General features: G+C 42.2%; 2 protein-coding genes and 1 long non-coding RNA gene across 3 annotated transcripts; 1 reads left to right on the top strand and 2 right to left on the bottom strand.

The window, feature by feature from the left end:
* Positions 1–27,122: 27,122 nt before the first annotated feature.
* Positions 27,123–91,205, bottom strand: zbtb7a (zinc finger and BTB domain containing 7a). Its single transcript, XM_034180233.1, has 4 exons — positions 91,026–91,205; positions 51,702–52,265; positions 44,609–45,492; positions 27,123–28,666 (listed from the first exon to the last, which is right to left on the bottom strand). The coding sequence occupies exons 2-4, from the start codon at positions 52,185–52,187 to the stop codon at positions 28,231–28,233; spliced, it is 1,806 nt and encodes a 601-aa protein (XP_034036124.1). The 5' UTR covers positions 52,188–52,265; positions 91,026–91,205; the 3' UTR covers positions 27,123–28,230.
* A 22,736-nt stretch (positions 91,206–113,941) lies between these two features.
* LOC117518953 (dual specificity mitogen-activated protein kinase kinase 2) lies at positions 113,942–136,569 on the bottom strand. The gene is made up of 11 exons (XM_034180232.1): positions 136,172–136,569; positions 126,667–126,877; positions 126,173–126,319; positions 122,318–122,395; positions 120,397–120,448; positions 118,813–118,937; positions 118,077–118,290; positions 117,314–117,378; positions 117,121–117,182; positions 114,682–114,727; positions 113,942–114,595 (listed from the first exon to the last, which is right to left on the bottom strand). The coding sequence occupies exons 1-11, from the start codon at positions 136,258–136,260 to the stop codon at positions 114,485–114,487; spliced, it is 1,200 nt and encodes a 399-aa protein (XP_034036123.1). The 5' UTR covers positions 136,261–136,569; the 3' UTR covers positions 113,942–114,484.
* On the top strand, positions 136,171–142,033 carry LOC117518955. The gene is made up of 3 exons (XR_004563125.1): positions 136,171–136,300; positions 139,616–139,620; positions 141,703–142,033. It is a non-coding gene; the product is annotated as an uncharacterized LOC117518955 (long non-coding RNA).
* The last annotated feature ends 2,146 nt before the right edge of the window (positions 142,034–144,179 follow it).

Raw genomic sequence — 144,179 nt, 5'->3', positions numbered from 1 at the left:
CGCCATTCCAGCAGGGGGCGTTAAATCATCTTTATATTAAAAGCGTGAGTCCGTGAGTGTGATTTTATTTAGTAAGTTCAATGTAAGTAGAATATCATTGTAAATACGTTAAAAATAGTGGCTTGCAAAAGTATTCAGCCCCTTCGTATTTCACGCATTTTAATTTGTTTATGCCATTTCAAATATGAAAAATAAATCAGGCTTCTCAATATAAACATTTCTAAAATTATCTTCCTTAGACTCAAACTGAAAGCAAATCTCTACAACTTGATATAAATTAATTACAAATATAAAAACCAAGATGATAGGTTGCATAAGGATTTTATTAAAAAGAAGACCTGAAAGTTCAGCTACAAATTGCCAGAAGGTACATCTGAGGTGCAAGCCTAGATTTGATGTTTTGGTGAAAGAAAACCCTCCTCTATACTACCACATTAGTAACCTCTGTGCTACTCTGTTGGTTTACTGGTGGGAATTAGTAGTTTTTGTGCCGTTAGTTCCGGCCATTTCATTCATTTAATCTGATGTGGCTATGCGTGAGGCCCAAGTTTGACACTGTCTGCTTGATCCCTATCTGAAGGCCCAGATACATACTTACCCATGACTGTTGCACAAATGGATACTGACTGGGACTTTTCCTTTTTGTTTTGCATGTTTCATGACTCTTTGTATTTTATGTTATCTCTGTTACTGTTAGAATGGCCTAAGCAGTGGGTCACCCATCTTAGTCTGGTCTACTTGAGGTTTCTTCCTCAGAAAATGCCAGATGGAGTTTTTTTCGTACCACTGTCACCGATGCGCTTGCGCAGGGAAGTTGGTGAGGATAGACCTTACCCATGTGAAGCATCTTAGGGTGACTTATGTTGTGATTTGGCACAATATGAATAAACTACATTGACGTGAACGTAATTGAAATTAAACAGATGGTTATGAATGCTATATTCCATTTGAGCTAATAAACACACCTAAATCCTACACACTGCAGCTTTAAGAGTTAAAATCAGCTCTAGTGTGATTCTGAGATTTAGCACTCCAATTTTTATTCCAATTAATTGCTGCTTATTGTCAATTCCAAAACTAACAGCCTGTAACATTTATGCTCAGTCATTTCAGTTCATTTTGGTGCATTTGTATCATGGTGTAACTACACGTAGCAACAACTTCACATGTAATACGTGGTGAGACCAAACAAACAATCTCATTGTGTGATGACTGTGTCACTGTTGAAAACAGGACAAGCGTGCAAATAACCAAGTGAGCCATGACAGTTCTGTTTCTGCACAGAACAATATGGTGAGTGATGACAGCCTATTTTGTTGGAACTTCCTGTTATTGGCCTAAAAACCCAAAGAAAGAAAGAAAGAAAGATTTTAACACTGTAAACATACCAGTTCATTGTTCAGATCGATCTAGACCAAGATCATCTCTTTCAGCCAGACCAAAAATTGCCTGTTTGGTCCAGACAGTCAAATGAGGTACTGTTTAGATGCCTCAAATAAACCTGAAAAGTACAAAAATGCCAGCCCACTGAGGGTGGTATAAAAAATAAAAAGATACCCAGCAATAACCAATATTAGCTTGCTGAAAAAAGCTTTCAACAGACCCTTTTAAACCGTTATCTCTCCTTGCGTTATATTGCCATCACACCTATAATTCCTTTGCAGCCAAATTACACTGGCATCACATCCTCATTGGTGCCAAAGGCAACCAGAATGTGATTTTAATATATTATTCCTGATGCTGAGCAATGCAATTTTCCTATTCAAACCAATTAGCTGAGCCCAGGAAATATAAAACTGATATTGCTGATGTCTACTATATTGTTTAGACTTTCAAAATGAACATAGGCAGATAATCCCTAAAAGCAAATTCATGCTAAAATTATGTTCCATTATCCACAGTGGCAGTAAGGTACCATATGAAAGCTTTAAAGCTTTTGTGTCATTATCATATATGAGAAAACAAACAAAAACAAATACAAAATAAAAACCTCACCTGTCATCTCTCCTTTCTCAGCACTGTTGGACGCCAACTGGGAAGTAATGGCATCTTTCTTATTCTTTTGAGCCCTTTCCTCTGTCATAGACAGGGACAGATCTGGGGGGGGGGGGAGTTTAGTGTGTGCCCCCCCCCCATGGGGTAAAAAAAATTAAAATCCCTGCTGATTGCTGCGTCTGAAGCTTTTTTCAGCAAGATACATTTAGACCACGATTCAGCAAAGTGTAGCAAAGGCCTTCACTTTTTTAGCCACAGACATTTCAAATGTTCTCTGTTACTTATCATCATAACATCGCATTCAAGATTGTACAAGTTCAAATTAATAAAAAACAGGTTATGACGTTTCATTTCTCTGTGGTGTATTTTGTGGTAAAATATGCACCAAAATGCAGGAAGTGGAACCTAAAAATTCAAAAATTTATGGGGAGGGGGAAGAGCACCCCCCCCCCCCCGACAATTAGTCCCATTTTACTCATTTCCAAATTCACAACCCCCCCCCCTACAAAATCCTGGATCTGCCCCTGAAATGTGTAATCAACTACATAATGCCCATGTGTGGGCGTTTGTGTTAATAAGAGTGGTGGGTACGCCTCGCCTAGAGTCCCTTTATTATTATTTAGGTTCGCCTAGAGTAAAAGTTATCTTAGATAACATCTAATTCAGGAACTGAAAAGTTAAGTTAGTGATAATGCTAAATGGACAAAATGCTAAAACATGTAGCCGAAGCTACCATGAACTGCTAACTTTTATTATATGAATTTAGCTTTGCTTGCTTGCTTGGGGTTTTTTTTTTATTTTTTTATCCTAAATTCCTGAAAAATTGACCTAAAGAGCTCAAATTTGAATTTGCTGTAGTGTCAACATGGAGGTTCCTGAAAATGTTTTAGTGCCAAGATCAGATTATGATCAAGACATACATAAATTATTAACTCAGCAAAAGAAAATTAAGCAGTAGTTTTAATTCCACATATACCTTAGGCAGTGGATATTCTTCCGTGACTTGAAGAGGACTTACTTTGGCTACTTGTCCGGAACACGCTGTGATTGGTTGAGTGCAAAGATGTCATCATGTGACGGCCCTCTTTAGCAGGTCACTGGGTTTTTAATATTTTCATGATACTGTTTTTTTATTTTGCTATTTCTATCCCCCCGCGTCTCTCTCGTGCACCCGTCACAGCGTGTTCCGGACAAATAGTCAAAGTAAGTCCTCTTTGGGTCACGGAAGAATATCCTCTTTGTATACCTTATTTACAGTACAGGAAGTATTATATGAATAACAAGAAGGACAAATACACATGGAAAATCATTTTAATAATCTAATTAAAATCTTTTCTCAAGCTCGACCTCCTGCACTTCAGTCTCTTTGAGGTGATGCTTCTCGTCTTCGCACAGTTTATCGTTTTTGCTTCCTGGATTAGTGTATGAACTCCAACAGGAACAAACGTATGATTTTACAACCCCAATTCCAAGTTGGGATGTTGTGTAAAATGTAAATAAAACAGAATACAATGATTTGCAAATCCTCTTCAACCTATATTCAATTGAATACACCACAAAGACAAGATATTTAATGTTCAAACTGATAAACTTTATTGTTTTTGTGCAAATATTTGCTCATTTTGAAATGGATGCCTGCAACACATTTCAAAAAAGCTGGGACAGTGGTATGTTTACCACTGTGTTACATCACCTTTCCTTCTAACAACACTTAATAAGCATTTGGGAACTGAGGACACTAATTGTTGAAGCTTTGTAGGTGGAATTCTTTCCCATTCTTGCTTGATGTATGACTTCAGTTGTTCAACAGTCAGGGGTCTCCATTGTCATATTTTATGCTTCATAATGCACCACACGTTTTCATTGGGTGACAGGTCTGGACTGCAGGCAGGCCAGTGTAGTACCTGCACTCTTACTACGAAGCCACACTGTTGCTTGGCATTGTCTTACTGAAATAAGCAGGGATGTCCCTGAAAAAGACGTTGCTTGGATGGCAGCATGTGTTGCTCCAAAACCTGGATGTACCTTTCAGCATTGATGGTGCCGTCACAGATGTGTAAGTTGCCCATGCCATGGGCACTAACACACCCCCATACCATCACAGATGCTGACTTTTGAACTTTGCGCTGGTAACAATCTGGATGGTCTTTTTCCTCTTTTGTCCAGAGGACATGATGTCCATGATTTCCAAAAGCAATTCGAAACGTGGACACATCTGACCACAGCACACTTTTCCACTTTGCATCTGTCCATTTCAAATGAGCTCAGGCCCAGAGAAGGCGGCAGCGTTTCTGGATGTTGTGGATGTATGGCTTTCACTCTGCATGGCAGAGTTTTAACTTGCACTTGTGTGTGTTAACTGTGTTAACTGACAATGGTTTTCTGTAGTGATCCTTTACTCAGTGATGTCAGTTTTTAATGCAGTGCCACCTGAGGGATCGAAGGTCACGGGCATTCAATGTTGGTTTTCGGCCTTGCCGTTTACATGTAGAAACTTCTCCAGATTCTCTGAATCTTCTGATTATATTATGGACTGTAGATGATGAAATCCCTAAATTCCTTGCAATTGAACCTTGAGAAACATTGCCTCATTCATGCAGTTGTTCACAAAGTGGTGATCCTTGCCCCATCGTTGCTTGTGAACGGCTGAGCCTTTTGGGGATGCTCCTTTTATACCCAGTCATGGCACTCACCTGTTTCCAATTAACCTGTTTACCTGTGGAATGTTCCAAACAGGTGTTCTTTGAGCATTGCTGCCACTGTCCCAGCTTTTTTGAAACGTGTTGCAGGCATCCATTTCAAAATGAGCAGATATTTGCACAAAAACAAAAAAGTCTATCAGTTTGAACATTAAATATCTTGTCTTTGTGGTGTATTCAATTGAGTATTGGTTGAAGAGGATTTGCAAATCATTGTATTCTGCTTTTATTTACCTTTCACACAATGTCCCAACTTCATTGGAATTGGGGTTGTATGCTTTACAAACATTTTTGACTGTTAAATGCTTTTTTTAAAACATGTTAGCACACTTGAAGTTAGCAGTACTAAATTCAATGGAAGCTAATTTGTCTGCTAATGGTTATGAATGTTAGCTGAAAAGCTGATTGGCTAATGACAAAGTTAGCTTCACTAATTAGCTGTTAGCTGATTAGCTGTGGTTAACTGGTCAGATACATGTGCATATTGTCAAAGTATTTATGTACGTAGATATATTTAAAATTGTATATGTTTAATCGAGAAATAATATGTACAAATGTGCACTAATTACTCAAATGCCTGTTGTGTTTTTTTTAAACTGGCAATGATTTGTAAGGAGGCAGTTCTGTTGCATGTGCTACCATGTTGAGTCTCTGTATGTCACCGTTGTGTAATCGGGAACTTCCTACTAGTCCTAGAGTCCACTAGTCCTACTACTGAGGAAAGCATGTTGAAGTTGTTTTTACATTTATGGTAGGATTTATGTTGCACTAAAAGTAATGTTACAAAAGTGTGACAATTAAAGAAAAAAAAAACATTAAATTATGGTGAATTACCAGTGTTTGTTGATTTTCAATTCAATTTATAGCCAACAGTACAATTAAAGGTGATTAATGGTGTATGTCAACAGAATCACACGTTTTATTTTTGCAAAAAGAACAAAACTGGATGTGGTTTGTTAGCTATTTGAAAGGTAATGGTCTAGTGGTTAAGCGTTGGGCTTTGGACCAGAGGATCCTTGGTTCAAATCCCAACCTGACCGGAAAATCACTAAGGGCCCTTGCGCAAGGTTCTTAACCCCCTAGTTGCTCCCAGTGAGTAGTACGCGCCTTGTATGGCAGCACCCTCACATCGGTGTGAATGTGAGGCATTATTGTAAAGCACTTTGAGCGTCTGATGCAGATGGAAAAGCGCTATATAAATGCAGTCGATTTACCATTTATTTGTGAACTTTAAAATCAGTTTGGGGTTGTAATATACACCATCAAATAAAGAGGTTAGGACCAGTGGACCCTAGCACCAGTGGACCCTAGCATCAGTGGACCCTAGAACCTTCGGACCCTAGGACCAGTGGACCCTAGAACAAGTGAACCTTAGGACCAGTGGACTCTGGAACCAGTGGACCCTAGACCCAGTGGACCCTAGCACCAGTGGACCCTAGAACCTTCAGACCCTAGGACCAGTGGATCCTAGAACCAGTCAACCCTTGAACCCATTGACCCTAGGAACAGTGGACCCTCTCCGTGTCATCATAGATGTGCTACCTGCACCCTTCACGTGTTAACCCATGCTGTCATCCTGTTTTTGCTCTTAGTAAGTCAGACCACATTAAGGGGTGGTATCACACACACGTGGCGATGAGGCAGTACGGGTGACACATGTATGTGCACTGGTCTTGGCGGCGAGGCGGGCTGCAGCCGCTCGCTGCCTGTAATAGTAGAGGCTTAGGTTTGGTTTGTGTGGGGGAAGGGCAGAGGTGCACAGGTTTGTGATCAGACAAGAAAAGTAGGCCAAGACCGACAATCCCTCAGCTGCTCCTGAAATGCTACAACTTTGTTGCACGGTTGCGACAATCACAAACAAGATGGTGAAGAAAACAAAGCGATTTTGAGGCACAACACGTGTATTTGGAGGCAGAACAGCTTCTCATAGTCGAGCTATGATTCATGCTTCTGTGCCCCTTTGGAAGCGGCCCTCCAATAAGAGTTGGACTCCAGGCTGGGGGTAGGAGCGGATAGATTGATAGTGTTGGCTGAGTGCCCGCGCTCCAAGTCTATCTGTGCTGAAAGGGAGGAGACGGGGGGAATCTATCTGCTGTGCTCCCTGTGCTCGTGATAAACCGACTCCCGTCAAGCTTCTTTCCCCTATTACAGCCGGCTGGCAGAAAACAGCCAAACTCACGCCGACTTTCAGCATGTCAAACAACAATAAAATGTGTGGAGAGAGGGGCGAGCAGCTCAAACAGGGCTGTAATCCACAAGGTTACCCACCCCCACCATCACCGCCGCCGTCAGTGGTAGTCTGGTGAAACACGGCGGCATATCTTGTTGAATTCAAACAAAGCTTCATAACAGCTGAAGTTCGAGGGACACAAGGCTTCACATAATCACAAACGGGGCCATCGGCAGCAGAAAACACCATTTTTTTTTCTTTATCCGAACACTGTAATTCCGACAGAGCTCCGCAGCGGGAAAGAAAATGAGTTTGAAGGATTGTCTGTGACGTTAATCCTCTCCAAATGCTACAGTTCCAGACAGGATGTAATATTGAAAATCAACAATCGAAAAGGAAAAACAAGATCAACAATCCACTCTCCTGTCTCATTCTCACACTATTTGTTCTCTTTTGTGATTTTTAACCTGTGCTCTGGCAATACCGCCAGGTGTTGTACTCGCCCATGTGCGTCTGTGTAGAAAGTAACTAGGAAACGAGTAGGCAGATTTTCACCAAACGAGGTAGGTACTACACCTTGGGTGAGTGTATTTAGATGGTTAGCTTTGGAGCTTTACAGACGATGCAAAGTTTATATCAATCTGTAAATCATTTGAAATTAAGTGGTGTTAGCGATGTTATGATGTCACAAAGATGATGTCATAATTGTTTGTTCCACTATATATATATATATATATATATATATATATATATATATATATATATATATATATATATATATATATATATACACTCAACAAAAATATAAACGCAACACTTTTGGTTTTGCTCCCATATTTTGTATGAGATGAACTCAAAGATCTAAAACTTTTTCCACATACACAATATCACCATTTCCCTCAAATACTGTTCACAAACCAGTCTAAATCTGTGATAGTGAGCACTTCTCCTTTGCTGAGATAATCCATCCCACCTCACAGGTGTGCCATACCAAGATGCTGATTAGACACCATGATTAGTGCACAGGTGTGCCTTAGACTGTCCACAATAAAAGGCCACTCTGAAAGGTGCAGTTTTGTTTTATTGGGGGGGGATACCAGTCAGTATCTGGTGTGACCACCATTTGCCTCATGCAGTGCAACACATCTCCTTCGCATAGAGTTGATCAGGTTGTCAGTTGTGGCCTGTGGAATGTTGGTCCACTCCTCTTCAATGGCTGTGCGAAGTTGCTGGATATTGGCAGGAACTGGTACACGCTGTTGTATACGCCGGTCCAGAGCATCCCAAACATGCTCAATGGGTGACATGTCCGGTGGGTATGCCGGCCATGCAAGAACTGGGACATTTTCAGCTTCCAAGAATTGTGTACAGATCCTTGCAACATGGGGCCGTGCATTATCCTGCTGCAACATGAGGTGATGTTCTTGGATGTATGGCACAACAATGGGCCCACCGCCACCATGGGCCACTCGATCCACAACACTGACATCAGAAAACCGCTCACCCACACGACGCCACACATGCTGTCTGCCATCTGCCCTGAACAGTGTAAACCGGGATTCATCCGTGAAGAGAACACCTCTCCAACGTGCCAAACGCCAGCGAATGTGAGCATTTGCCCACTCAAGTCGGTTACGACGACGAACTGGAGTGAGGTTGAGACCCCGATGAGGACGACTAGCATGCAGATGAGCTTCCCTGAGACGGTTTCTGACAGTTTGTGCAGAAATTCTTTGGTTATGCAAACCGATTGTTTCAGCAGCTGTCCAAGTGGCTGGTCTCAGACGATCTTGGAGGTGAATATACTGGATGTGGAGGTCCTGGACTGGTGTGGTTACACGTGGTCTGCGGTTGTGACGCTGGTTGGATGTACTGCCAAATTCTCTGAAACGCCTTTGGAGACGGCTTATGGTAGAGAAATGAACATTTAATACACGAGCAACAGCTCTGGTTGACATTCCTGCTGTCAGCATGCCAACTGCACGCTCCCTCAAATCTTGCGACATCTGTGGCATTGTGCTGTGTGATAAAACTGCACCTTTCAGAGTGGCCTTTTATTGTGGGCAGTCTAAGGCACACCTGTGCACTAATCATGGTGTCTAATCAGCATCTTGATATGGCACACCTGTGAGGTGGGATGGATTATCTCAGCAAAGGAGAAGTGCTCACTATCACAGATTTAGACTGGTTTGTGAACAATATTTGAGGGACCTAGCCAACCGAATGTTTTCTGTAATGATCGGTGATTTAGCTTCCTCCGTTGCGCCTTTGTTTTGCGGTGTGCCTCAAGGCTCGATTCTTGGCCCTTTATTATTTTCATTGTACATGTTGCCACTGGGATCTATTGTAGCCAGGCACAATCTTGCTTTTCACTGTTATGCAGACGATCTACAGATTTATTTGCCTGTGATCCAGATCACAGCAGGTGCTCTTCAAGCCCTCATTAACTGTATTGCAGATATAAAGTTATGGCTAGGTCAAAATTTTCTCCATTTAAATGAGGAGAAGACAGAATGTATTTTATTTGGCGATTGCGCCACTGATTTTAACCACCTGCCTGCTAAACTGAAAGCCACTGTAAAAAACCTTGGAGTCACCTTTGACAGTGGCTTCAGATTTGATAAGCAGATTGATAGTGTGGTCAGGACCAGTTTTTATCAGTTGCGTCTCTTCCATTCACGCTTTTATCAGCTCGAGGATCGATTATTGCAATGCACTTTATGTTGGGATTTCCCTGTCGTCTCTCAAACGGCTTCAATTGGTTCAAAATGCAGCTGCACGTTTTTTAACAAACACTTCCCATGTCCAACATATCACTCCAGTTCTTTATTCTCTTCAATGGCTCCCCGTTTCTTTTAGAATTTATTTTAAAATTTTGCTCTTTGTTTTTAAAGCTCTTAATGGTCTTGCCCCTTCTTACCTTTCCGAACTGTTGTGTATTCGTAACACAACCAGGGCCTTAAGGTCTACAGACCAGCTTTTACTGGAAGTCTGAAGAACCAGGTATAAGCACTGGGGTGATCGAGCTTTTTCTGTTGCTGGGCCTAGACTCGGAACAAACTTCCCCCTGACATGAGAACCATGACAGACTTTGATCTTTTTAAAGCTCGACTCAAAACTCGTTTGTTCAGGCTGGCTTTTGATACTTATTAAGCAGTGATGGTGTATTTATTTATTTATTTTATTTTATTTTTTGCATTTTATTTTTTGAATGATAACTGTTTATGCACACTGTTTTCCTTGTTTGATTTTAATGTAAAGCACTTTGTGCACCTTGTGTGTTGTAAAAGGGCTCTATAAATAAAAATTTGATTGATTGATTGATAATCTTTTTAAACCAAAATTGGAGCAACTTTAACTTTTGACCCCTGTACAAACTGAAATTGACCTTTATCACCATTTTTTTTCCTGTTTTACCCCATAATTCCATAGACTTACATTATAGATAGTGTAAACTATACCTTTTTTGGAATTGTCATGATCAGACAAATAATGTGACACAGTTTTCAATATGACTGGAGAATTTTTAGTTATTATTCTGCTTAATTCTTCAGTTGACCCCCGACCTGGCCGCCTATTGAAAATTCAAGTGGCTGGTTGGGTTTTCAAAAGTGTAATGTCTAAGGAGTATTTGTGCTGAATATGGTGCTTGTATCAACAGAATTCCTCTGTATTCTGTTTTCTGCTGCATTAAAACAGTGGTGACCTTGCTGCAGTTTTGAGCAGCTTTTGTCACCATCTAGCTGGCGATATGTGCATTTCAGGGCTTCTGTTGTATTTCCTACTTGAAATCCAAAATTCAGTAAAAAACAAACAAACATTTATTTATAAATGTCAGAAATGCATTTTTTTTTTTTGTTGTTTGTTTGTTTTTTTGGAAGGCAGAGTCTTGACATCCCAGTATTAATGTACTTTTTTTTTTGAGAGAGAGAGAGTTTTACAGTTCTTGAGTTTTAGGACATGGAAGTTTTTGCCGTGCAAGAAGAAAAAAGCCATGGAGAAAAAAAGGACGGCAATTTCTCTTGACAAGCACAACTTAAGAGTTGTGTAAAACACTATTATTTGCGTGCAAAGTATGCAAATTGGCTTCCCGTTATTAGTCTCACAAGCTATTGTAATGGCCAAGTCTGTCTGTCTGTCTGTCTGTCTGTCTTTCTGTGGATGCATCTTCCAAATGTAAACAGCATTTTAAATCAAACCTGTGGCTAAACACAGTGGACCCTCTTGTTGCAACACAGGGTATGTAAAGGTCAGAAGTGGAAAACTCCGGCTTCAGTAAGAAAAAGCCCGACCAACCTGTGCACCTAAAACAGGTGATCTCAATACTGAGCTCATCCACCTGCCTGAAGAGTTGAACTAATTACAATCAGCCGGTTTATTATAGGAAGATGGAACAAATATGTGGTTGGACATTTACTTTCTGAAGCTGGAGTTTTTCCACCTCTGGTAAAGGTCATAGGTCAAAGGTCAAGGTAAAATCAGCGGTCATCATGTGAAACCCACTAGGGACCATATCTTGGAAACTAGATGACATATTGAAAAGTGGTTTTCTGCACTGATTTGTGCTCTGTTGGGGTTAAGAGATGCACCGGGTTTCTGATGTTTCAGAGTCCATCCATCCATCCATCTTCTACCGCTTAGTCCAATTAAGGGTCGCGGGGGGCTAGAGCCTATCCCAGCAGTCATAGGGCGTGAGGCGGGGTACACCCAGGACAGGACGCCAGTCTGTCGCAGGGCCACAAATAGACAAAGAAACACAGACACACCCACATGCACACCTAAGGACAATTGTAAAGATTCCAATCCACCTAACCCGCATGTCTTTGGATGTGGGAGGAAACTGGAGCACCCGGAGGAAACCCACGCAAACACGGGGAGAACATACAAACTCCACACAGAAAGGCCATGGGAATTGAACCCATGACCTTCTTGCTGTCAGGCAACAGTGCTAACCACTAAGCCACCATGCTGCCATGTTTCAGAGTCGACGTGATAAAATCAAGTGAAGTCAAATCAGTATCTGATGGCAACGAGGCACCGCGGTTCTCTTGGTGTGTTCCGATACTGCTGTTGGCTTCACATGAAGCAAACGGCACAGCAGCTTTCTATTTACACTGAGACTGAGCAGAAAAGAGCAGATAGAAGACTTCAGTGGTGGCTGAAGATGAAAGCATGATCTTTGAGTATACTACCCCCCCCCGAAATAAACGACAGGAAAGGTGAACAATGTCTCGAAACAGACAGACTGACAGAGAGAGAGAGAGAGAGAGAGAGAGAGAGAGAGAGAGAGAGAGAGAGAGAGAGAGAGAGAGAGAGAGAGAGAGAGAGAGAGAGAGAAAACGCGCAGAGACAAATCTCAACATAATACAGTAGTTTTATGTTGAGATCAGGGTTGGGGGGGGGGGTGGCTGCAAAAAGTCATATGATAACAATCAGATCAGAAGCCGAATTGGCTCTAAATCAATTGAAGGAGGCATGTCAGGCCTGCGGGGGGTGGGGTGGGATGAGGGGGGGTGTTAGTGAGTGAGATAGATGTGAGGTGGTGTGGGGGAGGGAGGCGGGGATTGTTGGTGTCGTGGGAGCACTGCAATAACAATAACAGCAGTGTGTGTGTGTGTGTGTGTGTGTGTGTGTGTGTGTGTGTGTGTGTGTGGCGGTGAATGAATTGGAGTGGAAGTGGGGACGTGTTATTGCTGGGAAAAAAGTGATGAAATGACATCTCCTTTACTTCAGTGCCCAGCTGCTGCTGCTGCGGTGGCGGTGGTGGCACAGAGAGAGAGAGACGCCGCTCAGATATCTGACCTTCTGTTCTGTGCATGTCCACTGGTCAGAAATGTCTGCTGCCTGTCATGTTGTCCTCTAATGAGCTCCATTCACACCGTGGATCCGTTACAGACACACTTCTTTGGATTTTTCTCATCGGGACTCAAGTTCAGGTGCAATTGATGAAAATCTAAATCCACTTGACATAAAGCGGATCTGTGTGACATTTGAAGCCCGAGGTCACATCACAAAATCTTTTTTTTTTTTTTTTTTTAATAGCCTCAACAAGTCAAAATGACACGTTGGAGGTCAAATGGAGTTGGATGTGAGGAACGCACGGGGCGACCGTGTTCAGGTTGAGAGCTTCTTCTCACTTCTCGTCTTTTTTGTTGTTGTTTTCTCTGTTTCTTTCATCTCTTTTTTCTCCTCCCCTCCCCCCTTTCTTTGCAGATTAGAATTCATTAGCAATCAAAGAGCCTCCAGAGAGCTCCAGCTCTTAATTACCTACTCATTTGCATTTTTGCATATTAATGACTGCAGGGTTTTTTGGTGGGATTTTGCCGCAGTGGTTTAAAGGCACCTCGGTCCTCTGCTCTCCAGGGAGGAGCAGAGATGTCCGGAGGCGAGGCTCCGAGCCTTCTCCCCCCTTCTTCTTCCCCAGCAGTGTTGGACATAGCAAGACAGCGAGGGATGGGAGTATTTGCTGGGGGCATTTGGGACGGCTGGGGAGTTGCAGGGGTGCACAGGTTAAAGGTCAATGTCCCTTATCAACATAAGAAAGAACACGTCTTCTGCACGGCTTAATTATTGTCATATTGAGTGGTTTAAACACCTGATCTGAACAAAATTACACCCCGAGAGAAAGTGGAAACATAGGCCGGATAGATGGCATTCGTAGATTTATTGAGGATGGCAGCTACTTTGGATGAAACTCGTGTCCCGCGGCGTGCAGAGGCACGGGCATCTTACGTCCCCGGAGAAAGGTGTGTGCCGCTGAAAACCAGGCTGCAGCTCTTTGTGAGCTGGAATGACAGTGCTGTTGGTGCACATTTTAAAAGCACACCTTCCCGCATAAGCCTGCGTGGACAAGCACACCGGCGTGCATGTGCACTCGCACAGATTGAGGGAATATCACCACCAGAGACGGTGAACAACAGCTCGCAGGCATCTCACAGCCCCTGAAGTGCTGCAGCATCTCTTATCCAATATGTTTTGACTGCAGCGGTTGATGTGTGAACATGGAGAATAACACCGTACCCCACTGTGTTTTTACATACCTTACAAACATCGCAATTAATGACTCGACTCCAGACATCTGGCCAATGCGTGTCTGGATCTGTACTCTCAAACGCCACAAAGCAGCTTCTATAAACCGAAAGATTTAACAAAACTCACATTTTCATATGATGGACATCACTGTGCTGCATTTATAGTGGAAAGAGAAAGTCTGCACTCCTTTGGTCTTTTACACATTTTAATCATCTCCACCAATGAAGCTGGAGGCGGTCATGTCCTCACCCCTGTTTGTTTGTTTGTTTGTAAACAGTCTGGAGCTCACAATTTTTCCTATGTCATTATGAATTTTTTTCCCTGAAGATTCATATCCTGGTAGGCAAGAACTGATTCAATTTTCAAGGTCATAGGTTAAAGGGCAAAGTCAGGAAAAATCTTGGAAAATTGGAAAAATCCCTATCTGTTACGCCCCTTTCACACCAGGCCAATGTAGAGTTGTGTAATGCCACATACCGACTACGCTGAGTTTACACAACCCTATGTGGCAACACGCTGAGGGACACAAAGGGGTCCGCCAAATGGATGCAAAAAATTAAAGATGTTTAAGCGTAGAGCACTGGACGCAGTGATCCATGCAAATCCACACAACACTCTGCTACTGTACACCTGATCCAGATTACATATTTTGTGGCCATTTAAATTTAACATTGAAAACCCCATTTAATGTATATTTTACATTATATCTTAATCAAATGTGCCCCAGTCACTCCCATATTTGAAACTGAGGTGCAGACTGACACTCATTATCACCTGACAAAGTTTGATCAGGATCTGATCCAGATTCTGGATTTTGTGGACATTTGAAAAGCCCATTTGGTGCACATTTTACATTATATCTCAATCAAAAGTGTCTCAATCACTCTCATTTTTCTGTTCTGGATTTATCTACACCAGCAAAATTGGATGGAGGTTCCAATTTTATGCCTGTTTGTCTTCCAGTTATTAGTCAGAAACCAAGTGCCAAAAAGCAGCGACACATTGTGCACAGCAGAGATAAGCAATGTTCTGTGAAAAATATCTGAAAAAGAATTCAGAAACAGAAAAAAGTAACAAAAAAACAAACAAACAAACAAAAAAATGACAACACCACAAAAACACTTTGATTCAAGTGCATGAACTAAATACATCCTCATGACATTTGGTCACATCTAATTTATCTTATGAAAAGTCACTTCTAAAAGGACTTGGACTTTGAAACATTTTTCCAATGTAAAAATTTGTGGAATTGGAAACTGGTGTTGTTGGGGGTTTGTGGTGCTCCAGTTTTATATGATATTGAACTGGTTTCAGTCTGAGTTTCATGGGGATAATTTTAGAAATTTTAATACAGAGAAGCCTGATTTTTTTTGTGTGTGTGTGTAAATGACAAACGAATGTGTGTGTGTTTGTGTGTGTGTTAATGAGGCGTTCACTGACCTCTGTCCCCCCGCAGGACGGCCTCAGGGGGACAGACTGAGACAAACAGGGAGACAGGCGGCTGACAAACAGCCTGTTGTTCCACCAGCCACCGACTTTTCTGACAAATCAGGTTTGTATGTTAAAAAGTATGTTAACCACAGAACAAAGTATTTATCTGTAGGAAGGAAAGAAATACGAGCTTGACAATAACTGATGTGTTTGCTAAAGAAAGGAGGAGCAAAAGATTAAATGTAAAGGAGAGAGAGAGAGAGAGAGAGAGAGAGAGAGAGAGAGAGAGAGAGAGAGAGAGACTAATCCAAAGCAGGGGTAACACTGCCACCTTGTGGCTGATTTAGAAAACATGCGCCAAATCCATGTGTTTCTCCCCAAATTGTTGGATTAAAAAAATACTCATCTTCAACATCTTGCTCCAGTTAAGGGTCACAGGGGGTCAGGAGTCTATCCCAGGAGTCAGAGGAGAGAGACGGGTTCACCCCGGACAGGATGCCAGTCTGTCACAGGGTCACATACAGACAGACAAACACACTCATTCACACCTGCGGATAATTTCAAGTTTCCAGTCCATCTAACCTGCATGTCTTTGGACGTGGGAGGAAGCCGGAGCACCCGGAGGGAACCCACACAAACACGGGGAGAACATGCAAACTCCACACAGAAAGGCCACAGGCGGGAATCGATCTCATGACCTTCTTGCTGTGAAGCAACAGTGCTAAGCACTAAGCCACCGTGGTGCCGAGAAAAAAAAAAAAAAAAAGCATTCAAAAACTGCAGCCCTGCAGGAAGAGCACAAACCTTTTCAAATGCTAGTTTCCAATTTCACAAATTTTTACCTGGGAAAAAATTTAAGGTCAAAGTCCTTTTAAAAGTGACTTCTCATAAGATAAAATATAATACAAAAATATATATATATCAAAAGGGCTTTTCAATGTTAATATCAAATATCTGTTAACTCTGTAATCTGGATCAGATCCGGATCAAACTTTGTCAGTCAATAAAAGATACATCCTACATAATGCTGTCGAATATGAAAGAAATCTGATCTTGTTTGGCAGAGTTATGAATTTTTGAATGCTGGTTCAATGTTCAAAATAGGGATTGTTCCAATTTTCCAAGATTTTCACTGAATTTAACCTTGAAAATTGAACCAGTTGTTGCCTATCAGCAGAGGTGGAACAAAGTCACTAATCTGCAAGTCCCAAGTCATAATGACCTGCAATTGTTTGCAAGATGACTTGAGACTTGACTTGGGACTTGCAGATTCGTGACTTGACAGTGATTTTGTCCCACCTCTGCCTATCAGGACATGAATCTTTATTAAAAAAAAATCATAATGATATATGAAAAATTGTGGGCTCCAGGCTGTTCACAAACAAACAGACAAAAATGTAACCTCCTCCATTTATTAATAATTAATAAATAACTAATAGCAATAACATCAGTCTCAGTAGGTTCTGCTGTGATACTCAGATGAAGTGTTATTTTAACTCTAAAGTTGCTGTTTGAGAGTTAAGAAGATCTGGTTGTTTGGTTGATTTTAAGAATCTTAATACTTTTGTACAATACAAACTTAGAATACCATTAAAATAAGATCATTTTACAGAAATGTCATTTTAAATTTGATCAGAATGGTTGCTGTGTTTGGACGGTAAAGAACTCAGTTCTTTTCCCGTGCCTTTTCTGTGGAATCGTTAATTCCGACTCAAAGCTACAGTTGTGTCAGTTTTAGCTGCGATTATTCGCAGAAATGCAGGACAGCGTTTATAAATATCTGTTCATGAGTGTATAAGTCATTTCCTGCTACAAGTCCATCAGGAGTTTGCAAGGAGCCCTTCATACCTACGTGGGATCAGCTCCCCACTCATGGAGGTTCCCACTCATCAAGACCGCCATGTTGCACCACCATGATGCATTTTGCAGTGCAGCTGGAAAGCTGAAGAAGAGGAATCTGGGGTTGTTCCCCTCGACGCTGTCTGCTTGTGCTGGTTAAGAAGTTTGAGAAGTTTTATTTTTGTGAAATGGAGGATCACACACAGGGGGTGAGTCCCCATCAACAACAAAGCAAAAACGTGCCTTCACCAACCCAGGACCAGACTCTCCACCATGGGAGACAGGGCCTTCCAGGCAGTGGCCCCTCGGCTCTGGAACTCCCTCCCAGAGACCCTGAGGGCCCCACAAAGTGTGGAGGCCTTTAAAAAAAGGCCTAAAGACATTATTTCAAAAGGCCTTTTAGATATCTTATCGTTTGAAATGGTTTCTACAAAATCTGTTTTAATTCTGTTTTTAAATCCTTGCTGTAGCACTTTGAGATTTCTTTGAAATGTAAGGTGCAATACAAATAAAATGTACTATTATTATTATTATTAAGGGAAGCAGTGTAGGCATGGATTCAGTCCAGTCATCGATTTGATGGATTGTAAAGCTTCACATTTTATTCAGAGTTGGATTCCATACGACCAAAACACACTACAATTAGAAAAGCTATTAAATGAGAATTAAAGGACCCTGGACTCTCTGGTGATGGTGGCAGAGAACACTGGACAAACTGCTGGCCATTATGGACGATGCCAGTCACCCTCTGTACACCGTCATCAGCAACCAGAGGAGCCTCTTCAGCCACAGACTGCTCCTTCCCAAGTGCAGGACCAACAGACTGAGAAGCTCCTTTGTCCCTCAGGTCATCAGACTGTACAACTCCTCACTCAGGGGGAGGAGGAGTAACAGGAAGACAGAGGACAGAAAAGAGAGCAACAATAGTAGCCAGTAAACCAGTATTGATCAGTATGTCTGGTATTTATATTTGCAAACCATTTTTATTACTTTCACTTTTGATGTTCTGTGTGCTTCTTACCGTGTGCTGCTCTACAATGCTGCTGGAACCTCAATTTCCCTGAAGGAGTTTTCTCAAGTCATCACCAGTGTTCTATCTAATCTAAAATAATCTCTAAAGATTTCATCATACGTTTGAGCAGAGACAGAGCTGTCCAGAGGTGCCAACATGACATCATCTGCATGATCATAATTTTGAATTTTCAAAATAGGATTCATTTCATCATAATATTGATTGATGACTTTTGAGAATGTTGAAGTTGGATTTCAAACTATCAACCCATTAATCAATGCATTTTTGCCACTATTAGTAAATGGTGAGTTTTTCCACAGGTGTGGAGCAGCAGCGCCACGGCACTGCTGTTTTTTGGATTTGTTTTTTTTTTTTTCCCTGTGCCCATTGGATACATTAAATCCAATTTGGACCAAAGTTGGTGGAGTGTTTGAGGGTCAGCCAAGGGCAATGTGATTATATTTTTTGGGGGGGAGGATAATAAAGATTATAGGCCATGGCAGGTCTTGGCCCAATATTCAGTACATACAGGTACATGTGTGTGTATAGGTGATACTTAGAAAGGCTATTCCGAGGAACTGGTTACATATGTCAATACTATTAAACACTAATATGACATCATATGCCACCTTTGTGTTAGTCACATGACTTTTGAACTTGGATGACCTTGAACAGTGAAATTAAAGGTCATAATTGCTTATTGCAAATGGTTTGGAGCCATGATTGAATAAACACTGTGGAGGGGTTGTGTTGGTCCAAGTTTCATTGTGGACGGAACTGGTCACATGTTAAAACCACATGAATCAGTGTCAAGCATATAAGACACGGGTTTGCATCCTCTGAGTGCCACTTCTTAATGTTTGAAATCTGTATGTTGGTTTTTTTTATGTTGTTTGTTTTTAAAACTTTTACCTTTTTGACTATACTTTTTTCATTTTATTGTCTTTTATTACGTCCACCAAGGATGTACTAAAATCATTGGTGTTTATTTGTCTGCTTGCTAGCACGATTCCGTCAAAACTACTGCACAGATTTTGACGGAATTTTCACCACAGACAGATATTAGACCATGGAAGACTCTACTGAATTTTGTAGGTGATCAGGATCCGGATGGCAGAAATCTCTGATTGCTCGTTGTGGATTATAATGTGAAGTACTTCAATACGTACAAGTATCTTCATCAATGATAATTTTATGTGTACAGCACATTCACATAAAATTATTATTCTCAAAATTGGTGATAATAATTATGTGTATAACACATTCAATGATAATTTATCATTTTTACAGGCTGGGCATATTTTGCCCATTGGGTATTGCAAAGACTTTGCATCTGTCTGCCTGTGTTCAATATAAGTCCAGTCCTCTTACTACCAGTCTTCAAATTCACAGGGAACATTCTTGGGACACAGACATTGGACAAGTTCAAAGATGGGCAACCTTGACCTATTCTAAGGGGTCAAAAGGTCACATTTCTCATTGATTTTATGCTCATACGGTCCAGGTTATTGCTCTGTATTTATATATTCCACAGTCCTTATATACCAGCCAGACGACTCCAGCAAAATGATGTTGTGTTTAGAAAGTTATGATTGGACTTTAAATTAACCACACAAAACTTTGCAACCATTGTTTTTAATAGAAAGACTTTATACTCTTTAAACCAGATGCCAGACATTTTTGGATATATTAGAAAAAACAAAAACAAATATTGAACCCACAAAAATAAAGACAAAAAATTAAAATAAAATAAAAGGACAAAATGGAATTATATGGTTTAGCCTGTATGGATTTAGTGGTCTTATACACAATACAATTTGTTTTTGTCACCAGAAAAGTGCAAATTCTCCAAAATCACCCACATTCTTCCCTGCAGCTTCCAATACGCACGTGACACACAACACACACACAAACTAATCTTTGAGAAGTCAAAGGACTTCTTTGAAAAGGTAAAAGCGCTGAGTCACATGAGGAAATAAACTGCTGCTGCACTCTGAGGGTTCGACCTTTGAGTGGTGACGTTTACAGCCCGCACGTGTTGGGGGCGTGGCCACGCATGCAGTTTGTTTTTGTCTGATCTGACTCAGATTAAGCTGTAGAAATGGAACATATTCTGCCACTTAATGTACAACAGAAAAGCTTTAAACCTCTGTTAAGTATTATCAAAATAATCAGCTACAATATCATAAATATTCGTTGTCTCCCAAATTAACAATTTACAGAACTATATAGAGTTATCTTCAAACTCCACTGCAATAACGCGATGACCAGCTTAAAGCCACAGTGTGTAGGATTTAGTTTATTAGCAGAAATGGAATATAGTATCAATAACCCTCTGTTCATTAGTGTATAATTACCTGCAACAACTATCTGATCTGTTTTCATGAGGTTAGACTGAACCCTTCATCTATATGTGGGTGCAGGACCCCTCGCGGGGGCGGCCATCTTAATACAGTAAGTCCAAAAAGGAAATACTTTCTCCGCCTTTTGCGTATTGCAGCATGGACGGAAGACTGAAGCAAAAACAAGAGGAAAAAGTGGTGTCTTCCCTATACACTGTCTGCTGGTTGCTAGTGCAGGCTAACAAGTTTATGAAACCTCATTTTTGTGGAGGATAATATCTGCTGTTTATCAAAAGAGAAGTAAGAGAGCGTGACTTCTCATAACCAAAGAAGCAAAAACGTGATGGGAAACAAAATTTGGATCTGCGATAGTGTAATGCAATATGCAACCTCACCACCAGATGACACTAAATTCTACACACTGTAGCTTTAAGGCGGAGAAATTTATGGACTGACCTGTAGTTTGTAGTGTAATCTAGCTAGTCCATCTGTCTTTTACAATCATATAAATAATATATGATCCATATGGATACCAGATCCAGACAGGGCATTACTGCAGACACAGATTCTACAGCGGATAATGCCGCTGCAGGTTGAACATTCAGCACAGCTAGCCTTCTCAGAAAGCTTCTACGGGTTACTTTTTATTCCCCCCCCCAAAAAAAATCAGATCAGATGACCTTTCTCCCAACAAAATCATAAATATTGAACAGATTGTTGGACGTCCGTGCCGTTCAGACCTCTCGCTGACCGACTCTGCAGTCCAGGAGAACAGGTACGGTGATGAGTTGAAGTCCCAATGGAGCGGCAGCTCGGGCCGCCTTCAATTCAGATACCCAATATTCAAGTTTCCTTTTTTTTTCTCTTTTCATCATATTTGTTTTTCCATTTAAATAATAATTAAACAAATATCAACAGGAACAACAATAACAACCATAAAATTCAGGATGGCCTTTCGCAAAGTGCTTTTGTTACAATCGCAGAAGCTGAAAAAAGGCAGTTGGACAGTGAGACACCGAGGGACTTCTGTCTGTTTGTGACACATTGAAGGACAGCGAGGTTGGACGAACTGACTCCAAATGATAAGCGGCATATTCCAAACACACATCCTTTGCACCCACTGAAATGGGAATCACAGTATGAAGTCATGGAATGTATCCGAAAACTGGTTAAGTGATGGCAAACTGAAACCCTCTTTTCCTCTCGGGCACCTCCCTCCTCGTCTGGCCCCCTGCTGAGGGTGTGTGATCTCTGATCAAAGCCCGGTCTGCAGCAAACGTGTGGACTCGAAAGTCCAGAGAGACTACACAGGGTAACGGGAGGAGAAAGGATGTAGAGCTCACGTCTCCTCTGAGCTTCAACAAGCTACTTTCAGAAATGTTACAGTTTGACTAATAAGACAGACTCTCCAGTGACTTCCTTCCCTCCGATAAACAATTCACCAGATCAATATTAGATGGAGAAATATGCCGGCTGCAGCCACGTGACAATGAAGGAAGGGTTCCTGCTTTCATCTTTCTGGGAATTATTCTGTTAAATATGGCTGTGGACACGAGAAACAGACAGGCAACTGGGGGGGATCAGACATACAAGAGCCGGTGAAACCTGATGCATAGCAGAGTATTTATCCACCTGAGTTCTTAGAGACAAAAGAGATCGGCAACACGGCTCGCGACATGAAATGTGACATCGCCTCCTTTACAATTCTTGTCACACCGCGGCCGTGCAAAGTAAATCCAGCTTTTAGGAGCAGCGCCTCGGCTCCGGCCCTCCCCGAGCACCCGTATTTAGCATTTGCTAACCTTTGCATCCTAAGCAACTGAGAAAGACGCCGAGTGCAAACTGTCCCCGCTTGGCTGAGGGCAGCCAACGGACAGCAGCCCGCCTCTCTGAAGGACCCGGGGCGGTCTGTGGAAGTGCCAAAACCACGCTGTGCCCAGAGCCGGCCTGCATATGCTGCACCCAGCCCGCTGTGCACCAAGAATCTGATGGAAAATATCAAGAAAAATCAGGTGCATTGCAAGCTCCCCCACCGCCCCTTCTGCCAGAGCAGTAACAGTCAGTCGGCCCTCCTTCATTTGATTACTTATCGCAGTGGTTGGTTGTCTTTGTTTTCTAACCTTCTCAGATAGGATTACCCCAAGTGTCTGATAAGAGCACAGCAGAAAAGGTCGAGTTGGGGGAAAAACTTGGACTGTCTCTGTGTTGGTGTGTCCCTGATTGGGGGCTGAAGCTGAGGACAGAGCCATCAGAGAGGCTCAGCCACCTCAGCGTGAACACAATCAACTAGAACAGCAGCTGAAGCGTCACTTTGGATCCCAAGACAGTATGGTCTCAAACTACAGTAGATGCTGTTGCGAAGGGGCGGGGTTAGTGTGAGTGTCCGTTTAAGGCACGCCGTGGCCCCTAATGTGGTTTTGCCCACCGAATCTGACCCCATGCTGCACCATACAGCTGTGTGCACCATTAAAAATAATAAAAAAATTAATTGTTGGTAAGGTTATTTACCCATGTGAAGTGTCTTGGGATGACTTTGTTGTGATTTGGTGCTATATATATATATATATATATATATAGCTGAATTAATAACGAGTTTTGTGTTCAAGCCTCCGGTGTCCTTTAGTTCTCAATTCAACTCAATTCAAATCTTTTTTTCTTCCAAAAATAGACTTCTTTTAAAGTTGAATTAAAAAGGAAACAACGCTTGGCATTAATTAAAAAAAAAAAAAAAATAAATTAAGCTGAACAAATAATGGTGACAGTTTTAGATTCATCTTCTGGCAACTGTTGGATCAGAACAAACAGGTCAAGAATGGCTTTGGAGCGGCCTCGCTATTTTCTATATTTATATATTCGGAATATTTTTGTAATATGAAGACTTGTCGTGATGCCTTTATAGCGCAACCCCCCTCCCCCAAAAAAGCTGCATCCAAAATATCTTTTCAAGAGCCTTCCGATTTGATAAATAGTTTCTCTGAATTGATGTTACTGTATATTCGTATCTTAAAATGTCCAATGACTTGAGTCACTTTTTCTCCTTTGGTATTTGGTGGACGTCCGTCTATCTGTCCAGGATGATTTCTAGAGGGATTGCATGGGTTCTTTGAAAAACCTCTGAGTGTAAACTGCGTCATTTTGTGCTCGTGAAAACGTGCCGGCCTTTTTGAGGTCTCCTGCCCTCCTCACGTAAGCAGGACAAGGACTTTGAACATTAGTGCAAACTTTTGCTCTCTTAGCTAAAGCACCATTTCCAGTGCTATCAGGCTTTTTATCAACAAACCCACCCAAGCACCCTTTACCCCACCGCTTAGGTACCCCACCCAAAACCACGATCCCAACTCACCCACACACACACACACACACACACACACACACACACACACACACAGACAGCCATTTAAAATCATTAAACTAACTGAAGCACAACACGTTACTTAAAGGAATGAACGTAGACAGAAAAAAGCTGAACATCCTTAAATCTCCAACAGGATACAAAGAGTGACAGAACGTGAACTCAAGTAAATATCAGTACGATTCCACACACGTCTCTGAATGATGTATTCAAGAAGTGGGCATTTGTGTAGCTTAGAAAGCAATGCCCTTTGTGGATAAAACATGAACATACGTACTTTCAAAATCTCTGGTCTACAGAGGACTGAGCGAGCAAAAATATCAGAAGAAAAGCTTTGGTTACTCAGCAAACAACGTAAGACTTTTTTTCTGTGGAAATATTAAGCATGTTATAGATGGCTCAAAGTTCTCGACTGGCAGCGTAAAAAGTCAGCCACATGGCAAAAAACGGGGCTTAAAGGGGTCAAAGGGTATTTTTAAAAAATAGTTATTAAAAGTTTGTATTCAAAACGAGCCTCTGACTGAGGTGATGCATAAAAAGAAGTTTTTAAAGCTGTGTTCACATTATCTCAGCCAAATGTATGTTGCATGTGTCTTACATCGGAAATGCAACACACGCAGCAGACGTGCGCCACATTACACAGTACAACATAGGAGAAGCTAACACTAACAACATAAAATAAGGAATTTACACAACTCTGCATTAACTTTTTCTCTTTTTTGTCAAAACTAAAGTAAACAAACAAACAAACTGCATGGGGACTGTTGTCTGATTTCTTGGAAAACAGTATGAAGTCCAAAATAAATACAACTACTGCAGCCAGGCTAATGACATGGTTAATGCTAGCAGTGGTTGGCAATGGAAACAAAACACTAGTATAGCACTGCTGATGGTTCTGGGGTGGCTAAGGCCTGCGTGGACCAATGTGGTGCACAGGGTGTAAGCCTGGACAATGTGAACACATCTTAAGAAAGTACCTGTTTCCTGTTGCCTGAAACAGAAACTAGCTAACGTTAGCTACACCCGTTTCTGCTCAGAGAAACTGTATTTCTGTCTTTCTCTCCCATAGACCATGTGGGTTTATTACATAGAGCGCAGACTGGCTCAGTGGGCATGTGTCATAGATTAAGCAGTAGTCCAGAAATGTTCTGTATGTTACAGAAGTCTGAAACTTTCTGTTTCAGGCCAAAAGTTTTGTTTGCAGCAGGAAAATTTCTGCATGCACAGTTATAGAATTGCATGAGTTTGGGGCTATTTAACATGAAACCTGAACTATATTTAACTGAAAAAGTCAGATATCATCTGATCCTGAGGAATATGACCCCTTTAAGTTGTCCAGACACTATAGTACCACTATAAAGATCATAAACCAGGCAGCCATTTACTTCTAGTTATCTACTTCCTGGAAGTCAAACTGTGCAACAGCGAACTTTATGTCGTATCGTAGCTACAGCCAAGCCCTGACAATGACCAACACAAGTGAAGAAAGTTATGCAAATATGCATCAAGAGACCCGTTAACGAAACAAACAACCGACCGAGTGGCGTTTTACAACACAGCGTGTTGCTTCTGTGGTATCGCGGACCCGGTTCCCTCTGTGGCTCCTCAGAGAGGAGCGGATGAACAGAACGGGTAGACGCAAAGATTTTTTTTCCAAGTTTGTCCTGAGACCCTGCGTTCTGCCAGCCAGCAACACGTGCACACAAAAATCAATGCGCACACATACGTGCACGCACACGCACCCTTTCTCCATGATCCTTCAAGTCAGTACTTTGCATTAAGACACATAGAGACAGACAACTCACTAGATCTCTCTTAACAGCTAAATTCAAGTGCAATCAGTAAATTGGATGAAATGTCTTTCTATGACACGTTTTAGGTCCTCGGATCTGAATCTGCCTGGTTTCTCTTAAGATTCTTGTCAATTTTTGATTTGATTATTTGGCAGCTAGTCATCAAAACCCTGAAGGAAACCAGTGGAAGGAGCTAAACCTGGACAGGGGACAGGAATGCCATCATTAGCAACTGGTTTGTTTCAAAGTACCCGTTTCGCTGACAAAAAGTGTCCTCCTCGGTAACAAAGTGCATTCATAACCAGCCTGCCACCAAGTGAGGTGCACATGACTTAAACTACAGCACTACTGCAAAAATGATGAGGGGGGTAGCAACTCTCTTTACTTTTTAGCTGAGAGACTAAAATGTGCTAGTTTGGAAAATATCCCTGTACTTGGACCATCATCACACAACTTCTATATTTCCAGACTAACAAATCCAGATGTATGGAGTCAGAGGCAATATTCAAACCGATATGTCAGCTCTGGTGTCTTCCCCCCCCCACCACCCGCCTCCTACACAGGATCCCTGGACCCTGTGAGTGCATTTATAAGACAGAGAAAGTGCAGAGGGCCTGGCAGCTCAGAGTGCATGTTTGAACAGGCCGTGGCTGACTCACACAGTGATGATGTGGCCAGAGGGACCCTGGCTACCATGCACACGTGTGCAGGCGCACACACATGCATACGCGCATGCTACACTGCCAGCACCACAGCAACACCAGGCTCTAATATAATAATATCCCCTCTGGTCTGGTTCGGGGGCATTAGAGGACTAGAGAGGCAGAGGGAAGGCCTGATTTGATCCCCTCCTGCCTGGAAACGTGGCTGAGCTGGGGGAGATTATTTTTTGGAATGCAACAGACATTTGTGAGATCCCCCTCCCCTTCCCTTGTTCCCCTCCCCCATCCGCCAGCTGCAGCTGCGCTCCTATTAGACCGTCCGACTTGGACAGGTATTTATTGCTCTCTTCATCGTACAGGTTGCCTCATGGTTGTGTGGTCCCTAGGGCAACCCCCCCCCCCCCCCCCCAAAAAAAGAGAATAAGCATGATACATAAACCTGCTCTCAGTCTCTCACCTACACTAGCCCACTTCCTTTAAATAAGTCTCTTTCTCTCGCTTGCTCGGTTATCTTTAGTAAAGCTGTGCAAACATACAAAAGAAAAAAAGGTGCTCGTCTATCTTTTCTTCGTACTCTTGTTGCTTCCTCGTCGGGGCTCCCTGCCATTCCTTTAACCTGCTGTTGGTTAAATGCTACTACCCGCGCCTTGTCACACAAGGACAGATTCTGAAAAACTGCACAAAGTTAACCAATTTCATTCATACAATCACCTCAACCTTTGGGTAGGAACTATACATATCGAACGTTAGGCTTCAGACAAACAGGTGACTTGGTTTGTTTCTTTTTTTTTGTTATCATCAAACATTCATACACAGCTTGTATCATTCATTCAGAAATATGACATCAAGCCTAAGAGGAAAAAACCCTGTTGGTATCCACATCTCAGCATTAAGAGGGAACCAACGGCTCTCACCACCTTCTGTATGTACATGTATACAAGTATAAAGTGTCAAGTACCCGAAGCAGTCAATTCAAAAAGAAACAATGACAAAAATATTAAGACAACTCAAAAGGGAAATCAAAAATGCAGAAATCATAAGGATGTAAGGGATAAGAACCGAAGTCTTCAAGCCAACACATAAGGTAGTGCTTAAAAAAAAAACCTCCACCTCTCATATTCCCGAGTCCTGCACGTGATGAGCCCCCTTTACGTGGATTCGACTCAACGTGATTTTTCTTTACAAAAAGACAAATAATAGATCCTTAAAATACATTGTTTTGTTGTTTTTTTTTTTAAAGAATGAGAGCAAACAACACTTCAATCAAACCCTTTCCGGCTTCTTTCTGGTGCGTTTTCCAGAGAAAAACTGTTGCATCAAAACCAAGTTTTTCTTTGCATATGCTGTATTGTGGCAATGTTGTTTCTATAGTAACTGTACATTTCAGACCTGCAAAAGAAGTTGTTTTCAGGGTTTGTCCTCATGTCACCTGTGCAGAAGCCCATCATTGCCGGACCGGCACCTTGCTTCGAGCTTAAGGGGCTGTGAGGATCAAACCCATGAAAATCTAAATAAACTGCATAGTTGCACGGTGTTTGTGTCTAGTTTACATTTGACGAACCACAAATGCAAATGTAGAAAAGAAAGAAACGGCCCCAGAAAGCGGACATCACGAGTACATGATTCAAAGCGTTCTTTTCTCTTTAACAGATAAACTGACTTAAGTGCTTGCAAGTCTACTCTATTTTCTAAAGTAAACGGAGAAAGAAATATAAAGATTAGATTTGTGTGACACCCTGATTTGGTTTATAGAGGAATAGTTAGTTTTGTGTTGTGTTTTGTTTGTTTGTTTTTTTTTTAGGTCTGCCTTTGCTTTGTCTTCTCCTCTCTGTTCACCAGCCTGTCTCACAGGCTGCGCAGAGTGACTGTGGTGTCCACCAATGTCCTTGATGTCCCTGCCGTCTCACGGCCCAGCCTCCCCCGCCAGCTCCTGCAGCTGGGGACTGTGTGCGGGGCCCCCGGCGACCTCTTCCACCTCCGTTGCTGAGGCTGCCTCCGAGTTCCGTTGTCCCCTGATGGTACAAAGCCCAGGACTGGTGTCAGGGCTGGGGCTCAGCAGACCCAGGGGGGCCTCGAGAAGCCCGGGCTCTCGCACCCGCGGTTTCCGCCCTCGACGGGACGGGATGCCGTTACAGCCATCCTTCTTGAGGTGGCGGTGTAGGTGGTCCGAGCGCACGAAAGTCTTAAAGCAGCTGGAGCACTGGTAGGGCCGCAGGCCCGTGTGAACGCGCATGTGGTTCTTCAGATCGTAGTTGTGAGCGAAAGCAGCTCCGCACTGCGTACACAGATAAGGCTTCTCTCCTGTGTGCTTCCGCATGTGAACCTTGAGCTTGTCCTGCCTGAGAGGGAGAAAGATAAAGAAGATCACAAGAGGAGAAAAACAAAACAAAACAAAAAACAATGAGAATATCAGCTTGTATTCATTTAAATGTACTCTGTGTCATCAAATACAAGTTCAGTTTACAGCCTGAGGTCGTAAACATAATCATTCAGACGTTGGGCCGGCAGGATCGACTGTGGTTACTTTGTTGGACCTGCCGGTAAACAGTCACCGTTTAGGTCTGGGTGCTGTGAAGAAGCAGCCATAAACATCTTTATCTCCGGACTCGCACACAAGTGAAGACTGACGAGAAAGCTCAATGTTCACTGTGTAAGGCAACATTTTTATGGTTTCTCAACCGACAACAAAAATAATTAGGTCCCACAGCTGCCTGTATGGTGGCTGACAGCGGCCACAACACTTCAAAATAAGACAATACTCGCAAATACAGGAAAAAAAAACTGTATCAATTCTACAATAGGTTAGTTCCATAAAAAATACCAGCAAAAACACAGAAGACATAAACAAATATAACCTGTAGTCCGTGCAACTATTTAATTTGAAGAAGCGTTTACTACAAATTCACACAGTGCACCCAAAGCACAAGGGCTGCAAACATAACAGAAGTATTAGCAAGACAAAAAGAGGTTTCTGCCTACAGGACGACCAGTCAGTCAGATCCGAGGATTATTTACTTTACTTCTGATTTTAAACTTAAACTGGCTATAATTTCAGATAATTTACTTTAACAGTCAAAGTCTGTTAACATCTTGCAGGCAGAAACCTCCATTTGTGTTGTTAGTACAGAGTACCCCAAAAAAAGTGTCACAAAATCATTTGATTCTAATTATTTATTTTTTGTTCCAGACATCAAGATATATGTGAGGAATTTCCTTTGATGTAGTATGAGACTGAACCAATGAGGATGTCGCTTACAATCGAGCCAAAAGGGAAACTGATGGAATTCTACTTTGAGACGAAATCGCTGGTGCAAACACGACAACATCAAAGTCACTTTGCAGTTAGAAAAACTCCAGACAGAAAGAAGTTTCAAACTGACAGAACTATTCACAGTGTTAACAAATACAGATCCGGCTCAACCACAGGAGCCGTGCACATAATGAGCACATCTGAGGTGAAATCCATAGATAAAATTCCCTGAGATATGATTCAAGATGACATATATGACAGATATTGGGATCCAAAAGTGTGGAGATTTCCTACGGCTTTATTTTTGTGGCACTTGTTTTTTGGACACCCTGTACTTCTGCTGTGTTGTGGAGTTTTATAAAGCATTTCTGTGTTTGTGTGTGTGGTCAATTTGCAGCAGATGTGTTATCAAATAAAATTGCTTCATGTGCTGTAGGTTACATTTGTATTCACTATGTCAGTCGTTCTCAATCCGGTGCCGCAGAACGAGCGGTTCCCCCTAAACATGGGTCTGCCCTGCCTCCACTGCGTATGCGTCATTTCAGATCACAGCAGGACGTCTGAGGCAGAAAGCCATCAAATGGATTAATGTGATTATTAACCATCAGATGACAAGGTAAAATCTCTTAAATAATTCCAAACGTCAGTTTTAAGCAGAAACGAGGTGATAATCAGAGAATCTCTACTGACGCTCTGAAATGACATATGTGCAGCAGCACGTCAGCGCTCTGATCACTCCGTCTTTTATGATGAAATAATGCTGAATTTATCAATCAATCAATCAATCAATTTTTTTTTTATATAGCGCCAAATCACAACAAACAGTTGCCCCAAGGCGCTTTATATTGTAAGGCAAGGCCATACAATAATTATGTAAAACCCCAACGGTCAAAACGACCCCCTGTGAGCAAGCACTTGGCTACAGTGGGAAGGAATAACTCCCTTTTAACAGGAAGAAACCATCAGCAGAACCAGGCTCAGGGAGGGGCAGTCTTCTGCTGGGACTGGTTGGGGCTGAGGGAGATTTATGTGGAAATGGTTGTTGTACAAAAGCTTCAGATATCTGTCGCTGAGACAGATGATGACCGGAGTGCAGTTTGAAGCAGAAACAAGGTGATAATCGGTGAACCGCGGCTGATGATGCATGCGCAGTGAAGGCAGGGTGGACTGATTTTGAGGGGGAACCGTTCGGTCTGTGACACTGGTCCTCAAGTACCACCTAATCTACACATTTTCCATCTCTCCCTGCACTGCCACAAGCTCGTTAGCTCATTCAGGTGTGTAAACAACACAGTACTAACATCCATCCATTTTCTATAGCCGCTTACTCCAATTAAGGACGCCAGTCTGTCACAACACCACATATAGACAAACAAACACAGTCACACCAGCACGCCCCTTACCAAAAAGTAGTATATGCAAGTATGTTTGAAGTATACTTCTAGTTTACTTTTTATATACTTATCAGTACTATTTTTTGGTAAGGGGCACACCCACAGACAATTTAAAGTGCTGACTACTAAAAGACACAAAAAATAATGAAGTGTGTGTGTACACGTGTTAACGCTCGCTTTCTGAACACTGCACAGCTTCTAATGCAAACAGATGCAGGCATACAGCTGACTGCAGGTCATTATAAGAACAATGATGATAATAATGATCGTGCACCCTTACACTGGTTCGCCAGTAACTATATGTGACATGGAGAATAGACGCGTGTGTTTTTGTATTTGTAACTGTTTTCTGCATTTGCTGGTGTTGTCTTAATATGGAATTGTTGGTCCCATTGGCCACTATATGCTTGTGTTTAAAAATTAAAGAAAGATAAGTTGTCTTAAACCATACTTTTTTTCTTTTTTTAAAACGACATTTACAATTTTGAATCCTCTTGATTCATCATCAGCCTGTTCAGTGGATTTTTATTTTATTTTTTAGCACTGTTGTCGTGTGTTACCTGTGCTGCTCCACAGCCTGTTCAGTGGATTTTTATTTTATTTTAGCGCTGTTGTCGTGCGTTGCCTGTGCTGCTCCACAGCCTGTCCAGTGGATTTTTATTTTATTTTTAGCACTGTTGTCGTGCGTTACCTGTGCTGCTCCACAGCCTGTTCAGTGGATTTTTATTTTATTTTTTAGCACTGTTGTCGTGCGTTACCTGTGCTGTTCCACAGCCTGTCCAGTGGATTTTTATTTTTTACCACTGTTGTCGTGTGTTACCTGTGCTGCTCCACAGCCTGTCCAGTGGATTTTTATTTTATTTTTTGGCACTGTTGTCGTGTGTTACCTGTGCTGCTCCACAGCCTGTTCAGTGGATTTTTGTTTTGTTTTTTGGCACTGTTGTCGTGCGTTACCTGTGCTGCTCCACAGCCTGTCCAGTGGATTTTTATTTTATTTTTTGGCACTGTTGTCGTGCGTTACCTGTGCTGCTCCACAGCCTGTCCAGTGGATTTTGATTTTTATTTTATTTTTTTTTAGCACTGTTGTCGTGTGTTACCTGTGCTGCTCCACAGCCTGTCCAGTGGATTTTTATTTTATTATTATTATTTTTTTTTATTTTTTTTTTTTAGCACTGTTGTCATGCGTTACCTGTGCTGCTCCACAGCCTGTCCAGTGGATTTTTATTTTATTTTTTACCACTGTTGTCGTGTGTTACCTGTGCTGCTCCACAGCCTGTCCAGTGGATTTTTATTTTATTATTATTATTTTTTTTTATTTTTTTTTTTTAGCACTGTTGTCGTGCGTTACCTGTGCTGCTCCACAGCCTGTCCAGTGGATTTTTATTTTATTTTTTAGCACTGTTGTCGTGCGTTACCTGTGCTGCTCCACAGCCTGTCCAGTGGATTTTTATTTTTATTTTATTTTTTTTTTAGCACTGTTGTCGTGCGTTACCTGTGCTGCTCCACAGCCTGTCTAGTGGATTTTTATTTTATTTTTTACCACTGTTGTCGTGTGTTACCTGTGCTGCTCCACAGCCTGTCCAGTGGATTTTTATTTTATTATTATTATTTTTTTTATTTTTTTTTTTTAGCACTGTTGTCGTGCGTTACCTGTGCTGCTCCACAGCCTGTCCAGTGGATTTTTATTTTATTTTTTAGCACTGTTGTCGTGCGTTACCTGTGCTGCTCCACAGCCTGTCCAGTGGATTTTTATTTTTATTTTATTTTTTTTTTGGCGCTGTTGTCGTGCGTTACCTGTGCTGCTCCACAGCCTGTCCAGTGGATTTTTATTTAGCGCTGTTGTCGTGCGTTACCTGTGCTGCTCCACAGCCTGTCTAGTGGATTTTTATTTTGTTTTAGCACTGTTGTCGTGCGTTGCCTGTGCTGCTCCACAGCCTGTCCAGTGGATTTTTATTTTTATTTTATTTTTTAGCACTGTTGTTGTGCGTTACCTGTGCTGCTCCACAGCCTGTCTAGTGGATTTTTATTTTGTTTTAGCACTGTTGTTGTGCGTTACCTGTGCTGCTCCACAGCCTGTCTAGTGGATTTTTATTTTGTTTTAGCACTGTTGTCGTGCGTTACCTGTGCTGCTCCACAGCCTGTCCAGTGGATTTTTATTTTGTTTTAGCACTGTTGTCGTGCGTTGCCTGTGCTGCTCCACAGCCTGTCCAGTGGATTTTTATTTTTATTTTATTTTTTAGCACTGTTGTCGTGCGTTACCTGTGCTGCTCCACAGCCTGTCTAGTGGATTTTTATTTTGTTTTAGCACTGTTGTCGTGCGTTGCCTGTGCTGCTCCACAGCCTGTCCTGTGGATTTTTATTTTTATTTTATTTTATTTTTTAGCACTGTTGTTGTGCGTTACCTGTGCTGCTCCACAGCCTGTCTAGTGGATTTTTATTTTATTTTAGCACTGTTGTCGTGCGTTACCTGTGCTGCTCCACAGCCTGTCTAGTGTCGGATTCCCTGTTTGGGAATCCGCTAGCTTAGCGTAGCTACTAGCTCTTAGCCGTTTTAGCATGGCGGCTTCTCCTGTCTCTCCCGTACTTTTCTGCTCTGGGTGTGAAATGTTTAGTTATTCCTCGGCCTCTTTTAGCAGTAACGGTACTTGTAATAAGTGCAGCTTATTCGTAGCTTTGGAGGCCAGGCTGGGCGAATTGGAGGCTCGGCTCCGCACCGTGGAAAATTCTACAGCTAGCCAGGCCCCTGTAGTCAGTGCGGACCAAGGTAGCTTAGCCGCCGTTAGTTCCCCCCTGGCAGACCCCGTGCAGTCGGGAAGGCAGGCTGACTGGGTGACTGTGAGGAGGAAGCGTAGCCCTAAACAGAAGCCCCGTGTACACCGTCAACCCGTTCACATCTCTAACCGTTTTTCCCCACTCGACGATACACTCGCCGAGGATCAAACTCTGGTTATTGGCGACTCTGTTTTGAGAAATGTGAAGTTAGCGACACCAGCAACCATTGTCAATTGTCTTCCGGGGGCCAGAGCAGGCGACATCGAAGGACATTTGAAATTGGTGGCTAAGGCTAAGCGTAAATTTGGTAAGATTGTAATTCACGTCAGCAGTAATGACACTCGGTTACGCCAATCGGAGGTCACTAAAATTAACATTGAATCGGTGTGTAACTTTGCAAAAACAATGTCGGACTCTGTTGTTTTCTCTGGGCCCCTCCCCAATCAGACCGGGAGTGACATGTTTAGCCGCATGTTCTCCTTGAATTGCTGGCTGTCTGAGTGGTGTCCAAAAAATGAGGTGGGCTTCACTGATAATTGGCAAAGCTTCTGGGGAAAACCTGGTCTTGTTAGGAGAGACGGCATCCATCCCACTTTAGAGGGAGCAGCTCTCATTTCTAGAAATCTGGCCAATTTTTTGGGATCCTCCAAACTGTGACTGTCTAGCGTTGGGACCAGGAGGCAGAGCTGTGGTCTTATACACCTCTCTGCAGCTTCTCTCCCCCTGCCATCCCCCTATTACCCCATCCCCGTAGAGACGGTGCCTGCTCCCAGACCACCAATAACTAGCAAAAATCTATTTAAGCATAAAAATTCAAAAAGAAAAAATAATATAGCACCTTCAATTGCACCACAGACTAAAACAGTTAAATGTGGTCTATTAAACATTATGTCTCTTTCTTCTAAGTCCCTGTTGGTAAATGATATAATAATTGATCAACGTATTGATTTATTCTGCCTAACAGAAACTTGGTTACAGCAGGATGAATATGTTAGTTTAAATGAGTCAACACCCCCGAGTCACACTAACTGTCAGAATGCTCGTAGCACGGGCCGGGGCGGAGGATTAGCAGCAATCTTCCATTCCAGCTTATTAATTAATCAAAAACCTAGACAGAGCTTTAATTCATTTGAAAGCTTGTCTCTTAGTCTTGTCCATCCAAATTGGAAGTCCCTAAAACCAGTTTTATTTGTTATTATCTATCGTCCACCTGGTCGTTACTGTGAGTTTCTCTGTGAATTTTCAGACCTTTTGTCTGACTTAGTGCTTAGCTCAGATAAGATAATTATAGTGGGCGATTTTAACATCCACACAGATGCTGAGAATGACAGCCTCAACACTGCATTTAATCTATTATTAGACTCTATCGGCTTTGCTCAAAAAGTAAATGAGTCCACCCACCACTTTAATCATATTTTAGATCTTGTTCTGACTTATGGTATGGAAATAGAAGACTTAACAGTATTCCCTGAAAACTCCCTTTTGTCTGATCATTTTTTAATAACATTTACATTTACCCTGATGGACTACCCTGCAGTGGGGAACAAGTTTCATTACACTAGAAGTCTTTCAGAAAGCGCTGTAACTAGGTTTAAGGATATGATTCCTTCTTTATGTTCTCTAATGTCATATACCAACACAGAGCAGAGTAGCTACCTAAACTTTGTAAGGGAGTTAGAGTATCTTGTCAATAGTTTTACATCCTCATTGAAGACAACTTTGGATGCTGTAGCTCCTCTGAAAAAGAGAGCTTTAAATCAGAAGTGTCTGACTCCGTGGTATAACTCACAAACTCGTAGCTTAAAGCTGATAACCCGTAAGTTGGAGAGGAAATGGCGTCTCACTAATTTAGAAGATCTTCACTTAGCCTGGAAAAAGAGTTTGTTGCTCTATAAGAAAGCCCTTCGTGAAGCTAGGACATCTTTCTACTCATCACTAATTGAAGAAAATAAGAACAACCCCAGGTTTCTTTTCAGCACTGTAGCCAGGCTGACAAAGAGTCAGAGCTCTATTGAGCTGAGTATTCCATTAACTTTAACTAGTAATGACTTCATGACTTTCTTTGCTAACAAAATTTTGACTATTAGAGAAAAAATTACTCATAACCATCCCAAAGATGTATCGTTATCTTTGGCTGCTTTCAGTGATGCCGGTATTTGGTTAGACTCTTTCTCTCCGATTGTTCTGTCTGAGTTATTTTCATTAGTTACTTCATCCAAACCATCAACATGCTTATTAGACCCCATTCCTGCCAGGCTGCTCAAGGAAGTCCTACCATTATTTAATGCTTCAATCTTAAATATGATCAATCTATCTTTGTTAGTTGGTTATGTACCACAGGCCTTTAAGGTGGCAGTAATTAAACCATTACTTAAAAAGCCATCACTTGACCCAGCTATCTTAGCTAATTATAGGCCAATCTCCAACCTTCCTTTTCTCTCAAAGATTCTTGAGAGGGTAGTTGTAAAACAGCTAACTGATCACCTGCAGAGGAATGGTCTATTTGAAGAGTTTCAGTCAGGTTTTAGAATTCATCATAGTACAGAAACAGCATTAGTGAAGGTTACAAATGATCTTCTTATGGCTTCGGACAGTGGACATATCTCTGTGCTTGTTCTGTTGGACCTCAGTGCTGCTTTTGATACTGTTGACCATAAAATTTTATTACAGAGATTAGAGCATGTCATAGGTATTAAAGGCATTGCGCTGCGGTGGTTTGAATCATATTTGTCTAATAGATTACAGTTTGTTCATGTAAATGGGGAATCTTCTTCACAGACTAAAGTTAATTATGGAGTTCCACAAGGTTCTGTGCTAGGACCAATTTTATTCACTTTATACATGCTTCCCTTGGGCAGTATTATTAGACGGTATTGCTTAAATTTTCATTGTTACGCAGATGATACCCAGCTTTATCTATCCATGAAGCCAGAGGATACGCACCAATTAGCTAAACTGCAGGATTGTCTTACAGACATAAAGACATGGATGACCTCTAATTTCCTGCTTTTAAACTCAGATAAAACTGAAGTTATTGTACTTGGCCCCACAAATCTTAGAAGCATGGTGTCTAACCAGATCGTTACTCTGGATGGCATTTCCCTGATCTCTAGTAATACTGTGAGAAATCTTGGAGTTATTTTTGATCAGGATATGTCATTCAAAGCGCATATTAAACAAATATGTAGGACTGCCTTTTTGCATTTACGCAATATCTCTAAAATCAGAAAGGTCTTGTCTCAGAGTGATGCTGAAAAACTAATTCATGCATTTATTTCCTCTAGGCTGGACTATTGTAATTCATTATTATCAGGTTGTCCTAAAAGTTCCCTAAAAAGCCTTCAGTTGGTTCAGAATGCTGCAGCTAGAGTACTGACGGGGACTAGCAGGAGAGAGCATATCTCACCCGTGTTGGCCTCCCTTCATTGGCTTCCTGTTAATGCTAGAATAGAATTTAAAATTCTTCTTCTTACTTATAAGGTTTTGAATAATCAGGTCCCATCTTATCTTAGGGACCTCGTAGTACCATATTACCCCATTAGAGCGCTTCGCTCTCAGACTGCGGGCTTACTTGTAGTTCCTAGGGTTTGTAAGAGTAGAATGGGAGGCAGAGCCTTCAGCTTTCAGGCTCCTCTCCTGTGGAACCAGCTCCCAATTCAGATCAGGGAGACAGATACCCTCTCTACTTTTAAGATTAGGCTTAAAACTTTCCTTTTCGCTAAGGCTTATAGTTAGGGCTGGATCGGGTGACCCTGGACCATCCCTTGGTTATGTTGCTTTAGACGTAGACTGTGTTTCATAATTATTGTATGGCCTTGCCTTGCAATGTGGAGCGCCTTGGGGCAACTGTTTGTTGTGATTTGGCGCTATACAAGAAAAAAGTTTATTGATTGATTGATCATCCAGGCAAACAATATCCTCATAAAGAACAGGTGGCAATTTTCATTCAAAGTGATTTAGATTCGGAGCAATAGGAAGACTTCACCAAATCACATCCATATCTCACATCATCACATCCTGGAACACTTTTAACTGTGATGACACACCACCCACCAAACTTTATCAGGCTGCCTTTGACCTTCAGATGACTGCATTCACTGCCTCCTTAAATAATCTAACCCGTCTGCACCCAGGACAGAGGGCTCCTCAACAAACACACACGGAGAGCACAACTCCATATCAGCACGTACACACACACACACACACACACACACACACACACACACACACACACACACACACACACACACACACACACACACACACACACACACACACACACACACACACACACACACACACACACAGCTTTAAGCTCAGTCTTTGTGTGGAATATGTAAAAATCTTTGTGATGTCATAATCAAGGATCTGAAGCGGTTTGTGGAATGAAAATGAAAACTAGAAACTTTATATTTTTTATGTTCCAGAACAGAACAGTTTATTTAAAATGATGGTAACTGGTTAATACCGTTATTTATTTCATTCTTGAAAAGGTTTCTGTTTACAATGAACCGCTGAGGACCTCAGACTCCATTAATGCACCACACCCAAACAGTTGGTGGTAGTAATGCACCGTGTTGGTTTGCAAACTGCCAATAAACACAACAGAAGAAGGAGACGATGACGACGACTTGGCAAGGTTCACTTACACCGTGTTTCACGCTGAGAAATGCAATGGGAGCAGACAAACATCCATGGACTTCTTTAAAAACACTGCATTTATTCAGGTCATTATTATGCTTTTTTGTTTTGGTGGATTAAATAGGATTTATTTTTGCTGTGAGCAGAACGCTGAACATACAGTACTTCAAATGGCAGAACCCTTACGGGAATATATTTCAACTTTAAAATAGCTTATTTTTCTTGTTGATGGGACAAAGCGCTGGAGTTCTCTGGTTCAGGCTGAGAAACACACCCGGAGCAGACAAACACTGAGGAACTGCATTTTTTCAGTAATTTCCACAACAGGAATTAAAGCATTTCCTATTTTCCTTTTAGACAGCTGAACTCTATGAATGGTCGTGTGAGGACTGGAGCTTTAGCTGCAATGGACAGCAGTGAGTTTGCTCAGGCTTCACTGCGACATGGAGCCGTCTTTTAAAAATACAAGAAACACACTGCTTCACTTAAAATACACACTAAGTCTATTTCAGGTGATCAGCGCCAACCCCGTTTCTCTTAAAAGGCTTTATTTTCCTCAGTGTCCCATTTTGAAAAGTTCTAGCTTCTGCTGCCTGCTACTGTATGCTCGCTCTATTGTCGTCTTCTCTGTTTTTCAGGGGATTGTTACAGCAGGTCTGGCATATACAGTGTTTTCAGTGTCCCACAGCTGACAAGGAACATTATTAACCAGTTCAGGAATGATATATTTTTTTTTGTTCTAACCAGTTTGGGAATGTCAATTTTGGGGTGGAACCCAAAACCGGAAATGTAAAAATACCGTTTCTGAAATACCGTCCAGAATTTTTTCCCAACTGGGTCGTTCTGTTCAGAACGACCCAGTTGGGAAAAAATTCTGGTTCAAAGCCCTGATCATAAGGTCACTTCTTCAAGCAGAAGAGATAAACTGATAGAAATTATTAAAACATTTCCAATCTGATCTCTTGAACTATTCCCACATGCAAGACTTAGCTCTCTATGGCAGCTCAAAGCCGTCATTATCTGCTCTTTCATTTGTGGTGTACACAGACAGGCAGCAGGAACCTCTGCCTCTGTCAAAATTGGCCAATAAATCAAATTTCGATTTTAATTACAATTCTGGCTTCCAATGAATATGAAAGTTAATTAAATTGAAATCAAACTATTGTTTTACTGCATTCTGTTTTTCCAATGAAGCTCTCTCATGTGTGATAAATCTAAGTGTGTGTGTGTGTGTGTGTGTGTGTGTGTGTTGGGTGTAAATACTGTTAGCAACAGTCTCTACTAGGTTAGTGAGTAAAGACCCAACTATTTCCTTTCTGAGCATTTTATTCAAAACATAATATGGCTTGCTGTGTGATTACTTGTACTAAGAAACCAGCTAAGAAGTCAGTACTCCAGTATTTCTGTTGAAATTGTATCCATCCATCCATCCATTTTCTTCCGCTTTATCCGGAGTCGGGTCGCGGGGGCAGCAGCTCAAGCAAAGCCGCCCAGACCTCCCGATCCACACACACCTCCTCCAGCTCCTCCGGGGGAACCCCAAGGCGTTCCCAAACCAGCCGAGAAATGTAATCCCTCCAGCGTGTCCTGGGTCTTCCCCGGGGCCTCCTCCCAGTGGGACGTGCCCGGAACACCTCTCCAGCGAGGCGTCCAGGGGACATCCGGAAAAGATGCCCGAGCCACCTCAACTAACTCCTTTCGACGTGGAGGAGCAGCGGCTCAACTCCGAGCTCCTCCCGAGTGACCGAGCTCCTCACCCTATCTCTAAGGGAGCGCCTAGCCACCCTGCGGAGGAAACTCATTTCGGCCGCTTGTACTCGCGATCTCGTTCTTTCGGTCATGAGCCAAATCTCATGACCATAGGTGAGGATCGGAACGTAGATCGATCGGTAAATCGAGAGCTTTGCCCCCCTACTCAGCTCTCTCTTCACCACGACGGTCCGATACAGCGACCGCATCACTGCAGATGCTGCACCGATCCGTCTATCGATCTCACGCGCCATCCGTCCCTCACTCGTGAACAAGACCCCGAGATACTTAAACTCTTCCACTTTTAGGCAAGGACACTCCACCGACAAACTCCTCCCCTTTTAGGCAAGGACACTCCACCGACCTGAAGAGGGCAAAGCACCTTTTTCCGGTCGAGAACCATGGCCTCGGATTTGGAGGTGCTGATTTTCATCCTGGACGCTTCACACTCGGCTGCAAACCGCCCCAGTGCACGCTGAAGGTCCTGATTTGACGAAGCCAACAAAACCACATCGTCCGCAAACAGCAGAGACAAGATTCTGTGGCTCCCAAACCAGACCCCCTCTACACCCTGGCTGCGCCTAGAAATTCTGTCCATAAAAATAATGAACAGAACCGGTGACAAAGGGCAGCCCTGGCGGAGGCCAACGTGCACTGGAAACAGGTTTGACTTACTACCGGCAATGCGAACCAAGCCCCTGCTGCGGTCGTACAGGGACCGGATAGCAAAGGACCCCCGACCCCGTACTCCCGGAGCACTCCCCACAGGGTGCGCCGAGGGACACGGTCGAATGCCTTCTCCAGATCCACAAAACACATGTGGACTGGTTGGGCAAACTCCCATGAACCCTCGAGCACCCGATGGAGCGTGTAGAGCTGGTCCAGTGTGCCGCGACCAGGACGAAAACCACACTGCTCCTCCTGAATCCGAGGTTCAACCATCGGTCAAATTCTCCTCTCCAGTACTCTGGAATAGACCTTACCGGGGAGGCTGAGGAGTGTGATCCCCCTATAGTTGGAACTCACCCTCCGGTAAACAGAGGGACCACCACCCCGGTCTGCCAATCCAGAGGCACTGTCCCCGATCGCCACGCGATGTTGCAGAGGCGTGTCAGCCAAGACAGCCCCACAACATCCAGAGACTTAAGGTACTCAGGACGGATTTCATCCACCCCAGGAGCCTTGCCACCGAGGAGCTTTCTAACCACCTCGGTGACTTCGGCCTGGGTAATGGATGAGTCCTCCTCCGAGTCCCCAGTCTCTGCTTCCTCTTCGGAAGACGTGACGATGGGATTGAGGAGATCCTCGAACTACTCCTTCCACCGCCCGACAACATCCCCAGTCAGGGACAACAGCTCCCCACCCGCACCGTAAACAGTGCTGGTGGAGAGCTGCTTCCCCCTCCTGAGGCGTCGGACGGTTTGCCAGAATCTCTTCGAAGCCGACCAATAGTCCTCCTCCATAACCTCCCCGAACTCCTCCCAGACCCGAGTTTTTGCCTCTGCGACCGCACGGGCTGCGGCACGCTTGGCCTGCCGGTACCTGTCAGCTGCCTCTGGGGTCCCACCTACCAACAAAGATATGTAGGACTCCTTCTTCAGCTTGATGGCATCCCTTACTTCCGGTGTCCACCACCGGGTTTGGGGATTGCCACCGCGACAGGCACCAGAGACCTTGCGACCACAGCTACGAGCAGCCGCATCGACAATGGAGGTGGAGAACATGGTCCACTCGGACTCCATGTCTCCAACCTCCCCCGGGATCTGGGAAAAGCTCTCCCGGAGGTGGGAGTTGAAGACCTCGCTGACAGAGGGTTCCGCCAGTCATTCCCAGCAGACCCTCACGATACATTTGGGCCTGCCAGGTCTTACCGGCTTCCTACCCTCCCAGCGGATCCAACTCACCACCAGGTGGTGATCAGTCGACAGCTCTGCCCCCTCTTCACTTGAGTGTCCGAGACACGTGGCCGAAGGTCAGATGATACGACTACAAAGTCGATCATCGACCTCCGGCTCAGGGTGTCCTGGTGCCACGTGCACTTATGGACACCCTTGTGCTCGAACATGGTGTTTGTGATGGACAAACTGTGACTAGCACAGAAGTCCAACAACTGAACACCACTCGGGTTCAGATCGGGGAAGCCGTGCTTCCCGATCACCCCCCTCCAGGTCTCACTGTCTCCGCCCACGTGGGCGTTGAAATCCCCCAGGAGAACAATGGAGTCCCCAGTCGGAGCGCTATCTAGTACCCCTCCCAGGGACTCCAGGACGGTCGGGTACTCTGCACTGCTGCTCGGCTCGTAGGCCGAGACAATGGTGAGAGACCTGTCCCCGACCCGAAGGCGTAGGGACGCGACCCTCTCGTTCACCGGAGTGAACTCCAACACTTGGCGACTGAGCTGGGGAGCAATAAGCAATGCGACCCCAGCTCGCCGCCTCTCCCCGTGGGCGACGCCAGAAAAATGAAGCGTCCAGCCCCTCTCCAGGAGTTGGGTACCAGAGCCCAAGCTGTGCGTGGAGGTGAGCCCGACTATCTCTAGTCGGTATCTCTCAACCTCCCACACAAGCTCAGGCTCCTTCCCCCCCAGCGAGGTGACATTCCACATCCCAACAGCCAGGGGCTGTGAGCATGGACCGGGCCGCCGGGCCACCCGCCCTCGACCGCCACCCAATCCTCTCTGCACCCGACCCCTATGGCCCCCTCTGCATGTGGTGAACCCACAGGAGGGCGGGCCCACGTCACTCTTTCGGGCTGAGCCTGGCCGGGCCCCATGGGCTAAGGCCCAACCACCAGGCGCACGCGTGCGAGCCCCAACCCCAGGCCTGGCTCCAGGGTGGGACCCCGGCTCCGCCATACCGGGTGACGTCACGGTCCTTGATCCTTGGTCCTGGTCATGGAGGTTCTGAACTGCCCTTAGTCTGACCCGTCACCTAGGACCTGTTTGCCTTGGGAGACCCTACAGGGAGCACAAAGCCCCCGACAACATAGCTCCTAGGATCATCCGGGTACGCAAACTCCCCCACCACGATAAGGTGGCAGCTAGAGGGGGAGATTGTACTATAATTTAATTTGTATGTTAGCAGCATTAGTGTTAAATAGCAGTTATCAATACCATGGTGATGTCAGCTTCACTGACGTTGCCACAGTTACTGAAGCAATGTGTCAGTCACAGTTTTTACTACCCGTACCCAAATCATCCATTATGAAACCAGCACCCAGTCTGCAAAGATATATGCTAATCAAACACGCATTAGCCTTAGCATGTTAGCCTTAGCTTGGCTGGCGGTGTGTTTGGGCTTCATTCATGATGCTAGTCTTGCCAATACTCCATGTCTTTACCCATTTATGGGTTGGCTTGGTTAAATAAATGCAGAATGTTTTAAAAATATTGAGATTTTTGCCCTAACTGAGCAGTTCTTGCCCCAGATCAGTTGGTAGAGGCTTAAAAAATAATGACAGCACTTACAGTTTGCATTAAATGTATCACAAAAGTATAAATTAGCATCAATCAAAATAAACACAAGCGGGTAGACACAGCGTGCACACGTACACAACACATAAGCCAAAACCTTGGAGCTAAGTGGTACACTGACAGAGGTGAATTATTTAAAGGACTGGACTGATTTATTACTGTGTGAGGCGCCCTCTTAACCCCGATCAAATCAGATTAAGATTACAATACCCCCCCACCTACTGCCGGACAAATTTAGCTGGCAGGTAAATTCACTTTGGTCTTCTCTACCTGCTACGCCAGCAAAGGCTCTGGTTATTTCAGGCCCACTGCATCTTCTTCCAGCTCAAGACTCCTGATTAATTCATTAAAGGAGTGATTTCAAGGAAAAGCCACCACTCTTCAATAAAGGAAAAACCGGCGTGCTGGCCAAGCCGCTTGCTGCATGGCCACATTTATCTGAACTGCACGTGGCAGAATTCATTAAAGAGGTACAGGAGTGACACAGCAAGGCATGGCGGGGGCGATGGGCGAGTAGCTAATCAACATAACCACAGATCAAAAGTTCAAATATCTGCACACATAGCGGCGTCCAGGGCCTGTAATCACCCTCTGTGTCAGAACACAGCACTTTATAGCAAGATAACGTGACCACAGCGCAGCCGTCTTTTATGGGACCCTCGTGTTAAAAATAATTCCAGGACTTTGCCACGAAGGCTAAAGGAGAGTAAAAATCCAGCCACACATTTTGAGCAGCATTTGGCGGCAGTTCACTCACACTGCTAAACCTTACAAAACTACAAAATGTCTGGTTGCTGTGGTCGAAGCTGCGCAGTGAAACTACGATGGAGATCAACAGTGAGTTGGACCGCGCTGCCGCCTTAATGCAAAGCTAAGTTGGTTAGTGCTAATACTACTTCTCTTGGCTTAGCGGGGTCTCCCACCACCGCACTGTGTGACTACAGTGCCAAGACTATTAGCTGAACATGTGACATGGGGAAGGCGGCCTATTAAATGAGCTTACCTGGTAAAGCGCACTTTGCAGATGGCGCATTCGTAGGGTTTCTCTCCCGTGTGTGTTCGGATGTGGCGCGGTAGCTTGCCTGCTCCTTGAATGACCTTGGAGCATATGGGACACTTCTGGAAGGCTTTAGATCGCATCTTCCTCTCTCCTCCTCCTCCTCCTCCAACGCTTCTGTCTCCAACCCCTTTCTCTCCCGCCGCTCCTCCCCTGTCTTGGCCTGTACTGCCCCGCGACAACCAGAGCGGTGACAATCCCTGTGTCACAGCGATGGAAACTGCATCCTCCTGCTGCGTGCTGTTAAAATAATTCAAGTAAAATTCCACGTCGGGATCGTCTCCATCCCTGTGCTCCTCCCCTGCCGTTGTGTGCTCCTTCTGTCTCTCTAAGGAGTTCATCATCTGCTGCAAGAGGGCACTGGCTGACCCCCTCTCCCTTGTCGAAACCGATCTTTTGCTCTCCTCCGTTTTATTCTCCAGCCCCTGCCTGGACTCAGCAGGGACATAAAAGTGCCCATTTTGGGATGCAGAGTAGTACGATAACCCATAACGTCCTCCGTTTCCATGTACTGGCTCCTCTTCCTCCTCATCGTCCTCATCTTCTTCTTCTGGCTCTCGCATGGGGGCCTGAGCCAAGGCGAGGGCCAGAGGGGAGTAGTACTCACTGGGAGCACCAGGGACCCCGTTGCTGGCGGGCCCGCTGTTGCCATTGTTAAAGTGCAGGTGTGTGGGGAGGTCCCTGAGCTCTGGCGTGCTGCAGCTGCTGCTCCAGTGCGCCCCCCTCTGGAAGTACTCCAGGTACTCCCGCGCCCGCATCCGATTTCCCTGCTCCCTGCCTCCTCTGCCTTTACCTTCTCCTTCATCGTCATCTCTTCGCTCACTGCCCGCCTGACAAAAGAGAAGGAGCAAAGACAATGAGTGTCAGAAGAAATAAGAGCTAGCACGCTTGTGAGCACAGAAAAGGAGTCACGTAAGGACAGACAGACGTAAGGAAGGAAAGCAGAAAAACAAAATGTGTTTTAATAAATATTAGGGGCGCACGTCTCTGCCTTACAAAACAGGAACGATTCGACTCGATGATCTAAGATGCAAACTGATACAATTTGTTCAATGTAGACATTTATTTTCCATCATTAATTAGAATAAGCCGGAATTGGAATTGCTTACCTCCAAATACATATTTCATGAAAAACCAGGGAGCTTCTTCAGGTTTTTGCAACTGTGCTGCAGCCATTTTTCACCACTGGGGGCAGCAGCACTCATCAGAAAGCACCAGTTGTCGTTAGTGTAGCATATTATCACATAGCATGACAATACTAACCAATTGTGAACTGAATGTACAGTTCAAACAGATGTATTTATTAGTTCTACCAACTATCTATATCTGATGATGCTGGTTTTTTTTTAGGCGTAGTTAAATGTTCCTGTGACCAATCTTATAAGAGTGCTGTGCTGACCTTTGAACTTTTCTGAGCGTTTGAAGACATGGAAGTGCTTAATTAAACCATGATGGTAAAATCGATACACAGACTGGTTCCTTTGATCTATTCAGGGGTCGGTGTATCGGTGTTGTTGTGTCTATGACTTTGAAATGGTATCTGTGAATTGTTCCACCCTTAATAAGTATAATGGAGTGGTTACAGTTACAGTATCTGTAACACTAAATCTTGTGGCTATTCTTACGGCAGCCGCCATAATTGATGTTCTGTGACTCAGTATGCTTTGCTAGCTCCTCGTTAGTAGTGTGTTAAGTTTCTCTGCAGGTCATGCGGGAGACAGGGGTTTGATTATTTGACAGAAGGTTTTTTTTAATTCCCTCCATATCAACCAACATTTTTGTTTCAGTTATTCTTTGAGTTTATGTATCTCTGTAAGACTTGGGTTATTTGAGCTAGTAAGGTTAAGGTTAGGATGTCACACCACACCTAACTGCTGCAGGTAGAAACATCAGCAGCAAATTAAAAGCCAGCTGCAGTGTTAAGTTTATTAACACAAATGGTCACAATATATTTTATGCACGAACAACAATTTTTTTGGGTCAACTTGGGTGACCTTGACTAGGGATGGGTATTGATAAGATTTTATCGATATCGATGCCATTATCGATTCTGCTTATCGATCCGATTCCTTATCGATTCCCTTTTCGATACCTCGTGAATTTTGTACTAAAAGTAGGCTTTACAGGTTTTCTATGTATTTCCTTGAGTCTTAAAGTAAATAAATATGAAATTAGTCACTGTATCCTTGATCTCTGGACATAAATAAAAATAAACAAAATGGTGTTTTGCTTTGAAGTTATTAATTCAGAATGAATTCTATCGTTCTATCTTGACTTGTCAGAGAGCCGCGCAACGTTTGGAGCTGTGTGAACAGAACGGAGGACGATTCTCGTTTCTTTCTCGCAACGAGACAGGAGTCCCAGTTAGTAACTTTAATCCGCACAAAAGTGAATCACAACTCATATTCAGGGATGAAAGTGGTGAAAAACAAAAAAAGCTGAAACCCAAAATTACCCCCAACACCACCTGCACGAAAATGTTTCAAATCTAGAAGCTCTGAAATGCTATCTGGGACTATTCCAGACGATAAACTGGAGTATCCATTTAGGTGAGAAAAAAAAAAAAAAAAAAATACAACTTTCCTTATTCAGATTCATTCCAGTAGTATTCTGCTCTTACTAGGATGCAGCAGTTTTCTAGTTTGGCAGATAGTTCTGGAGGAAATCACTGAAGAAATTAACAAACTGAAAATATGGTTTGACTGAAACAAACTGTCATTAAACTTAAATAAGACAGGGATGAAATGGAGGTGTGAGAGTCACTAGGTGTTCACAGGAAACATGTATTTCTGTATGTATTTATTTATGCACGTTCATTGTTAGTTGTTATTATATATTTTCTGTTGTGTTTCTATTCGGGTTTTTTTGTCTCTTTCTCTAAAACTGTACATAATAATCATTAGATTATTAATATATAAGCAAAAATAAATTTAAGGAATATTACCATTTGAAAACAAATGCACCCGAACGTGACGACGGTGCAATGGCTAAATGCTAACTTTTAACATTGAAAATGCCATAGACATGCTAACGCGTTAGCATCGCTCCCGTTTTTGTTATAAAATACATCTATCAACTGTTTCAGAAGACCATAACAGGTCGGTTTCACACAGAAAATGTAAATAATACTCAGACGTATGCTCTTTAGGGTTTTAGCGGGGGAAAATTAAGCGAAAGAAAGAAATAAACGAAGCAATTGATCGAAGCATTGCTTCAATCTGCGAACCACTGCTTCGATTGGTTCAAGGTTCAAAGCAAAGCCGCGCTGCAGAAAAGCTGATTAAGGACCCGCTGCAGGGTCTGTAATCAATGTAGAGAAATGATCATTTTCCTGACAAACACCCGCCAAAACAACGGCCACTCTGAAGGACCGATAACAGAATCGTTAAGCACAAAGCTTATTGATGTCGGTGGATCGAATCATTCCTTAACGATACCCGAAAGGAACCGGTTCTCGATACCCATCCCTAACCTTGACTGAACTTTTGAAGGCCAAAATCGAATGCCTAGGTCGATCAGAAAGCATCTCCCTAAGAGGAGCAATATGAGCTAAACTGGAGGTTTCTATGGTGAGTTGTTATGAAGTTGTGGCAGATTATACGATTTTCACTTTTTGCGTGACCTTGACCTTGAAACTTGAGCTATGACCTTGAAAAATGAACTCACTCTATTCTAAGATTATCTGAACCGTATGTCCAAATTGTATGACGATAGATGCAGAGCCGTGCCCGTGAGACTATTAACTAACCAACAAACAAACAAATGAACACAGGCGACCACATGACCTCCGTCCAGCTTCGTTGGTAGCGGTGCTAATATAACAGAGCCTTTGTTGTCATTGTACATATACATACATAGAATGAAATTTGTCCTCTGCATTTAACTCATCTTAATTATAGCTAGACACAATAACAGTGTGCCTGCTCGTATACTGTAACAAAAACTACTGCTTGAACTACAGCCTGAACATCTGGCACTTTTTTGCACTAAAGACAACATTTTTTGTCAAACTCAAGCTGAGGTTTCACGTTTTTCTTTTAACAATGTTTTGCTCGGTGCTGCTCTACCAAAAAACTGCGACTGATGAAACAGCATACATTATTGCGTGTTTCTCCAATCACAGCCACACTTTTTTCAGGCTAGTCCACTCTAGGATTATTATTAATTTAGTATTACCTTTGTTACGTTGTCTGATTGTATATTTTGACTTTTGCCGGACCTCAATGGAAACAAGTGTTTTCACTTTCTTGTGCTATCCGTGTATTTTAATGGGCAATTACACATGTATGTTGTGCATTATTATCACTTTACCGAGGCGTTGCTAGGCCGGTATCATAGATTTACGTCGATGCTACCTGGCTATACCCGCTCACTGTGCGTAAACAAATGATGTCATATCGCGCGCAGCCCAAGAACTGTCCGCAGAGGAAAACATAAAAAGGCGAGAAGTGTGTGTGTTGGTCCCAATATGGATATTCCAGATGATTTTCTCATGGATAGTACGAAAATGAACAGCAGCCAAAGCAGCCAGCTTGATGAGGATGCACTGTCGAATTCGGAGAGCGTGTGCCAGCCAACATGACAAAAGTTAAAGTGAGCCAACTTGTTATGTATGCGTTACGTGTTGTGTATCTCAGTTAAGTGATAATAATGCAAATAACATGCTGTTGTCATGTGGTATGTATTTTCAGAGGCCCGATGTTCATGCCGTCACCCGCAATGACAGATATTCGAATAATATCATTTTGGGCGACTGGCCATGGACGTCGGGCCTCTGGAAATGCATACCACACGACAAAAGCATATTATTATATTATTATTAAATAAATTCATTCAAATAATCAATAGGAGATTGACACAGTTCCATACTCTACTTTTAATGGTTTATTTGTGACAGTCAAGTCTCTCATTTGTCTGAAGCCAACTGGCTGTAAAAGTGATGATGTGGTTGTATGATGTTAGATGTAAGTGCTACATAGGCTCTGAGGCCCGTTGGAGGAGCCTCTACGACTCCTGGATGGGACACCAGTCCAACACAGGATGATTCCCCACCAAAAATCAGTATCCATTTACAGCTGGTTGGACTGAGATCATGTAGATTAAGTGTCTTGTCCAAGGATAAAGACAGGTAAAATGAGCAGAATTCAAACCCAGGTCTACATTTTGGCAGGCCAGTGCTTTATCCACCCAGTTACCTGCTTCATAGAATTATACTGCCTGGGGTAACTTAGTAATCATATACTTATATTTTGTTTTGATTGTGGTGTGGAGATTTATTTTCACCTAGAGATTAAAGATCATAATTTAAAATTATTGTCTGAAGAAGCCTAATTTATTTAGATTTTAATTTGTTGTCATAAATCAATAAAAAAAGATGTAAAAAAACAAGTTAGGTGTCTACAAACTCATGAGTGTTACAATTTGAAACCCTGTAAACTGAAACACCCGGAGCCTCATGATGCTTGTTTGGCATCACGGTGAGGACTGTCCAGGTGGAATGTAACGGTGCAGTCTGTGGTCCCAAGGACAACCTGCATCCTCTTGGATGTTCGTGGAATGCGCTTGGAGGTCAGTGATAGCTCAGCATTACATATTCAGAAGCGGCACACGTGTGCACGGCTCCAGCTGATTATGATGAAGAGCAGCTGTGATGTGTCGCTCCTGCAGCTGGTGAAGGAGCACGCTGTCCTTTCATGCACAGTATCGCCTCAGTGTGATTAAGTGTTCAACTAACCCCAAGGCTAACAGTGTGTATTTAGCATAGTTAGAGAGACTGAAAAAGCATATGATGTAATCTTGACTACGCTGACAATTTAATGAAAGGTGGATGAAAGGGCCAGACACCTCATTCCTTAAGTGGCTGGACACAGAGAACTGGATTTAGTGTGGATCAGAAGTATTCCAGTTCCACAACACACCAACTTAGCATGAAGTATATGTTTGATGGTATGTAGTAGATTGCCATAAATTCTAGAGGGGTAACAGTTCACCGTTATGAAGCTGGAATTGATTTTAAAATAAAAGATACACCGATTCCAGAGCAGATCTAAATGTACTGTGAAGTGGTTGGTGGCTTGATTTTAACATTATAAATCGAATGAGTTAAACTGTTTGAAAGTCTTATAAAAGTTCAAAGGTCAGTTCAGGCTAGTCTGCTCTAGAATTGCATTTACAAGTAGTATTGCAAAAATTACTACATTGTAAATGTAGTAATTACTACATTGTAAATGTAGTAATTTTTCTTGTAGCTCTTTGAGTGCCCACTTGAGGCTGGCCCCACATACAGAGCTCTAGACGGGTCACAGGAACGTTAACCTGGTGGGTCTGCAGCAGCGGCGGCTGCACCCTCTTCACTTTGCGAGGTAGAAACCAAATCAACACGTCCCATAGTGTTCGGCAGTACAACAGGTAAATGTACTTGTTTGAACTTCATGATTAGTTCACAGTTTGTCAATGCTGTCACACGGGTTTCAGAATGGGAACGCTATGCTATGCTATGCAAACAAACACTGGTTTTTTGTTCTGGGCTTTCTTGCTTCTGTATGTGATGCTGCCTTCAGTGGTGAACAAAAGGCAAACATTCTGCAGCACAGTAGTAAAACACTGAAAACGATCCTTGGACTTTTATGAAATATGCATATGAAGTTAAGCAATGCCACTTTTGGCTTATTCTGGCAAGGGTGGTGGCCAAGTGCTTAGTGCACTTGGTTTCAGTGTGGAAGGTTCCCGGTTCAAACCCCACCCCTACCACATTCCAGCATGTCATGTGGAGTTACGCCAGGAAGGGCACCCGGGCTTACTTACAAAAAAGGATTGTATCGGACTGCACTGTAACATAACAAATCAGATGGATTTGTAATAAAAAAAAATGTCTTTCCTGAATTGCAGTGTAACCCAGGTATTTAAATATGTATTGTTTGGTTTTATGCCTAATAATGTTTTTAATTTCTAAACGGCTGCTTTTGAAGTCAAACATAATGGCAGAGCAGATCACATCTCATCTTTGCACGTCACATTTAGCTCTATGATGGTGGAGTACCGGCGGGGAGAGCACTTTGGTGTCCAGCAGGTGTGTGCAGACGTCCTGGACCGGTGAGATTTCCAGGAGTTGTGCGGCGGCGAGGATGTCGGCCACACTGCTGTGGCTGACGGTCAGAGTGGCCGTGTAGGCAAAGTCCAGCAGCGCTCCCAGAGCCTCTGCTGCTACGAAGTCGATGGTGTAGACGTTCTGTTGGTCGGCGGCTGCCCCCGAGGTGAAGAGCTTATGGAAGTAGGAGCTGCAGGAGGCCAGAACGGACCGGTGAGCTGGAAACTCCCGGTCCTGAGTGACCAGCAGGACGTCACACAGCAGGCCGCTGAGCCGCTGCTTGTTCAGGCTGCCCAGGATGTCCGCACTGTGCTCGGGGAAGGGGATCCCCACGGGACCTTCCTCTGCCTCTCCGGGCCCTCCTCTCCCTCCGTCACTCGCACTGCTTGCTGTCCCTCTGAGCCGCCTTCCGCCTCTCCCACCGGCTCCTGACGACATCTTCCACCAACCCGCCGCCGAGCCGCCGAGCACAACCCCCACCCGTGTATCCGTCCTGCCGTCTGTCCGTCTGCCTGTCTGCAGAAGAGTTGGATAGAGATGGAGGGCACAGAAAGAGAAGGGCGCAATCGATTAAGACACAGTTCCTGACGTTTTTTTTGTTGGTTTGATTAAAGAGACAGAAATAGTTTAATTGGTTTACCACAATACAGAAGATCAGAATACATGGAGGGAAAAAAAATGACCAAAATATAAATCAAAATAAGTGTGTTAGTGTTGCGTTAAAGACAAAGACAGGGCAGAAAAAACAATTAAAACAGAGTCTGAAATGACCAAATTAATTACAACCACAAAGCACATGGTGGCATGTGAATTATTTTCTGGTTGTCAGCTATAAAATGAGGAACTGGCAGAATCCTGATATGCTTTCAATGCAAAATAAGGCAGCTGACATGGCAAAGAAGCCAAATGATCTGTGCTCTAATTCTAAAATACAAAGTATTTAAGATGCTAAGTCTGATAATCAGTCTCAGAAAGGATGAAAAGTTCTGACAAACACACAGACTGAGATGACACGTTTCATGCAGCGTCTGACCACAAGACATGAGAATTTTACAGGTCTCACTGGATTTACATTGATTTTTTTTGAAAAAAATTACTTCTGTGATCTCAGTTCAGATTTTCACTGTCGCAAACAATAAGCATTAACAATCACACATTCATGGGCCTTAAAAAATATTTAACTGCAATATGTCTGTTGAACTGTGCGTTAATGTCAAGTGGCAACACTCGAGCCTGAATTTTGGCCCTGAAGTGGAAGTAATTTTTCTTGTAGTTCTTCGAGTGACCATACATACTGGCCCCACATACAGAGCACTTTCCCATAGAACTTCATGTTAAAATGTCCAACTTTAGAGCAGAAATAAACGTGTTTACAGCCTGGTACAAAAACAGTTTTGGTCTCTATGGATAGTTTCTGTCTCCATGACTGTGAATTTTTTCTAACTCCTTAGTTTGAGATGTTTTAAGGCATAAAGGTCTGTATAGTTGTGGGTGTGGCTGCTTTGAGTGACAGCTGTTGAGTAAGCCGTTATGAGAACCACTGCACTGTCCCCCAACATACGATTTAATAAACACCCAACCCGAGCTTAGCGTGTTAGCTGGAGGTTCTGACTCTGAGAGAAGGGCGTGTCCAGGCTTCTTTGGTCAAACACACACACACACATATATATATATATATATATATATATATATATATATATATATATATATTCATTCTATGGTTAATGGACAGTCAGGTTCACAAGTATTTGGGCAGTGACCGTTTTTGTATTTTTGTCATTGTACACCACCACAGCGGAGTTGAAATGTAACATTTAAGATATAACTGCAATGTAGATGTTCAACTTTAATTCAAGGTCAGGTCTGGGAGGATGTGATGGTGTTGTGCTTCAGTTCCTGGAAGGCAACCACCAAGGAAGATCCATCACCACCCTTTCGAAAGTAACAATCTATCTGCCATAGCCAGGTGAAATGTGGGCATCCGTTTGGCCTTCTCCAGCCACTGATGTCCTCCACACTAAAGCACCTGCATGCTGAATCACACACACAAGAAATGCACCAAAATTTCATACTTGACAGCCTCTCAGAATGCAACTGATAATCCTCATCTGCTTGTTTGACTCAAAGTCAAAATCCAGATGATGATGCATGGGGTTAAACCCTGCAAAAGGGTGAACAAAAATATCACATTAAGCATTTGGGAATTGTCGTAATATGACCACTGACTTCCATTAAAAATAATCCTCATATTTAGTTGTACAGTTACTTATGGGCGGGACTATGTAAACAAATGGCTGTAATTCAAATGATTAATTAATATTTTTGATAAACCCCTTGAACTACGGCTAAAAGTCTATATTTCACGCCCATCTTAACTGTTTCACACCGTGGTGGTGTACAGAGGCAAAATGACAAAACGTCTGTCACTGTTTAAATACTTATGGACCAGACTGTTATCTAATGCCCACACTCTCATGAGCGCCACTAGCTTAGCTTATGGCAAGCTAAAAGTGGCCACTCTCATTTTGTGTTAGTACGCGCCCGCGGCCAACGTGCTTGATGAATTCCTGCGCAAAAAGTAGTTCCAAGATAACTGTGATATATTCCTGTGAGATAATGTGTATATCTCATCTAAATCAAATCTACAATTTACCAGTAATAAAATTATAAAGATAACTGAAGTTTTAAGAGTGGCCATAATAAATATTTAAGAAACTTAAAGTTTATGTGCAGCTTCACCTGTTATTGCTCAAGCACATTGTAAATAATGACATGATGGAGTTTGATGCGGAAGAGTTCAGAAAGATACGATTGTAATGGTTTGATTACCATTTACAGTTGGTGATGAAAGACTTGGGTGTTAACTTTGTGTTAAAGTCAGAACAAGAAGCTGCACTGAAAGAGATCTATCTGGGAAGAGACACATTCTATGTGTTGTCGCTCCAACAAGAGCGGCACGCTGAGCAGGCGAAAGTAGTCTGGCAAGCTCTAATCTGTGGGTGCGAGCTATCCCACAGTTCCATAACAGAAGAGATGTCGGTCCTATGAGAGCGGTACTCTGAGCAGGGTGTCTAATGCCATTAAAATCCCAAATACTCATTTAACTTTAATATAACGGTAGTAACACTGTAGGTAAATGGAGAGGAGATTAGGATATATTGTGCACAACTTCTCATATCCCGTACGGCTTCATAATTTAGTAAACGCACCACAGCAGACACACCTTTGATGGCTGTGGCCGAGCTCAAACAATTAAATATACTTTATACTGGCTGGCAGCAGAGTCCTAGCGTGCCACTTCCCACTGGCTTCATGTCAACACTAAGATATATTGTCCACAAAGTTACTGAAGCACTCCTCCTCATGTGAGGAATTTACAATCAGGTTTTTCTGCATTGCTCCATGTGACACCACAAGAGCATGATCCATTAATGATATACTGTAACATTAACTACCTCATCATTACTTGTACTTATATTCTTGAAATACGTATTTACATTGTATCTACACTTGAACTCTGGTGTTCGATCCTGCCTGTGTGAGCCAGGTGTTGAGGAGGGTTGTGGGGAACAGCAGCTTAGATGTTTTGGTCAGTGAGGAAAGGTGAACTGTTCTTGCCCTTGCAGATGATGCTGACTGAGTGGTCAGAGTGTCTGAGTTTGCGACTGCCTTGGATTAAGATTATCCAGGCTTTCGATGACTTCCTGGATTTGACCATTAGAACTGCATCCGCGTCGAACTTGGAGAGACATTCACTAATCTCAGCAGAGACCTTCACATCTCTGAGTCTTCTGCCTTTTGAGACTGAGAAACTCCCAGGAAAATCTTACTGAGTCACATGGTCGTTGTACAGAGGTGTTTGAAGATGCCAATACAAACGTTAGGCTCGTGCTGATTCCTGTCTTACTGTTTGGTTGCAAGACTTGGATGCCAACTACGGATCTAAGGCAACATCTAGATGTCTTTGGTACTGGATCACTTCAGAGGATCCAGAGACCATCAGATAAGGAGTACCAGCGCTGTAAGATAACAGACAGCCATGGCATTTTGGATTGTGGAAAACCATGTGACGGTGAACCAATTCCGATTGGACACTCACATTGCGCACGTCATCACACAGCTTCTATGAGGAGTACAAAGATGGCCGATGGCTGGCTCGAAAGTCCGCGGAGTTAACTTTTCAGCAAAAAAAAAAAAAAAAAGTTTCTATCTCATATCATTAAAAAGTTATTTAGAATTTAGTAAAGCTTGGTCTTAGCCATCGTATACGACGGCGTCGGCCCCAGATAGTTAAAGTTATGAGCCACTTATTTTTTTAATAATCATGCATTATGGGACCTACTGGAAGAAGCTACAGACAGCTGCTGAAAATGCTAATGCTGTTAGCATACAATATTAAATCCAATGAGAGTTTCACTCAGTTCAAATACTGCAGCAGACATGCCTTAGATGATCCGTTAAGACGTTTCACCACACAACAAACCAGATTATTCCAGGTGTTTGTAACAAAATACTCCAAAATGACAGAGTCTCCACTATGAGCAGTATCAAGCTAAAAACAAACACCAGCCTGAACCACTGTCACCCATCTCTTTAGAAATAAAGAAGCCTTTCAGATGAGAGATGAAACATCTTCAAGAAACTTAAAGAAGTCCAGTTGCCCTTTTTCAAGCTCCAGAGATGACTATGACCTGGGTGACTGAGCACCTACACACATTCAGGTGGTTGAGCATGTTGTCCACTAATGACAGTGGCTGGTTTGATTCGCAGGTACTCCTATGTACACTGTAGTTTCCTTTAAGCAAGACACTGAATCCCACTACAAACCAACACCTTGCACCTATGCTCCTGGCAGCAGTGAGCAAATGGGTGAATTTGATGCTTAACATTTACAAGATAGGAAGGTTTCTACAGAATAAATGCAGTCCATTTTCTAATTTCTCTTGGCTTCTCCCATTTTTGCTCAGGGTTGCCATAACCCATCTGGTATAGGTCTGCCTGTTGATTTGACAAGTTTTTATGCCGGATGCACTTTCTGATGTAACTCCAGAAGTACACAGAGAACGGGCTCCCAAGGGGATGTGATAGTCTAGTAGGGGAGGTGATGGTCTAGTGGTTAAGGCATTGGGCTTGAGACCAGATGATCATTGGTTCAAATCTCAGCCTGACTGGAAAATCACTAAGGGGCCTTTGGCAAGGTGTTTAATCCCCTATTGCTCCCGGTGTGTAGTGGGCGCCTTGTATGGCAGCACCCTGACATCAGGGTGAATGTGAAAGTAAAGCGCTTTGAGCGTCTGATGCAGATGGAAAAGTGCTATATAAATGCAGTCCATTTAGCATTTATTTACAATTTACTAACTGCCTGCGCCTTCATGCTGCCACAATCCAAGAGAGACAATGCTGAATACATCTGCAGTTAAATTTATGATATGTAGAATTTTAAAAAAAGTTAATCGTTGTCATATTCCATATTTTTACCCTTTTGCAAAATTTTCCACTAAATGCATTTTTTTCCCTTTGCAACAATCAAGTCAGTAGCAGCATGACACAGTCGGTTGACAAAGTTTACCCATTGCCATGTACCCATGTAAGGTATGAACACAATGAGCATGATCTACTGCTGAAACTACATGGGGGGGAACCATAACAACAATCTGAGTTAAAATTAAAATGTTTGGGTGGTATTTTGGTGACATATGTCAAATGACTCATCACATCAATGTAAAGAGGAAATAATGTTCATAACAAGAGAATGTCTGAGAAAACAGGCAGAATTGTGGGACATTCAGGATGTTGAACATTTAACCTCAAAAAGATAAAAAGCTAGATTAAAAACTGGTTTTGCACTATATGGCCTGTATCTGATCAAGACTTGGCACAGTACATAATTGCATGAAATAACAGAAAACCAAAAAAGACACAGAATACTAAATTTTTCAGTATTAACTAAACAGAAAACCTTCTTGCATAAGTCCAAAACTTATTCCATAATGAAGTCCCATCATCCAGTTCCCCTTTCAGTCTGTTGAGCTGGTGTTCCCACAATTGTGTCTAGCCATTCTTTCACAGCTTGGTTGTTTTCCAATGTCTCCAGATGATCCTTAAAGCTGTAATGATACAGTCATACTAACTGAAAGAGTAGACTTTGACAAATTTATCACTTGGGAATTATCCCCTAACAACAACAACAACAAAAAAGACATGGACTCAAAAGAATCCTAGATCCAAACCATCCACTCAGAATGTCCAACAATTCAGTCCAGAATAGTCCAATTCCAGAGCACTGCCAAATACAATGAAGAAAAGTTCTGGGTGCTGTCCAACATTTCCAGCATAAATTATCCGGCATCAGTGTCATTCTATGCAACCTTATTGGTGTATGATAATACCTACAAAGTATTTTGTATTGAGTGAATTTCCCTTTTTCTTCCTTTACATACCTGCCACATTCTACTAGAATAGTCAACCATCTCTCCTGTTCAATTTCCTCTCCAAAACTCTTATCCCAGAGTCTTTTCATATTGGTACCATCAGTGCTCATACAATGACTGGTAATTTTATAAAACTGTGAGGCAGTGTGACACTCCTGTGGCAGACCCAAATACCTAAAGACTACCATTATTAGCAGTTTTACAGCTGGAGATCCCACAATTTCTCATCTGTAGATATCGCCAAAACTTTGCCCTTAAGGCCATAATGTTCAGACAAATCTTCACATGACATAAAAACTCTTTTTAAAGATCCCCGGTAGTGTGTAAGCCACCTGAATGCCACCGCCTCCAGTATACCACTGACCTCCCTATACGAATGTCAGGGTTATTCCATAATGATGAATATTTTTGAATTTGGGGTGACAACTTGTAGATTTTATGAACCTTGACCCAGACATCTCTTGCATGACTAACAATGGATTTTTTATCCCATTTATCTAAATACATTTTTTTTAGCTTTTTGAACAGAGGGCTAAAATTTAATTGAGATATCTCTTCAAAATCCTGTCTTAATCTGATTCCAAGATACTTCATTCCTACTGGAGTTCATCTGAAAAACTATATTCGAAGAGCAAACTTTTGAAATTGGAATGGCCTCTGATTTATTCCAATTAACTATATAACTGGATAGCTTTGAGAAAGATTCGATAGTGTTCATTAAATACAGCAGAGAGGACACCGGATCAGTTACAACTGCCAACATACAGTCGTGTTCAGAATAATAGTAGTTCTATGTGACTAAAAAGATTAATCCAGGTTTTGAGTATATTCCTTATTGTTACTTGGGAAACAAGGTACCAGTAGATTCAGTAGTTTTGAGTTTGTAGCATCAACAGCAGATGCTACCATTATTGTGAACACCCCCTTTTCTACTTTTTTTACTAATAGCCCAATTTCATAGCCTTAAGAATGTGCATATCATGAATGCTTGGTCTTGTTGGATTTTTGAGAATCTACTGAATCTACTGGTACCTTGTTTCCCATGTAACAATAAGAAATATACTCAAAATCTGGATTAATCTTTTTAGTCACATAGCACTACTATTATTCTGAACACTACTGTATCAGCTGCATAAAGCAGTAATTTAGGCTCCTTACTACCACCTTGAATCCCTTGAACATGTGGGTTATTTCTGATGGCAACAGCTAGTACTTCCAAAAAATAATAAAAACTAAAGGACTAAGTGAACAGCCCTGACGTGTTCCTCTGGTAAGACCAAAAACGGTGAAATTATGCCAAAGACTTCATTATCACTGAAGCCTTTGGTTCCTGAATGTTTTCACCCATTTAATAAAGTCTGGCCTGAAACCAAATTGTGTCAAGGTAAAAACCCAGAAATTCCCATTTCACCTTATCAAAGGCCTTTTCAGCATCTAGAGAAATGATAACTACAGGAACCTTCTTTATTTGACTTAACTACATTAAATGTAGCAACGTTGTTACATGATCAGATGACGACCCATTCTTTATAAAACCCACCTGGTTAGGATAAATACCTGTTGCAATCTTAATGCTACGACTTTTATCAATATTTTGTAATCCAAATTGAGCAAGCTTATCGGCCTAAAATTTGAGGGATCAGCTGTGCCTGAATAAAGGTGGGGGGCATCTCCCCTTGCATGAATATTTCTTGGTGCACTTTCCACAGTATTGAAACTATAATATCTATGCATTCTTTATAATATTCGACTGGAAAACCATCATTACCAGGTGATTTACCATTCTTCATTAAGACTGCTTTCCTTCCCTCCATCTCAATTATTGGGGACTCCAGTGCTTCTATCATACTTGGCTGCAAGTTTGGTGTGTCTATATTAGACAGAAACTGTTCCAGCTCCTCTTGATTTGTGTGTATTGACACCACAGATGTGTATAATTTTTTTTATGCTACTCTTGGAAGGTTTTGTTTGTATCGTTCATTCCAGAGATCAGCCTGTCCCCCTGTTTAACTAATGGAATTATATTTGAAACACTTTTTTCCAATCCAATCTTAAATTTTCTTACTGTCTTTTCACCCCTTCAAAAAAAACCTAGTTTTCAATTGATACAATGTATATTCTGCTTTTTTGTTGTTGTTGTAGATACCATGTAACTGGAATTTAAGTTCTTGATACTGTAAATCAGAATACATTTCTGACAACTCACTTTCTTAAATTTTAATTTCATCTTCCAATTTTTTCATTCTATTCAAATGATCTCTTTTCCTTATAGTTGCCTGGGCAATCAGTTTACTTCTAATATATGCTTTTGAGGTTTACCATACTGTTGCAATGGGCGCTGTACTGCTAATATTTATCTCAAAGAAAAACTTAAGATCTTCTCCCAAAGCCTTTTTGAAATTTTTACCTTGTAATAGAGAAATATTCATCCTCCACCTCTCCATCCAAAGTCCCAATCCATGTTTATACCTAAATCTACTTCTGAGTGATCCGTTAGAGCAATTGTATTTATATTACAAATTACAGAATTGTTTATTAGGGATGCTGCACTTAAAAAGAAATCTTTCCTAGAATGTGATTTATGACAATGGGAGAACAACGTATGTTCTCTATTGTTAGGATTTGTCAGCCTCCATATGGCTGTTAGACCCATACTGTATCTTTAGTTAGTATGTGAAATGCTGCCCTGTCTGTACTCATTTGAAAGACCTTAAAATGACTTCTATCCAGAATTGGATCCATCACCTGATTAAAATCTCCTGCAAAAACAATTTTGCCTTTCATCTCTCCTCGTACCTTATTCACCTGGTGTGAAAAACACTAGTTCCGGAATATTAGGAGCGTAAATATTACACAAAACCACCTGCAGACCTTCTAGTGATGCCTTAATACAAATAATTCTTCCTTCTTCATCCTTAAACCCTTTTAGTGGAATGAAGTTTACATTTTTATTCACCAATATCATCACCCCATTACTGCTTAAAGAGCTATGGAAAAACATGACCTATCCATCCTTTTTTAAACTTCGCTTCCTAATTCTCTATGTGGGCTTCCTGAATAAAAATTGTATCTGCCTGTTTGATAAGATTACTAACCTCAAGACCCTTAATAATTTTCAAATTTATGCCTTCCTTAACCCCAAATGACCTGGATTTACACTGTAGCTTAAACATTGCTTAAAAATTAAAAAACACATCCCACGTTAGTTGTGCAGAAAAGTTGAAGTAAAGATATTTTTATGTGGCTCATCAACTGTACTTAGCACAGAACTGTAGTAAAAAACTAAGGCACACTGTAATACTGAGTAAACATTTTTCGTTGTTAAAAAATATTATTAATTATATTATTAGTAGTAGTAGTAGTGCAGTATATGAAAAAAGTGTCTTCGAGTGGACTATTTTATATGGAAAGCACGACCTGACTGGTAGGCAAGAAGATGTTATCCGTGCTTTTATGTTGTGCCATCCTCAGAACAAGATGTTGCATGTATTTAAAGAAAAAAAACAAAACAAAACGCTAAATATAGATATATTTTAAAACTCACCGTGGGTGTTTTTAGTTGCTTTCAGCACCACACTAACAGCCAGATGACATGCACAGACTTTGAAAGAAAAATACGTAATTTTTCTAAAACTTTCCACTGGTGTGCTACTCCTGTTCTTTGCATTGTCACCGCACTATGATACACAGCGAGATGACGCAAACTGTTCTAAAGAACTCAGAGCTGCTGAACAAAACAGCAGACTCACAGCTTACCACATCCAGTGATATGTCAGAAAATACAGGAGGATGGGAATACCGGTGTCGCAGACCCAACTTGTTACACTGGTGCTTGGTTTAGTATGATGACCCAGTACAGGCTCCTACAAGAGACTACTTAAAACACATGTTGTAGTTTAAAACATTAAAAGTGAACACATTTTATTTATTTGCAAATGTTAGATATTGAACAAGTATTTATTTCTGAAGGCGCAGTGAGTAAACCTAAAACATTTCAGCGGTGCCTCTTGTTCTCTGTCTGTGCAGGTAGGCAGGCGCACTCGCCTGCATCCACACCGTCAGTATGCACGCAAGAAAGTAAGCACGGGGTCATGAAGGGCAGATAGACAGAAGGCAGTGAGGATCAGAGTGCATGCTGGGAGCTGAACTCTGTCAGTCAAATGCTGGGAGGGGGGAGGAGCCAGTGAGAGCAGACCCTGTGTGAAAGGAGGAGGAAGAGGACACGCAACAAGCTGCAAGGGAACCGTATTAAATAGGGAGGTTGTCAATCCGGTCTGAGCTGGTTACCCCACCCTGTTCCGTGTGCCAAGTTTCAGGAAAGGCTGTCCCCTCGCTCACGTGTGGGGGAAGATTAAAATGATCAACTGGAGCCTGCACACCGGGAGGGGCGGGGGTTACGACATAACAAATCAACCTCGATTTTTCTTAATACATGTGCACAAGCATGTTCTGCAACAACACGGAGACATCGATAATGCATCAAAAGTGCACGCATGTAAATCCACATATAGGACATGCAGCACTGCCACCCGCCTCATCCATCTGCCATGGAAGCCCAGTAAGAGTGGGGGAGTCGGGGGGTGGGTGGGTGTAGGTACACTCTGGGAGTGCTGGATGGATTCAAAGTGCTGCTGCTCTTTTTGAGGCATTGGAATGACATTCCCTCAGATTAGCCTTCCTGGTGCAGCGTGTTTGTGCGTTACACCCCAGCACCAAACCTGCCCAACCTGGCTGCCTGTCCTTCACCTGTTGTGTTCTTTTCTGTTGGTCTACATTCACGCCCCTGTATCAAACAACGGCTGTCATTTGCCACACCTAGAAGTTTGGCAAAATTTCAGCTCTGCCTACATGTTAATATATTGACAAAATGCTCTGATAAAAGTATTCAAATAAAGGTTTGCACACATCCAGTGTTAAGAGTCCAGTTTTGTTTGATTCAGGGATGAAAGTGGTGAAAAACAAAACCCAAAATTCCTGGTGGGGGGGGTGCTCACACAGAAAATGTTTGAATTCTAGAAGCTCTGAGAGGACAGAGGACACAATCGACAGTCCCCTCGCTTCCCACTAGCTTGGTTTGCACAACACGATGAAGCCAAACCCACCTGAAACGATTCTTCACTGTAGAGTTGATTTCTCTAAGTCGCGAGTCGTCTTTATGGTCCAAAATCCTGTTAGCCAGTCTGCTATATTGCTCTTTGGTGCGAAAAACAACAGAGATGTCTGGTCGTTAACAGCCCGCAGCGCAAAGGCGCTTGCAACCAAACAATTCATACATAGTACAAAAACCGGGTGTGTTACAGACACGATTTCATGACGTCAGACTCCGGTAATGACCCGAAACTAACGCAGACATCACATTATATATATATATATATATATATATGTCCCGTTATGGGAATATGATATGTAGAGAATTGTTAATTTGCTGATCTACTTTGACCGCAGAACTCCGGTCAGAGAGTACACATGGACATGCAGTAAGAGTTCAGAGCCTTTATACATGCAGATTTGTTGCCTAACAGATGAACTTGAATGGCTCAGCTTAACATGCAGGGAGCACAGTAGCTGGAATGAAAAACATCCATAAGGGCCCCTTCACACACAGTGCAAAGTTTGGACAAAGTGCACACTTTGTGCGCATGACGCCTACTAACATAACACCTACTATGTTTGGACAGTCATGGACTAACAACTGTCCACTGTGAGGCGTGTCTGTCTGACTGCTGTAATTACGTGGACATAAATAAAAACATATATCACCGTGGTGGCGACAAGCTGCAGCAAGCGAGCGTGCACACGGAATGGACACTGACAGCCCCCCAGGTTGAAATGGACCGTCACATCAGAACACACAGTGAGCGATCTGACCGTCATGTCACCCGCGTGAGCCCTGTTCCACATGACACGGTGTCTGTGCTGCGGCGCACCATCCCCAAGACACACGTGTCGGGCAGAACACGCGCGCTGCCAACTGGACGCACCTGACCAGTAGTTGTGGACATGATCAGAGCACACTGCTTCTCATTCATGTCATTTCTTGACTGCATGTCAGTGACCATGGGTCATCACCAAAGGAACAGACAGATCATATTTGTATTGCTCACTTGATAAATGCGGTGTTTTTATATGGTGTGGGATTGAAATTTTTTTTTTTGTAATACTTCCATGTCGTTCCTGATATGAGGCAGATTCCCGCAGCTTTGAAAGAACAGCTCCGTAGCTCAGTGGTAAAGTCGCTGACTGGTGATTAGAGCTTTTGGAAGGCGCAGGTTCGCATCTTGGGTGGTGTGTTTTTTTCTTCTCTTTTTTTATTATTCCACATAAGTGGCATGATGTGGTCTCACAGGTACCGGCTGGTTTTTGTTTTTTTATTTATTCCACATAAGCGGCGCGATGTGGTTCCACACGTACCAGCTGGTTTTTATTTCTTCCACATAAGCAGCACCATGTGCTGCACCCGGCACTGTTCCTGCTCAACGGGCACCGGCGCGTGCATGAACTCTCACACCAGGTTCGTGCACGCCTGCCTGTCGGCGCGATATTTCGTGCGCTAATATGAACCGTCTCACGCTGTTTTTCCAAACGCTGTCCAAACTTTGCACTGTGTATGAAGGGAACATAAACGATTGAAAGGTGTGAAAGAATAGTTTGGATGAATGGACGATGACTGCAGTGCTATGTAAGTATAATACGCATAAGATTAGTTGCCCGAATGTACTTAACATAACAAGCAAACATCATCTAAGCAGACAACATAGTGGCTAGTTAGCTAGTCCTTAGCCAATCGTCCAATAATGTCAAATAACTTAAAACATCCCCACTCGGCAGGAATCACTATCAACCCCACACAACATCCATCCCTGATAAAACAGAAAACCCTCTGCAAATAGGTAACTCACCCTCTTCACAAAGGCATTCTACTTTAAAAGCAGTGTCGTCTTTGCCAAAAATAACTCTAGTCCTCCGCTAACGCGACCAAACCTAACAGCGCATTGGGGCTATCCAAATCAATGCCCGACCTAAATAACATAATACAGATACAAGAAGAAGAGCCTTTATTGGCATTGCACACACACACACACACACACACACACACACACACACACACACACACACACACACACACACACACAACATACAACATACAACAACATTCAATCCAACCAATCAACTCTAGATGTAGAGACGGTGCCTTGGTCAGGGGCAGAGAAAGGAGCAGACCCTAAATAAGCATGTTTTGAATGTGGGAGGAAACTGGAGGAAACCCACGCAGACACGGGAAGAACATGCAAAGTCTACATAGAAAGAGCAGGAAGTGAACCCACAACCTTCTTGCTGTGAGGCATCAGTGCACTGATCTCAAAAATAACCCAGGTGACTGGCAAAAAAGCAGAAATCTAACAAAAAGCGGACGTTTTTCATCCTTGTTGATTAATGAATGAATGAATAGGTACCGTAAGTCCCTTCGGCTGATCCCTTGTTTACACTTGGGGTCGCCACAGCAAATCCAAGGTGGATCTGAATGAATGAATGAATTTATTTATCCAGCACACAGATGGGCAACAACAAAGACAGTAACAAAACATAAAAGGAACAATGTAGAGAGAACCTGTGTGGCCGAAAGGGTGAAGGCAAAAGCCAGGCTTATAAGCACCCTCCCCTGATACCATTAAAAATAAAGAATGTATACTATAAACATATATACTCATGACAAGTATACAAAAAAAAGAAAAAAGAAAAAGAAAGTGCATGAAAAATTTAACTTAATCAATCACTGAAATTTTAAAACACAACCAAATAAGTAATATGAGCGAAGTGTTGCAAAGCTCACTCATGGTACAGGGTGTCCTAAACAGGAAGTGCAAACAGGAAGTCAAATCCACAGTAAAACAGGAAATGTTCAAAGTACTAATCCACCTTAGTAGAAGAAGAAAAATGTTTGCTCCAGATTTGAACTGAACACGTCGTTTGAACTATGGAATTCTAATCACATCAAACTTATATTGGTGAGTAAACGACCATATTTTATGACAGAAATGAGGTCCAGGTTGTTAAAAGCAGCATTTCTCCTTTAATTTGGGTGGCTTATTGTTGTTGGCTTATTAGTGCAGCAGATAGCTGAAACAATCCTTCAAATGGTGATACAAGCATGAAATTCAGCACAAATACAGCTGGAGCAAAATTAATGGAGCAACTTTAACTTTTGACCCCTGTACAAGCTGAACTTTGTCACCATTCTTGCTGCTTTTACCTCAGAACTCCAAACATTCAGTCACAGATTGTCCAAACTATACCTTTTTTGGAATCTTTATGATCAGGCAAATAATGTGGTGTAGTTTTCTATATGATTGGAGCATCTTTTAATTTAGACCGGGGTGGGCAACTTGTTCCAGAAAGGGCCAACTGATTCCATCTGCTCAAAGTGATATTAATCAGTGAAATCACCTGGTGGAGTCAGTAGCTGCAAAGAAAAACTGCACCCTTTTGGCCCTTTCTGGAACAAGTTGCCCACTCCTGATTTTGACCCCTGTGTAATTCTTCAATTGACCCCTACCTGGCTGCCTACTGAAAATTCAAGTGACCAATCAGGTTTGTATTAAAGCGTTAATGTCTATGGATTACTTGTGCCAAATTTGATGGTTGTATCACCATTTGCATGATTCCACGCTAAAGATTCTAAAAAATGTATATGAGATGTAAGATGCTGCTCCTCAGTGTTTCTCAATTGCCCTCAAAAGTATTGGAACACTTGGTATTTCACACATTTTATGTTGGGAAGGTGTCGTGACACGGACCCACAACAGGGGGCGCTAAGGAACGGACAATGGATAAGCCAACCAGTAACAATTTAATGTTGTGGAAACACACAACGGAATACAGACAGAGATATGGATTGCCAATGATACACCAGGTGACGTGTGGGCAGGCTCGAAGATAGAAGACCTCTGGCGAGAGAAGAGCTGATTCCCACACAGCTTCCACCACCAGCGGGCCTGAAGAACACCGGAGCTGCCAAGTCCCGAGTCCCCAGGTGGCCTCTGCCTTCGGCTGTCGACCCTGGTACTGCTGGCAGAGAACAGAGAAAATCCAGGTGAGTGTGAATCCGCACACTCAGTAGTCCACTCACAGTCAATGTTCTCCAAGGAGGGAGCACCTCCACCTCCAATCACACACTCGTGCAGCTCCTGTGTAACCACTTATCTGCTACGGAGCGTGATGCAAAGTCGTCGCGGTCACGCCCTTCTCCAGCTCCGATAAGAACACCACAGGGCAAGCGGCTGCAAGGAAGAGTTACGTTAGCAGAGAAATTTACCACAGAGAAGATTACCTCTTGGTTGCTGATTTCTCAGCGGGGAGGTGGAGTTGTAGTCCGGCTTTTATGGTGATGTGGTGGATGAGTGACAGCTGGTGCAGATGATGAATGACAGCTGTCACTCTCCGTTGCTCCGACACCCTCTCGTGCTTGAAGCCCGCACTCCAGGGCGTCATCTGGTGGTGGTGGGCCAGCAGTACCTCCTCTTCTGGCGGCCCACACAACAGGACCCCCCCCCTCAACGGGCGCCTCCTGGCGCCCGACCAGGTTTCTCCGGGTGACGATGGTAGAACTCAGCCAGGAGGGCCGGGTCCAGGATGAAGCTCCTCTTCACCCAGGAGCGTTCTTCGGTTCCGTACCCCTCCCAGTCCACCAGGTATAGGAACCCCCGGCCCTTCCGACGGACGTCCAGGAGCCGACGCACGGTCCATGCCGGCTCCCCATCGATGATCCGGGCAGGAGGCGGTGCAGGTCCAGGGGTGCAACGTGGAGAGGTGTGACGGGGTTTCAAACGGGACACATGGAAGACAGGGTGGATCTTGAGGATGGTGAACGGTCCGATGCAGCAGTCTTTGAGTTTTGGTGATTCGACCTGGAGCGGTATGTCCTTGGTAGATAGCCACATCTCCTGCCCGGGCTGGTACGCAGGGGCCGGGGAACGCCGGTGATCTGCATGGGCCTTGGCCCTCGTCCGAGCCTTCAACAGGGCAGAATGGGCGGTCCGCCACACCCGGCGGCACCTCCTGAGGTGGGCCTGGACCGAGGGCACTCCGACCTCTCCCTCCACAAGCGGGAACAATGGGGGCTGGTACCCCAAACACGCCTCAAACGGGGAGAGGCCGGTAGCAGACGAGACCTGGCTGTTATGGGCATACTCGAACCAGGCCAGATGGTTACTCCAGGCCGCCGGGTGCGCGGAGGTTACGCAGCGAAGGGCCTGCTCCAGCTCCTGGTTAGCCCGTTCTGCCTGGCCGTTTGTCTGGGGGTGGTACCCGGACGAAAGACTCAAGGTGGCCCCCAGCTCCTTACAGAAACTCCTCCAGACCTGCGAGGAGAACTGGGGACCACGATCTGATACGATGTCCGACGGTATCCCATGCAGACGCACGACGTGGTGGACCAGGAGGTCTGCCGTCTCCTGGGCCGTCGGGAGCTTCAAGAGGGCCACGAAGTGGGCCGCCTTGGAGAACCGGTCCACTATCGTGAGGATGACGGTGTTGCCCTGGGACGGCGGGAGGCCCATGATGAAGTCCAGGCCGATGTGGGACCAGGGGCGATGAGGCACCGGCAGGGGCTGGAGGATGCCCGTGGTCCTCCTATGGTCCGCCTTGCCCCTGGCACAGGTGGTACAAGCCTGGACGTAGTCCCGGACGTCGGCTTCCAGGGACGCCCACCAGAAGCGCTGCTGGACAACTGCCACGGTCCTACGCACCCCGGGATGACAGGAGAGCTTGGACCCGTGACAGAAGTCCAAGACGGCAGCTCTGGCTTCTGGTGGGACGTACAATCGGTTCTTAGGGCCGGTCCCCGGGTCCGGGTTTCTTGCCAGGGCCTCCCGGACGGTCTTCTCCACATCCCAGGTGAGGGTGGCCACGACAGTGGACTCGGGGATGATGGTCTTGGTTGGATCCGACAGCTCAGCCTTGGCTTCCTCTTCGTGCACCCGGGACAGTGTGTCCGATCGTTGGTTCTTAGTCCCGGGGCGGTATGTTATCTGGAAGTCAAAGCGCCCGAAGAACAGAGACCAGCGGGCTTGCCTGTGGTTCAGCCGCTTGGCGGTCCGGATGTACTCCAGGTTCCGATGGTCCGTGAAAACCGTGAAGGGCAATGCCGCTCCCTCCAACAGGTGTCTCCACTCTTCAAGAGCCTCCTTCACCGCAAGGAGTTCCCGATTGCCCACGTCATAGTTGCGCTCAGCTGGGGTCAACCTGCGGGAAAAATAGGCACAAGGATGGAGAACCTTATTGGACTCCCCGCTCTGGGACAGCACAGCTCCTATCCCCGAGTCAGAGGCATCCACTTCGACAATAAACTGGCGATCAGGGTCAGGCTGCACCAGAACTGGTGCAGTTGAGAACTGTCGTTTCAACTCCTGAAACGCGGCTTCGCACCGATCCGACCAGGTGAAGGGACTTTAGTGGAGGTCAGGGCAGTCAGGGGGCTAACTACCTGACTGTACCCCTTAATGAACCTCCGGTAAAAATTCGCAAAGCCGAGGAACTGTTGCAGCTTCCTTCGGCTTGTTGGTTGGGGCCAATCTCTCACCGCCGCGACCTTGGCCGGATCAGGGGCGACGGAGTTGGAGGAGATGATGAACCCCAGGAAGGACAAAGAAGTGCAGTGGAACTCACACTTCTCGCCCTTCACGAACAACCGGTTCTCTAACAACCGCTGTAGGACCTGACGTACATGCTGGACATGAGTCTCAGGGTCCGGAGAAAAGATGAGTATATCATCCAGATATACGAAGACAAACCGATGCAGGAAGTCCCGCAAGACGTCATTTACCAAGGCTTGGAACGTCGCGGGGGCGTTAGTGAGGCCGAACTGCATGACCAGGTACTCAAAGTGACCTAACGGGGTGTTAAATGCCGTCTTCCATTCGTCTCCATTCCGGATCCGAACTAGGTGGTACGCATTCCTAAGATCAAGTTTAGTGAAGATTTTGGCTCCATGCAGGGGCGTGAACACCGAATCCAACAGAGGTAACGGGTATCGGTTGCGAACCGTGATCTCGTTCAGCCCTCTGTAATCGATGCATGGACGGAGTCCGCCGTCTTTTTTGCCCACGAAAAAGAAACCCGCACCCATCGGGGATGTGGAGTTCCGGATCAGCCCGGCGGCTAAGGAGTCCCGGATGTAGGTCTCCATTGATTCGCGTTCCGGACGTGAGAGGTTGTACAGCCTGCTGGACGGGTACTCAATGCCCGGGATCAAATCGATGGCACAATCGTACGGTCGGTGCGGGGGAAGAGTGAGTGCCAGATCTTGGCTGAAGACGTCAGCAAAATCGTGGTACTCCTTTGGCACCGCCGATAGATTGGGGGGAACTTTGACCTCCTCAGTAGCCGTCATGCCGGGTGGAACCGAGGATCCTAAGCACTCCCGGTGGCAGGTTTCGTTCCACTGCGTCACAACCCCAGACGGCCAATCAATCCGGGGATTGTGCTTCACCATCCATGGGAACCCTAAAATCACTCGGGAGGTAGAAGGTGAAACACGATCTCCTCCCTGTGATTCCCAGACACAACCAAGGTCACGGGCTGTCTCTGATGTGTGATTAATGGAAGTAGGGTGCCATCTAGTGCCCGCACCTTCAAAGGTGAAGGCAGAGCCACCAGAGCAAGCCCCACTTCCTTTGCCCATCTGCTGTCCAGCAGATTCCCTTCAGATCCCGTGTCTACCAGTGCTGGGGCATGAAGGGTTAAATCCCCACTCAGGATCGTTACTGGGATTCGTGCAGATTTGCGGGGCTTCCCCGCGTGCGTGTTATGGCCCACCCTTAGCCCAGTTTCTAAGGACGGGCGTTGTAGTTTGACCGTTTGGGGCAGTCCTTTTGCATGTGCTCACATGAGCCACAGAAAAAACACTCCCCACGGGCCACCCTCCTTTGTCTGATGTTTACTTTCATTTTGGCCCTGCTCGTGTCCATAGCTTCGTCAGCAGGGGGAGCTGTTGCCACACGGAGCTCTCTGGCAGTGAAGCGTGGGGACGACGACACCCTTTCGGAACTGGAAGGGAGAGGGGCGGCTCGGGCCTGGCCACGCCCCCCGGCCTGCTCCCGACGGTGTTCATTCAAACGGTTGTCTAAGCGTATAACCAAATCGACAAGCCCATCGAAATCCCGCGGTTCCTCCTTAGCCAGCAAATGCTCCTTCAGGACCAGAGACAGTCCGTTTATGAAGGCGGCGCGGAGCGCAACGTTATTCCAGCCGGACCTCGCTGCCGCGATGCGGAGGTCGACTGCATACGCAGCTACACTCCGGCGCCCCTGTCTCATTGACAGCAGCACACTTGAAGCAGTCTCGCCTCTGTTGGGATGATCAAAAACCTGTTTGAACTCCCGCACAAACCCAGCGTAAGACGTTAGGAGCCGTGAGTTCTGCTCCCAGAGCGCTGTAGCCCAGGCGCGTGCCTCTCCTCGAAGCAAATTAATCACATAAGCCACCCGGCTAGCGTTCGACGCGTACATGATTGGACGCTGTGCAAAAACGAGCGAACACTGCATGAGGAAGGTGTCGTGACACGGACCCACAACAGGGGGCGCTAAGGAACGGACAATGGATAAGCCAACCAGTAACAATTTAATGTTGTGGAAACACACAACGGAATACAGACAGAGATATGGATTGCCAATGATACACCAGGTGACGTGTGGGCAGGCTCGAAGATAGAAGACCTCTGGCTAGAGAAGAGCTGATTCCCACACAGCTTCCACCACCAGCGGGCCTGAAGAACACCGGAGCCGCCAAGTCCCGAGTCCCCAGGTGGCCTCTGCCTTCGGCTGTCGACCCTGGTACTGCTGGCAGAGAACAGAGAAAATCCAGGTGAGTGTGAATCCGCACACTCAGTAGTCCACTCACAGTCAATGTTCTCCAAGGAGGGAGCACCTCCACCTCCAATCACACACTCGTGCAGCTCCTGTGTAACCACTTATCTGCTACGGAGCATGATGCGAAGTCGTCGCGGTCACGCCCTTCTCCAGCTCCGATAAGAACACCACAGGGCAAGCGGCTGCAAGGAAGAGTTACGTTAGCAGAGAAATTTACCACAGAGAAGATTACCTCTTGGTTGCTGATTTCTCGGCGGGGAGGTGGAGTTGTAGTCCGGCTTTTATGGTGATGTGGTGAATGAGTGACAGCTGGTGCAGATGATGAATGACAGCTGTCACTCTCCGTTGCTCCAACGCCCTCTCGTGCTTGAAGCCCGCACTCCAAGCAGGGCGCCATCTGGTGGTGGTGGGCCAGCAGTACCTTCTCTTCTGGCGGCCCACACAACATTTTAATTTGTTTATTCCATTTCAAATACATTTTTTTTCTAAAATTATCTTCCTTAACTAAAACTGAAAGCAAATGTCTACAACTTGATATAAATTAAGCCCCCCAGAAGCTAAAAGGTTTTAGTCATACTCATGCGCCCAAGAACCAAAAAAGTCTGAAGGACCTAAAGGACATGGTTAGATGGCGAGGAGCTTTTCCAAGTATGTGAGAGGCAAATAAAGAAAAATGCTTAAAAAGGAGGGGGGTCTGGGGGGGTGGTGGAGGGATTTGCAAAGCTAATGCTCCCCTGAAACCTTTACTCAGAATAAAGTCTGAAGCACCTAAATTACATGGTGAGATGCTGACGAGCTTAGTGAACAATGACAAAAATGGTAAACCTAATCCTTCAAACTATAAAAGGTAAATATGATCTTTTTGTAAAGCCTTTTAAAACCAACCAATGTACCAAGTATTTTAATATTATCAGGACAATTATTCCAAATACTAACACCCCTGACGGAAATACGGCTTTTAACAGTAGTACAGATCTTCAATTTATCAAATAATAATGTTCCTCTCAAACTGTAGTTGGAATCCCTCATTTTAAACAGATCCTGGACATGTGGAGACAAAAGCTTATTTTTGACTTTATACATAAGCTGTATAAAGAAATCAGCTCTACTGTTTTGTCAAATCATGTTTTTCTACTCCATAAGACTCATTCCCAGATAGAGTTAATTTTACTCTATGACAGAACTGATTTAGCACTGTGATAGAGTATATTTAACTCTATTTGGACTGGAACCAAATGTTAGCCCAGCAGAGTATATTTTACTCTTCAAAATTCACTGTGTAAAACATTTAGCAAGCTCTGCGTTTCCACTTGCCCTACTTCTCGTCAAACACGATTCCATTTTGATAGGCAGAATACCACAAAGTGTTGGCAAACACAGCCAGTCTTTCACAAACAGACACAGACAAATTTTACTGTCCGACTCCAGCAATATCAAAGCCAGAGGGAGATAGAAGAAAGAGCACGAGAAAGAGCGACTGCATGGCTACCGGTCGCGTCCTTCACAGGTGGAAACAGATCCCTGTGAGCCCACTCAGCCAGTAACACAGACACACAGCACCGGCATCAGACCAGGCTTCGCTGTGAGCTCCCGTACTTGTTATCCCCACACACATATAATGCTGCTGGCCCTGGGTCACAGCTTTGTGGGGTAAAGACGTTGAGCTGAGAGTAGATAAGACACACAGACACACACGCAACACACACACACACACCACACTCTCCAGTACCACCGAAGCACAGAGGGAGAACTTGGCATGCAGGAGCCACCTGTCCCCAAATAATCAGCAAAGAGCTGGAAAGAGGAAACAGTGCAACGAACCTGATCCTGACACCTCCTCATGGCTTGAGACATTCCTTATCACTAATTCATGTCAGTGGGGTGAAGAAGGCCCACAACCCGGCATAAAGCAGCGCAGCAGCTGTGCGCGTCACTCGCACTCCACTTCCAGGGAAGGGCACACTGTCGATGCCCAAGGCCTGCTTTGCAAGTCAAACAACCACTCTGACACAATTCCCGCCCATCATCGCCATCTTCATTTCCTCCTGAGTGCACCTCCTCTAGACCTTCACATCTGATCTACCGACATGCACCAAAACCACATATGCCATAAAAAAAAAAAATCAAACACTTAAGAAATGAAATAATCAAGTGAATTTTACATTTATTTTTTTTGTCTTGGCTGTATTTTCTCAGTTCTCTGTAGCACCCAAAGGCGACCACACCCACTTTACCCGTCATTCACTGACAAACTGACATCAGATCAAGGTGGCAGTTGTTCATCATAGCTGTATTTTGCACAATTGTGTGTCACTGGAAAGGCGGTACGGCACTTCAGTGTAAGGCTGACACATACTACAGTACTAGCCCCGTGTAACATGATAGACCAGCAAACAAATACTTTTTACTCCAACAAATGTTTTGATGTTGAACCTGTGTCTTATCACAGGTATCTTGTCAGGTCTTCAGGACTCTGTTGGCCTACTTGGGTACTTTTCTCCCTCTCAGATCTAACAGCTTGGAGTCATTTTCTTCCTCTGTACTATTATCCTCATTATTTTGATTAGTTCCTATTACAGAATAGGCAATCTCTCCAACAACACACATTGCTGTATGGAGTTTATAGACAAAACAATATGAGATTGGTGAAGTGGAAGGTAGTTAAAGGTAGGTGAGCAACACAATGACTTCTTGTCTACATTCAACTGGAAACAAATTTACAGTGTGCCATGAAGGGCCACGTTAGAGCCGGTGTGTGTTCCTCACTACCCATCAACTCAACAAGTAGTTTTACAGATGATCAGGACTTTACGTTGAGGGAATTAGTGCAAACCGTTTCATCAAATTTGGTGAAAATCAGTTTTTGAGTCGTTCTGCTAATATCGAGAAAGAAAAATAGAAAGGACGTTCAGAGAGTGCAACACTCAAGTCTTTCCTATTTGACAGCAATTAATGCAATTAATTATTTGTGATTCAGTGTTATCATAATACATGGTTTTTGTGGCCTTGACGTTTCAAATTCTGTCTGAAATTTAACTACTTTATCCTTAAATAAACACACACAACCATAACACTACATTTAGTAAGTAAGTAAGTAAGTAAATTTTATTTATATAGCACCTTTCACAGACAAGAGCCACAAGGTGCTTCACAACATAAAAGCACAGTACACCACACAAAACATCAGACAATGGCCGAGACATAAAAACATAAAACATAACATAGGATAGCAGAGCAGCCCAAAAGCTAAGCAAACACTTGAGTAAAAAAGAAAGTCTTAAGTTGGCTTTTAAAAGTATCGACAGAGTCCAGTGAGCGCAGAGAGAGCGGGAGACCATTCCAAAGCCTGGGAGCAACAGCCTGGAAGGATCGCTCTCCTCTGGTTGCAAAATGGGTGCGAGGAACAATCAACAGATTTTGGTCCACAAACCTCAAAGCCCTGGCAGGGGCATAAGGCTGGATAAGGTCACAGATATAGGGAGGCGCCTGGCCATGTAGAGCTCTAAAAGTTAAAACCAAAATTTTAAAATTGATCCTGATGGACACTGGCAGCCAATGAAGCTCCTTTAAAATTGGGGAAATATGAGTCCTTCTGTTAGCTTGTGTCAGAATTCTTGCTGCAGAGTTCTGTACCAACTGCAGTCGATGAAACTCCTTCTTGTTTAGACATGAAAACAAACTGTTACAATAGTCTAAACATGTTGACACAAAAGCATGAATAATAAGCTCTAAATCATTTCGAGACATCATTTTCCTGAGCTTAGAGATATTTCTTAATTGAAAGAAGCAATTCTTCATCAGCTGTTTATAATGCTGTACCAACGACATGTCTTTGTCAAAAATGACACCCAGGTTTCGAAGACATGATTTAGCAGACTGGCCCAGGTCTCCCAAGTACTGCTGAATACCTGGAATATGGGCATCAGGGGCAATAACCAATGTCTCTGTTTTGTCTGCGTTAAGCTGAAGAAAGTTATTCGTTAGCCATTGTTTAATTTCCGCCAAACAATGGAGGAGGGAATCAAGCCTCTTAATCTCAGATGGCTTAAAGGAGCAGTAAAGCTGGATGTCATCCGCAAATAACTGGTAAGAGACATCAGTAAATCTTTGAATGATCCTACCTAAAGGGATCAAGTACAATAAAAACAAAATGGGGCCCAATACAGAACCCTGAGGGACTCCACATAACAGGTCCGCAGACTCTGACCTTATCTGGTTAGCAAAAACGCTAAAGCTACGCCCAGACAGATATGAAAAAAAATCACCGAAGAACTGACCCCGACAGTCCGACATGATCCCTCAATCTATTCAGCAGGACCTGGTGGTCAACAGTATCAAAGGCAGAGGACAAATCCAAAAGAACCAACACGGTGGATTTCCCAGCATCAGCAGACATCATAATGTCGCTGGACACTTTCAAAACAGCCGTTTCCGTAGAGTGTTGTCTATGAAAACCAGACTGAAACCTGTCATGAATGTTATTCTGATCCAGGAAGAGTGTCAGTTGGTCTGAAACCACCCTCTCGAGGATCTTAGACAGGAATGGGAGCTTAGAAATAGGTCTAAAACTACTTAGCTCCATTTGATTTAAACCTGGTTTTTTCAGTAGAGGCAACACTATGGCATGCTTAAAAGCACTGGGAAACACACCGGTGGACAAAGAAAGATTTACCATTCTAGTAATGCACGGATGTCCAATGAGCAAGAGGAAGGTTTCATCTTGCTCACCAATGCCGAAATATCAGCAAGTGTCACAGCCCTAAATGAAGACCAAATGCTGGGAACAGGCTCAATAACAGTAGAAGTACCACACAGGGAGGGTGGAATTTAACCTTAATCAACTTGATTTTGTCAGTGAAAAAACTCAAAAAAGCATTGCTGTCAGCTTCAGAAAACACAGGAGTAACTGAAGCAGCAGGACATACAAGAGAGTTGATTGTATCAAACAACACTCTTGGATTCTTCTTATTCACAGACACCAGCTGACGTATGTAGACAGAACGGGCACTCTCAGCCATTTTGTTATATGATAAAACCAGCTCCCTGAGATGAAGCCTGTGAACCTCAAGTTTAGAGGATTTCCACAGGCGTTCAGTCCTTCGACACAGTCTCTTAAGACTTAAGAGCTCTTCATTTATCCAAGGGCACTCATTTTTCTGTAAAGACATGTTGTATTTAACAGGAGCCAACTGATCAAGAATAGTATCACAGTGATGGTTAAAACACTGGATAAAATTGTCCACATCAAGAAAATCAGTGAACAAACAAGGATTAAACATAGAAAAAAATCTTTCTGCAGTATCAGCAGTGATGATACACCTCCGAGACTTAGCTTCTAAGGGCTTCTGCTCAGAGCTGAAATGCAGGTCAAATGAAACAAGACTATGGTTGCTCAAGTGGACATCTTTTATAGACATATTTAAAATGTCTAGGCCAAGTGTAAAAACTAAATCTAAAATGTGACCCTTTTGGTGAGTGGGCTCAGAAACATGTTGCACAAAATTAAAAGCTTCAGTCAACGATAAAAGCTCCATAGCAGAGCAAGATAACTTGTCATCAACATGAAGGTTAAAATCTCCAAGAATTAAAACAGATTCCAACGTTATAATAGAGGATAAAAAGTCACTAAAATCCTTAAGAAAGGCAGTAGCAGGGCCTGGGGGGGGGCGATAAACCAACACACAGAAAAATGGGTTTGAGAAACCCACCTTGACCAACTGTGACCAACATTTAATCCATATGGGTTACAAACTGTTTGACTTTTAATGATCACAAATCATGTGACCAATAGAAAGGTGACGTATGACTTAGTGTTTCATAGTAACTATCAGCATGTCTGTAACCCATTCATCAAAACAGTCATTTAAAAAAGGTCATTATACATAAAACAACCGGGCCAACCGGGTCTCTTCTTACACATACATGCTCTTTTACACGTGTGCACACACACACACACACACACACACACACACACACACACACACACACGCTCTTTCATTGGGATACCGTTACCTTTAAATATATTGTCAAATCAATGCAAGTTTCAAAATAAACAGAAATGCAGCAACAAACCCAGAACAGAATTTTGAAAAACCTGTAAATCTGACAAGTCACAGACTTTGTTTGGCCCTTTGCCCTCTTGTCTTAATGTCAGAAGAACACATCGACTGGCTTCTATGGCAACAGATGGGTACAAGCAGCACTGCTACAAGAAAATCACTCTGCTGAGGTCAGGTGGTGAAACCAGACTGAGAGGACATCGGAAGGGAATGAGAATGGGGAGGGGTTCTATCTTTTAAAGAGTAAAAAAGAAGAAGAAGAAAAGAAATACAAAAAAGAAGAAAAGAAATACAGTACATTTTCAACAAGTGCAATGCCAAGTGACTCAGTACCGCCAGCACTGGAAGGAAACCTGATTGGTTACATTGGGAGCATAGCTGGAAGAGGACACGGGCCTGATAAAACTGATGTTGTGAGGGCTGGTCTAAACCTGGCAGCTTTCACTAGAAACTAACTAGGAAGTGCTGCCAAAACAGACACAAAGCCAGAGAAAAGGTACTGCGTGGCACAGGGTGCAGTCATAATGCCTGAGCGTATGGTGACCCATGCAGGAATCCGGCTCGGATGTCAATGATAAACTCAGGCACATCTCATTCAGTGACCTGGCGTAACCCACATCAGTGAAGGAAAGGCAACAACCTACACAACGGACAAAGTTTAACATGAGGACATTAGCAGGGGGTTTATGGCATCCTTATAAAGTTTAGCAATTTGTAACGTTATACAGCCAGGAAATCTGTAACTAGTAACAACTCATAGACTATTGTTCCAATTTGTAGTCTCCTTCTATAGTAGTCAGGTTAACAACTATACTGTAAATAGACTTTCATTTTGAATTTAATTCAGAGGAACTGTGAAATACTGGTCAGTTACTATTAATAATTTATGTGTCCAACCTCGTAGGTTGATCGTTAAAATTAAATTTGTTAGTTCTAAAAGCCATCATAAATATTTATAGGAAAGCATTCTTTTTTTATTTCTCAAACAAATGTTTGGGCCTGAAAACAGGTTTTGATCTTTGGTTTCATTCTATAATACTGGACTTATTTTTCTACTAAGGTTTGAACTTTGAGAGTGTTTACACAGGAGAGAAAAGTGAGAAAATGTGTGTAGTGAGGGGTTTTACAGCCTTAAAACATCTATAATAATTGTAAAAAAATAACGCTGACTACTTCGCGGAATTCATCTATCGCGGGCTATTTTTAGAGCGTAACTCCTGCGATAAACAAGGGACCACTGTAATACCTGTAAATAATCAGTTTAATTTCCAGTTTTAAGACAAGTCAGGGGATGGATACATGAACATTTCCAAGTCACTGAATATGTCTTGATCTTTATTTACATCAGTTACAAAGAAATACAAACAGTATGGCACTCTACGGTAAATCTGTGTGGAGTAGACAGTTCTCAAAAACTGAGTGACTGTGCAAGAAGTAGAAGAGTGAGGAAAGCCACCAAGACACCCAGACAACCCAGAAGAAGTTAAAGGCTTTCATGGCTGTGATTGGAGAAATTGTGCACAGTGCATGTTTTGCATTTTGTATCCCCAGTTATACAGCTTCATGATGAAGTGGCACAGAGGAGGATTTTCTTTAAAAGAAGACCTGAAAGTTTAGCTACAAATTTCCAGAAGGTACATCTGAGATGCAAGCCTAGATTTGATCTGTTCTGAGAAAATCCAAAAGAAAATCCTCCTCTAGATTTTGATTTTTTTTTTTTTTTATGTAGTCTAACGTCAGACAAAAGCACAAGTGTGATAGTGAGCTTCAGTAGCATCTTTAATGATCCAAAGATATTTGATCTTGAACCACCTGAAAAGTGTGGCATGATCGTAATGTTGACACAGAGACGGATAGATGGACAAACAGAAGCTATAGGATACCATAATACTGCTCACGTCCCTTTTGTAGTCGAAAGGTCAAAACTATGTGTGAACTACAAAACCCGTTACTTGTGTGGCCATTATAATTGTGTATTTCGTTGGACATTTGATTTTAAAATTGAGTAAAAAAAAGAAAATCCTTCCTAATAATGTAATAACTACAGATGTGTGAGCAAACTTACAAAATGGTCCACCCACTCTGCCATACCATCTGCCTGCATGTGTTATTAATTGATTGTTTCAAATCTTTTACTATGAAACACTAGAAATTGGCAATCTGGTCAACCTGTGTCCAACTGGCTGGTGGTGGCTATGCAAAATCCAGAGTACGATGGATGTGGCAGCATGTGGTACTGGCACAAGGTTCTGAGACCTGACCTGACCAGCCTCTGTAGTGAAGAGGCCAACCAATATGATAAATACATCAATAAATAAATACACTTCCAATCATCTCCTCTTGAAAAGGTCGGTTTTTAATTACTTTCTGTCATGCACATCGTCACATGATGTGCTACCATTGTGTGATGTGTGTTTGAAACGCACCAACTGGTTTAGCAGGTTACAAGACTCATGGACCAGTGGAAAGACAGATGGACAGACAGGGAGGTTCCAACATACCCCACCCCAAACATTTATTAAGAGTGGGTATAATTACATATCTCATGTCTGACCTCCTGTTAGTTTAACTAACACTGACACTGCCAACTATGAGGTCCCTCAGAACCAAGAAAATATCATAGGACAAGAACTGTTCCTGCAGTATTCTATAACACAGACACCCTTCAAAGCACATGGACCACTGATCTTCAACCACTGCTACAATGTCTCAGAAGAAGACTGCACCATGAGCCTCCAAATATGCCTCGGCAGCCTAGATAAAGTCTGAAACCAGCTACCACACCAGAGGCATTTCAATTTTGGAAACAGGTACAAGTCAGATGGTACAGAACGTGGTGAGTAAGATTATGAAGCCACAGTTAAAAGCCACATTAGGTAACCTGTGGCACACAGACAGGGATATTTGTCAAGTAGCAGTGGAGTGCACGCTCACCACTTTCCATTTCTCTTTGATTTGCTTCTTCTAACTGCCACAATTCTGACAGTTGACAAATGGGCTGATACATGAGTTTGGTTTTCATCTACTGACTTGCATAGGTCCTCTATTACAAGTGAATGAAGACAAAATGAGTTCTTATACTTGAGGCTTTATAATACGTAGCCATACATTGTTCATATTTGAGGATGTACAGTATTTTCCAGAATGTATGCGTAAGTCGCACTGGAGTACAAATCATACCTTTTTATCAGCTCTTTAATTTAGCATTTTTGTGCACTGTTGTAGCATATTTTCATTATTATTGTCGATTCTTTTTTAAAATTTAATTTAGTGCATTGATTCCTGGGAAAGCCCCGTAGTACTATTATTATTATTTTATATGAATGAACACATTTTCAGTATATAAGTCGCAAAACCTCCCATACTAGTGAAGGAAACGCAAAGTATACATGGCTCAACAGTAATGCATGTCCGCTCGACAGTGGCGAGTGAATGGTTCTATCTGACTAGTGCTCCGCGCCCTTCTCTGGTCAGACATGGCAAGTTAATTTTCAGGTGCATTTAGAACGAAATCTGGTCAAATAATATTTCAGTGATGTTCCTGGAGTGGCAGAAGTGTTTTTCTAATTGACTGATTTAGGATGAATGAAACCTGATTGTCTGCTCCTAGTGGTTGGATTGTGTCCATCCATAATTAGGATGAAAAACCAGTGTTTGAAAAGATATATCATTATGTGAGTGGCATAAAATGGTCTTAAAATAATGCTGACAATAATATTGTGATATTATCGATTATTGTGATATTTTCTTCACAAAATATCTATCGTCCAGCAAAATTTGTTATTGTGACAGACGTAGCTTCTGTTAAAGGTGAGTTTTCCTCCCTTAATTCATGGCAGAACTACAACCCTGGCAAAAATTATGGAATCACCGGCCTCGGAGGATGTTCATTCAGTTGTTTAATTTTGTAGAAAAAAAGCAGATCACAGACATGACACAAAACTAAAGTCATTTCAAATGGCAACTTTCTGGCTTTAAGAAACACTATAAGAAATCAAGAAAAAAAGATTGTGGCAGTCAGTAACGGTTACTTTTTAGACCAAGCAGAGGAAAAAAATATGGAATCACTCAATTCTGAGGAATAAATTATGGAATCACCCTGTAAATTTTCATCCCCAAAACTAACACCTGCATCATATCAGATCTGCTCGTTAGTCTGCATCTAAAAAGGAGTGATCACACCTTGGAGAGCTGTTGCACCAAGTGGACTGACATGAATCATGGCTCCAACACAAGAGATGTCAATTGAAACAAAGGAGAGGATTATCAAACTCTTAAAAGAGGGTAAATCATCACGCAATGTTGCAAAAGATGTTGGTTGTTCACAGTCAGCTGTGTCTAAACTCTGGACCAAATACAAACAACATGGGAAGGTTGTTAAAGGCAAACATACTGGTAGACCAAGGAAGACATCAAAGCGTCAAGACAGAAAACTTAAAGCAATAGTCTCAAAAATCGAAAAATGCACAACAAAACAAATGAGGAACGAATGGGAGGAAACTGGAGTCAACGTCTGTGACCGAACTGTAAGAAACCGCCTAAAGGAAATGGGATTTACATACAGAAAAGCTAAACAAAAGCCATCATTAACACCTAAACAGAAAAAAAACAAGGTTACAATGGGCTAAGGAAAAGCAATCGTGGACTGTGGATGACTGGATGAAAGTCATATTCAGTGATGAATCTCGAATCTGCATTGGGCAAGGTGATGATGCTGGAACTTTTGTTTGGTGCCGTTCCAATGAGATTTATAAAGATGACTGCCTGAAGAGAACATGTAAATTTCCACAGTCATTAATGATATGGGGCTGCATGTCAGGTAAAGGCACTGGGGAGATGGCTGTCATTACATCATCAATAAATGCACAAGTTTACGTTGATATTTTGGACAATTGAAAGGATGTTTGGGGATGACTAAATCATTTTTCAAGATGATAATGCATCTTGCCATAGAGCAAAAACTGTGAAAACATTCCTTGCAAAAAGACACATAGGGTCAATGTCATGGCATAGGGTCAATGTCAACGAGCAGATCTGATTTGATGCAGGTGTTAGTTTGGGGGATGAAAATCTACAGGGTGATTCCATAATTTATTCCTCAGAATTGAGTGATTCCATATTTTTTTCCTCTGCTTGGTCTAAAAAAGTAACAGTTACTGATTGTCACAATCTTTTTTTCTTGATTTCTTATAGTGTTTCTTAAAGCCAGAAAGTTGCCATTTGAAATGACTTTAGTTTTGTGTCATGTCTGTGATCTGCTTTTTTTCTACAAAATTAAACAACTGAATGAACATCATCCGAGGCCAGTGATTCCATAATTTTTGCCAGGGGTTGTATTAACTTGTCAAGCATGCGCAATGGACTGATTTTTAATGTGCTTAGAATATGTTTCTGTGTAAGTGTAACCTAGGAAAATCAGCAGACATTCAATATGATAGATATACTTGGATTATTTGGTTATGGGTAGAGCTCCGTTACACTCCAGAACATATGGTGTCCCACCCCCTTTTGTCAGTGAGACTGTCAACTTTCTGAAGGCTCCTTGTGGACCACATATTAAAATCTAACACATGGCTCCAGCTGATTGCAGTGTCATCCAAACAGCACATCTAACGTGTGCTGTCTGCACCACTCTGAGCAGAAGCATCCCAGCAAGGAAAGAGGACTTCCTGAGACCGTGGCCGGCATGTAACATTACCCGCTCCGTTATCAGATGACCAGCTCTCTGTCCCTACTGTCTGACCCCCCCCCCCCTCTCATCTGTCTCTCTCATCTCATCATTGCTCCATCTCTGTCTCAGGCTGCACAGCTCAGTGCCCACCACATCACTCACTTCCCCTTTCCGCTGCTGAGGAGGCACAGCCGTGCAGACCCACCCTTCCTCCAGTGTGTCACGATGCTTTCATGCAAACCCACAACCACCTCTCTCTTCCGTTTCATCCTAAACAAGTTCACTAAATCAACATGCAGCGTTAGACAGACCATTTAGCCCTTCCTTATTAGTTGCTCGTCTTCTTTATTGGTAACTGCAAATTTTAGACGTCGCACTTCAGTGTTTAATGGCTAACATTTTCTGCTGGCAAAAAGGACAACAGTGTGAACATTCAAGCCTAAACTTAACTACAGTCGGCAGATCGAGGCTGTAAGACTTAGAAATTAAGACAACACAAACAAATGCAAAACACAAAAAGCTCACACACACACACTCACATTACATACATATATACACATTATATATATATATATATATATATATATATGCGTATATATATATGTATATATATGCGTATATATATATGTATATATATGCGTATATATATATATGAAGTCTGTTAGAAAAGTATCCGACCTTTTTATTTTTTTCAAAAACCATATGGATTTGAATCACGTGTGATTGCATCAGCCAAGCTTGAATCTTCGTGCGCATGCGTGAGTTTTTTCATGCCTGTCGGTTGCGTCATTCGCCTGTGAGCAGGCTTTGTGTGAGCAGTCATGTCCTGTGAGCAGAACATGTCCTGTGAGGCTTCATCACGGCGTTGCTTTGCGCCATGCGGCACCGCCGCGATGCGCGGAATTCCTCCGCTCCTCTTTCCATGACAAAAACTCCTGTAACAGTGGAATGTGCCGTTCATTTCCAAACTGGACGCTGTGTTTTATCCGGGACGTCGTCTGACTAGCACAGGAATTGCGCAAGACGTGGACATCAGCACTTTTTCGGCACATTGAGACAGACGTGCGGAGGAATTCCGCGCGTCGCGGTGGTGCCGCATGGCGCAAAGCAACGCCGTGATGAAGCCTCACAGGACATGTTCTGGCATGTCCAGGGTCATCCACAATTTCTTGGATAGTCACACGACTGAAAAACCACCGAAAGCCGTCTGAAAGCCATCTGAAAGCCGTCCTGTGAGACCAACACGGGGGTGGTTTTGTGCCGTGCCATGAACGGCTCCGTGGGGTATCCCTCCGCTTCTCTTTCCATGAAAAAAAACTCCTGTAACAGTGGAATGTGCCGAAAAAGTACTGATGTCCACGTCTCCTGCCATTTTTGTGTAAGTCAGACGACGTCCCGGATCAACAAAGCCTTCACGTTGGAAATGATCTGGTTGATTCAGCCTGTCGATCGGCACTCGGAGCGTGGCGTGCTCTCAGCAGCTGTGGGCGGTCTTTAAACCAGCTGGAGCACTCCTTAATCTATGTAATCCCCATAAAATCGTCCCTGAAAGCCATCTGAATTTTCTGAATGGTGTCCACCTGGAGGTCTCTCACAGTTTCTGGAAAAAATTGATGCAGCAAAGCTCCAAATCGTTCAGACATTTATTCGCAATAAAAATCTGATGAGAGGGGTGGACCACTGCTCACAGGCGAATGACGCAACCGACAGGCGTGAAAAAACTCACTCATGCCCACGAAGGTTCAAGCTTGGCTGATGCAATCACACGTGATTCAAATCCATATAGTTTTTGAAAAAAATAAAAAGGTCGGATACTTTTCTAACAGACCTCGTGTGTGTGTATATATATATATATATATATATATATATATATATATATATATATATATATATACACACACACACACAAAATAAAACCTGCAACAATTTAATTTGATAACATGTCTGCTGAAATTTCACACAACATATCCAAAAACACAGATGCTTTGCTTAGCCGCAAAACACAACGGAAGTACTTGCAACACAAAAACATGTTTCTGCCCAAAGGATGTCAACTGATGGATCATTCAGTGCATCATGGTACTCTTTATGTGTACCCGGCCAGTAAGCAAGCCATATTTTCATGATTTACTCTATTTTCAATGTACAGAACAGAGAAGTCAGTTAAAGTCCTCTGGGCAGAAGTCTCTTTTTGTGTTGTGAGTACTTCCATTGTATTGTGGGGCTTTGCGATGCTTTTGGATTTTTGGATGTGTTGTGTGAAATTGTAGTAGACACATTATCAAATTAAACTATTACATGTGTTGAAGGTTATACTTGTATTCTCTACATTTCCAAGTGTTTTTTGATGCAACTACCTCCTGATGAATTGATGTACGAGTAGTGTTTTTTTGTTTTGTTTTGCTACACTGGAAGAAATTTCCATTTTAATTGAGAGCACCATAGTGCCAGCTAGAGTTGCCAGTTGGCTGCCGTTACTCTACAGCGTTACTGTGCCATTACTCTACAGCATAGGTGTCAAACTGATTCCAGAAAGGGCCAAGAAGGTGCAGGTTTTCTTTGTAACCACCAACTCCACCAGGTGATTTCACTGATGAACTCTTCCCATCTGCTCAAAGTGATGTTCATCAGTGAAATCACCTGGTGGAGTTGGTGGTTACAAAGAAAACCTGCACCTTCTTGGCCCTTTCTGGAATCAGTTTGACACCTATGCTCTACAGTGTTGCTGTGCTGTTATTCTACAGTGTTACAGTGGCGTTATTATACAGTGTTACAGTGCCCTTGTTCTACAGCGTGACTGCGCTGTTATTCTACAGTGTTGCTGTGCTGTTATTCTACAGTGTTACAGTGCCGTTATTATACAGTGTTATAGTGCCGTTGTTCTACAGCGTGACTGTGCCATTGTTTTACAGCATTACTTTGACATTATTCTACAGCGTTACTGTGCCGTTACTCTACAGCGTTACTGTGCCATTGTTCTAAGGCGTTACTGTGCCATCGTTCTACGGCGTTACAGTGTCATCATTCTACGGCGTTACAGTGCCGTTATTGTACAGCGTTACTGTGCCTTTATTCTACAGCATTATTGTGCTGTTACTCTACAGCGTTACTGTGCCGTTACTCTACAGCGTTACTGTGCCGTTACTCTACAGCGTCACTGTGCCGTTACTCTACAGCGTTACTGTGTCATCATTCTACGGCGTTACTGTGTCATCATTCTACGGCGTTACAGTGCCGTTATTCTACAGCGTTACTGTGTCATCGTTCTACAGCGTTACTGTGTCATCGTTCTACAGCGTTACTGTGTCATCGTTCTACAGCGTTACTGTGTCATCGTTCTACAGCGTTACTGTGTCATCCTTCTACAGCGTTACTGTGTCATCGTTCTACTGCGTTACAGTGCCGTTATTCTACAGCATTACTGTGCCATTATTCTACAGGGTTACAGTGCCATCATTCTACAGTGTTTCTGTGCTGTTCTGCAGCGTTACTGTGCCGTTATTCTACATGGTTACACACTACACAGTTAAAAAAGTAATAAGCTGTTTAACAGTGTCCTACTGTTAAATTATAGTAAGCAGCTGTGGTTCCAGACTACAGTAAGTCTGCAAAAAAACTAAAGAGATTTCATTTGGCTTCATTCATTTTTCTTAATGTCATCACCAGGGGAGGTTTAGGATTCACAGGTTGATTTGGCTTTTGGAACGTGACTCCAGCTGTACAAGTCAAAGAGGAAACGTGCAGCCTTGAACCAGGGACATTCTGTTTGAGAGGCAGGTGCACCACCGTGCAGTGTGCAACACACTCATACACTGGTCAACTTAACTCATCTGCTTTAGCCTGCAACAGTTTACTCAGCTTTAAAGAGATGTGATATTTTCAGAAGTCTTTATGTTAATATGAGGAATTCAAAAAACATCTCTATTTAGAACTGAGTTGCCGATATCAGAAGAATAAAACAGATCAGTTAACGTGATGAATAGAAGAGTGCACTGCACAGCGCATGGCACACAGTTGGTGTAGTTACCTCCCGAACAGAACATCCCTGATCCAAGGCTGCACATGTTCTGTTCTACTTGTGCAGCTGCAGCTGCATTCAACATGTGAATCCCGAACAAAACCCCTGTGGTGGTGACCCGGAGAAAAATGCAAGGAGCCCATTGTAATCTCATTGATGTGCACACTGCAGAATCACAGTACCCAACTGGCAACTCCAGCTGCCAGTTGGGTACTGTAAATTGAAACAAAAAAATGTAGTAATGCAGTGTTATCTTAATTTGGAAATGTTGTGGCATCTATCAGCCACAGTACTGATCCCCACCCTGAAGAACTCCCTCGTTCTTTTGCACTCTCTAATCCGATCAGGTGGTGTTGGCGTCTCCATAATAAATGTCCCAGAAGAGAACAGAAGAAGCCCCTTTGCTCCCCCTGGACTTCAGCACAACAACAGAAAAACAACAGAGAGGGGTCTGTCTGCCGAGCCAGACTGGAAGCTGTGGTATACTGAGGAGCTGACCAGGGGAACCGAACATACATAAGGGGGAAGTGAAGCTGCATTCAGTCAGGAAGAAGCCAATAAAAAAAACATTGAAACAGTCAAAACATGCTGGAAATTTGGACATAAAACACACATCCTTGTAAATATGGAAAGTCATATCAGCTACAATACATCATTTGGTCGTATCAACAAAATGCTGTGATTCTTCCATGTAGTCTGCTGTATACAACCAAACCTTTACTCCAAAATGAAGTCTTAAATTGTCACTGCAACATCACGCAACCTGCCTTCTCAGTCTGCCTGAACCTGCTCTTTTCAGGCCATAGTGGTGCAGGCACAAACATACAGGAATATCAAACTGCCTTTAGCCTCACCGCCAAATTGATGGGTGGTGTCTTGGACCTGCCCACAGCCACTGAAGTCCCCTGCAATTGCCTTGGAGTGTATTGTTGGTAACACAGGCGTGTGTGCGCGCGCACACACACACACACACACACACACACACACACACACACACACACACACACACACACACACACACACACACACACACACACACACACATATGGCGTCCTAGTTTAACCTCTAAGTGGAATTTACTTGAACTGAAAGTATAGCGTTACTTGTCCTACATAGGAGTACTGAGAGGAAGTAGCACAGAGGGCGGCATCAGGACATGTTTACAGTGACAGCCACCCCCCACCCCCCCACCCCGCCCCCACCAAAAAAAAGTCATCGACCTTGTATGCTCTTTCTGACAAACATTCCAAACAGTTTCCCAGCATTTGGGCGTCTTCGCCGACTGTACCCTCTGTGCCCACACACTTAAAAAACGGGTTCAACAAGTATGCAAAGCCAAAAAAACAAGCATCTGGTTATCAAGCAACACAGTCGGAGCTTCTGATGAGTTTTTTAAGCAAGACGGAGATGACAGGAAAGATTAAGTAAGCAAACTCAAAAACAGTGAGGAAGGTCACCTGGGAAGAATGGAAGACAACCGTGTCACGGGCTCGACCACATTGGGAGAGAAGCTGAAATGATCACAGGTCAAATATTACCGTGGCATTAACTGGAAAAGAGAGAAGGAGGCGACGCCACATGTGAACTCCAGCTGTCATGAGAACTGCCACATCTTCAGCCAGAGAGGTGTCACTTAATGAGGACTCTCAAATTAGCCACCTTTACGATCAGCGAGCACCGGATCCGTGACGAGTTTACATGACAGAGCAGCTTTTTAGGAATTACTCAAACAAACTCCTGAAGAAGAAGAAGAAGCAGCAGCAGCACGGGATATGTGCACCTCTTCATCTTTTTACTTTCTTAATAATAACTGCAGTGTCGTCTAATTACAGCGGTACATGGAAACATGATAAACAGTCCGGTGCATTAAGACAAAAACAGCCTCGATGCAAAAATCAGCCTGTGTGACCATAGTTAATTAGTTAGCCTGCAAACAAGACATTTGTCTGAGCAGCGTTCTGTGCACCACCTCACATTCACTCATGACCTATTTGCAGTTTTCTTCTTTATCCGTAAGTGGGTCAAGAACTCTGAACTCTATCGAGTCCCTCACACAACACTTTGTCTTCACAGTGGAAAGACGTCTCTGGAGCACTTACCAAATAGTCAGAAAATGTTTCCCAGCCCCGTCTGCTGCCCCCTTCAACCCGCCACTCAGCTCTGCTGCCTCCGTCTCTCAGCTGGGCGACAGCTCCACAGGAAACTTGCGAGTGGCCCCGGTCACACAGGCGAGCCCTTGCCTCATCCCACACAAACACACACCTAACCACTCTCTGCCTACCACACCCCCCCACCACCACCCAACACCTCCTCTATTTTCAGCCCACAACTTGCTCCGGATCCCCTCTCCTCATTGGCTTAATAGCTGCTCACTCACCACACCTCCCTGTCGGGATAGGCTGGCAGCTGTTCCCGTTCCTGTATGGCCAAGGGCAAGGAACTCTGGGATATAGAGTTTTGCAGTCCTATTTGACCTGCTTGGCAGGAACGCACTGAGAACTACGAGTCCCAGCACGGCCTGTGTCCTCTCCACCCACCACTATCTCCGAGCCTGTTCTAACGTAAGCACTCGGGGCTGAACTAAACACTACAGTATGTTGCTAGCAGGCTGCCAGGTATTAAAGTACAAACCAGTTGTCAAATGGGGCTGAGCTGCACATGAAAAAAACACACACACACACACCAGCATTAGCTGTCAGTGCGATAACGAACCGTCAGAGGTGGATTCTTGTGTGCTGCCATTTCAGACACACTTAACACTCCTGACCTAAATGATCACTTATTCCAAATATGTACTCTAGAATATACCGTACAACTTTATCTGCAACGAGCATCTCCATCACAACTGTCCTGAAAAGTTGTACCTTCTCCAACAGAATTATTTTTGGACCCTCCTTCCTTTCAGTGTCCCCCACCCGCCTCCTCTTCTCTGTCCTCCTCCTTTAAGTGCTTCCACCTGCCTGAAAAGTTAATGCCTTGAACACGTCCTATGAACTTTATCTCCAGAGTCCCCAGAGGGGGGAAAAAAGAAGCTGTACAGAGGAAGTATTTTAGCATTTAAATAAAAAAAGAGGAACCTTGAGGAGAGGCTGCTGCGACCAACCTCTCCTCTCTGGCCAACCCCCCCCCCACACGGCTCTCCTTTCTGCCCCCTCCCTCAGTCCTCTCCCCTCTCCCCTTTGCTCGACAGGCCCAGGGCAGACGGTGGGGTGTCAGAGTGCCTTTAGCTCACCTGCGATGGCCGTGGTGGTGCTTGTTGTGGGTTAGCTCAGCCCCTCTCCTCTCCGGAGCTCACTTGCGCTCTCTCTCTCTCTCCGTCCCCCTCTCACTGTTGTGCAGCTTAAAGCCCCGTATGCGCTAAACCAAGCAGCAGCAGATCAACTCAATTCCCTTCCTGGTTTCTGGAGGGCAAAGAGGTCCCTCCCTTTCTCTCTCTCTGCTTCCCTCACACGCTCTCCCTCTCTCTTAAAGAAACAGCATGCACCCCCCCCCCCCCCCCAGCTCTGCTGCCTCCCCCCTTTGTAAATCTAAAGTAAAGTGGAAATTTCTTTGCAGTCCATAGTAGACAGTTGTCAAAATTGGAAACGGCAGCGATGCCGTGATGACCTGAATCGTGAACCCGTGTCATCCCGCTCTCCTCCTCCTCCACGCCGAGTGTGACTTAGTGGCTCCCTCTCTGGGCGCTCAAATAAATGGTTTAAGGTTAAACTGGGTTGTAACTCTTTTTTCACCTCTCACAGCTCCTCTCCTTTTCTAAGTAAGTGGAGTCACACCCATCCATCCTGTTGCCTGAGGTCATGGTGTCCCACCCCAAAAACAAGCCTTGGCGCATTCCAGCTCAGGCAGTGGGGGTTGCCAGCCACCCCCTCAGCTCAGCCTGTGTCCCTTTGTATTTTACACTCCGAGCTCTGACAGGTGAGGCATTTCTATGTCAGAAAGTGTCTTATCTGCTGTGGCGGAATGGGTAAGTTCTAATGTATAAACACCGCATACACTCCATGTTGCGCCACTTCCAGCTGCCCACCCACACGCCCCCTCATTGAGCGCACGCCAGCCATTGTGCCACCGAGTGGGATGGAACACAGGATCTATTTCTGCTGCCCAGCAAACCTCAGAATACACCTTCCAGTCATGGATTTATGCATACATGTGAGAGGCCGTACCTTAAAACATCAGGCAGCAGAGTTGGACACGGGTGCTGCATGGATCACTTTGGGTGGGGGTGGGGTGGGGGCTGCTGATCTGGCAGGAGGAGGTAGTGAGGCACCCTCTTCCTAGAGGGTGCTGTTCAGCACAGTCTCTGCAGAAGCATTTGGGTTTGAGCTGTGAAAACATTTGTGACATTATTTTATATTAAGCCAGAAACAGTCATGCTAAAGAAAAATTTAATCTATAGCATTGACATTCGGCATATTATGCCTGACTTTTCACCAGAAAAGTATAAAACTGACATAGGTAGAATCCATTCCACTGAATTCATATGGTGTAATTAAGTTATTTCACTCCTACTGACATAACACTTGAAAGTATCAGCATTTATTGTTTACTTCTTTCAGATGTCACACCTGTAAAAAAAAAAAAAAAAAAAAAAAATGCCTCTTGAAGAGGAAAACCCCATATACAAGTGACACGGGAGAATAAATCACACCTTTTTCTGGATTATCAGTAGTTTCACTTGGGATTTTTATGCATTGTTGTTCTGTACTTTTGATTATTGGTATTTATTCTTTTATTATTGAAGTTTATATTGTTTAGTACTTTGATTCCTGGGAAAGTCCTATATAAACAGTCATCATAAATTATTATTGTTATACATAATAAATAATAAATGCGTGATTTTTCAGGATATAAGTTGCACTGTAGTATGAGTCCCAAACAAGTAAAAAAAATAATAAAATAAAATAAAAAAACAAAAACAACAACAAAAAAGCCTCTACTTATACTCTGGAAAATAAAGTACGAGTTTTTTTAATCCTTCCAGCGTCTTTAAATCATTTCAAATTTCCTCAGAGTCACAAAAGCACCAGCATACACATCACCTACAATCATCTGCACTCATTAAAACATTTCAAGGAATATCTTGTTGGCCCGGTGATGCGAACCACGAAAGCTGACCCTCCGCCACCAAAGTCAACCAACAACTGATGACCCAACAACTGACCAGAGAGGCTGGCAGTACTACATAATTGTGATCCACAAACCTCTGGTTTGGAAGCTACATGCAGCCCCCAGACCACACGTTTGAGACCTCTATAAGTGTAACAGACCGTTTCTTTCTTTTTAGGATTCATAAGACCATTAGAAAAATATGTCCCTTAAATGAGACGTTCCAAAACTTAAGTATTTAGGCCCCACTTTGAAATCTGAAAATTGTTTGGGGCTAAAACATATATTTATACACAACTGTGATTGACACCTGAGATTAAGATGACGTACACACACACTTCTTTCTTCTTCTTCTTGTTTCAGGTGCTCCCATTAGGGGGCGCCACAGCAGATCAATCGTTTCCATCTCACCCTGTCCTCTGTGACTTCCTCTGTCTCACCAACCGCCTACATGTCCTCCCTCAGCACATCCACAAACCTCCTCTTTGGCCTCCCTCTTCTCCTGCATGGTGACTCCATCCTCAGCATCCTTCTCCCTATATACCCTGGGTCCCTCCTCTGCACATGTCCAAACCATCTCAGTCTCACCTCTCTGACTTTGTCTCCAAACTGTCCCACCTGAGCTGTCCCTCTGATATGTTCATTCCTAATCCTGTCCATCCTCGTCACTCACAAAGACAATCTCAAAATCTTCAGCTCCGCCTCCTGTCTTTTTGTTAGTGCCACCATCTCTAAGCCGTCCAACATAGCTGGTCTCACTACTGTCTTGTAAACTTTCCCCTTTACTCTTACAGATATTCTTCGGTTACAAATCACTCCTGCCACCTTTCTCCACCCACTCCACCCTGCCTGCACTCTCTTCTTCATCTCTCTGCCACACTCTCCATTACTTTGGATAGTTGACCCCAAGTATATAAACTCATCTACTTTCACGACTTCTACTCCTTGTAACCGCAGTATTCCACCTGGACTCAGTCTTGCTCCTACTGACTTTCTGCTCTCCAGAGCATATGACCACCTCTCCAGACTAGCCTCGTGCTCTCCACTCTCACTATAGATCACAATGTCATCTGCAAACATCATAGTCCATGGAGATTCCTGTCTGGTCTCATCCATCAACCTGTCCATCACCACTGCAAACAAGAAAGGACTCAGAGCTGATCCTTGGTGTAATTCCACCTCCACCTTGAATGAGTCTGTCATTCCTACTGTGCGTCTCACTGCTGTCACACTGTCCTTGTACATGTCCTGCACTACCCTCACATACTTCTCTGCCACTCCAGCCTTCCTCATACAATACCACAACTCTTCTCTTGGCACCCTGTCATAAGCTTTTCTCTAAATCCACAAACACACACTGGGCCTCATGTATCAAAGTTGCGCACTTGTGGCGTAAATTTACGGTGTAAATTTGAAGTACACCAAAGTTGCTGTGACATGTATCAAGCAGTGCGCACCTGCCCATTTCCAGCGTACGCCCGACGTGACCTTGATAAATGCGGCGGGTGAAAACAATCGTAATTATAATAAACACGCCCATAAATATTCAGACTCCGCTTCAGACACACCCTCATTTTACGACATGGAAGCCAGGATGACGGCAAAGAAAAAGAACTCCACCAATCACGACACACGGCAATAGAGCGTCAAAAGCGGCCATCGTATTAACTGTTTTGTAGTATAATCAAAAAAGTGTTACAGTGGTCCCTCGTTTATCGCGGGAGTTACGTTCTAAAAATAGCCCGTATTACGCGAAATCCGCAACGTAGTCAGCGTTATTTTTTACAATTATTATAGACGTTTTAAGGCTGTAAAACCCCTCACTACACACTTTATACACTTTTCTCAATCAGGCATTAACATTTTCTCACTCTTCTCTTGTGTGTAAACACTCTCAAAGTTCAAACCTAGAAAAATAAGACCAACCTGTTTTCAGGCCCAAACATTTGTTTGAGAAATAAAAACAGAACGTTTTCCTATAAATAATTATGATGGCTTTTAGAACTAACGAATTTAATTTTAACGATCAACCTACGAGGTTGGACACATAAGAAATTATTAATAGTGACTGAGCAGTATTTCACAGTTCCTCTGATCGCGCCTCTTCGTCCTGACACCGCGCCTTTTTCCACTGAGTCAAACCTCGCTGCAGGTGTCTTTTTCCGAGTGAAGAACACAGTTATGAGTAGTTGTTTGTGCTCTTTTTTCTTCTTGGCGAAAAGACTCTTATAAACAGACACGCAGACCACAATGCACTGTAAAAAAAAAAAAGCATGCAAAATTGGACTAAAAAAATCTGCGAAACTGAGAGGCCGCGAAAGGTGAACCGCGTTACAGCGAGGGACCACTGTATTCTCTTTTCACGGCAATAATTCTTGACGTGAATATTTGCTCGCTCAATTAATAAGACACGCCTAATTTTTCAGATTTCTTTTTTTTTTAAATTTATTTATTTATTTTGTGTTAACACACGAATGGAGAAGACAAAACCTGATTGCAGCACGGGCGTAAAGTTGTAATGATCAATTTCATTGTCTAAAACGGTCACACAAAGTTAAGCTCAGCGCTGCTCTGGCTCCAGGCTCGAAGTCTGGAGAAAAAGGCGAGCAGCGCTTTCTTTGCGGTCAGCGCTGTGGCCATGGATCGTGCTCGAGACCAACAATCCCGCAAAAGCGGGATTTGTGTTATTATGTAGTATAATCAAGAAAGTGTTATTTATGTAACATATGCATTGATTTGTATAATGGCACTGTTTATCATGTTGATCATTTTCATTTTTATGTGGATTCCAGTGCTGGTTCATTTTGGCGTATAATTTACACCACCTCTCGACCTGGTGTATATTTTCAGCGCAGCGTACGCCAACGACCACATTGATAAATGCCAAGTAGCGCAGCCATTTTGGCGTACACCCCATATACGCTCAAATATCGCCGTACGCAACGTTGATACATGAGGCCCAATGTAACTCCCTCTGGCCTTCTCTATACTTCTCCAACAGTATTCTCAGAGCAAACATTGCATCTGTAGTGCTCTTTCTTGGCTTGAAACCACATTGCTGCTCACAGATCTTCACCTGTTTTCTAAGCCTAGCTTCTACTATTCTTTCCCATAACTTCATGCTGTGGCTGATCAGGTTGACGCCTCTGTAATTACTGCAGCTCTGCACATCACCCACTTCTCTTTTTGCCTTATGGTGCGTCTCCTTGAACTCCTGCCTACTTTCTTCATGTTGCTGACTATCCCAATTCTGTTTTGCCAACCTCTTTCAGCTTATGCTTTGCTGAACATCTTCGTTACAACACCGTTACAACACCAAGTCTCCTTGTCTTCCTTACTCTGTCCAGATGTCACACCCAGTACCTTCCTAGTTGTCTTCCTCGCCACAGCTGCTGTACTTTTCCAGTTGTCCAAAATCACCTCCCCTCCATCCAGTGCCTCTCTCACCTGCTCACTGAATTTCACAGTCTTCCTCCTTCAGCTTCCACCATCTGATCCTTTGTTGAGCTCTCACGTTCTTCATCTTCTTTACCTCAAAAGCCATTTCCATCCTTTTTGCAAAATCAACTACCATCTGTCCTTCGACGTTCCTGTCCTTGATACCATATGTACCCATTACTTCCTCATCGCCTCAGTTCCCGTCATGAACATGCCCATTGAAGTCCGCTCCAATCACCACTCTTTCATGCTGGGCTTCACTCTCCACCACCTCGTCTAACTCACCTCGCAACCTACTTGTGGGGCATATGCACTGATGATATTCATCATCACTCCTTCAATTTCAAACTTCACACTCATCACACTGTCAGACACTCGCTTAACCTCCAACACACTCTTAACATACTCTTCCTTTAAAATGACCCCAACACCATTTCTTTTCCTGTCCTCACCATGATACTACAACTTGAACCCACTGTCTATGCTCCTGCTCTTACTTCCCTTCCACTTGGTCTCTTGCACACACAATATGTCTACCTTTCTCCTCTCCATCTTATCAGCCAGCTCTGTCCCTTTACCAGTCATAATGCCAATATTCAAAGTCCTGACTCACACTTCCACCCTTCTAGTTCTCCTCCTCTTCTTCATCTAGAAGTAGCCCAATTTTCACCGGCACCCTGTGAGCAATGCCATCGGTGGCGGTCGTTGTTAACCCGGGCCTCGACAAATCCGGTATGGAAAGATAATTTGTACTCTACATCTTTAATTTTGGCTCATTTTATACCAGATACCCTTCCTGACATAACACTTCTCATTTTTTCGACCTTGTGACTGAGTTACACACACACACACACAGAATAATATAAGTAAAGAATAACAACTTAAATGTCAATGCTGTGTTTTTAATTAATTGTTTTGGTAAATTTAAGCTTTATCACAAAACTGAATTTATTTTTTAAATTTACTTTTAATGACCTGCAGCACTTTCACAACCCAGCGTGTTCACAATGCTGGGCATCAAAACCAAATACCTTCATTTCAAGTTTCAGAAACAGACAAAACTCATTTTTCAAAGAAGTTATTTTCCTTATTGTTTTGCCACTGCTCCTAGGAATCTGTCAAGACAAATTCAGGTGGCTGGTGTGTTTAACAGTCCCACAGTGAGCATTAATTGACCCAAAAATATGATGATTTTTCCAAAATAATGTAACATCTTTGATATAATGTAAATTCAGCTGGACAGAAATACGATGTACACCAATTAATCATTAAGAAACATATTTACAGCATCCTTATTGTTTCTAGTTTCAATTGATACAGTAATGTTCAGAATAATAGTACTGCTATGTGACTAAAAACATTAATCCAGGTTTTGACTATATTTCTTATTGTTACATGGGAAACAAGGTACCAGTAGATTCAGTAGATTCTCACAAATCCAACAAGACCAAGCATGCATGATATGCACACTCTTAAGGCTATGAAATTGGGCCATTAGTAAAAAAAAAAAAAGGAGAAAAGGGGGTATTCACAATAATAGTAGCATCTGCTGTTGACGCTACAAACTCAAAACTATTATGTTCAAACTGCTTTTTTAGCAATCCTGTGAATCACTAAACTAGTATTTAGTTGTATAACCACAGTTTTTCATGATTTCTTCACATCTGCGAGGCATTAATTTTGTTGGTTTGGAACCAAGATTTTGCTCATTTACTAGTGTGCTTGGGGTCATTGTCTTGTTGAAACACCCATTTCAAGGGCATATCCTCTTCAGCATAAGGCAACATGACCTCTTCAAGTATTTTGACATATCCAAACTGATCCATGATACCTGGTATGCGATATATAGGCCCAACACCATAGTAGGAGAAACATGCCCATATCATGATGTTTGCACCACCATGCTTCACTGTCTTCATTGTGAACTGTGGCTTGAATTCAGAATTTGGGGGTCATCTCACAAACTGTCTGCGGCCCTTGGATCCAAAAAGAACAATTTTACTCTCATCAGTCCACAAAATATTCCTCCATTTCTCTTTAGGCCAGTTGATGTGTTCTTTGGCAAATTGTAACCTCTTCTGCACATATCTTTTATTTAACAGAGGGATTTTGCGGGGGATTCTTGCAAATAAATTATCTTCACACAGGCATCTTCTAACTGTCACAGCACTTACAGGTAACTCCAGACTGTCTTTGATCATCCTGGAGCTGATCAATGGGTGAGCCTTTGCCATTCTGGTTATTCTTCTATCCATTTTGATGGTTGTTTTCCGTTTTCTTCCACGCATCTCTGTTTTTTTTTTTTTTGCCAATTTTAAAGCATTGGAGATCACTGTAGACGAACAGCCTATAATTTTTTGCACCTGCGTATAGGTTTTCCCCTCTCCAATCAACTTTTTAATCAAACTATGCTGTTCTTCTGAACGTCTTGAACGTCCCATTTTCCTCAGGCTTTCAAAGAGAAAAGCATGTTCAACAGGTGCTGGCTTCATCCTTACATAGGGGACACCTGATTCAAACCTGTTTGTTCCACAAAACTGACGAACTCACTGAATGAATGCCACACTACTATTATTGTGAACACCCCCTTTTCTACTTTTTTTTTTTTTTTACTAATAGCCCAATTTCATAGCCTTAAGAGTGTGCATATCATGAATGCTTGGTCTTATTGGATTTGTGAGAATCTACTGAATCTACTGGTACACCTTGTTTCCCATGTAACAATAAGAAATATACTCAAAACCTGGATTAATCTTTTTAGTCACATAGCACTACTATTATTCTGAACACTACTGTACGAGTATATGGCATGTGGTACTTTCGGGGCAATTACAGCTGGTTCATCCTGTTTTTCTTCAATGAAGCATAATGCAAAACTACCAAAATTTACTGTACACACAGGTCACCTTGCATTTAGTGGATAAAAAACACATGTTAAAACTTGTGGAAGTACCCAAAACACCTATTGGTTGATTGAAAGAGTTGACAAAAATAACAACTTTTCATTAGATTTTTGGAATTTGATACTGTAGTTCTTTTATTTTGGGCATATTTTCTTCCGTCCCACAGTGTCTGTCCATAACGCTACATGTTGCTCCTCACTGTGGGAATAAAAAAAAAAAAATGCTGACCTAAGTGTCATGAAGACGTACCCACAACCATAGTCTATAATGACATCCATGAAAAAAAATCAAGTGGCCAAATCCCCACAATCAATGAACCATTTCCTTTCCACAAAATGTCCGTCCGTCACACATGTGACAGACAAACATGTTGTGGGACATTTTTTCCTTTGGTACTGTACATTATTTGTATGGAAAGGGTATAATTTGTATGTATAATTTTTGCATAGTCACAGTGTTTACAACAGATATTTGTGCATTTTTCAAAATTGCATTTACTTTTGCATGATGACAGATCTCTTAAGGCTCACTGATTTTGTTCTTTTTATGATATTGGAGATAATTTTTCTTCATTCATTGCCAATTTACATAGATGAAGAAGACATTTTTTACTCAAATCAGAATTTGTGAAGATTTATTATTCACACATATTTAACTTTGGGATATTGAAGGTTTCAGAGATGGAAATCAACATTTTGGTGCCAGTGTCCATTCGTCACATGTACAGTCGGGAGCTCAGTCTAATATTATTAATCATTATATAACGGCTGAGTGGATCCTTGTCATTTGATTGGTGCTTTGTATGTCACATGACACGGACTAATTCTTCCCATTTGTATTGCATTGCATTTAGAGTGCAGCTTGGTTCTATTTAGAGTGCAAATTTGGTTTCATACGTTTGGTACCAGTGCACTCTGCATACGCATGCACGCGATTACATGCACGAGTACATGCGCGCCCACATTTGCTTGTGCACGCACACACAAAACAAATCCACTGTGCTGCCTGGAGGCTGTTAGGAGGAAGAGAGAAGAAAAGCTGGACTCATTTCTGACGTGATTTGTTTTTTCGCTGCACTGAGAACGTACACAGTCTTTCTTTGGTAGTACACACACGCACGCACAAGCGACGATCAGATTGCGTGTGTGCATGCGCGTGCGGGGGACAACGAATCTCCCGAGACATAATTTGATTGAGCAATGACACGATGATCTAATTGAGCTAACTAACGCTGCTACACACACACACACACACACACACACACACACACACACACACACACACACACACACACACACACACACACACACACACACACACACACACACACACAAGATCCACTCCACTGTAAGCCGTCTGGATGCATGAAGACCTGTTCACATGAAACACTGATGTGACTTTTTGGCTGGACTGAGGAACTACACAAAGTCTTTTTTTTTTTTAATACAAGTCTGAAGTCAGTGCACAACATCACTGGACTTGTTACAGTGGAACATGTTACAGTGGAACACCAAAATGTAAGTCCCTTTTCTGTTGTTTATAAATTAATAAAATATCAAATGACAAGGATCTATTTTAGCAGTTACATAAAACAAATGAATGTTTTTACATTCTTTCAATGGAACAAATATTTAATTCGGTGAAAGCTAGAACATACCATTCAACTTCGCCTCGTTGAATGGTATGTTCCAGCTTTCACCGAATTAAATATTCGTACCATTGAACTCATAAACAGTCATTATTTGTATATTATAAGTAACCTGTCTTTTAAAGATGAAATTGGTCAAGTACTGATTACATGTTTATGCTTCATTGAATTTAGGACCCCTTAGATTAATTACTTGCAATATATCACTTTAGAATGAAGCAGCAATGCAAGTGCAGAAGCACCAAGTGCAGTTCAATGAGTGCATGCTAAGTGCAATCAGTGTCACAGGGTGCAAGTTGTAAACATGTTTATTTTGGCTTCAGAATCTTTATTTGGACTGGAAATCTTGAACTGTACAGATACAGCCTACTCTATAAAGCTTTCTGAAGGTGAGTCACCATGAGTTTCCTGATTTTCCATCAATTCACATTCTTTCTGTTTGTCAAATTTGACTTTTGATAAGTAAAAAATGCATGTGTCAATTATTCTAGGGTGTGCTGAGGTTGGTTTTAGGATGGTTCCTTTTTATGCGCATCCTGCTATGATTTCCCTTTAAATTCACATCCCACTCTGATAAATCAAGATGGCTACTACATGCATGGTGGCCATATTGATTTTATTTTCTGCCTTATAAATCTTAAAAATGCCCAGTCCTTTTGTTTTCATTTTCTCAGGGTATTAAAAGTATGTTAGGGTGGTAAGGATGTTTCATATAGATTTGTGGCATGCTCCAATAATCAAGATGCCCCCATGGCAGCCATCTTGATTTTGGTTTCCACTAAATAACTCGTTAATATCTTGTCAATTTGTTTTCATTTCAAGGTATGTTTGGGTGCTTAAAGGGACACTTTACTCATCAATGTTAACCCCTAAAATAAGAGATTATATATTGAAATAGTGACATCTTAAATAAAAACAAGATTTGCAATAGATTAGCTTAGATTACCTTCCATGTGCTACATATATGAAGTCACAAGTGCTGATTTTGCACAGCCTAGTGTACATACATGTATACAACCCCTGGCAAAAATTATGGAATCACCGGCCTCGGAGGATGTTCATTAAGTTGTTTAATTTTGTAGAAAAAAGCAGATCACAGACATGACACAAAACTAAAGTCATTTCAAATGGCAACTTTCTGGCTTTAAGAAACACTATAAGAAATCAGGAAAAAAAAATGTGGCAGTCAGTAACGGTCACTTTTTTAGACCAAGCAGAGGGAAAAAAAATATGGAATCACTCAATTCTGAGGAATAAATTATGGAATCACCCTGTAAATTTTCATCCCCAAAACTAACACCTGCATCAAATCAGATCTGCTCGTTAGTCTGCATCTAAAAAGGAGTGATCACACCTTGGAGAGCTGTTGCACCAAGTGGACTGACATGAATTATGGCTCCAACACGAGAGATGTCAATTGAAACAAAGGAGACGATTATCAAACTCTTAAAAGAGGGTAAATCATCACGCAATGTTGCAAAAGATGTTGGTTGTTCACAGTCAGCTGTGTCTAAACTCTGGACCAAATACAAACAACATGGGAAGGTTGTTAAAGGCAAACATACTGGTAGACCAAGGAAGACATCAAAGCGTCAAGACAGAAAACTTAAAGCAATAGTCTCAAAAATCGAAAAATGCACAACAAAACAAATGAGGAACGAATGGGAGGAAACTGGAGTCAACGTCTGTGACCGAACTGTAAGAAACCGCCTAAAGGAAATGGGATTTACATACAGAAAAGCTAAACAAAAGCCATCATTAACACCTAAACAGAAAAAAACAAGGTTACAATGGGCTAAGGAAAAGCAATCGTGGACTGTGGATGACTGGATGAAAGTCATATTCAGTGATGAATCTCGAATCTGCATTGGGCAAGGTGATGATGCTGGAACTTTTGTTTGGTGCCGTTCCAATGAGATTTATAAAGATGACTGCCTGAAGAGAACATGTAAATTTCCACAGTCATTGATGATATGGGGCTGCATGTCAGGTAAAGGCACTGGGGAGATGGCTGTCATTACATCATCAATAAATGCACAAGTTTACGTTGATATTTTGGACACTTTTCTTATCCCATCAATTGAAAGGATGTTTGGGGATGATGAAATAATTTTTCAAGATGATAATGCATCTTGCCATAGAGCAAAAACTGTGAAAAGATTCCTTGCAAAAAGACACATAGGGTCAATGTTATGGCCTGCAAATAGTCTGGATCTTAATCCAATTGAAAATCTTTGGAAGTTGAAGAAAATGGTCCATGACAAGGCTCCAACCTGCAAAGCTGATCTGGCAACAGCAATCAGAGAAAGCTGGAGCCAGATTGATGAAGAGTACTGTTTGTCACTCATTTAGTCCATGCCTCAGAGACTGCAAGCTGTTATAAAAGCCAGAGGTGGTGCAACAAAATACTAGTGATGTGTTGGAGCGTTCTTTTGTTTTTCATGATTCCATAATTTTTTCCTCAGAATTGAGTGATTCCATATTTTTTTCCCCTCTGCTTGGTCTAAAAAAGTAACCGTTACTGACTGCCACAATTTTTTTCCTGATTTCCTATAGTGTTTCTTAAGCCAGAAAGTTGCCATTTGAAATGACTTTAGTTTTGTGTCATGTCTGTGATCTGCTTTTTTTCTACAAAATTAAACAACTGAATGAACATCCTCCGAGGCCGGTGATTCCATAATTTTTGCCAGGGGTTGTAGATACTGCAGTAAAACACCTGAAAATCTTACACTTAAATTATAATGTGACATCAGAAAGTAGCAAATTATATTTCTTGCTCTTATTTATGAATATTAGTCAAATCATTAGCCTATTTTTGAGATTTTGTAAGGAATTTTACTGATATCTCTATACATGTGTTTACATTCAACAGTGTGTTAAGAGCACTTGTGATGTCATAGCACAGGCAACTGGATTAAACTTCATTTGAAAAATTCTCAAAAAAATAAATTCCAATAATTATCAGAAACTGTATTTCAAGGTTGATATGATCATTATCTTTATCTTTTAGAAACCGCTGTTTTAATACAAGTGGAGTGTCCCTTTAATACGGTCTTTTCAATTGCATGTAAATCCTTAAAGATTGTTGGCAATTTACCCTTAATAAAGTTATTACTGTAAAATATGTGGTCTATAATTTCACTAATCATTTTTGATGATTTATATGTCCCACAGTGTCTGTCCGTCACATGCACATTATCCCACAGTGTCCGTCCATCACAGGTATTTCAACACATTCTCTACATAAAACTACACCCCTTCCAGCAAAACCTCTTGCATGAGGCTTGGGCACTACAGAAGGCATATTTGAAACACAGTTAGTTTTTTCTTCTTTCTTCTGGTTTTGTTTTTACAGCAAGTGAAATAATGGACCTGTTTAAAAAAATAAAAATTAAACTTACATGTTTCCCACACTGCTGCATTGTGCAACAACTGGCATCAATGAAACTGTGCAGGAAGTTAGTATAGTTCCATACCTATTTGGAAATGTGTCTTGATCATCTGTGAATAAAGACACTTTTGTGGGGCAGGGATCATTATTTTGGCAAAATATTCCAGTTTTTGGGCCTTTTCATTCAAAAGAGCGACCAGGATTTTATTCAGAGGATAAAGATTGCTAAAAACAACAACAAAAAACTACATTCTCAAAACCCTAGTGGTCCATACTTAAAAACAAAAACATGTTCCACTTGTTTTGAAGAATTTTTTTTTCACTGTTGCTGTTACATTTTGATGCCCAGCTTGGTGAACATGCTCAACCCACATTTTGGGAACCACTGAATTAAAGAATTACTTTTTTTAATCATTCGATTTTTGTTGGAACAGAAGTTCCAACACACACTAAATAATTATCAAAGATAATGTTTTCATTATCGGATTATCTTTTTAAATAAAAACCATTATCGGACTAATTATCTTGCGATAAAGTTTTGTCCGATAATTTTTAGACCGATAACATGGTAAATAAAGCTGAACAGCTACAAATATTTATAAAACTTCTGCAAAACAGAGAAGAGCTGCTTTAAGAAGAAACCACTCTATCCTCTGCAGGCAAAAGAGAACTGGTCCCAAAAAAAAACCATAATTTCTTTTAACCCCATACGATACGCGGGCAATATCACCCAAGTCATCCAGAGGCATACATTTTTAACTTATGGTTCAACTTTTAACCAAAGTAATGTCGGACAAGTTATTTAAATTAATGTCATGTCTAAAGTTTTATAAAGTGAAAATATCAGATATATGTTTTAGTTTTAAAGTTGTTGACCGCTTGGCTGCTCCCGTTTTTGTTCGAGGTCGCCACAGCGGATACAGCCAGACCCGCATTGGTATTTGGCACAAGTTTTACACTGGATGCCCTTCCTGACGCAACTCCAGTGTTACCTGGGGAAACACACACAGCCGCTGGTGTTCCAAAGAAGTCGCGACAGGAAAAACACCTCCGTTGGAAACCTTAATGGACAAATTGGAACATGCCCAAGTTGTTAAACAATTTCTCAGTTACTCACTTGTTGAAAGCCATCAAAAGCCACCTGAATTTTACAAATGGTTTTCAACACGGAGGTGTTTTTCCTGTCGCGGCGCACACAGATTCACCGAGTCGTCACGGAAACGACTCGGCGAATTTGCGCGCACGTCTTTCATTACAAAATGTCCTTAAACAGTGGAATGTCCGCATAAACTCCTCATGCCGGCCTCTTCTGAATCTTCTCTGTTCTCTCACGACGTCCTGGGTCAACAGAGCCTTAAATTAGGATGATTTCAGCTTAAAACAGGCCGACGATGGTGCCTGGAAGCGCTGCAGGACGTCCCGCTCCGTGGGAAGTCCTTACAGCGACAGAAACACCCCATAATCTCTCATCAGCCGTTAAACTTTTCACCGAAAACCAGCTGAATTTCTCGAAGTGTCCACTCGGATATTCCTCACAGGTCCAGAAAAAAGTTTGATAAAGCAACGCGCGCCGTCTCGAGCAGCGTGTGAAACAAAGGAATTCAGCCGAGAGGGCAGGACCACATCTCACTCAAGGCCTGCCCACAGGGAAATTACGTCACCGACACGCGTGAAAAAACTCACGCATGTGCACGAGGGTTCAAGCATGATTGGTGTAATCGCATGTCAATCAAATCCATATAGTTTTTTTTTTTTTATAAAACTGCCGGTTAGTTTTATAAGATACCTCGTGTGTATATATATATATATATATATATATATATATATATATATATATATATATATATATATATATATATATATATATATATATATATATATATATAATAAAATGAGCGCACATTCTATCCACATGCAAAACATTTTGTGATGACACTTCCAGGGCTCCGTAAAATGGATGTTTTTACAAATAAAAAAATGGAATATTTTACAAAAGCACATTTATCTGTAAACACCGACACACGTCACATTAACGTGTTGGTTTACATAATGAATGACAATCAGTGTTTAGCAGAGGCACATTTTACCCAGAATCCTTTGCGATCTGTCTGTGTTTGTTACAAAACCTCAGAATTAGTGCATTATTCAACATTAAAAGATATATGTTATATTTTAACTTTGTACAAATGACAGAATTGACATTAATGGAGTTATTCTATCGGTATTAATGTTATTTATAAATCAAAACCAAAAGTCAGCACTGCTTTATTTTCCAAGAACTCCGCCTGACCGGAGCGTTGTGGCTGCTCTCAGCTTGCATCTCTGATGGAAGCCATGTAGTAAACAAGAGCTTCCAGCAGGGGGCAAGATGTTGAAAGACAGAAGTGTGGGCTAATTGTTTGGGTCTGTTATCACTTTTGATGTTACCAGAAGCGATCGTGGTGTTAAAACTCAAATTCAGTTTATTAGTAGTTGCAAATGTACCAGAGACAATACTGGAATTTATCGGTTATCTGTAACTTCCAATACACTTTTGGGTGGTTTATTGTTTTGTCTTTATCAAAGATAACTTTTCAGTTATCTGATTATCTGTTATCGAAGTTAAATTTTTTGGTTATCTGTGCCCACTACTGTGTATACTATATATATATATATATATATATATATATATATATATATAAAAATTTACCTCTTTATATTAACTAAAACTTTTGTTTTGATATCTAATATTTTGTATTGTAACCTAGTTTCTTAAGTTTCCAAAATATTCAGAAAATAGTGAGGTTTTTAGGCTGTTTGGGAATCTGCTCGTTTAGTTTATGGTTTTAACACAAGTCTTAAAAGTGTGTCTGCGGAAGACAAAGTGATGGTAATGAGTTACTTCCGATAATCACTTCCGGCGAAGTGGCCAAGCCGAAGGCAAGAATTCATACCTCTGTGGTTGGCCGCCCGATGAAAAAAGATTGGGCTGCATTGTCTATTGAAATCAGCCGGTTTTGTTTTGTCTCTAACTTCCTTCTATTAGCCAACTGACAGCTCTTTTTGCCTGGAACGATGAGATTTATACACCAAGCTGACCTGAAATGAACCACTGTACATTCAACTGACTTATTGACGAATCTGACCCCTTTGAAAAGTGACCAAATTTCATGTGTATTGAGCTTGGTGACGTTTTCATCGGCCAAAAATGGCCACCAGAGGGCGCTCGATGTAACGTCCGTGGCAACCCATAAATAAATCTATCTATCTATCTATACACACACATATATATATATATATATATATATATATATACACACGTATAGTGAGGAAAATAAGTATTTGAACACCCTGCGGTTTTGCAAGTTCTCCCACTTAGAAATCATGGAGGGGTCTGAAATTTTCAACTTAGGTGCATGTCCACTGTGAGAGACATAATCTAAAAAAAAAAAAAAAAAAAAATCCGGAAATCACAATGTATGATTTTTTTTAAATAATTTATTTCACTGTTACTGCTGCAAATAAGTATTTGAACACCTACCGACCAGCAAGAATTGTGGCTCACACAGACCTGTTAATTTTTCTTTAAGAAGCCCTCTTATTCTGCACTCTTTACCTGTATTAATTGCACCTGTTTGAACTTGTTACCTGTATAAAAGACACCTGTTCACACACTCAATCAATCACACTCCAACCTGTCCACCATAGCCAAGACCAAAGAGCTGTCTAAGGACACCAGAGACAAAACTGTAGACCTGCACAAGGCTGGGACAGACTACAGGACAGCAGGCAAGCAGCATGGTAGAAGACAACAACTGTTATGACTATTTATTAGAAAGTGGAAGAAACACAAGATGACTGTCAATCTCCCTCGGTCTGGGATTCCATGCAAGATCTCACTTTGTGGGGTAAGGATGATTCTGAGAAAGCTCAGAACTACACAGGAGAACCTGGTCAATGACCTGAAGAGAGCTGGGACCACAGTCGCAATGATTACATTGGTAACACATGTCATGGTGTAAAATCCTGCAGGGCAGCAAGGTCCCCCTTCTCAAGCCAGCACATGTCCAGGCCCGTCTGAAGTTCACCAGTGACTATCTGGATGATCCAGAGGAGGCATGGGAGAAGGTCATGTGGTCAGATGAGACCAAAATAGAGCTTTCTGGAATCAACTCCACTTACCATGTTTAGAGGATAAGAACAACCCCAAGAAAACCATCCCAACCATGAAGCATGGGGGTGGAAACATCATACTCTGGGGGTGCTCTTCTGCAAAGGGGATAGGATGACTGCACCGTATTGAATGGAGGATGGAAGGGGTCATGTATTGCGAGATTTTGGCAAACAACCTCCTTCCCTCAGTAAGAGCATTGAAGATGGGTCATGGCTAGGTCTTCCAACATGACAATGACCCCAAACACACAGCCAGGGAAACTAAGGAGGGGCTCCATAAGAAGCATTTCAAGGTCCTGGAGTGGCCTGGCCAGTCTCCAGACCTGAACTCAATAGAAAATCTTTGGAGGGAGCTGAAACTCCAAACCTGAAAGATTTGGAGAAGATCTATGTCAAAAGCATTTGACACTATAGATTTTAACATCTTATTGGGGAAACTTGAGCATTATGGTGTCAGAGGTATTGCGCTCAGCTGGTTCAGAAGCTATCTGTCTGAAAGGGAGCATTATGTACAGATATATAGCAGTAAATCGCAATACAAAACAACAAAATGTGGTGTTCCACAGGGATCCATATTAGGTCCTCTTCTTTTTATTATTTACATAAACGACTTTATAAATTCATCAGATATATTACACAAAATTATTTTTGCAGATGATACAAATCTTTTTTTTAATCACATAAAAATCTTCAGTTTCTCCAAAACACAGTTAATGAAGAATTAACTAAAGTGGACATTTGGCTCAAATGCAATAACTATCTTTAAACATTAATAAAAACTCACTACATTATGTTCCGTTCTAACAGCTCTCGGATAAATATTGAAAATATACAGATAGAGATTAATGGAATTGGCATTGAAAGAGTACAGTACATAAAATTGTTAGGTATATATATTGATGAATTTTTATATTTTAAAAAACAAATTGATGAATTGACAAGTAAGTTATCGAAATATGTTGGATTATTTTATAAAATTCGACATTATCTCCCTCTCAAAGCTCTTATAACACTTTATCAAACTTTATTTGAACCACATTTGAATTACTGCAATATTATATGATGTAACACGTATCCTAGTTATCTCAATAAATTGATTGCTTTGCGAAAGAAAGTGATTCGTGTTATAACCTGGTCCGAATATGGTGCTCCCTCTGATCCTCTCTTTTGTAGGCTTAAGCTTCTGAAGCTAACTGAGAGCAACATATTTCAGAACGCATGCATGATGTATAATGTAGTATATAAGCGAAATTAAAGACTTTGCCAACTAATCCCAATTACTTATCCAACTCATGAATATAACACAAGAAGAAAAAATCAAGTAAAGGGCAAAAAGCGTAAACTGAAATGTACTAATTTTAGCATTACATGCAAAGGTCCACAGATCTGGAATGCAATTGACGATACAATACAAAACTCAGTATCGTTACATATATTTAAGAAACTTTTGAAAAATGACTTGTTGCTACATTATACTCAGGCTAGACCCTAATAGCAAATAATACAAAATAATGTATATATAATGTACACAACAATGAAATTCAAATGTATTATAATTAAATGTCTTTGTACTTTGTTTTTTTTTAATGCCTCTGTCATGACTGTAAATGTAAGAAAAATTTGCTGCCGCAAATAATCGAATGTGTTTGATGATATACCTTTGTGAATAAGACTGAAAAATCAGTATGAGATTAGTTGATGGGATAAGTGCAATATCATTTCCAGATAATGTGGGACTGTATGAATGTGTGTGTGGGAGTGCTTAATGCATCCATAGGGGGTAGGGTGGTGTTTTTTTTTTTTTTTAACTGTTGTATTGTAATATATCTTGTGCTTAGGACTCCTTTTATAAGCTAAGGTAGCTTCTTGGGAGATCCTTTTTACAAATTTCAAGAAAGCTTCCTCAAATGCATACTTTCTGAAATGTAAATGAAATGTCTTTGAAATATTTGTAAATAAAACTTGTAAATCTATGTGGAGGAGCGGACCAGGTGTTCAAATACTTATTTGCAGCAGTAACATACAAATAAATTATTAAAGAAAATCATACATTGTGATTTCCAGATTTTTTTTGTCTCTCACAGTGGACATGCACCTAATATGAAAATTTCAGACCCCTCCATTTCTCAGTGGGAGAACTTGCAAAATCGCAGGGTGTTCAAATACTTATTTTCCTCGCTGTATATATATATATATATATATATGGACGAACCTACAGCAGCTCCTTGTAACTTCACCTGAAATCTGATTTACGTTGTGCAAATCATCTCGTTTCTGAAAAAACTTACCTTAACTGTTTCCACGGCAGGCTGCTAACGATGCTAACACATGTAGCTCACTTTGAAATGGCGCCATTTCCGTAAAAACGTGATTACGCAAAAATGCGTTTTTTCTTCTGTCCTTAAAGTAAAACATGATTCACAAGCGCCAATAAATGTTTGAACAAAATTTTCTCTGCAAAAGTCTACATTTGTTTCCATAAGGGGTAATTACTACTTTATCTTCTTTGAGCAACTAACGTGGTTTTACGTCACAGCATGAAGTTTGTCAGGGGTCACATTGTCGCGCGCGCACGCGCACACACACACTGCACGGCATGTTGAGACTGTTTTTACATTTATGGTAGGATTTATGTTACACTGAAGTAGGTTAAATAGTGTCACAAAAGTGTGACAATTAAAAAAAATTAATTATGGCAAATTACCACCATTTATTGATTTTCAATTCAACCAATTTATAGACAACAGTACAATTAAAAGTGATCTGGTTTGTTAGCTACTTGAAAGTATTACATTTATTTGTGACCTTTAAAATCAGTTCAGGGTTGTAATATACACCATCACATAAGAGGTTCAGACCAGTGGACCCTAGGACTAGTGGAAGCTCCCCCATACCAATGATTGGCTTTTGTGTTAAAACATTTAATTACAGATTTCTGAGAACTCTGTTTCTCAAGGGAGGTAGAAAATGACTTACTAGAGTTTGGGGCAAACTTCTCTGTAGCGTCTCTTCACTTCATGTGGGGAAGGAATGATGTAACCCCCTAAAGGATATTTTCCAACTCATTATTGAATTAGTATCAGTGGCCAAGTGGTTAATGCGCTTGGTTTCAGTTCATGTTCCGGGTTCAAATCCCACCCCTGCCACATTTCTCCATGTAACGTGGAGTTGCGTCAGGAAGGGCATCTGGCGTAAAACTTGTGCCAATTCAACATGCAGATCCACCTTGTATTTGCTGTGGCGATCCCAAGTGCAAACAAGGGAGCAGCCGATGGGACTTACTATTATTGAATTGGTATCAGCAAACTAGAAGCATTACCTCAGAAGTTGGAACTAAAACTGGCCTTACACCTGAGGTAAATGTGTTGTTTTCCACACAGCACTGCTAGTCAGAAGATAACCTGGATGACGCCAAGATTTTGGAGTATTGACTGCTACAAGAAAAACATTTGGTCCATCAGAGTCCTTGAAAGAGAATAGAAGCCACAGAAGTTACATTGTTTTGGTTTGTAGCATATGTATTGTTATTGTTGTTAGCAACATCTACCAGGTGAGCCAATATTAGTGGCACCTGTTAAACAAGGCAACGTATTTCAGATATTATTGTAGCAGCATGTCCAAAGACAGGACAGTAATATGTACTCAAACTGGACACAAGACAGATAATGCTAAAGTACCCTCAGCCGTAGGAGGATGCAATCAATGAAAATGTGTGTAGAAACAATGTGACCTTTTGACCTCTTAGAATAGGTCAAGGTTAGCCATCTTTGAACTTGTCCAGTCTGTGTCCCAAGAATGGTCCCTGTGAATTTGAAGACCCTGGCAGTAACAGGCTTATACTGAGTAGACAGACGCAAAGTCTTCCCAATACCCAATGGCCATATTTTGGCCTTGAGCAAAAACAAATTTAAAACTAGATTTCTTTTCTATTGCTTCTGGGAGCAGCCATGTTGGATTGTGAAGTACACGGGTTCCTACGAGTTGGTATTACAACTTTTTTTTGGGGGGGGGGGGGGGGGGGGGGGGCACAAGTATGAAATTCCAACAGGGTACAAATAGAACACTGTATATGTTGGTTTAGCTCATGTTCAGGTGCTTCTAGTCTTACGGTGTGATTGTGAGCGACTAACCAGTGATGACTAAATGTCTTTGGTATCAGTCTCTCTGGATAACCCTTCGGTCTCAGACTGGCTCCAAGTCAAATAAGTGGATAGTTGAGGTGCATCACTTGCATCACGAGGGACCGTCAGCAACACCACCACAGCCGTGTGACAAAGCTTTTGTTCTCATGTTTCAAATACATAAATATCTTCATTTGAAGTTGTGCAAGTCAGAGCTTCAGTATATTTTCATATGTTAAAGAGGATAACAGAGTACAAAAATTAGGAGAGCCATTAAGACTTCAAATAATATCAGTAATGGCACAACACTGTACTCTTGGGGACACAAATTCAGTACATTTACAGTGTGTGTACGTCTCCACCTAAACATGAGATAGTAGTTAGACAGTCTTTGGTGATCAGTATGTTCAGAGTTAAAAACAGTCATGATGTATGTAGCCCCAAATTTACTGAAAAATGTGCAACTCTGATATCCATAAGGACAGACGAATAACACGAATGTGACTGATGTGTAAGAGGCCTTTAAATTAATAAGCAACTCAAAGTACATTCACAAATAGTTTTATTTCCATCTTTTTTATACATTTAAATCATATATTTTTATTATAATAAAATGACTTCTCCCTTGTCATTTACATAAAAAAAAAAAAAGTTTTAAGACTGCAAAATAGTACTCCTGTGATTTTTTTCCTCTATAGCTTTGTACACATATCCGTGCAGCCACGTTGCTCTGAACGGATGCACACTTTGAGAATAAGAAAGGGGGGGGGGGGGGGGGGGGCAGCCACAAGCAGAATACAAGAGCTCTAGCAAGACGGCAGGCTAGCGAATAACACCACAACCATGTGACCAACACTGACCCCGCTTACAATGTTCGGTGAAACCTGTTGTAGTAGTTGCAGAGCTTGCTTTAGCTTGTTTGAACTTCCACTTGACGCCGGCTTGTACTGTAACCACAACAGGGTGGTGGGGGGTGGGTGTCACCATTCAAAAACAAAAAAACACCAGCGCATCATTCCCATCATGACTCTGGGAAATAAAATACAGTTTTAGAAATATAATAAACCATGCTCGATTGTTCCATCATCTCTTCCACCTCGACAGCGTACATCTTCTCCCATTTGAGACCGTGTGTGTGAGATATCAGCTGAGATGTACGCAAACAGATTTAAGCATTTTAGCGTGAAACATGAAATCAAACTTCCCACATTCAAATCACACTTGCTGTTCACGAATACCAAAAGACACTGCTGCAATTGAAAAACTGTAGTAGCTGCAAGTACCCTCTTTGGTTTGAGAAAATGCTGACAGTGACGTTTAGCTTGAGCACTAACACCACAAAGAACTGACCTGATTCCAGCCACTTTCATGCTCAACTCACAATATATAATGCAGGTAATTATAATCTGTCAGAAATATTTTAGCTCAAATGCATTTGAAGAAGTATTTCTACTGAAAATGACATTTATTTCAGTACAATCTACTGTAAATTTGCATTCATATAGTCTTGCTCTTATTTTTAACAACAAATCTCTACAGCCACTGATCTTAAAAACTGTCCCGCATGCCGTCAGCGGCCACCAGCAAAAACATCATACTGAATATTCAACAATACCAAAAGATGTGTGTCGACCAGACACAGGGAGCCTTTCAATGGTTCATCCCCTCTGTCGCAACGTGGGAAAGTGACATTGGCATGGTGGTGAAGCAGTGGTCTTGCAGTATAATGACTCAACGGGCCCTGCTGCTGGTATAGCAAGAAATGAGGGAAGCCAAAACCATTTTACCGAAGAGTAGGATGAAAAGTTTGCCAATATGTGTGCTGGCTTGTGTTGGTGTGTATATACACTGTGTGTGTGGGTGGGTGTGTGTGTGTGTGTGTACACGCAAGCTAGATCCAGAGACGATACAGCACATCTCAGCGCAGACTGTTCACTCAGTGCCGCGGGTTGGAGTACTGGGTTGATTGAGGCCCATGGTTTTGCACAACCAGCCGGCAAAGTCTACTTCCTCCACCTCAGATCGCTTAATGAACGTGTGACTCTGAAGAAAACCAAAGAAACCTTGACTATTAACCATCACTAACATTAAAGGATTAAAATGACATTGTTAAGGTTGCAGGCGCATACCATCAGCATCTTCAGATCGGCCCTCTCAGCAGGATTTTTGATCAGACTGGTGACGGGGGGGAAGAGATCTCATTAAAATCATGAAGTGTAATGAAAATTCATTAGTTTTGTGAGGAAGGATTGTATTTAAAATATTTTTGTACTTCAGTAGCATTGTGGTGCTTTGATGTTTAGCTTTGACCTCAAGACCACACACTTCTTTTGGTTTATAAATGGGCCTTCGTTTTGGCCTTGAGGGTTCAAAGCCTTGGTCATCTCAAGAAATGTCAAATGTCGAGGGACTTTCAAGGCATATGGCATTTTAACATCTTATCAAGTAAACTGTGAAACAGTTTGGTCACATTATGCAGGAACATTACATTATGCATCAAATACAAATTCACAGAGTTTGTATCAAGTTCAACGCTCATCAGTTTGTTGTGTAATTTCTAGATTTGGCTTGTTCCAGGAAGGAAGGTTCTGACATTTATCATGGTACAAACTTGCACGTAAATGAAAACAATTTTGTTCTCTTTAAATTAGTCTGTTAGATAGTTTATGCTTTCTCATTTCAGCAGCATTTTTTGTTTTCCGATTACCTGTGGCAGCAATTATTGATATAAGATACCAACTTCAACCTTGTGCAACTCATCACCTTTCTGGAAAGTACAGACTACTTGTGCAGCTGGTAAGAAGGTTTAACAAAACAAAAAAATTTGAAATAGTTTACCTCAGAATTAAGAATACATACATAGATTATTAGAAACACATACTACATACATACATCTTTAACTGCTTATCCGGGATGGAGTCGCGGGGGCAACAGATCCAGCAGCGGACCCCAGACTTCCCTCTGCTTATCCGGGATGGAGTCGCGGGGGCAACAGATCCAGCAGCGGACCCCAGACTTCCCTTTCCTGGGCCACATTAACCACCTCTGACTGGCGGATCCTGAGGCGTTCTCAGACCAGTGTGGAGATATAATCTCTCCACCAAGTACTGGGTCTTCCCCGGGGTCTCCTCCCAGATGGATGTGCCTGGAACACCTTTCTAGGGAGGCGCCCAGGAGGCATCCTTACCAGATGCCCGGAGTAGAGCCACTGCTCCTTCATGTTGAAGGAGCAGTGGCTCTACTCCGAGCTCCCCACAGATGACCAAACTTCTCACCTCTAAGGGAGACAACAGCCACCCTCCTGAGGAAGCCCATTTCAGCCCCTTGTACCGCGATCTAGTTCTTTCGGTCATGACCCAACCCTCATGACCATAGGTGAGTAGGAACGACGACTGAACTTTGACTTTTGGCTCAGCTCCCTTTTCGTCACAGCAGTATGGTAGAGCGAATGCAGCACCGCTCCTGCTGTGCCGATTCTCCGGCCAATCTCACGCTTCATTGTCCCCTCACTCGTGAACAAGATCCCGAGGTACTTGAACTCCTTCACTTGGGGCAAGACCTCATTCCCTACCCGGAGTAGGCAATCCATCGGTTTCCTGCTGAAAACCATGGCCTCAGATTTAGAGGTGCTGATCCTCATCCCAGCCGCTTCACACTCGGCTGCGAACCGATCCAGTGAGTGTTTGAGGTCACAGGCTGATGAAGCAAACAGAATCACATCATCGACAAAAAGCAGTGATGAGACCCTGAACCCACCAAACTGAAGACTCTCCTCCCCCTGACTACGCCTCAATATCTTGTCTACAAACAGGAGTGGTGACAAGGTGCAGCCCTAGCGGAGGCCAACCTCCACCAGAAACGAGTCTGACTTACTGCCGAGCACCTGCACACAGCTCTCACTTTGTGAGTACAGAGATTGGATGGCCCTGAGAAGGGACCCCCTCCCTCCATACTCCCACAGCACCTCCCACAGTATCTACTGGGGTACCTTATCATACACCTTCTCCAAGTCCACAAAACACATGTAGACTGGATGGGCATACCCCCAGACACCCTCCAGGATCCTTGTGAGAGTGAAGAGCTGGTCTGTTGTTCCACGACCAGGACGGAACCTGCATTGTTCCTCTTCAATCAGAGGTTCGACTATCAGCCGGACCCTCCTTTCCAGCACCCTGGAGTAGACTTTACCAGGGAGGCTGAGTAGTGTGATGCCCCGTCATTGTAATTAAACATATTTAACTCTGACTGGAAGTTGATTTTCAGGCATTTATGTCTGTACAACGTGTACAATACAGACTAGCTTTTTTTTTTTTAAATACAAACTGCAGTTCTTTGTTACTTTCATAATATACCATATTTTGGATATTAAAAACCCATGTCTTTTTGTGCAAGTCTCTATCTTTGTATGATTTCTTACTTTTAATGCCTGGGAGTTGAGGGTTTGGGCACTGATGACAACACAGGCTTCAGTAAACTTAAAATTCATGCAGTTTAGTTTGCAACAACTTGCATCACTGGACATTTATTAAACAAAAGGAAACTGTAGAAGTTTAAGCTCTCAGGCTCACCATTTTGTCACAAAGTCCTGGAAATCGGCAGTGAAGACACTATTTGGCAGCTTAGGTGGAGGCTGAGGAAGCAAGAGTCAAAGACTATTTGAAGAACAGTTCATGCATTCAAGTACTACACACAAAGAAAAAAAAAGAATTCTCAAAGTATAAAGAGTCGTAAAGAATGTATGTAATTAGTAAGTTTTCTGACCTCATTCACAATGTAGTCCAAAAGTTCAAAGATGGCCATGGCAGGTCTGTTGTCCACTCCATGTCCTGTGAGGATTTGTACGTCATGGAGATAATTAGATAGTTACCCTTTTTCGAGAACACTTCCCCATGTTTAAAGTTACATCATCAATTCTTTGAATTAAAAGTACTAAACTATTTTGAGAAAAAACTAAAGTTGTATAGGTCTACATGTATGTTTGTGGAAACAAATATTTTAGTATCATTTCATGAGGTATGTGCAGAAAACTCCATAGCTATAATAAAAACTGCCACTTCTCAAAGCGCTGAATTCTTTTACTTCCTAAACTGAATGTGATGTAGAATTTCTAAACCTATTACTGCAACAGTTGCAGTAATAGGATAGAATAGTTTAAAATAACCCAAATCCACTGAAATATTCAACCTGCATTGTGGTTAGCAATTCTGGGTCTTGGATGTCCATGTTCTGCACCTTTGGTGGGATCGTTATAATACTTTGATTTTAACAGGAATGAACTACTGGAGTTTAAATGATGTTAAACCACAGGAGCATGTTAGCACTGTGACAGAAATGTAACTGGAGTCCTTGTGCTGTGTGTTGCAGTGAACAAAGTATATAAAAAAAAAAAAAAAAAAAAAAAAAAAGGATCAGGAGTGATGAAGCAGACACCTGTTTCTCTGTAACAAACTTATTATGCTCCAGATCTGCCCTTTTTTTTTCTTGAAGGGTCACCCATGTTTTTGCATTTGTTCACGTTTCATACCGCTTCCGGGCCTGCCAGGTGGTCTGGGTCTCTGCATGTTGATGTAAGGCTCTCCCTCAGCTCCATCTAGAACTGCCCTTCCAAAGATGGCCTCCAGTTCCTTTGCGTCTGGTGGGGGAATGGGGTAGCGGCCAATTGCCAGCTCCACCAGAGACAGACCCATGCTCCACACGTCTGACTGAACAGAGTAGTGAGTGCCCTGCAGTCTCTCCGGCTGTTGACAAACACAGAAACTACGTCAGAGAGAGCAGGTAGAGCCAAAATGTCGGGCAGGAGCCATGGCTGGTCAGGGAGGGGAGTGTTACGGCAAGGAGACTTTGGGTGTGGCAAAAGCAACAGGACAGAATTGGAGAGTTTGGCAGGAAGTGCAATATAGGCCAAGAAGGGTTAGCAAGGACAGGTGTGTCTTGTTAATTACACATCTGTACCACTGGTGTCTTGTGGGTCAGCAAACAGAAAAAGACGGGAGACAGGAGCAGCATTCGATACAGTAACCAGCAGGTGTCTGAGCATAGTGAGAGGACAGAGAAATATGGTATAGCACAGTTGTCTACCACTGCCAAAGAGCCCTTTCCTGGCTACAACCTTTAGTTCTTGGCAATGGAGTGCAGGAAGGCCAGCAGAGGGGCAGAGCAGGCAGAGCCAATGAACAAGAGCAATGTGAGAAAAGAAAGGGAAAGTGGGGCTAGTGCCAGAGGAAAAGGGGTGGGGGCACAGAAGAACGGAGCTGACTCACCGACATGTACGAGCGCGTTCCCACAAAGGAGTTGGCCATGGAATCTATGAGTTGGCCGCTCACACCAAAGTCACACAGCTTGATCTCCCCACGAGAGTTGACCAGGATGTTGGAGGGCTTGACATCTATGTGCCAGAGAAGACATGGACACAAACAAATATTCACTTAATTTCCAGCCATGTTCCGCACCATAAAACAGCATCCCCACAGCTGCTGTAAATGAGGCTTCACTGTCGAAGAAATATGTAATCACGTGTCGACAGACTATAAATGGACACCTTACATCAACTAATGATTCAAATCAAGTCTAGAACAACAGATTACTCACCAATTTAATGAACAGTAAAATTAATTAAAAAATAAAAACTTATGACTGCTGTAGAAACAGGTATTCTGACTGGCATGGTTTCAAATGCTGTATGACTGGAGAACCTCAGCTGACGGCACTCATCAAGCACAAGTCAAAAACAGCTATGCCCTTACAAACAAGCCAACTCTCCACAGTGCCACGCCTACTGGATCTGATCATACCACTGAACTGAGTGTGTCAAAACAAAACAACCAAAACAAAACAAAACAAAACAACCCCCCCCCCCCCCCACCCACACACACACACAAGCAATGCATGAAATCTGACAGACAGGAGAATGTACTGTACATTATTCAAATTCAAGATTCTGTAGGGCCCTGGGACAGACTGGAGTCCTGTGTCCAGGCTCAACCTTGCATCACATTGTATGACTGCTGGGATAGGCTCCAGCACCCTCTGGACCCTTAAGTAGACTAAGCAGGTATGGAAAAATGGATGGATGGAAGATTCTATAGGTTATTTTCAAGAGGAAGAAAGTCAACATGATAAAAAGCATTATATTTATCACACATTAAACTACAGATTGTAACTGACCAGATGGAAACTCTTATTCTGCTCTACTGATTGTGACATTAAGACATCAAACACAATTACAACCCCTTTAGCAGGTCATCTATTCAGTGTCTTACATTCACTTTCTCAAAAAACATCTGACATCCGTCTACATGCACAGAAGAGGCCACACCAAGTGTCAGAATCAATTATCTTCAACTGCACTCATTCCATTTTATCAAACCATGTGTTAAGTCACAATGCCAAATTTACTTCCGTATGAAGTTATTAAAAATGTTAGAAAACAGATTTAGACTTTTTTTTTATTCACCATGTCAAATTTTCAGTAGGTCAATGGTTTGCATACACCAAGATGAATGTTTCTTTTAAAAGCACTGCAAAGTTTAATGGACTGCAGAGACTGACAGAATTACTTTTAAAAGCTTGAGAATGACCAACTGGCATAATCTGGAGGTAACTGGAGAACCTTTGGCTGAATATAGCAACTTACCTGCTGAACCAGTGCCTTCAACAAGCTAAAGAAATAAACCAAAGCATCTGGAGCACAAGTTTGCATTTCTTCAAGTTCATTAATGAAGTCAAGTGTGTATTCAGATTCAGACAACTTTACTGATCCCAAACATGGCACCAGGGCACATTCACAAACCTGACAGAGTTACCTTTCAAAGGGAAAGGGACTCTGAACAAGAAAACATCATTACCTCTGTGCATGATCTGGTGCTTCTCCCTCAGGTAGGCTAACCCCCTCAATACCTGGAGACAAACAGATTATGGTAAAGAAAACTCGCAAGAACCTGTTTGACCCACATATGACTTGATAATACCACAAGCGACCTTCAAACCATGTACAAAATGAGCTACATATACCCACATATAGAAACAAAGCAGATACTCATTTGTAAAGATTTAGCCTAGAGCTGTTACCAGGCTAAATCTTTATCATTCAACTGCTCTCGTTAAGGGTCACCACAGCAGATCATCCGTCTCCATCTCACCCTGTCCTCCATTTCCTGTCTCACCAGCCACCTGCATGTCCTCCCGCCTAGTGACTTCATCCTCAGCATATGTCTCCCTATATACCCTGGGTCCCTCTTCTCACTGTGTCCAAACCATCCTACTTGTGCTGCCCCTGACAGGTTCATTCCTTATGCAGTAGATCCTCATCACTCCCAAACAAAAAGTGCAGCTTCTTCAGCTCTGCCTGCTGCCTTTTTTTGTTTGCACCACCATCTCTAAGCCATCCAACATAGCTTATCTCACTACAGTCTTGTAAACTCCTTCACTCCTGCAGATATCATGTCACAAATCACTCCTACCCACTCCACCCTGTCTGCACTCTTATTAACCTCTCCTTTACCTTGGAAAGTTGAACCCAAGTATTTAAACTCATCCACCTTCACTACCTTTTACTCTCTGCATCCTGTTTCACCACCTCCACCCTGAATGAGTCTGTCATTCCTACTGCACATCTCACTGCTGTCACACTGTCCTTGTACATGTCCTGCACTACCCTCACATACTTCTCTGCCACTCCAGATTTCCTCATACAATACCACAACTCTGCTCTTGGCACCCTGTCATACGCATCCTCTAAATCCACAAACACACAATGCAACTCCTTCTGGCCTTCTCTAGAAATCAATGCATCTGTCATGATTTCTTGACATGAAACTTGTTTCTATTCACAAATCTTCACCTCTGTTTTACTCTTTCCCAAAACTTCTTGCTGTGGCTGATCAACTTTATGCCCCCATAATTATTCAAGCTCTGCATATCGCCCTTATCCTTAATCAGAACCAGCACACTTTTTGTCCACTCCTCAGGCACACTCCTCTTAATTTCCAAGATTGTATTAAACAATCTGCTTAAAAACTCCACTTTCATATCTCCTAAACAGTTCCATGCCTCTACCAATGTGTTATCTTCACCAATTGCCTTTCCACAACTGTCCTCACGTCATCCTTACCGATCCATCGCACTTCCCCAATTTACTCTCTAACCTACATCACCCAACCTTCTCTCCCTCTCATTTCCTTCATCATCAGCTCCTCAAAACACTTCCTCCACCTTCTGAACACACTTCTCTCTTTTCGTCACATTTCCATCTACATCACCCTAACCTGCTGCAAATCCTTTCCTGTTCAGTCCCTGACTGGCCAATTAGTATAAGTCCTTTTCTCCTTCATTACTGTTCAACATCATAAAAAGCTCCCTGTATGTCCTTTTCTTTGACCCACATCTCTATTCACTTTATGCTGCAACTCCTTATACTCCTGTCTACATTGTCATCTCTTCCAACAACATGCCCACTGAAGTCCACTTTAATAACCATGCTTTCATCCTTGGGTATATTATCTAACCCATTGGCTAACTTACAACAGAAATCTTCTTTCTGCTTCATCTCACAACCAACCTGTGAGGCATATGCACAGATGACATTCATCATGACTTTCAATTTCTAACTTCACACTGTCAGACAATATACTCTCTTTAGAATGACTCCAACACCATTTCTCCTCCCATCCACACCATGATACAACAGCAGCAGCTAGGCCAAATGAATATGTAAAACACGCACAAAAAGAACTGCATTGTATAAGTAGGAAGTGGTAATGTACATACAGCTATGCTAACTTTTCCCAAGATTTCCTCTGGGATTCTTCTGGCTTCCTTCAGGACTTGATCCAAGGATCCACCATCCTGTTGTGATAAAGTTATACAGCACATCTTAGAATACAAAACACCACACTAAAAGTACATAAAGCACTGTTTATATTTATATTGTTTTTTTTTCTCCATATGCTGTCATCTATAATTGCTTTTATTTTGTATATTATGCTGCTTTTATAATTGCTTATATTTTTATTTCTCTTTGATTCTCTTTAGTGGTATGCACAGAGGACAGCAAAGAAATATTGGTATTGTACAGGGAAACAGGTTTCCTTACTGCACATATGACAATAAAACCTTGAATCCTAAAGTGCAGAGTATCCAATACCCCTCAGACTTAGGAAAGTTCTTTTTGGTGGTTTGTCACAATAAAACCCAAGTAACGACTACATAGATATGTGGGTCATATTTGTAAGTTAGTGGTACCAAGATGTTACGAAGAAGGAAAACAAAAAGAGAACCTAAGACATACACACAATATATATGTCAGTGTGTGTACAGACCCTGTGCAAAACTTAAAACAATATGGATGGGCATTCATGAACCACCAGAAGGTGGCAGTATTCACCATGCAGCAGCATATCATGGATGTGCACCTTTTCTTGCAGACTCCTGAACAATGCTCAAAACACACCTTTCAAAGCATTCCAAATGAACTCTGAACATAGACTGATGTGGCTGGAAACAGTGACAAACAGAGAACTATTTTACTTGTTTTTAAAGGTAAGACTTGTACTCTGCTGAGTCCTTCTGCACACTCCTGTACAGAAGGAGGTGGTAAGCATCTAATGTCAGATGCTACCTGCCAGTTATAGATGAAGTGTGAGATTGCTCAAAGGCCTCTAAAATTTGACTTTAAAGTAACCTGAGAGCTAAATGGACACAAAATACATTACTTAAAAGGCCTTTCTCTTGGCTTTCAGATGGTCCCTGTTGTGGAAAAATACACGCAGCAGTTTTTATTCCCCATACAACTTTAAAGATAGTGACCATTGTTCATCAATTTGCCATCATGAGCAAGGAGTCTGTCATAGACCTATTCTCACAATTAAATAGCACTACATGCAAAAAGGAAAGTTCATGTAAATCATTACTTTCCTTGAACTGTCTAAACAGGTTGCGATACCGCTTCTGCATTTTTTTGGAACTGGTAAACCAACAGTGTTCAAATACATGCAAAATGATGAATATATCAAATATATTTCCAGGCTTGTGACACTCCAAGGAAATGATCTTGAACTTGCAACAGAGGCATCATGTAAATTCATTGCTCTGCTGTATGACAAGAAGGAGAGTATATTATAATTCCACAGTGATCTCAATTTGTTTAGATCTAAATTAGCTCAGAAGTGTGCTGATCTTGCCAAGTTGGCTCCCTGCACAGACAGCTTCAAGCAGCATGTTTTGAGATACATGCAACAAGTGAAACTTTGGATAAATGCACACGTAGCCAAGCTTAATCTGGGATCACCTCTTGATTATGGATGGAAGGAGGAGGAATATTCCAGCCCATATTATTCACTGGTCACCTTCAGAGGTCATTGATGATCTCATTTGCAACTGCAGTGGAAAGTCTAAGTGCTCTCATAATGTTGTATGCAAGAATCAAAATATGGCATGTACAGAGTTGTGTCCGTGTGAAGGTACAGAGTCTTGCTGCAATGGCCTAACTCATGAACAGATGAAACAAATGACTTGATATTTGTTTCCAATATCTGTGACCAACATAATGTGAGATACCTTCAGTGATGACTACGAGGGTAGGCTGAAAAGTTCTAAGGCTCACTATAATGCAGTTAATGCATTACTCCTTCATGGGGAGCTTTAGAACTTTTCAGCCTACCCTCGTACAAGAATACAAACCCTATATCTAACTGTATGGCAGAGGTACGATACATCCAGAAAGTATTCATAGCACTTGACTTTTTACACATTTTGTGATGTTACAACCTTATTCCAAAATGGAGAAAATTGTTTTCACTCAAGATTCTACTCACAACACCCCATAATAACAACATGGAAAAAGGTGGGGTTTTTTGTTGCAAACTTCTTAATAAAAAAAGAAAAAAAAGAAATCACATGTACCTAAATATTCGCAGCCTTTGCCATGAAGGTCAAAATTGAGCTCAGTGCCTCCTGTTTCCACAGATCACCCGTGAGATGTTTCTACAGCTTAACTGGAGTCCATCTGAGGCAAATTCAGGTTTGTCTCGCGGCACAAATCTAGGTAAGGGTACAGAAACTTCTACGAAGAAGTGAAATTACCTGGTGGAGTTGGTGATTACAAAGAAAACCTGCACCTTCTTGGTACTTCCTGGAATCAGTTTAATGCCTATGGTGTCAATACTTATGTATATATGACTTCTTAGGGTTTTTTTTTAATACGTTTGCAAAAAAAAAAAAAAAAAAAAAACTTTTTATGTCATCATTATGGAGTTTTGTTAGTAGAATTTTGAGGGGAAAAAATTATTTGCTCCATTTTGGAATAAGGCTGTAACATAAAATGTGGAAAACACGAAGCGCTGTGAATACTTTCGAGATACACTGTAAACAGCCTCTGGGGTCTGCAAGTCTTGTCTGTGTCGTCTGTCTGTCTCCATGTCTCCGTTGTTTACAGTGATATTTGATGGGAATAGCTGTATAGCAGGAAATGGTTCTATTCTGATAACATGTTTAAGAAAATTAGTCAGTCTGGCTCTCTGTCATGGTGCCCCAGAATAATCAGGAAAGGGTATTTTAGTTCAAGGATGTGTGTTGTTTACACACACGTTACAGTAATAAATTTTAGGACACATAATGTAGCTGCAGTCTGTCAGAGGCTTCATTTGATCATACAGCTATTTCAACATGAAACTTCAAAGGCCCAGGGTCCAAGGTGTTACCCATTTAAAATATTGGTTAGGAAAATAACATTAAGGATTTACACAACCAAATTACTGACAAATACAAAACATCCAAGCGCCTGGTTTCCCCACCACGTTCATTGTCACGGTCTGATTCTTCATCTTCTCCTTCTAACAGTCTGCCTCAAACCTTGTCAGGCTGCACACACCACCTGGATTACCTGCCGTCAAAATCTCCTCAATTTTCTCTATTTCACTTTCACCATTTAGAGAAATATCAAACCAAATCGCTGTTTGAATCCTCCGCCATTGCAAATGAAAGCAATCGATAATGGGCTATCTCTGCCTTCACATCACGCAGCAGTTGGCAAAAATACACAGACTATTCTGGCTTTATATAGAACAGTCTTCAAGCAAAATGGAGATTTCTGGTACTTCAAAATACAATAGCACCCTAATCTATCCAAAGACGCTAAAACAGAGAGACCGTTCTGTAACCTCTGGAAAAAAAAAAAAAAAAATATCAAAACCAGGAGTATGACTTATCCTCCATTCAAATCCCAGCCTGACTGGAAAATCATTAAGGGCCCTTGGGCAAGGTCTTCAATACCCTAGTTACTCCCAGTGTGTAGTGAGTAGCAGCACCCTCACATCAGGGTGAATGTGAAACATCACTAAAGCGCTTTGAGTGTCTGATGCAGATGGAAAATCGCTATATATATATATATATATATATATATATATATAAAAAAATCAAAATCAATCAATGTAATTCTTTGTGCACTTATATATTTTAAGTAGATGTTATCAGCTTTAATGAATGGAAATTAAAAATGCGCTAGCTTGTAAATTTATTATTTACACAACTTCTTAGGCAATTCTTTCAGTCCTTGAAGAAAGCACTGCATTGACTCAGTTTTCTGTTAACTGATAACCTTTGTAACAATCTGCACATTTCTCTCACCATGTGCTCCATACAGATGCTGATTTCTCCGTCGCTGTAAAAGGCCCCATAAAATCCCACAATGTAGGGGGAGTTGCATTCATGGAGCACCTGCAGCTCTCTGATAATCTGGTTCCTGATGGCAGGCTTGATTTCCAGGTGAATCAACTGGGGAGGCAAAGGATTAAACTTTAAACTATTCTGATAAAAACAGGGGAGAGAGAAGCAGAGAAATGCTTCCTTTAAACATCATGCAGCACATTTTAGAGTTGGCTGTTAACAATTCTTTGATTGTGCATTATGGTAACATCCGCAAGACACACTGCAAATCTTCATTTATACTCTAGAGAATGACATTCCACATTTCTAGGTTAGGAGCACAGATTGTGCTCTGACGCAAAGATAACACCTGACATCTTCCAGAGCAAGTGAAAACATATCTGGAATGAGAACTGGAATGCAACTGCCTCAAACGCAGTCACACTTCACCTCCAACAAATGTTAATGTTTTTTACCTTCCGAGCCATGACCAATCCTGACGGTTTGTGGCGGACCTTGCCAACTACTCCTCCGTTACCAGCACCCAGCTCACAAATGAGTTCAAAATCCTCATCCTTCAACTCCCCGACCTGAGCTTTCTGTGTGAGGAAGGCTTCCAGCCGTTTCCTCTGCTGTTCATCCAAGTCAAGCTCACCCAGTTTCTTCTGTAAGGCCTCGAGGTTGGCTCTGTCAGGTAGCCGAGAGGAAGAAATAAGACAGGGAAAAGTATGCAACATGCATCTATGCTAAGCTGTTAAACCACCGGTCTCAAACTGTTTGATCGAGGGCTGGACATGGCCTGTGAGCCATTAGTTTACACTTCACAACATTACTATTACATTTAGCCTGCATTACGCCATTTAACCTCTCAGAAGGCTCAAGCGAACACTAGCAACCAATCGAGTTTTGTTTGTCTGTAAATAAGTTCACTGGCATCCAATTGTCTTGACCCACACAAGTGTTACGAACAATTCATAATCAGCCAATAAAGGATGACAACTTGGTAGTAGAGACTGACGGCGCTTCATCAATAATTGTTCATAAAAACAAAACAACAGCGCCTTACTTGGAGAACAAAAGGAAACAATCATTGGGTCGTGGCTTGCTCCATCATTCACAAACCCCCAACCAGACAAAGACAAATTTTTTCATCCAACCTGAACACTGGGCACTGACTGGCCAAGAACTCAGACGCAATGTGGCCTCACAGTGACACAAACGTGGTGAAATTAAGAAAATTATTTTGGATGTCAAAAAAGCAAGACTTCACCAATACATGATTTTAAATTAGAAACTTGAATGCTTCTAGTGTTTTCTAATCCAACAATCAAAAAGTCACAGTCTCGTGTCCTACTCAGACTGGACTGGCCCCGCATGACGTCACCCGTAAGTTTTCTACAGAAACCCGGAAGAGCTGATATGAAGCTCGTGTCTGGGCGTCACCATGTTAGCAGCCCCCACTCCGCAGATTCATCATGAACTCATTAATGCATAAAGGGGCAAGCGTGGGTGGCTTAGTTTGGGTGATGAAAGAAGACTGAACACACCCCTCTCTTCAAGTCAGACGAAGCCTGTTTGAAGCTAACAGGCTAACCTCGGTTTGGGTTTTTATTCAATCAGAGGTGGTTCTCCTCACAATTTCCTTTGGTGTGGACATTAAAAATTATTAGCCACTTAAGTTCTAAGTAATCGCACATTATGTGGACCTAACGTATGAAGCTACCGACAACTGCTAACAGTGCTAAATCCGTTGAGAAATTCACTCAACACGAGTACTGTAACAGAGAGATCTTAGAAGATCAGTTACAATGTTTCATTACACAAGCCATAATATTCTAGGTGTTTGTGATAAAATACTCCAAACAAAACAGACAGCACTGCTCAACAGCTACCATCCACATCGAGTGGACTCTGAGTTACAGTTACAGAGGCGGAGATGCTTGGCTGTCACTGTCACACATAGCAATCATGCCCCCAAATGCATAAAATATCTTAAACTAAGAAGTTAGAGAAAAATTCACCACGCTACAGTTGTTATGGAGAAGAAAACTATCTATAAAGACCAAAACTGTTTGTGTACCAGGCTATAAACATGTTTATTTCTGCCCTAAAGTTGGGCATTTTTAACACAGGCTCCTATGGAAATGTGCTCTGTTTTGGAGTCAGTCTTAAGCAGCCAGTCAAGGAACATACATAATGATGGCATTTATTGTATTAAAGTTATTGCTTTTGCAAGTTGTCTGGGATGGACTAACAGGCTCACCCATCAACCCACATTTTTGCTGTACAAGTCATAGGCAGTTAAAAATACAAGGAAAAAGACTCCTCAACACTCATCCCTGGTTAAATATAGGCAGTGGTGGGCACAGTTCCACTAATCCTCTAACCGCTAATTATCGAAGATAATGTTTTCATTATCGGATTAGCTTTTCAGATAACTTTGAAAACCATCATCGGACCAATTATCTTCCAATAGGTTTTGGTCCGATAATTTTTAGTCGCTAACATTTTTGCAGACATAGCTTTTTGTAGTAGATGCACAGTTCTATCCTCTAGAAACACAGAATAGCAAGTTCTAGAATAAACTGATTTATCCTCTGCAGGCAAAGGAGAACTGGTCATAGAAAAGAAAAAGCTCATTTCTTTTGACCCCATAGTGATACGCTGGCAATATCACCTAAGTCATCCAGAGGTATACAGTTTTAACTTATGGTTAAAATTTTAACCAAACTAATTGCGGACAAGTTATTTAAATTAAAGTCACGTCTGAAGTTTTATAAAGTGAAAATATCAGATATATGTTTTGGTTTTAAAGTATTAGACTAATTTTAAAGGTTTTAGTGTGGACATGGTGTGTGCGCAATGCATTCGGGGTAAAAGTTCACGACAGAAGAAATGCATTTGAGACGCTCTGATCGGGCTCCACACGGACAACAGTATTAAACTCTTTGTATATTGTTCCTAAAACTCTTGTGAATATATTCTCTGGGTTTACAGACGTTGTTATTGTGTTTGTTTTATGTAAAAATGCCAGAAGAAGCCCAGGTTGCTTCCTCCAAAAGCCAAAAAGTCTGTTAAATTGTGATTCAGGCCGTATGACATAACCGGCGTCAAAATGCATAGAACACTGCCATCTACCGGCAACCGGTTATATCACAGTGTTGTGGATCGCAGGATTTTAAGATTATCTGTAGGTTTCCAAAACCTGAGATACCACACACGTGGAGATAAAAAAAAAAAAAAAAAAAATCATAGATCTGACAGGTTTAGTTGTACAGTGTGTGGTGTCAGCCACGCGGTAAAAACAACACACACAAACAGATTTCACACATGAACATTCCCAGGTCAGACACCTCACTTTTTGATTGGCTGCATCATGTCACATTAGCTCCTCACATCCTTCTTAACACACCACAAACGGCAGGAATATCTGATAAGATTATATTTAGCGTCATCACAATTGTCGGGGCGTCCTTAAGATTGTCGAAGGGGAAGATCGGGTCCGATATCGGCCTAATTATCTTTCCATGTGAACCAGGCTTGATGTTATAACGCCTCATGGAGCGACTGACTGATCTGTTATGACACCGCACGGAGCGACTGATTGATCTGTTATAACACCGCACCAAGCCACTAACTCATCGCATGTTATGACACCTCATGGAGCGACTGATTGATTCGTTATGACACCACACCGAATGTTTTCACTATTATTTGATTTCTTTGTGCGACTGACATTGTTATTCAAGCATTCAAAATACAATTCCTATCGCCACACAATTCCACCACACATGAGAAAGTTTTTTGACAGTGTTATTGAAAGAAACCTTGTCTCCTAACTGGATAGAGTTGTGATGTCATCACACGTGCACTTAGGTGCTGTCTAGGGGGATCTTGAAAATTTATTTTTTTCTTTCTTTATTTATTTTTTCTCTTTATTTCTTTTTTATACAAACGAAAAAAATGACATTCTATAAAAGCACATTTATTAGTAAACACCAACACGTTACATTGCTTCACTTGTGTTGGTTTTTACATAGAATGAATGAATCAACAAATCAGCATGAGCGGAGGCTTAGTTTACCCATAATCCTTGTGGGCATCTGGGTGTTAATGTTCAAATCTTCAGAATTAGTGCATTATTTTAAAATTAACAGATGTGTTATATATCACTTTGTACATTTATGTAGCTATTCTATCTGGAATCATTTTATTTATAAAGCAAAACCATAATTCAAACCTGCTTTCTATTTCAAGACCACTGCCTTGTCGCTGGACCACTGTATCCTGTCAGGGTAAATGACGCATTCCTATAGCAGGGGGCAGAGCGCACAAAGACAGAAGCACTGGCTCATTAGCTGTTTGGGTTTGTGATCGCCATTGGCTTTGGCGAGGTTTAAACTCAAAATCAGCTTCTTAGTAGCTAAGAGCGTATTTGAGGCAAAATTGAAAGTTATTGGTTATCTGTAGCTTCCGATAAGTTTTTAGACAGTTTATCGGTTAGCATAAAAAAAAAAAAAAAAAAACAACTTTTCAGTTAGCCGATTACCAGTTATCAAAGCTAACTTTTTGGTTAGCTGTGCCCACCACTGCATATAGGCCTTGACCAATTCAATATGGTTTGTATGTTACCAGATGATTTTAGAGTGGACCAACTTAAATTAAATCACGTTCGCTGTGGTACTCTCTACTGGTGGTTGGCTCTCACTGCGGTATTGTATCACTTCCTGTTCCGGAGCACAGCGGTGTTTTTCTGTATCGGTTAGCTGTTTAATCTGCGCAGTTAGATTGATCTAGTTATCTAGATTACGATTTGTTTCCCAGTGTAATCTTTACGTGCCTTAACTAAAGCACTCATTCTGCTGAATCACCTCTAAATTATTTACACATTATTCACGTTGCGTGTTTTTTAGGAATCCGCTAGCTTAGCGTAGCTACTAGCTCTTAGCCGATTTAGCATGGCGCTTCTCCTGTCTCTCCCCGCACTTTTCTGCTCTGGGTGTGAAATGTTTAGTTATTCCTCGGCCTCCTTTAGCAGTAATGGTACTTGTAATAAGTGTAGCTTATTCGTAGCTTTGGAGGCCAGGCTGGGCGAATTGGAGACTCGGCTCCGCACCGTGGAAAATTCTACAGCTAGCCAGGCCCCTGTAGTCGGTGCGGACCAAGGTAGCTTAGCCGCCGTTAGTTCCCCCCTGGCAGATCCCGAGCAGCCGGGGAAAGCAGGCTGACTGGGTGACTGTGAGGAGGAAGCGTAGCCCTAAACAGAAGCCCCGTGTACACCGCCAACCCGTTCACATTTCTAACCGTTTTTCCCCACCGACGACACACCCGCCGAGGATCAAACTCTGGTTATTGGCGACTCTGTTTTGAGAAATGTGAAGTTAGCGACACCAGCAACCATAGTCAATTGTCTTCCGGGGGCCAGAGCAGGCGACATTGAAGGAAATTGAAACTGCTGGTTAAGGCTAAGCGTAAATTTGGTAAGATTGTAATTCACGTCGGCAGTAATGACACCCGGTTACGCCAATCGGAGGTCACTAAAATTAACATTAAATCGGTGTGTAACTTTGCAAAAACAATGTCGGACTCTGTAGTTTTCTCTGGGCCCCTCCCCAATCAGACCGGGAGTGACATGTTAGCCGCATGTTCTCCTTGAATTGCTGGCTGTCTGAGTGGTGTCCAAAAAATGAGGTGGGCTTCATAGATAATTGGCAAAGCTTCTGGGGAAAAACTGGTCTTGTTAGGAGAGACGGCATCCATCCCACTTTGGATGGAGCAGCTCTCATTTCTAGAAATCTGGCTAATTTTCTTAAATCCTCCAAACCGTGACTATCCAGGGTTGGGACCAGGAAGCAGAGTTGTAGTCTTACACACCTCTCTGCAGCTTCTCTCCCCCTGCCATCCCCTCATTACCCATCCCCGTAGAGACGGTGCCTGCTCCCAGACTACCAATAACCAGCAAAAATCTATTTAAGCATAAAATTCAAAAAGAAAAAATAATATAGCACCTTCAACTGCACCACAGACTAAAACAGTTAAATGTGGTCTATTAAACATTAGGTCCTCTCTCTTCTAAGTCCCTGTTGGTAAATTATATAATAATTGATCAACATATTGATTTATTCTGCCTAACAGAAACCGGTTACAGCAGGATGAATATGTTAGTTTAAATGAGTCAACACCCCGAGTCACACTAACTGTCAGAATGCTCGTAGCACGGGCCGGGGCGGTGGATTAGCAGCAATCTTCCATTCCAGCTTATTAATTAATCAAAAACCCAGACAGAGCTTTAATTCATTTGAAAGCTTGTCTCTTAGTCTTGTCCATCCAAATTGGAAGTCCCAAAAACCAGTTTTATTGTTATTATCTATCGTCCACCTGGTCGTTACTGTGAGTTTCTCTGTGAATTTCAGACCTTTTGTCTGACTTAGTGCTTTAGCTCAGATAAGATAATTATAGTGGGCGATTTTTATACATCCACACAGATGCTGAGAATGACAGCCTCAACACTGCATTAATCTATTATTAGACTCTATTGGCTTTGCTCAAAAGTAAATGAGTCCACCCACCACTTTAATCATATCTTAGGATCTTGTTCTGACTTATGGTATGGAAATAGAAGACTTAACAGTATTCCCTGAAAACTCCCTTCTGTCTGATCATTTTTTAATAACATTTACATTTACTCTGATGGACTACCCAGCAGTAGGGAATAAGTTTCATTACACTAGAAGTCTTTCAGAAAGCGCTGTAACTAGGTTTAAGGATATGATTCCTTCTTTATGTTCTCTAATGCCATATAACAACACAGTGCAGAGTAGCTACCTAAACTCTGTAAGGGAGATAGAGTATCTCGTCAATAGTTTTACATCCTCATTGAAGACAACTTTGGATGCTGTAGCTCCTCTGAAAAAGAGAGCTTTAAATCAGAAGTGTCTGACTCCATGGTATAACTCTCAAACTCGTAGCTTAAAGCAGATAACCCGTAAGTTGGAGAGGAAATGGCGTCTCACTAATTTAGAAGATCTTCACTTAGCCTGGAAAAAGAGTCTGTTGCTCTATAAAAAAGCCCTCCGTAAAGCTAGGACATCTTTCTACTCATCACTAATTGAAGAAAATAAGAACAACCCCAGGTTTCTTTTCAGCACTGTAGCCAGGCTGACAAAGAGTCAGAGCTCTATTGAGCTGAGTATTCCATTATCTTTAACTAGTAATGAGTTCATGACTTTCTTTGCTAACAAAATTTTAACTATTAGAGAAAAAATTACTCATAACCATCCCAAAGACGTATCGTTATCTTTGGCTGCTTTCAGTGATGCCGGTATTTGGTTAGACTCTTTCTCTCCGATTGTTCTGTCTGAGTTATTTTCATTAGTTACTTCATCCAAACCATCAACATGTTTATTAGACCCCATTCCTACCAGGCTGCTCAAGGAAGCCCTACCATTATTTAATGCTTCGATCTTAAATATGATCAATCTATCTTTGTTAGTTGGCTATGTACCACAGGCTTTTAAGGTGGCAGTAATTAAACCATTACTTAAAAAGCCATCACTTGACCCAGCTATCTTAGCTAATTATAGGCCAATCTCCAACCTTCCTTTTCTCTCAAAAATTCTTGAAAGGGTAGTTGTAAAACAGCTAACTGATCATCTGCAGAGGAATGGTCTATTTGAAGAGTTTCAGTCAGGTTTTAGAATTCATCATAGTACAGAAACAGCATTAGTGAAGGTTACAAATGATCTTCTTATGGCCTCGGACAGTGGACTCATCTCTGTGCTTGTTCTGTTAGACCTCAGTGCTGCTTTTGATACTGTTGACCATAAAATTTTATTACAGAGATTAGAGCATGCCATAGGTATTAAAGGCACTGCGCTGCGGTGGTTTGAATCATATTTGTCTAATAGATTACAATTTGTTCATGTAAATGGGGAATCTTCTTCACAGACTAAAGTTAATTATGGAGTTCCACAAGGTTCTGTGCTAGGACCAATTTTATTCACTTTATATATGCTTCCCTTAGGCAGTATTATTAGACGGTATTGCTTAAATTTTCATTGTTACGCAGATGATACCCAGCTTTATCTATCCATGAAGCCAGAGGACACACACCAATTAGCTAAACTGCAGGATTGTCTTACAGACATAAAGACATGGATGACCTCTAATTTCCTGCTTTTAAACTCAGATAAAACTGAAGTTATTGTACTTGGCCCCACAAATCTTAGAAACATGGTGTCTAACCAGATCCTTACTCTGGATGGCATTACCCTGACCTCTAGTAATACTGTGAGAAATCTTGGAGTCATTTTTGATCAGGATATGTCATTCAAAGCGCATATTAAACAAATATGTAGGACTGCTTTTTTGCATTTACGCAATATCTCTAAAATCAGAAAGGTCTTGTCTCAGAGTGATGCTGAAAAACTAATTCATGCATTTATTTCCTCTAGGCTGGACTATTGTAATTCATTATTATCAGGTTGTCCTAAAAGTTCCCTAAAAAGCCTTCAGTTAATTCAAAATGCTGCAGCTAGAGTGCTGACGGGGACTAGAAGGAGAGAGCATATCTCACCCATATTGGCCTCTCTTCATTGGCTTCCTGTTAATTCTAGAATAGAATTTAAAATTCTTCTTCTTACTTATAAGGTTTTGAATAATCAGGTCCCATCTTATCTTAGGGACCTCGTAGTACCATATCACCCCAATAGAGCGCTTCGCTCTCAGACTGCAGGCTTACTTGTAGTTCCTAGGGTTTGTAAGAGTAGAATGGGAGGCAGAGCCTTCAGCTTTCAGGCTCCTCTCCTGTGGAACCAGCTCCCAATTCAGATCAGGGAGACAGACACCCTCTCTACTTTTAAGATTAGGCTTAAAACTTTCCTTTTTGCTAAAGCTTATAGTTAGGGCTGGATCAGGTGACCCTGAACCATCCCTTAGTTATGCTGCTATAGACGTAGACTGCTGGGGGGTTCCCATGATGCACTGTTTCTTTCTCTTTTTGCTCTGTATGCACCACTCTGCATTTAATCATTAGGGATCGATCTCTGCTCCCCTCCACAGCATATCTTTTTCCTGGTTCTCTCCCTCAGCCCCAACCAGTCCCAGCAGAAGACTGCCCCTCCCTGAGCCTGGTTCTGCTGGAGGTTTCTTCCTGTTAAAAGGGAGTTTTTCCTTCCCACTGTAGCCAAGTGCTTGCTCACAGGGGGTCGTTTTGACCGTTGGGGTTTTACATCATTATTGTATGGCCTTGCCTTGCAGTGTGGAGCGCCTTGGGGCGGCTGTTTGTTGTGATTTGGCGCTATATAAAAAAAAATTGATTGATTGATTGATTGGTACAGAAACATGGCTCAAACTACCTAATTTCTTCATGCAAGTTCAATTCAGAAATTCACAGCATTAACACTAGATCTAGTGTCTTGTCCTTGGTTATATTCCCTTAGTCAGGTCCTTTGGGGCTACATCTTTCTCTGATACTGGAGGTAAGGTATGGAACGGTCTTGATCTGCAAACAAAATCCTGCAGAAATAAAATGGATTTTAAAAATAGGGTAAAAACATATTTTTCCCTGATGGTCAACAGTTTATTGATAACTTTATTTTTAGACATCTATTTAAAAGGCTGAGACTCTGTAGCCAAAGATACACTCTCTGTAGCCGGCAATAAATGCAATCCTGCAAAATCTTAGAGAGGTGGTTTTCACTGCGAGATGTGTGCGTGTATAATATATATATATATATAGGAATCAGTTCCTATTTAAAAATATACTGTATAGTTTTAATGTGTAAATACTCTAATACTAATAAGTGGTGTGTTGCTTTTATATGATTTAAATGGTTGTGGTTTTATTTATGAGATATTGGATAACTGAATTTAGTTTTTACATTTTTTTAATGAATCAAATCAAACAATAAGTAAAACTTGCACGATTGTAATTTGCAGACATAGAACCAGAAATAAGACTTGTATAAAACAGTTACTCACTCGGACGCAGCGTCCAGGCTGTTGGCGGTGGCCTGTCCTTCTCCGATCGGCGTTATGTTCAGCGGAACGGGCTTTTTCTTTGGAGCCATTTCACCGGCAGCTGGCCGATCTAAACCTAAACGCTTTAAAGTAACGATGTCCCGACCTGCGGCGAGCCGACAATTTATCTTTAACCTTGTTCCAAAGTTGGTCGGAAAAAGCAAGAGGAACCGCTCCGAACGCCTGTTAGCAGCTAACGTTAGCAAAGTGAGTAGAACATGTCACTCAGCTGTTTGACAAAAAAATCTTATCATGTCGACGTGGCGTTTGGAAGTACTATGTATTTAAGACATTCGGAGCAAATACATTGCCGTTTTAGCTCTTTATTCTCAGCTGTCTAGTTGATATACTGAGGATACTTAGCTGGCTACAGCTAGCATCAGCTCCTGTAGGGGAGGGAGGGGGGGCGTCCGAGCAGCAAAAAAAAAAAAAAAAAAACACAACCGGCTGCCTCTGTGTTTACACCAGGACACCGAGTGGCTGGCTTCTTTCCGGTGGAGAGCAGGGTGCGAGCAGCGGCTCCAGTCAGGGTGTGGGGCTGACACCGGGCTCCGGCCGCTGCTGGTGCTTCAATACAGGAAGCAGTGGCTGCAGCGTCACAGCCGCGTCTGACGCCCACAGGGAAAGCCCTGCGCAAACATCGCCGAGACTGCGACTTTAAAACGAGACCCGTGGATGTCCCCCACTCATACATCCACAATAATTCTACTACTAAACTAAATCATGAAGTTCTTGTGTATGCACTTCTTGATTCACAAAGTGACACAACCTTTCAGAGGTGGGAGTAAGTCACCATCAAGCCACGCTCAAGCAGTGGCAGTTCTACACTGAATTGCTCCCCGGGCGAGACACTCTCTGTGCTCCCCCCTCCCTTCCATTTTTTTTTATTTATTTTTTTTTTTTTAATTTGTGTTTTGCACAAACAGCCATTTTTAAATTTATTTTATTATTATTATTCTATTATTTTTAAATATATTTTACAAGTGCTCCTGAATTTGCAATTGAAATTGACATCAAAAGACCACAGGGTCCAATATAAATATAATATCCATCAATTGCAAATTTGAATACATGCTCTTACATGCTAAATGTCTAAATGTCTTTCAGGGAGGAACAATTAACTCTTTTATTAAGGTGCATATTTGTCTCAACATTTAGCTAAATAGCTGGCTTGATGTGTGTAAATAATAGGCTAAATATGTAATATAAACATTAATTAATCTGCAATAGTTTTAGGTTTGACAGAAATTTGATCATGTAGTATTTGCGTTTTTTTTCTCCCTAATTTTTGGTCTTCATTTGTGGGTCAAAAGAAAATCTAAACTGAAATGTTCCCATGCCACTGAAATCAAATGAGATTCTTTTTCTCCATCAAATAAACAGTTAGTTATGAAGATAAGACTCATTTTAAATTTATTATTATTATTATTATTATTTTGTCAGTGTACATGACAATAAAAAGAGTTTCCAGCTACTGGAAGCCTATTGTAAAAATTGTATAACACACATTCTTGCTGGCACACAAAAAGGTCAGATTCAATTCACCTCAGCCAGTAATGTGAACGGAGCACCTGTCCTCTCCAGTGAGTTTAAACCCGTCTTCCACCCTGTCTGTCTGCTTTCAAATGCCTTTTATTTCATAAACTAGCTGTCTGCATCGTTTGCTCGAGTTCTGGTTCTGCTCTGTTGCATCCTCATGGACTTCGCTCTGCCAGAGCGGAGACAATGTGGAGGCAGAGCAGCAAGGAGCAGTGAGCACGATGGTCCGTCCAGAGCCGTGGAGCAGAGTGCATGGGCCGAGGAGGAGTGCGTCTGTCTCCGGTTACGCAGGAGACAACCGCCGAACCGCTTTCACAAGTTCTGTTCTGTGCACGCCAGCATGCTGGGGTGCCTGCTTGCAGCTGTGAGATGTCAATTTGCCACTTCCTCCTTACACAGTGATATCATAACTGCTTTGCGATGCAGAAGGATTTTTTTTTTTTAAGTACTTGTGCCGCCCCTATATGTGTCACGAAAAAATGCGCCCCGGGCAATTGCCCGCCTCGCCCATGCCAAAAACCGCGTCTGCTCTCATGTCATGAATCAACAAGTCCCAAGTCAAGTCTCAAGTCATAATGACCACCAATTGTTTGCAAGCTGACTTGAGACTTGACTTGGGACTTGCTGATTCATGACTTGAGAATGACCTGATGGTGACTTCGTCCCACCTCTGCAACATTTATCCTCAAGGAGACAGCAAGGGTGAAGAGTGAACCAGTTCAACTAAAGCTCTCCATGCTCGCTTCCAGAAACACAGTTGTGTCCTGCCGGAGACTTACTAGTTTGAAAGTAAGAGGATTCTACTCAGACAAGATAAGCTCACTGTCAGTGACCTACTCCAGAGTGTTCATCCCCGTAAACATATTCCCACACCATAGACCATAGTCCCACACCAGAGACTGTGAAGGCATCGCCTCATCTGGAACGTCTTGCAGATTGGATTGCTCCTAATCAAAGCTGTGGCATCGGCTTACTAAACAGCTAAATTCTCCTCAAGCCCTGGTACCAAGACAAGTGGTACCGGGTGAAGGAAATCAGCCCTTCACACAGAGAACAGACTTGGGTTGGAGTGTGGACAGCTATGGTAACCTATGTCTCAATTATGGACATGCAATTGAAGTAAGCCACCAATCATAGTGAAGTCAGTGGTGCCAGGTCTGTTGTCTTCTTCAAACCTTACAAGTGAAGTTCATTATATCTGTAGAACACAGATCAAGGAGGTGGTCGAACCTGCAGACATCATCAAGGTGCTGGAATCCGACTTCGCTGAAAGAGCTACAGAGACCAGCTATGTCTGTCAAGAGGATCTAAGATTCTTGTCAAAATGGAAAAGAAGCATCAGACTTAAGCATGACGGTCATTATGAAATGCATTGCTGTTTAAGATGGACAGACCCAACTTAACCGATAAGGTGTGCGCCATCCACCAACTCAAGTGCCTGGAAAGAACGTTGAGAAGACAGGAACAATAGCGCTAAAACTACAAGACCTCCATGGATAGCACCGTAACCTCTTGGAGATACAGAATGGGTACCGGAAGACGGCATCCACAACGCTCCAGCGTGGTACATCCCACATCATGGGGTGGTCTATCATCCTCAAACGCCTGAGAAGATATCCATTGTCTTTGCTTGCTATGGATGGATGGATGGATAGATGGATAGATAGATAGATAGATAGATAGATAGTCATTACAAGTGCAACGAAATTTCTTCACACCCAGTCACCTCAGACAAAAATACAATTAATCCACAATTATTACGAGTTGAGCATAATAATGGCACACATCAGAATTAAAACAACCATACATATACATTTGATTGTTTATGTACTCTAAACCTTAAGACAGTCCGTCATCCGAATTGAGGAAATGTGAGTGTGGGCTGCAGCAGTGTCCCACGCAGCCACAAGCTTGGGGGAGCGGCAGGGCTGGGGGGGGTGGAAAGAGGGGTGTGCGTCATGTGTGCAGATGAGATGAGTTCATATCAGTCAGATGAGTTTGTATCAGTTTCTGTCAGTGTGTGCATAATGTCTGGAGTTGCCTTGACAACATCAGACTCCAAGTGATGTCTTTGAATGACAATCTCCTAACCGGCCCAAAGCTGACAAACACCTTGGTGAGAGTTCTCCATCGCTTCCAAAAGAGGCCCAGTAGCAATCGTGTGACATAGAGCACATGTTCCACCAGTTCCATGTCAAGGCAGAAGACCAAGATTGCCTTAGTGTGAAAATGGAAATGTTGAAGTTGAACCTTTCAGCTATCAAATGAAGGCCCATTTGTTTGGTGCAGTTTCATCACCTGGCTGTGCCAACTATGGACTCAATTTCAATTTTAATTCGTTTTCATTTATATAGCGCCAAATCATAACAAATTTGCCTCAAGGTGCTTCACACAAGTAAGGTCTAACTCAAGTATATCGCAGCTGAAGGACATGGACGCTCCGGTGAACATGCCATCATGTTCATTCGATTGAACTTCTATGTTGATGATGGCCTGTCAAGCGTAGAATCCATAAGTCAAGCAATCCAGCTGGTGAAAGAGGTGAAAAAGCTTTGCAGCACAGGCTGCACAAGTTTATCTCAGCAGCATGGAAGTCCTAGCCACCATTCCCAAGGAAGAAAATGCTGAAGCTGCTAAGGGCCCTGTCCCACTGGCGTTTAGGAGGATTTGCGGATGGAATGTGCACAAAAGTGGCCCACATCCGCCAACAACCGCAATAACCGTGTAACATTCCTGTATGAGTCGGCCGCCATCCGAACACGTCTGTGATAATCTGCAGAGGCACGCATGTCCGCAGCCAGGATTTTTGAGCGGCTCAAAAATCCTGCTGTGGATGAGATCCGCATCACTGCCTGAACACATACTGAAGACATACACAACCATGCGTGCCGCATATCCCCTGTCATCTGCTGATATCCGCAACCGACGGGTTGGCGCGGCTTGGCGGCAGACCGGGACAGCGTGCAAACAATACGTTATTTTGTATTGTAACCTAGTTTCTTAAGTTTCCAAAATATTCAGAAAATAGTGAGGTTTTTAGGCTGTTTGGGAATCTGCTCGTTTAGTTTATGGTTTTAACACAAGTCTTAAAAGTGTGTCTGCGGAAGACAAAGTGATGGTAATGAGTTACTTCCGATAATCACTTCCGGCGAAGTGGCCAAGCCGAAGGCAAGAATTCATACCTCTGTGGTTGGCCGCCCGATGAAAAAAGATTGGGCTGCATTGTCTATTGAAATCAGCCGGTTTTGTTTTGTCTCTAACTTCCTTCTATTAGCCAACTGACAGCTCTTTTTGCCTGGAACGATGAGATTTATACACCAAGCTGACCTGAAATGAACCACTGTACATTCAACTGACTTATTGACGAATCTGACCCCTTTGAAAAGTGACCAAATTTCATGTGTATTGAGCTTGGTGACGTTTTCATCGGCCAAAAATGGCCACCAGAGGGCGCTCGATGTAACGTCCGTGGCAACCCATAAATAAATCTATCTATCTATCTATACACACACATATATATATATATATATATATATATACACACGTATAGTGAGGAAATAAGTATTTGAACACCCTGCGGTTTTGCAAGTTCTCCCACTTAGAAATCATGGAGGGGTCTGAAATTTTCAACTTAGGTGCATGTCCACTGTGAGAGACATAATCTAAAAAAAAAAAAAAAAAAAAAATCCGGAAATCACAATGTATGATTTTTTTTAAATAATTTATTTCACTGTTACTGCTGCAAATAAGTATTTGAACACCTACCGACCAGCAAGAATTGGCTCACACAGACCTGTTAATTTTTCTTTAAGAAGCCCTCTTATTCTGCACTCTTTACCTGTATTAATTGCACCTGTTTGAACTTGTTACCTGTATAAAAGACACCTGTTCACACACTCAATCAATCACACTCCAACCTGTCCACCATAGCCAAGACCAAAGAGCTGTCTAAGGACACCGAGACAAAACTGTAGACCTGCACAAGGCTGGGACAGACTACAGGACAGGCAAGCAGCATGGTAGAAGACAACAACTGTTATGACTATTTATTAGAAAGTGGAAGAAACACAAGATGACTGTCAATCTCCCTCGGTCTGGGATTCCATGCAAGATCTCACTTTGTGGGGTAAGGATGATTCTGAGAAAGCTCAGAACTACACAGGAGAACCTGGTCAATGACCTGAAGAGAGCTGGGACCACAGTCGCAATGATTACATTGGTAACACATGTCATGGTGTAAAATCCTGCAGGGCAGCAAGGTCCCCCTTCTCAAGCCAGCACATGTCCAGGCCCGTCTGAAGTTCACCAGTGACTATCTGGATGATCCAGAGGAGGCATGGGAAGGTCATGTGGTCAGATGAGACCAAAATAGAGCTTTCTGGAATCAACTCCACTTACCATGTTTAGAGGATAAGAACAACCCCAAGAAAACCATCCCAACCATGAAGCATGGGGGTGGAAACATCATACTCTGGGGGTGCTCTTCTGCAAAGGGGATAGGATGACTGCACCGTATTGAATGGAGGATGGAAGGGGTCATGTATTGCGAGATTTTGGCAAACAACCTCCTTCCCTCAGTAAGAGCATTGAAGATGGGTCATGGCTAGGTCTTCCAACATGACAATGACCCCAACACACAGCCAGGGAAACTAAGGAGGGGCTCCATAAGAAGCATTTCAAGGTCCTGGAGTGGCCTGGCCAGTCTCCAGACCTGAACTCAATAGAAAATCTTTGGAGGGAGCTGAAACTCCAAACCTGAAAGATTTGGAGAAGATCTATGTCAAAAGCATTTGACACTATAGATTTTAACATCTTATTGGGGAAACTTGAGCATTATGGTGTCAGAGGTATTGCGCTCAGCTGGTTCAGAAGCTATCTGTCTGAAAGGGAGCATTATGTACAGATATATAGCAGTAAATCGCAATACAAAACAACAAAATGTGGTGTTCCACAGGGATCCATATTAGGTCCTCTTCTTTTTATTATTTACATAAACGACTTTATAAATTCATCAGATATATTACACAAATTATTTTTGCAGATGATACAAATCTTTTTTTAATCACATAAAAATCTTCAGTTTCTCCAAAACACAGTTAATGAAGAATTAACTAAAGTGGACATTTGGCTCAAATGCAATAACTATCTTTAAACATTAATAAAACTCACTACATTATGTTCCGTTCTAACAGCTCTCGGATAAATATTGAAAATATACAGATAGAGATTAATGGAATTGGCATTGAAAGAGTACAGTACATAAAATTGTTAGGTATATATATTGATGAATTTTTATATTTTAAAAAACAAATTGATGAATTGACAAGTAAGTTATCGAAATATGTTGGATTATTTTATAAAATTCGACATTATCTCCCTCTCAAAGCTCTTATAACACTTTATCAAACTTTATTTGAACCACATTTGAATTACTGCAATATTATGATGTAACACGTATCCTAGTTATCTCAATAAATTGATTGCTTTGCGAAAGAAAGTGATTCGTGTTATAACCTGGTCCGAATATGGTGCTCCCTCTGATCCTCTCTTTTGTAGGCTTAAGCTTCTGAAGCTAACTGAGAGCAACATATTTCAGAACGCATGCATGATGTATAATGTAGTATATAAGCGAAATTAAAGACTTTGCCAACTAATCCCAATTACTTATCCAACTCATGAATATAACACAAGAAGAAAAAATCAGTAAGGGCAAAAAGCGTAAACTGAAATGTACTAATTTTAGCATTACATGCAAAGGTCCACAGATCTGGAATGCAATTGACGATACAATACAAAACTCAGTATCGTTACATATATTTAAGAAACTTTTGAAAAATGACTTGTTGCTACATTATACTCAGGCTAGACCCTAATAGCAAAATACAAACAAATGTATAATAATGTACACAACAATGAAATTCAAATGTATTATAATTAAATGTCTTTGTACTTTGTTTTTTTTTAATGCCTCTGTCATGACTGTAAATGTAAGAAAAATTTGCTGCCGCAAATAATCGAATGTGTTTGATGATATACCTTTGTGAATAAGACTGAAAAATCAGTATGAGATTAGTTGATGGGATAAGTGCAATATCATTTCCAGATAATGTGGGACTGTATGAATGTGTGTGTGGGAGTGCTTAATGCATCCATAGGGGGTAGGGTGGTGTTTTTTTTTTTTTTTAACTGTTGTATTGTAATATATCTTGTGCTTAGGACTCCTTTTATAAGCTAAGGTAGCTTCTTGGGAGATCCTTTTTACAAATTTCAAGAAAGCTTCCTCAAATGCATACTTTCTGAAATGTAAATGAAATGTCTTTGAAATATTTGTAAATAAAACTTGTAAATCTATGTGGAGGAGCGGACCAGGTGTTCAAATACTTATTTGCAGCAGTAACATACAAATAAATTATTAAAGAAAATCATACAT

The sequence above is a fragment of the Thalassophryne amazonica genome, chromosome 10, assembly GCF_902500255.1.
Source record: "Thalassophryne amazonica chromosome 10, fThaAma1.1, whole genome shotgun sequence".
In the NCBI taxonomy this organism is placed as follows: domain Eukaryota; kingdom Metazoa; phylum Chordata; class Actinopteri; order Batrachoidiformes; family Batrachoididae; genus Thalassophryne; species Thalassophryne amazonica.
The sequence above is the reverse complement of the archived record's forward strand: the minus strand, read 5'-3'. Positions and strand labels throughout refer to the sequence as shown.

What these genes read in the sequence shown, in the direction of transcription:
- LOC117518953 (XM_034180232.1), bottom strand. Translation starts at nt 136,260, where the DNA reads ATGGCTCCAAAGAAAAAGCCCGTTCCGCTGAACATAACGCCGATCGGA. An exon ending in TGGGAAAAGTTAGCATAGCT is followed by an intron (nt 120,449 to 122,317) that starts GTATGTACATTA and finishes GTTTGTCTCCAG; the next exon opens with GTATTGAGGGGGTTAGCCTA. An exon ending in GCACCAGATCATGCACAGAG is followed by an intron (nt 118,938 to 120,396) that starts GTAATGATGTTT and finishes TCTGGCACATAG; the next exon opens with ATGTCAAGCCCTCCAACATC.
- zbtb7a (XM_034180233.1), bottom strand. Translation starts at nt 52,187, where the DNA reads ATGTCGTCAGGAGCCGGTGGGAGAGGCGGAAGGCGGCTCAGAGGGACA. An exon ending in CCAAAGTGCTCTCCCCGCCG is followed by an intron (nt 45,493 to 51,701) that starts GTACTCCACCAT and finishes CTCTTTTGTCAG; the next exon opens with GCGGGCAGTGAGCGAAGAGA. An exon ending in TGCAAAGTGCGCTTTACCAG is followed by an intron (nt 28,667 to 44,608) that starts GTAAGCTCATTT and finishes TCTCCCTCTCAG; the next exon opens with GCAGGACAAGCTCAAGGTTC.